A 132,581-nucleotide genomic window follows, 5' to 3' on the forward strand; every position below is an offset into this window, starting at 1 on the left:
AGCACACTGGTATTCAGATTTCCTAAGATTTCCTGAGAGCTGTTTAGGGGTAATTGTCCAATAAATCTGAGGTTTCTTTGCCATATGCTGAATTGGAAGTGCTGTGCTTTTTCAAACTGTCTCCTTCACGGATGCTTCAACAGGGTGCAGTTACGCAGATTGACTTGAGCTAATCGAGTAGGTTACCAAGGCCAGAAGGAAGGAGGAAGGCTCCTTCTCTGCCACGTCCCTCCCATCCCAAACACGGTGAACACCCTCGCTCTGCCAGGTCTGACTTTCCCTGGAACTGTGCCACTCCGACAGTGCTCTGCCAGGCTGGGTATCCAGGTGGATCTGTAAAAGGCCCAGCAAGTGCCAGAACAAACACAAGGAAAGGGCAAAACATGTCTGGGATCAGAGAAGTGAGCAAGAGGGGCAGGACTTACCATTCTTGGTGGTTGGGAGCTGTTAGATGTTACTTGTAACTTCAGCTTTAGAAACTTTTTCTTAACAAACCTGCTTTTCTTTGAGGAATACATAGGGTTTTCAGCCATGGATATAAAGAACTTAATTTTATTTTGGGAGGGACACCAAAGTAGAGGTCTCCCAGTCCAACACACACAGCTCAACACAGGTGAGATCAGGTTGCTCAGGTACTTTTCTGAGTGTTGAAGATCTCCAGGTACGGAAATTCCCTACATCTCTGGTCTCTGTTTGAAGATTTGTTCCCCTACACAGAGAAAAAGGTTTTATTTTCATCTAATGAAGATTTCTCATGCTCTAGCTCGTGTATCTATTACCTCTTGTCTTACCACTGCACACCTTTTGTGAAGAGTTGACTGGATCAGCCTTACCTAGTTACTACTTACCTAGTTACTACTAGTTACCTAGATAAATGTAGACAGTATTAAATCACCTTCACCTTCCAAGGAATATACTCCCAGAGAAGTTTTACACCAACAGAGTTTTGCTATCAAGTATCATCATTATTTCATTTAGTTTAAAATGACTTTTTCCATTTTCTGATCAAAACAAAAACAAAAAAGAAAAGAGCAATAACAACAACAACAAACACGTTGCAAAGCATTGGGCAGTTACGTACATAAACCTGTCTGATACAATGGTCCTGAAGCAAAGCTCTTTATGTTTCTTAAAAAAATAAAATGAAAAATCAGTGTATGTGGTTCCCCCTATGCGGTTCACTACACCCATTCAAGGAAGTGTGGTTTGCAACACTAGCAGCTGACACCCACACATAAAGCTTTAATGACTTCAGCTGGGGTGAGGGCTCTGACTCACTAAGAGGGGCTTATTACCAGTCTGGGAGAGCTGCCTTAACCACTAGATCCCCCTTTACCCCACCCTCTTTTGGAGGTTCCTACCCCAATTGCAGGCATAGCTAAAGGTCTCCTTAAGCGCCACTGCCATAAACTACAATCCAGCTGTGAAGGTAAACCTGCACCAATTTTGGTTTTCTTCTGTGCATGAGGGCTGTGATTTATAATTCATGAACTGCTTTGCTCAGAGATTATCTGGAAATTGATGGACTGATGGAATTGAAGCTTCATTTCCAGACTCAGCGAGCTCTGGTAATCAGAGCTGAATCATTTAGTCTGTATTGTGCTCATGATGTGAGCAACAAGGAAAAGGAGAGGTTATCTCTGCACTCACAGACAATGAATCAACAAAAAGACATCATTAAAGAACTAAAACTGAGGGAGGAGTACAACAGGAGTTCAAAGTCACATGAACTCACTGTTTATGTTCAAAACAAGTCACCTAGAAAGTGGGAACTTCTGGGTTACTTTGAATTAACCTTGACACTGTAATGTTCCTTCAAAAAACAGAGCACAAGATGAACGTTGTCATGCTAAAACCCAGTATTGTTGCCAAGTATTCCATTTAGTGAAAATGAAATTCTCGATTCTATACGCAAGTAGAGTGGATACTTCATATACTCAAGTCTCTGTCCTCGATACTCATTCAAGTCTTGATAGGCAAGGAGTAGAGTGGATCTGCAAAAGTGACAGTCTATCTTTCAGATCCTTTATTCATGATTAATGCAAAACTCCCACTGAAATGTAAGGGTTTGACTGACCATAACTAGTGATTAAATATTGCCACAGCCAGTTTGCAACATAAGTATTCTCCACAACAGGAAAGGGATATGAAAGTTTCCCTGAACTCCTATGATTTTCTGTAATTCATACAATGACATCATGATTCCAGGCACTAACTTTTGCACTCACAATCACATGCTGGATGAATGTTACACCGTCTCACTGCCCCTTCTGGGTCCCTTTGATCCAGGCAGACACACCAGCTGTGGCAGCTGCTGAGCTTTGTCTGGAGGAAGAAAATTGTCTTCTATGGAAGATTTAAAGATTTTTTTGGTTGATTCATTTGAAGCTGAAATAAACTTTCTGAATTTATCTCACAAAAGCGAAGCACTACCTTTTCTCAAGCCTATGCAAATTTCATTTTCACAAAATAGAATTGTTTGTATTTTTTATTTCATTATATAATATATGACTTAAAGATGTTTATATACACAAAAACATTGAAGCAAATGCAGTTTAGCATGCAAACTAGAAACATATGTTGAAACAGGACTTTTTTTTTTTTTCTTCTGTCTTTTGAGTTGAAACCTCAGCAAATTCAATTCCACTTCTGAGAACATTTCAAATTCCACAGGCGGGCAGATCCCAGCAGCCTCTTCCACCGCAGCGTGTTTCACCCCTTCCACTGCTGGTGCCTTACTCTATTTTCTGAGCTGCTTTGCAGCAATACTGGAGTTACAGGAGTCCTATCACTCAACTCTTTTATACATGGGATCACATTTTTGGGAGAATTGTTTTTAGCAAAGCTGTGCAAATCTGCTTGAAAGGATGACCTAGCACAGGTCTGCTCAGGACATGGGCCAGCTCTGCCGGGCATGCAGCGGAACACAAATGGAGGCTTTTCTCAGCTCCAATAATTGCAGCCAGACCTGGTGCTGCTTAATTTAACAGCAAGGCTCTGAGGCCAAGATTTTCTGTTAGCAGAATCACGTGGGAATTGTAAAATGCTCAGAATGTCTGAAAATCGGTTGGCTTATTCAGATGGCTGAACAGTGGACTTTGGAGACACAGCTTCAGGCAGACATTTTCAAATGTCTTGGCTCTATCTACTGTAGCAAGCAAGGTGATAGCACAGTTCCTTTATATTGCTTAGAGAAATGCAGGTATTCAGACAACTGAGTCACATTTCTAGCTTTAGAAATCTGGCCTCTAATTCAGTGATTGCCCCTCTTCCACTTGGGTGCTCATAATTTTATTATGCAAAAGTCAGTCTTTGTTAGGGAATGGAAAAGAGATCAAGCTTAGCCTTTTAATTGTCTTTTCTTTAGAAATGGGGAAAATGTTTTCACTGCTACTTTTTTTTTTTTTTTTTTTTTTTTTTGCTTAACAGAAACTAGAAATGATATCATGGGGATGTGCTGGCATGGCAAGCCAGGGGTAGGAGAGGTAAGGATGACATCTCAGGGTAAATATAGGGAAGCAGATGCCAACATAAACAGCAAGAGTGCCCTCCTTTGCCCACATCAATGGGAAGTCCCAGAAAGATTTGTGCCCTGATCAGCTCTTCTACCATCTTTTTTTTAGGATCTGTCTGAACTGCTGCACCCATTCCTCAGTCCCCAAGATGTGCAACCATGTGGCCACAGGCACAAAACCCTCATCCTCCAGTCACCCATCGGGATGCTGATGTGACACTCAGTCCTGTGACCCAGACGGGATGTGATGGACACACATCCAGCTGGGGACACCCAACAGGCTCTGGTCATAGATGAGATGATAGTCCTTCTCTGGAGCACATCTGATAAGATGCTGGAGGAGAAGGCAGGGTGTGTTTCCCTCAAACACCTGCAGTGGATGTGTAGAGGTTGCTTGCTGTGTCCTCTGAATCCCACACTTTCATTTGATCCCCATTCTCTTCAGCAAGGAAACAATGGCATCCTGAGAGCTACAAGCACATAAATGTTAATATTCACAGCTATTCTCCCTCAAAAAGAGGGTGGACCCACCCCTGCCCTAGCAAAACCAGCCCCTGGTTCATGCTTCCCAGTAACCTTGGTGTTTGGGATAGCGTGAGATGCGAGCTCATGATTAAGCAGCAGGGAAAGGCCGTGTGAACCCTTGCCCCTAACTCTAGCTGGCCCATGCAAATGTGACTTGGATTTAGTTCCCCTGCACAAAGCCCTCTCCTGACCCAAGGTGAGTCCCAAATTGGCCAGGGGCTGCATGTGATGCCCTCCATACCCTTTGCCAGTGTTGGAACGGATGCTCTAAGGTCACCACAAGCTGTTTTTATTGCAAGTTCCTTCTCCTTTCCTGCCAGGCACATTTTCCCTTGAACCATATCCAGGTCTCCACCTGAGCAATACTCACCCGCCACTTCACCACATGTCAAATGCCTGTTCAAGCACTAAACCAACAATGTCCCTGCAGAGTTTTCATTTATCTGATAGCAAGCAGATTGAAATTACTGGTTACATGCTTACCTCTGCTATGTAAAGCCAAGGAGCTTTAACTCTTTGCTCACGGCTGACAAAGACTGGCAGGAAGTTTGCCTCCAACACCTCTGCTCTCTCTTATTTCTGCCATATGAAATTACCATTTGGGAGCAAGAAGTAGCTTTTCACTGGCAGAGAAGTTGAACTTTGAAATATCCTCCTTCAACCCTAGAACCCGTGATTTCCACTACCCATGCTAGCCTGCTTCATAAGGTTTTCAAAGCTCTGCTCTTGAAAGGGAAGGCTCCCTTGGTAATGTACACAGGCTAGCACTACACAATGCATTCTCATTTCATTCACTCTATTTTGGAGAATTAATATGTTATCTGGGAGCTCTGGCAGATTGCAACCTGCCATGTGCCAACAGTGCTATCCTGGTGCAAAAATAAAAGCTCTATACCGAGATGACAAACAAGACACAAAAAATAGTAATTCACCACAAATCAGCACTGGTAGAGCTGCACCTACAGAACCCATCTGTTTTGGGAAAATGTTCTTCATAAAAGGGATAGACCAAGTAGTGCAAGGATGCCAAGAAGAATGAACAGCTGTCTGGAAACTGTTTTCTTTCCAGAGAAATTGAAATAATGGAGCAGGTTACCTTGGGAGTCTGATGAGGTTTCTAAGAACAAATTAGAGAAATTCTTTTGGAAAAGGTTAAATTATATCTGATCCTATCTTCTAACAGGGGAAGTGACTAGCTGGCCCTTCAACATCCCTTCTAGAGCTATTTTTGTGTTTCCATGACAACTCTTTTTCAGATAAAATTTTTCATTGTATCACCGGGGTATTCTAAGGTGACTCATGGAAGGCAGTTTATGGGGATTGATACTTAACACCCACATGTGAATAGCTAATAATGTGTTTTTTTTGTTGTTGTTGTTGTTTTTTTCCCCTAGACTGATTCTCTTATTAATTATTTGAGGACACTTTCATATAAATCTGTCGTTAAACCATTTTCATCATATTTCCATCCCCCCACTGAAATTCAGCCAAAGATGGGATGACAGCAACAAGATCACACCCACTTTCAGTAGGACAGAGAGGGAAGAATAACGTTTCCTGTAGTCGCTACCAAAGGAAGTTCATTTAAGCAAGATTTTCCAGCTGGAATTTGCCCAGGTATGCCAGGGTTCACATCATTGCTCTTTAAAAAATAACAAATGGCCAGAGAGAATTTGACTTCTTATTGCCTTGCAGAGCTCCAGCTGAGCAGCATCCTTTCCTCCCTGGGGAAGGGACCTGAGGTGGGACTAGACACTGTGCAGAACCAGTGCCGATGACGTTGCCAGCTTGGACATACTGGAAAAGAAGCTAAAGAAGAAGCTGCAATCCACAGGAACACACATCAGCCAGGACTGATAAAGAAATACTCAGTCAGCAAGTATTCTTGGCCAGAGAGTGAGCTCTTACAAGAGGTTTCCACAATAGCAGTAGCATAAAGGGTGAAAACAGCTATCGAGTGACTGAGAGCTGGTGGTACAAGCGTAGAGGGTGAGGTCAGATATTGCAGGTGAGATGGGAGAAATTCACTTTGTCTTGTAGGGACAAGCTGGAATTTTCCTCCTAATGGGTATTCTACACCCTCCTTATGTAACTGTAGGAAAATGCTGGTTAAACAGATGCTGGGCTGCTACCCTGAGCGATCTCTTAACTGGCCTGGCAGGCGGCTTGGCAATGGCCTAGGATCCAAAGGCCTGGATGGAAAACTCTGAAACAGAAGCTGCTCGCCACGTAGCACATTGGCATCCTGCAGAAAAGACCTTGGCCTGGGACCAGGTACTTCTGAGTAACAAAACCAGCCACAGGACGAGCTAGCATGGACACTTTGTAACTGTAATTTACAGACAACTTAAGCACTTTTCGTTGGTGACAAAAGTACAGGAGTAACGAGACTGTCCGAGCACCTACACAGATGTTAAGACAGAGATTACAGAGTGATGTTACACACCCGTTAAAAAAACAACCATTTGCCTCTCCCTCCAAATTGTTTTTCTTTATTTTTTTTCCTTTTGCTGCACACCACCCCACTTTAGTCTCACAGGAGCTTCCCACAGGGCCAAGCCAGGCCACGTGTCCACATGGTGCATCTGCTGGTCCCCCAGCACATTCCCAGTGATATTTTGCAGACCTCCTTGGGTGGAGGTGCGGCAGCTATGGTGAAAGCTGGGCCACCTGGGCCAGGCAAGGAGTTTTCCCCTGCAGCTGCTCTTGTTGAATCAGCATACAGCAGCAATTGCTTGAGGAGCTGGGCCTGATTCACATCTCGCTTGGACTAATATTTCAGTTGGGAATGTATCGGTGTGCAGCTGCTGTAAGCAAGGTCAAAGTGAGCTCTTACGCACAAAAGGAAATAGAGAACGGAGGCAGCTCTGGGTCAAAGTCATAGGAAAGGCATGGTGGTGCTTAATTGCACGTATAGTTACTCTATACATTATGTCATATGTTATGCTCTTCCTGCTCCTGCAGCCAGCCAGCAATCTGGAACTAAGCTGTGGAGGAAATTGACTTTAGTTCCTCCACCTGTCTGCTGTGTGGCTTGGGGAGACTCTCCATCACCTCATGCTTCTGGGAGCATGGGGACACAGGCTGGGACAGCTCCAGTGCTGTCTTCTTCTTTAACTGAAATAACACAGTCATCTTCTTTAACTGTTAAAATGCCACTGGCACCCAAGGAACACACAGAAAGTGAAAATGCTGTAGATTAAAAGGCACCGCTGTGTCCTTCATAGCAGTGTGTAGAAATGAGATGAAGATGCTGGATGAGACAACACGTAGGCAGCAGAAGGTGTTCTTGGGCTGTGCTTATCAGTATTACCAAGAGTGAGGGATTCTAGCTGTAATTCTAGCTCCTTCAGATTAGGTATCTCTGGTCTGAGGGATTTGTTTTGATTCCTCGTGTAGTGAACAGATAGAGAATGGCAGCTGCAAAGGGGGTGATTCAGCCCACCCTAAAATAGATGGAGTGAGTCATCCCCAGACAGGCTTATCGCCTGCCACCTATTATAGAGAGAGACCAGACAAATTGCTTAGGTGAGATGCCATGGCTTTTAGATGGCTAAAATTAAATGAGTGGTATTCCAGTCTGTAGTCACAAAGGTCTTTAGGTCTTCTGCCCAGTGATTCTGGTAAAAGATAGCAGCTTTTCCATCTTTCACTTGCAGTGAAATGACATCAAGTGTTCTTGCATATTTGGAAAAGCACGGTCCAAGCAGGGTTTCAGCTCTCAGTGCAATTAGAAGAATTCCAGAGGAGGACAAATAGGGCCCCAGGTGGCTGAGCCCAAAGAAAATCCAGGATAAATTATCTGGGGTCCACAGACACTTAACAGAATGCTGAACATTTATTTTTAGAAAAAAGCATTTTCTTGGAACATTTTCCTTCAACCAACATGCAGGGTGAAAACATGAGAGGCAAGGATTGGAGTGAGGGGGATTTTCCTTGGGTCTGGGCCTCAGCAGCACATCCAACAGACCAGGAGATGGGCAGCAGCACCACAACACAGAGCTGGGTGCTACAGCGGTGGAGCCTTGGGTGTCATGGGCATGTCTGCTGCCCCTGCATATGCCCAGAGTCACCAGCACCACTTGCCATCATGGCTAAACAAATACACTATGAGGGAGTCTGCACTCTGACCCCTATTTTCGCCTTCTCCTCTCCTGATGGCTTTCTACGGCAGCTGTACAGAAACGGTGTGAGTTTCAAGCAGTCTCTGACCTCCTGACGGAGGAGCAAGGCTTGCCAGAGAAGAGTAGAAATGTAGCCGTGTCCCTTCCTAAAGCTTCAGCATGTTTTACAGAATTATAAATAATAGACCATTGCATAGCTCAGGGCAAAGCTGTCAAAAACAAGTTGGGTTGGTTCTGCTGGATAAGGTACAGAGCAGGAAGGTTACGCAGCAAAATGTCACAGCCCAGAAAATAAGCTGGCAGCAGGATGCAAGGAGCGAGCTGAGTTCCCATGCTGAGGCAGGGAGCAGAACGAAGCCTTCGCACCACCAAGCACATTTCCTGCAGCATCGATATGTGCTTTGGTTGCATTTTCCAAGCGACACACGCTAAGGCAGCAGAGTTGCAGAAGGACAAAGCCAAGGGTCAGTGGTATTTTCTCTGCGGAGCCTGTGGTGGAAGCTGAGAAGTCCCAGAGTAAGCAAAAGTTTTAGTGCTGCAAGGGGCACAGCGTGGGCACAGACTTAGCACCTACAGGATGAGGGTGAGCTGCTGCTTGGAAGTGTCTGGAGCACAAAACAAAAGCAAAAAAAAAAAAAAAAAAAATCAGCACAGCTATGTTGAAACCAGGGTGGTTCATACAGCAAAAATCTCTGACAGCTTTCAGGGTAAAATCATTTCTGGAACAGCTGTGGTGGTTTAAAGTGTTAACTCCTGTGATGAGGGAGGTCTCCATCACTTCCGAGGACAGGAAGAATTTAAAAAAGCATCCCACAATCCCAGGACTCTCTGACTTGGGAGGCTCAGACCACCTGGTAGGTAGCTACACGAGGGAGCAATCCACTGAATAGTTGCACCAGCAAGGAGTTAAAATTGTTGCTTCCCCTTCATTTAGACAAACCAGTCTGCTTGTGGTTGCCTCGAAGAAAAAGCAGGCTGTGGTATGTGGGCTTCTGGGCCAGAATCAGGCCACATTCGTGCTGTGGTGAGAGACCAGCGTGGCCAGGCTGCTGCGAGCATCCTCCCTGAGCTCTTTGCTTGAGGCTGGCGGCAGCCCTCCGGCCGCCTGCTCCTGTCACGGATGGACACGCTGGGATACGATGTCCCCAGCATCCCTCTGCACTGTGAGCCAGGCTTGTCCAACCAAGACTATTCTGCATTTGTTTTCCCATTCCTGGAGTCTGTGGCAAACAGAAAAAAAAAAAAATTTATATGAAAGCAGTGAGTTAACAGCTCTTGGAGCAACCCTTCCAGCAGTGCTGGGTGTGCCTTCCTATTTATGCTTGACAAGTGTTTTTCTGGCACCAGAGGGAGGACAAGGGCAGTGGCACACTCTTTGCAGCAATGTGCAGAGGCAGAGAGGAGCCCGGTGGGCTCACAACCTGCACAGACCATGCTTCTGTGGAGAGGTCCCCACCTGAATGGCCTTCTCGGACCGAAACCCTGGGGCAAAGCAACAGGAAAAAATGCTCTGTGTTAACACTGCCCTGCAGAAAGTTGTTTCGGAAACTGTCATCCTTGCCAAGTGTAAAAACAGGCATTTTACCTACAGGAAATGAGTCCTGCCAGACAACAAGCTATCACAACCCTTCCAGACAGAGTCCGCGCTCTGAAGGAACTGCGTGGCAGGAGGAAGCGGGTTACGGTGCAGGCAGCACTGGCCTCAGAGGGAGCGGAAGGAGTCAGGCAGCTCCTGAGGATGAAAAGAGGCATAGGGAAGGCATGACAGGGCTCCTACATGTGTTTTGGTTTCTTCCCTGATGTAACAGGGGTAGTTAAATAAGCTACAGGCACTGGCGGGAGTCCCAGGTGCAAAAGTGTGCTGAGTAACAATGTGCAATGGGGCAGCGACTGCGGCTTCAAACGCAATGAAACACAGGAATAGTAAAACAAATATTAAAACTCCTTCTCCCCTCTGCTCCCTGGACTGACAACACTCATCCCTCTTCTCTGGCAAGATCTGGAGTGGAGCAGAGCTGTCTGCATGCTGTCTGAGCCTCAGAGTGGGTTTATGCCCCGTTTCCAAGAGGGACAGAGGTGAGTTGCACCATGGAGCAGTAGTGCCAGGGATGTGACTCGATTTCCCAGGTAAATCAGGTCACGAGGGAAGCAGGCAGCTTGTGACTGTCCAAGAGACACAGCTGCACAGTCAGTCCTGAGCCTCACTGCCCCTTTGTTCGAGACTGGTGGTGTCACACTATGAGGTGAATCATTACACTGTTTTTCCTTGGTTTTATGAAAGATGCAAGTGGTATTGCCCATGGCTGTTACATGATCTGCTTCCTCTTTAAAACATTCTTCCAAGAACAACATTCCTACCCTATTATCTTTTTTTTTCTCTCCTCTCCCCTTCTTCCTAATCCCTTCTCCACAGACCAGTCATTTGTCACTGTTTTCTCAGACTAAATTCCCCACCAAACCCTCCTCCACCACCGGGGGTGGAGGAAAGGGGCCTGCAAGCTTCCTGCATAGCTCTCCTCCAGGCTTCATGAAGCCTTGCACAGCCAGTGCTGCCCTCTCCAAAACGGCACCCTTCCTCTCTCAAAATGTATCTCAGGGTACTAGGAGGGCAGCAGAGTGACTTGCGGATGCCAGGAAGGCTTAGCATGGGATGCTGCAGAAATAGAGGGTGAGTTTGTTCTGCTCCTCTCCGCCTGCAGCTTGTCCAGGCTTTCTGCACGCTGGGCAGCTGTGGCTTTTTAATCAAAACAACCACCCTGCAGCCTCTATTTGGTTTTGATTTGCAGGAGGGAAATTACCAGCAGCTAATAAGCTAATGTAACTTTTACTGGGAGGTCAGGTATGTAGCCTGCTAACCTTGACAGACTTAATCACGCACATTTAACTGGAGCACTTTGCTGCAGGATTTTGTACAGATGTTTCCAAAGGGATGAAGGAAGAGGGGTCAGGGGACTCACATCCACACGAGATTCAGGTAGGTCTCAGGCTAGGGTTGCTTGTCAAGGAAAAGAGGGCAGGGAGAAGAGGTAAAACAGACTATACATAGTCTATCACCGCTGTGGTTTTGGTCTCTCAGGATTAATTAACTTCACTGGGAGCAGGCAGAAAGCAGCTCTAACTTGCACGCTAATTGCAAGCAGTGCAACCACAGCATGAGGAACAAGGAGGTGCCACTACTCCTTGGAAGTCACAAGCCTGAAACCAGTTGCCATTGCTCACAGCTGAGGTCTAAGAGCATGCTTTCACTTGTGTCCCTCTCAACAACAACCGCCAGCAGCTAGGAAAAGTCCTTGGCCAGGGCGTGGAGGGAAAAAGCCAAAGGCTCTTGTTTAAACCAGTTCTGTGCTCGTGTTGCTTCAGAGGAGCCACCCCAACCACCATGGACAAACCAGAGAAAATGTTAGACCCTCAGGACTTGATCCCATTTCCTGGGAAGCCAGTGACTAACCTGCCAGGAATGGCAGTGGTGGGAGATTGCTGCTGCTCAGTCCTGCTGCCCCATAGCCCACCTCTGAGGAGCAATGGAGGAGCTCCCCAGTGAGCACACTTCTTTGCATTGCCCAATAACAGTGCAAATATCACTGATCTTTCCCATCTGTCCATCCCAGACTGAGCACCTTGCCTCTGGCTGCACGGATCAGCATTAATGAGATGCTGGGTGGAGACTGGACATGGAGAGGACGTGGAAGGGATGGGGTGAACTCCCCTGGCAATGAAATTTGAAATTTCCCCTCCAGCAGAGCCCCAGCTCTCTCTGTGCAGAGAAAGAAGTGGCCAAGGAGCCGCACGCTTTCTTTAGTGGGGAGAGATGAAACCTTGAACTGACCTGCCTTCGTGTATGAAAAATGAGAGCAGAAACATGGGAAGAAAAAACTTGTTTCATACCAGCTTTCGAACCCTTCATACCGGAGGACCTCAGTTCATCTAAACGTGGGGATTTGAAGCTCACATTTCATCCCTGAGAGAGGCTAAAACACACACCCCTCCTTGCCTTCTTTCTGAGTCAGTGTCAGAAAGCAGAGTCTGCACACTGGAAAGCCCCCTGTGCTCCGGCAGTGACGGCAAATTTCCATTCCTGGAAATCCCCCGCCGGCTCCAGCAGCCCTGGCTGGGGAGGAGAGCCAGGGCTGACCACTGTCGCCTTCCCGGAAAGCCCAAGCAGGGGGCAGGGGTTGCAAGGAGCATTGCTGGCAGCGGGGCGTAGCAGTGAACGCTACAAAACAGCAGGACCAGGGGCTGCAGGGGAATTTTCCTTTTCCTTCCTCTCCCAGCCTCCTTTTTGGGACAGAAATTACCAGGGGTCAGCTGAGACGCAGCAGTTTGTTGAGGGGGACCAGCATCTGCTTCCTCCACCTTTTCACTTTGTTTATATATGTATATTACTGTCTGGAAGAAATGTCTTGTACATTCCAGACAGCAAAAACAAAATCTATTCAGTGTGGAGGGAACTGGGATGGTGGGTAAGGAAACACAGGCAGCCCAAGCTAAGCCTTTGGCTGTGCAAACGTGACAGGATAGTGGTTCTGCACTGTTCCTTCCCTTCCCTTCCCTTCCCTTCCCTTCCCTTCCCTTCCCTTCCCTTCCCTTCCCTTCCCTTCCCTTCCCTTCCCTTCCCTTCCCTTCCCTTCCCTTCCCTTCCCTTCCCTTCCCTTCCCTTCCCTTCCCTTCCCTTCCCTTCCCTTCCCTTCCCTTCCCTTCCCTTCCCTTCCCTTCCCTTCCCTTCCCTTCCTTTCCCTTCCCTTCCCTTCCCTTCCCTCCAATTCCCAAGGGAACTTAGGGAGACACAACTCATCAGTCTGGGACTTGCTCAGAATATTCAGAATCCCCTTCTCATTAGGGTTTTTCACATCAAATTGGTTTGATAAACGTTTTGACCTCTGCATACCACTGATAAACTCTGAAAGCTGTTCCCCTCCTCCCTCTACCCTTACTGTAAATATCTTGCAGATGCTCTGCTCATTTTTCTTCTACTATAGCCAGCTGGCAACTCTGTTGGCACGCCAAAGAATTCCAGTCATCATAGCAAAGCAACCTTTTAGTTTTCATCTCTGGATATTTTCTCACCAATATGCCAATCAGTTGATATTTTAAGATTTCTATTTAATTTTGCCATTAGACCAGTGGACAGAAAGTGTAATCTAGACTATGAATCTTCAGCATAAACATCTTCAGAAAACCCTGTCCATCAGAATGAGAATATTAAGCAGATGGGGTTGAAAAAGGTTATGGAAAAGTCCAAGAGAATTTCACAGAAGGTTAGTGCCTTTGAACAAAATATTTAAACCAATCTATAGCATTTTATAATAGGGATAAAATTTTCTATTAAATTCCTTGGATGGGGCTAAAAGTTCGCCTGGAAGGATCACATTCAGTATTGAATTTTCATTTGCTGGGTATATCCCAGAGGCTTCCAGCTTTGTTTCAATATATTACTATTATTTTCATCCCTAGTAAATGCTAAATGCTTTTCCATTTAAAAGAAAGAAAAAGAAAAAAAGAAGCAGCAAGCCAGAGCTGCTAGGTAGTACCACTGTTATGCACAGAGACTGTGTGAAGTCCGTGAGACTGACATCCAAGGAATGCACACAAAATCACAGGAAAAATGTGCTGGACACGGCTGATGTGGAGCCCCTGCGGTGCTGTGCTCTGCGAGAGGAAGGGAGCTGGCAAGAGAGGAATTTGTCTCTGTCCATGTCAGTGGTGGGACGAGCACGCGAGGCAGAGGGGAGGGTGGCATGAGGCTGATGCAGCACACCTTGTCTTTAATGAAGCTTGTTAATTCGGACCCTGGGCTGCACGGTCGCTGTCGCACAGCTCTCAGGCAGCACGGAGAGTGGGCAAGGTGAGGCTCTTTCTGCTCACTGTGGTGCAGAAAACTGCCCAGAGCAATGCATTTGTCTGGAGGAAGCCAAGTGAAGCCTGTGGTTTTCGAGCACACCCAGCACTCGTTTGTCTCCCAGCACTGCCCCCGTGTTATTCCCAAGGAGCTCAGAGGCAAATTGCAACAGGCAAAGCCTTTTTCTCCATATCCACATGAGTTTCTAGCACACAGGAGTTGACTGATCCGCTCCAACATGTAACACCACATGTGACACTATTAATGCTTGTTTTAGCATGAAGGAGAGGGAGGCGTGAGGATGACACAACCAGGAGTGTGGGTGGGAACTGGTTAGGCAGGTGTAGCTGTTGGGAAAAGCATCTACCAAGTTTGGCTCAGAAATGGAGAGGCTGAGCCACAGGTAAGTAGGGGAAAGAGAGAAGGGGTAATAACACAAAGACCAGCCTGATACACTGGAGAGAGCAATGATGAACCCACAGAGCGAGTGTGGAAAATCAGTGGGGTCTGAGGAGTGCCGGGAGAGGATGGAGCAGGGAAAACAAGGGAGAAAAATATTTTGAGGAGTGTCAGTGGAGCGAAAGGAACAGGAGCTAGATTGATGGTGTGTCAGACAGGTCTGGAAGAGAGAGATTTGAGATTAAATTATGGATTCTCCTCCCGATTCTACTCTTGAGGTGGAAGAGATGATGGATTTATGCATCACTGTTACTTTTATACAGCCTACTGAATGAAAGGTTGTTTGCTGTCACAGCGTGATTCACATGTTTCCAAGGACCAGGCCTGGAAGACGCACTGTGTCTGTACATTGAGCAGTTGTGCCTACTTTACTTCTCACTTGAATGGACGTCCTGGTTAAAAATCTAACACTGGCTCAAAATCTTTAGGCATGTTCAAGAAAAAACTAACTGCTTACATCTCTCCTTCTCTGCTCCCCACATGCACTATTTCTACTTTCCCCTTTCTCCAAATCCTCTTTTATTTATTTATTTTATTTTAACTTGAGGGGGTGGATAAAGAGACAATCACAGCCAGCCAGGAGACCAAGAGATACAGGAAATCTGACTGGCCAGCTGGCTACTCACTCCTGGCAAACAGGAATGTTAAACAAACGGGCTCATGGGCCACGTGTGCACAGCCAGCCCCAATTTGAAATATTGTTAGTTGCTTCCCCTAGCTCAGCACCACCTCTGAACCACAGCCCAATTCGTCAACTCGTGACAACCGAAATACAATCTCTGAGCTCTCCTGAGATTAATGTGAGCCCTGCTGCACGGTCAGCATAGAGCTGCCCTGCCTGTCCCTGCTAGCTTCAGCCTGAACCCTTTGCGGTCCCTTGGGGTAAGTCCTATCCCAACCTAATCAGCTTCTGTTGACCAGACTTTTCCCCTTCCCTTCACAACTAGTGTCAAATCCAATCCAGATGTGAGCACTTGAATTTCCCAGCTCTGCCAATGAACTAATGACCATGGGTGGGTACCTGGGTGGGTATCTTTGTTCATTAGTCCATCCCGACCTTAATGCAGAGATGCCTTTCCCCTAGGTCTAATCATGCAGCTCCTACTTTGTTCTTTTCCTATTTTCTCCTTCCAAACCCAGTGCTAACTGGGCAATGAACCTGCATCTTTTACAGTGATCACTCCCAGAAAGCTGGAGCAGGGGCTGCCTTGTCAACACACCCATGTGAGATCTTTGGTGGCAAACTTCAACCACCTAACACGATAGAACTGTTTTACAGAGAGTACATAACAGCATGCAAACCTGGCAGAGCTGAAAAGGATTTTCCTATGTTTATTTTGCTGCTTGGAGAAGGAGAGGTTGGAGAAAAATGTAAGACGGTGGCCTTCCTAATCACAAAGGACAGGCAGGAAGGGAAGCACTCAAACAGTACTTGAATATGATAGCCCTTCCATGGGCATGAAAGGGCCAGTTGAGCTGGGGAGCTGTGACTGGGGGAGCAGAAGGGAAGCCTGACTCTCATGGGAACCCCTGGCTGCTGAGGCAGTGTGTGCCAGGCATGTGTGCCCCAGCCAATGCAGTACAGAGCAGGCTGGAGGAATTACAGGCGAAGGACAGCCGGGTGAAGAAAGAGATTTTCTTTTTTGTTTACTCATTGTAGCCTTGTTTCCAGCCTTGTAATGCAAAGACAGATTGTGTTTCTTCCTGAGTAAACTCTTACTCTGTCTTTATCCTTACATTCCTTTGCAGCTGGAGGTGGTCCAAGTGGGACTCTCAGATTCAGTGACTTTTTTTTTTTCTTTTCCAATAACTAATGCAAATACAGTGCTGTGTACCATGCCTCTCCGGGGTGTTTGCACTGTGACATCTGTTCAGCTTCATAAAATACAAGGACCCTCCCTTGACTCCTTCAGTCTGAGCAAAATGGGAAGTAGACGTCACGGCAAACCAGTTGGAGAAAACTGTGACTGGATATACACACACGTATTTTTACAGGCCTCATACATTGGGAACTGGTCCTCAGCAGTCTGCAGGCACACAACCAAGCAGTTTAGAAAGTTCCTAGGACATCGACACACAACCACACTACCCGCAAAAGTCATTTAGTGATTACATGACTGTGAAATTGCACCTGCAGTTATACTGAAACCTGACTAGTAAGCGTGATGGTCAGTGTGACACAGACCTACAGTACGTGTATAAAAAGGCCAACAACTTCCTAATTGCATGCATAGAGGTAAATCAGGCTCTCAGGCCATATATTTGAGACTGTAACACATTTTACCACAGTCAGCTTTAACTTTTGTTGCTTTGTTTCTCTATGTTGGGCCCAACAGAGTTCTTTCATTCCCAAAAGAAGGACCACTGTGGGGAGTAAAAGTGATGTGAATCACTTTGGGAATTGAGGGCTTGCTTCTCTCCACTCTTCCTCTGTGTCCTACCCCATCAGGTCCCTAGAAAGCTACAGTGGTTTTAACTTGCATCAGCCAGCAACAATCCCATAAAGATGCTGAGATAGCTGTGGGCTGCTGCTGCATCTACCATCCAGATGTTCCGATTTCTCCCCAGTAAGGCAAAGTGTAGCATAAGTCCTGTAAAAGTTACTCTGCTCTGATTTAGACAACATTCTTCAGAAAGAAATCTGTATCTCTTCCATAACCCTATAACTTATGAGGCGAAAAAGGAAACATAAATCAAACATATTTAAATGACCTGGATATGGGCCTCACTGGAAAAATCTTAAATGCTTCTGTGGCCACAGGAATAATTTTCACTTCATGTTTTTGGACTCCATAACACACCACCAAAAGCACTCAACATTGGGAAAGTAAGATCTCTTAATGGAAATATTATAGACTTGTAATTTGCTTAGGCGGCAGTTTCTGTAAAAAGATTTCTTGCTATTCTAAGGAAATGAAAAACGTATGTTTTGTTTTCATACAAAAAGCACAGCCATTGACAGAGGAAGGGCAGTAAACAGTGAGTGTTACAGCAAAAGTCTTGGTGCAGTGCTATTTTAAGGAAGAAAGTACGAACTGCTCTGCTGAAAGGCAATCACAGACCTTTATGGACTTGAAGTTTAGCTTGAAGTGTAATGGACAACATAATAAATGTTAAATAAATAATAAAACTGGTTTAACTTTAGGATGGACTTCACTTTGGGCTTCACTTCTGTTGCCATTTTCACAAGGGTAAAATTTCAGTGGACATCTCTGATTGAACAATACAGATTGTATTGCTGGTAAAGCTGTAAAGCAGAAAGCATAGAGCTGTACACATTGAATTAGATGTTAAAATACATTAGAATGTGTCAGATGAGTTAATATATATGGAATCAAATATTTTTCTGTTATTAAATCCTTTATTCTCTGTGAAACAATGAGTTGCAAGTAGGTCTGCCCACAATTAAAGAGTTCTGAGACTTTTAAACAGTAATAAATGATTTGAGGTGTAAATCTCTCTAAAACAACAGGATATTCAAAATGTTTCAAGCACCTGCATTCAAAAAATCATGATCTTTGATCCTTAATTTTATCTCATTTCCAACACCCCAAAATGGAGCCACACAAAGTGGTTATTTCGTACCAACAAACTTGGGTTTCAGTTCTTTGCAAGCTCTAACTGTGTTATTTAGATCTGAAACTAAATCCCTTTGCAAAGTTTCAGCAGGTCCAGATCAAGGGTTTGGGTTTGGTCTAGAGTATAGAAAGTGGCCCAGCTGAAAGGCTCGGAAAATAACTGAAACACGCCCGAGGTCAGAGTGCTGGTGAGGATCCAGGTCTTTGATTCTGGCTCCTCTCTAATTTAAGCCCTGTATTTGATGAATTTTCTCAGAATAACAAAGGCTGAAGGCATAATGGCCCTGTGGTCAAGCCTGGAAAGCAATATATATATATATTTTTAACCATGAAGAACTTACGTTCATCATATTAGGAATTTAGACTGACTTCTGTCATTTTTAAGTAGCTGCAGAGAATGCTGCTGTGTCAGGGAAATGGGCCAAGGAAAGATCTGCACTGTATCTCCGATAAAGTTTACCTGGCAGCTAAAAATCAGCTCAAGTGGGGATTACCTAACTGTAATATTCTCAGTTAACAGTGAGTACACTCATTTTAGACAGCTAATGGTTTTAAACACCACCTCGCTCATATGCCCGCACAGCCCTAAGCGGTGTTTTGGCACACTTGCTGGTGTGCCTGCCCTCCTGCCAGGGCTGCGCTGATGATGACTCTCTCAGTTCACACACGCATGGTGCCTGGCTGAAGACATGTGGGACAAGCTGAGCGGCCGTGTGAACTTTTCACGGTGGTTTCTGTGATGTCTGGACCCTCTGGAATGCAAAAGATTCCTATTTCACCAGTGTACCATGACTTGCATTTTGGGCAGAAAAACATGTAAATATAATTAGGGAGCTGGCAGCTAAAATTCCCTTTAAAAACACAGTCAAGCTCTGTGGCTTTCATTTCTATTTTATTTGGGACAGATTAATCTGATACTGCTCGAGACAAACTTGCCTATTGCCTTAAGAATTTGGGAGTTTTCCAGCAGACTGTCTATGGGTTGTGTGTGCCTGTCTGTCCAGAGTAAAGGTGAAGCAAGAACTGTATGATTTTCACTTGGTTGTGAGCAATTGTGAGAGGCTGTGTGTTCTTTATCTTTCTTCTCTTTTCCCTTCCAAGTATCAAGATACGCAGTTTTTAAATACCTACCACCAGCAGGGTCAAGGCTTTCATAACTCAAAAAACGTGTGTTTCTCCCTGCTGAGGTTATGGGCTGAGGAGAGTAACCCTGCTCTGGCAGCCTCCTCCATCTCCATCGACATTGCTGTTGCCTATGGCCGGGCTGCAGGGAAGCAATGTAAGGCCAACAAGGTATTGACCGCCTTTTGGGTAGGCATGACAAGATGCAGAGCCTCAAGAAGTCTTAAGGGAAGGAAAAGCGGACTGACAAAGAACCAGGTCTGTGGCTGAAAGACACTGATTCCCTCCTGTAATTAGACAGACATAGCTATCTAATTTTGCTAGAAACTACAGACAGGGAATTCCGTTTCCCCCATGGTCAGGCAGGAAATGCAAAGTCCTGGAGTCACTGACTTTTATGTAATACGAATACACTGGAACTTGTAAGGACCCTAAAAGCAGTTCTCCAAGGCCAGCTTCTGGAACCAAATAGGGATTTACTGCTCTGTCTGTGATGGGGGAGGAGTAATACAGACAGATTGATTTCAATGCGTGAGGAATTTCTGTTTATGGAGCCTGTGATTGCATTGAAAGGACAGAGAGGCTTTTCTAAATTGCTTTTCCAGAACATCAAGGAAGGGCTTTAATGTGCACAATGGGGGTATACTAATTTATCTTCAGTCTCTTGCAAAGCACTTCTCCCTGGGCTCTGGAAACCAGCCTGCAAGAACCTCTTTATGGCTGGTGCCAGCAATGTGCATTGACACCCCCAAAACACAGAAGAATGACATTTCCTTATTTCTTCTGCTTTGTTGCTTAATACTTTCCCTTTTTGTGGCACTATGTATAGAAATGCCATGCCTACTCTGTTTTATTTAATCTTTAAAATCCATTTTCCCTTTCCATTTGTAAATTCTGCACACGTCTTATGTCTGCATCCCTAGGTCTTAATGCTGACTGTAGGTGATGGATCAGCTCCCACTTGCTAGTTCATTTGGGAGTCTGTACAGCTACTGACTATGGCCAAGGTTAGTTTCTCAAGTAATTGGACCACAACCTTTTGTTCTGCTTCAGTGTTTGTGTGGCTTCAGCTAGCAAAGGTCTATGGCAGACCATGCTTACCCATACACAGGCATCGGCTCATAGCAGCAGCCCACAGGCTTTTTTTCAGGGCAACATGTGCCGTGATTACACAGTCACAGACAGGCTATGGGAAGAAAGCAAAAGATCTATAAAAATGGTAAACATGTATGGTTATGTGATCTATTTTTGTCTCTATAGTAGTAGAAACATTTTTAAAAGAATACCTCCAGCAACGGGGAATGAAAGAAATCAGAGGAGGAAAAGGAGGAAATTGGACAGAGTAGAAAAAATAAAGAGAAAGAAGAGACAAGGAGCAACAAAGAAAAGCCATGAATAGGTGGAAAAAGGAGAAGAAAAATTTTGAAAGGGCCCATTTGGAAAGCAGAACAACAACAACAAAAAGAATAAATAATAAATGCTGAAGCTGTGTTCAGTGCACACTTTTGAACTGAGATGTCATTTATATTTTGGTGAGTATTATTTGTTCCTTCACACCCAGAAAACAAACTCCCACACCCATTTCATAATATATTCTCAGTGTTAGCTGGATACAGCTATACTCACAAACAGGCAGCAATAAATTTCTGTTCATGCATGTACATAAAAGAAAAAAAAATGTATGTTTTATGCTTTTGCTGAAATGCTTAAATGTAAATGAGGTTATAAATAAAAACACAAACATTTTCAACTTTCCCTCTCAAAATCTCATTTGAAGTTCAGGTTGAGTATGGTGTGTTCTTAAACCAAACATACACACAGCTCAAAAGCACATGAGCAGCCCAATTTTTAGGATAGAATTCTACATATTTCCTCTTTTTTTCTTGGTGGTATGGCCAGCATAAAGAGTTTCTATTGCGCACTCCACCCTAAGACTTGGTCTTATGGCTCACAATTTCCAAAGCTGAGCTGATACAATTGCTTGGGAGGTTATTCTGTACATATTTTTGTGGTATTTGTGGAAATTATATGGTAAAACTCTCCTTGGTTTTCAAAGACGGAATGTTCTTTCACTCCAACGTGGAGGTTTTACAGGAGTATGACCTTTGTGTTTTTTTAACTGATCTAGATCAGGGTTATCATTAGCTTAAGGGTTTCAAAACACACTCTCCCCACCTCTTCTCCTCCTCTCCAGCCACCAGCAGTCTGCAAAACCTTGCATCAGCCACGGAAGAATCTTTTATTTGAGGCTGTGCTGTTGCATTTACTCAACAGTAAAATTTTGTCATGCTGCCCTAGCCAATATTCCACCCATTCTGAATATCTTGCTGGGATTACAAATTTAGGAAATCCTGATCTAGACCTAAACTCCTGAGAAATGTCTTTTTGTTGACAGAAAAAGAAAACACATTTCAGTGAAGTTTAAAATGTAATAAGAGAGGTTTTCCAAGGTTATTTGGTTGTGCTCACACATTTTTATTATTGCTTAAAAAAACATTTACAGAGCATTCAGAGCATAATCGCAGTGTTATCATGTATTCCTGTCTCCCAGATTGTCAATCCTCAAAGACAGAGGAGGTTGTGGTGGAGAGATAGGGGCAGATTCCAGCCAAATGGGAAGGACACAGAGTAAAGTTAATCACAGTACCAGAATAGCAATGATTTCATCAATGACCTCGGTATGAGGTTTCCATTCAAAATCTGCTTCAGAAACATCAGAGTTTATAAATACAAGGTTAGCTATCATGTTCACATTGACAGCCCCTCACATGGCTTTTCCTTCTATCGAAAATTGATTCATGATTTTTTTACATTAATCCTGTTTAAGGGTAACAACATCACTGTATCTATTCACCTACTACTGCAAAAAATGCTGTACCTATTATTTGCAAGGAATAAAAAAGAGATAAATATCTTTAAAAAAAAGTAATGATGAATGGATGTTTGCTGTTATAAGCATCTACCATGAGTATTCCATCTCATCATAGGTGTAGCCTGTGTCACAGAATTCCTTCAGTTAATCTTTCACTCAGCCCCACACAGCTCACCTGAAAGGCACCCATCTGCTCCTGGCAACTCCTTCCGAGCTGGTGCTGAATTCTGGGGGCCAGCAACCACTGTGCTCTAACAACCCACCACACTGGCCTGATATATGAATGTAATTTACAGCCACTCCAAGCTCCACTTTCATCACATAAAGAAGGCTTTATATAACTGAAACTGAGTTCCAAATGCATAAATAACTAAAATTGCACAGGTACATGAGGTCAGCTATAGCTACCTGGTGAGCTGGATGGGAAAGCTCAGCAGCAAACTGTTCTGTCCACCCCTGGACATCCTGCCCACTTTAGCCTGGTAGATAGTGGGAATTTATTACCAGCTTTGGGATTTTGCTCACATTTTTCTGACCTTCAGGGCATGCTCAAGAGTCTGCTTCTGCTTTCTTAGGTAATTAATGGAGGAAGTGATGAGGTCTGGGCTCCGGGAATGCAGTGTGTCTTGAGCAGTGGTGGCTTGTATAAATAGATTAAGTGACAGACAGAAGCTTGCTTTTTTTCTGTTTGTCTACAATATAACAATTCTCATTTTGTTCATTTTGTAAATACACAGGCTTGTGTATTTATCTAGATATATTCATTAAAACATAGTCTTTAAAAAGACCAGTATATGATCAAAAAACTTAGAAAAACTGAATCACTTTGCTGTGGCAGTCCTTTCTGACACAGCACCTGGGAAGAAATCATGGGCTGGGAAAGAAAGAGTGAGGGAGAGAGGCAGAATGTTAAATCAACAGTGGGAGACACAGAAGCAAACAGAGAAAAGAAAACACAGGCCATGGAAGAGGGCACAGAGGTGAAGGGGAGCTGTAAAGGAAAAAAATCCAGACAAAGAGAGAGCAAATGAGATGGAGACTGTGAGACAAAAGGTGCGGGGGAGCAATATGGGAGAGAAGGAATGGGAGAAACCTATTCCATCAATTTTTGTCATTTACTAATGGAAATGTCTTAAAAAAACTGATGGATGCGTGGTCCTCTCAAAAACATACACGTGTTCCATGGGAAGATTTGAACACAGGGCATTTCTTTGCATGCCTGGCTATGAAGCCCAAATTGTCCTCTGATCAGTGAAGGGAACCGTCAGCATAAATGATGTTTAATGGCTGCTCTTGACATTAGAAAAGATTGCCCTCACTTCTGATTTATAGCCCCAAGGGGATAGTCTATGAAAGAATCTTACACACTGAATTTCCAGTTTAATAGACACTGCCCCAATATTCAGTAGAAATATTTCACGTTCTTCATGTATTCTTTCTTTTTATGGATTTCATCTCATCTCAGAGCAATAAAATCTTAGGATATGCTCCTACTGATTAAAATTTAGATTAGACAAAATTGATCTTATTGATTATCTGAGCCTCAATGTGCCACTACTTAGAGATTTGATGAGAAACATTTGCTCCCTTTTGCACATCTTTAGATCACTTTAGTAGCAGAGAAAAGAAAATCTTAGATTAGTACATGTGCATAAAGTAAAAAGATTGAGGAGTATGACTGTATTGTGATACTTCAAATTAGACATAATATGCATATACATGTAGCTACAGGTTTTAGCTACTTGTCTGATATTTATGCACTTCAGTCCATTCTCATATCTGTAATCCCTTTTGTTTTACTAGAGCTATTTGCGTGAGAATAAGCTATCTGAGTAAGTAAATGTTTCCAGGATTGGCCCCTAACTGCTTTTAGTATGGTTATCAACACTGGCCATCTGTGTTTTTTCATTTTAATTCCATAATTGAATGCTTGCCCTTTGAGAATTTCAAGGACCAGGAAGCAGCAATAAACCTCTTTTGCAGCTTCAAACCAAATACTCCAACAATTATAAGTTGATGGGAAATGCAGTAAAAAGATATATTTTTTTTTGACAGAGCAATTTATAAATATAATTTAATTTTGCTAACAAGAATCATAACATTTCTGTGCAAAGATGTGGCTTGCTTGGCTGTGTGCTTAACCATTTTTGAGCTAGTCTTTTGAGATGCGACCTAGACAAACAGCAAGTACATAATCAGATAAGTAGGTCTGCATCAATGGTACATTCTGATTTAAGATTATTAGGGTTTTTACTCACTTTTATTTTGTTTTACAGACTGTAAATCCAAGCCTGTATTTTCTAGTTGGTAAGTAAGGAGAATTAAAAACCCGCAACCAATGAAAAGCAGCAGTCCAATCTTCCATCTATACTGGTATGGCTGGAATGTTGGTAAGGATACAGTCACCATCTTATGATTCAGCGCTTACTCAGCTTTTGTTAACTCTCCCATGATTAGTTTTAATAATGAGATAAAACCTAAGGATCCAATCACCATACTGGTTTTAAAGTATGACTGGGAGCTGTAACCGTGCAAATGAAAGCAGATATGGCTACAAGACCAGATACCTACTTAACATTAGCTGAAGGAAAGAATAAAATATACGGATAGATTCTTACTTACAAGGCAAATAAAGCAGTGAAAATGTAATTGGACCTGCTTTAAAGGAACTTTACACACAATAAACAGCATAAATCACCCTTATAAATGTAAACGAAAATACAATTATTATATTAGATCCAATTGGCACAAAATTAAGATTTGTAATTTTTCTCAGAGTTCTTGACTAATAATATTCCTCATGAAATAAAAAAGTTGAGGTTAATAAAAACAATTCCCATGCACAGCAAAGTAGATCTCTATGCTAGTGTTTTTACCTTCAGACCAAGCACAAATTTATAATGTAGACTGTTCCCTAACTCTCCAGGAGAGGAAAAAGCCAAAAAGTATAAAGAATGATAAGTCGTATCTTTATTATATATTTATTTATTTATTTCAGGTATTAACTGCAACATAGTTATTAAAAATAAAAAAATAAAAAAAATAATAAATTATTCAGTCATTACATTTATAAAGAACATCACAGTCTTTGCTAGTCTTCTGGTCCAGTGAAGCATGAAGCCATTCCTAGTAGACCAATGCTTCTTTGAATACTGGCTGTTTAGAACAATATATGCTACTTTGCAGATTCAATTCTCCTAAATACTGATGGCAATCTCACTCCATCATGAACTGAGGTTTTAAAACCTGTTGGCATGGCAAGTATTCAATTTAGTTCGATACAGCTTTCATGCACGGGTACATATCATGTAATCTCACCTCCTTGGAGGCAGAGAAGGAATTTGGACAGGCATTTTCTAGTAGGTAGACAGACAAAGGGGCTGTCCAGATTCCTAAATCAAGTTAAAGTAAACAAATTGAAAACACATCAGGAAGGTTTGTCTGTGCTTATGTTAACATTTTGTTTTGGTGTGGTTGGGAGTGAACCTCCCATCATGTTGGCTTGATTTGCATGCAGAGCAGCTCTGGTCCGCATGAATTAGATGTAGAAAAATCTCCATTACAAATTCTCATTAAACATGCTCCACATCCTTGTGGGATTACATGGGTCTAAGTCAACAATTTGTACTTTGGATGTCTTTGAAACACCTGTGTTGGGGATGCTTTGCTCAGGGGAACAGACTGAATGATATCTGAAGGAAAAACGCACAGCTGCATGCAGTGTAAATACAGGGGCCTTAGCTCCAGCTGCTCCCTCAAGCACCAAATGGTTCAGTGAAGTAGACACAGGTTGTTATCATCCTCATTTAGAAGATGTCTCTCACTGAGACCTTCAATTCACTTGTATAATATGCATTTTTTACAGAAGATGAAAAGGGATGGCTTGATATACTCTGAAGGACATCTGGGGAAGGTCAGGTTCCTGGAAGTCAGCAAAGTCTTGGGAGGGAATGATGCTGATGAAAACAGAGATTGAGGGAAGTTCAAAAGCTGCATGAAAGTCATGTCAGAAGTAAAAGTAAAAAAATAAAAATAAAATTAAGAGACAAGACTGCCATTCGCAAGGGAATTGCTGATTCAATTATTTACATTAACAGAGATTTTCAAAGCAAAGAGACCTATTTGCTTTCTTCAATAAGTGCAGTGCTGCAAAAAAATCTCTCAAAGCACAGGACATGTTGAAGGATGAATTCAGTAGCAGAGGCTGTAGTCTTCCCCAGTAGGCATCTCATTGCAACCAGCTACCATTTCTCTGCAACCTTTGAAGAACAGATTTTCCAGATAAAGTCACTGTGTGGCCCCCAGCACAAGAAGGACATGGATGTATTAGAACGAGTCCAGAGGAGGCCACGAGGCCATGAGGATACTCAGAGGTCTGGAGCATCTCTCCTATGAAGACAGGCTGAGGGAGCTGAGGGTGTTCAGCCCAGAGGAGAGAAGACTGGGAAGACCTTACAGCTGCCTGCCAGTGCCTAAAGGGGGTTACAGGACAGCTGGGGAGGGACTCTGTGACAGGGGGTGGGGTGATAGGACAAGGTGGTCTGAGCTGAAACTTAGAGTTTCAATGAGACAAAAAGAGTATATGAAACTTATTCCCAAAGTCAGAATAGCAGATGCTGAGACTTCCTGGCAGGAATAAAATTCTGGATAATGAACAGATGCAGTTCCAGCTAATGATAGAAAATAAAAATCTCCATCTAAAATATTTACAATGAATACATTTAATATATCACTTAAAAATCAGGTTCAATTATGGGGCTACTCTAAGGGCAACTCTATAGAGAAAATTATGCTGTTGCAGAGTATGGAAGGCAGAAAGTAGTTCATGATAAAACTGGAAAGGGCACCTAGTTCTTTTTGATGCCATGACAGAAAACGATGGTTTACAAGACATTCTGTGAACTCTCATATGCATAAATGTTCTTAAAACCCTTCCTTTCTTTGAATTTTCAAAACAAAAGCCTCTTACTTTCATGAATGATTTCAGAAACAAATGCTGAGAAAATCCAGTCAAATTATTTTAAGGTACTTGGTATTTACTCAGTTCCAACAAGTACCAGCCTATCTAATGCTCATAGAAAAAGTGTTTGGTGTATCCGTCTCCACTCTTCAGTATCCAATTGCAGACACACTTCTGTTATTCAACTACTAAAAAGGGAATTGACAACATCCTTACTGCTAATATCTACACATTTTTTGTTTTGTTTTGTTTTTTTGTTTTTTTTGAATATATTTTGTTGCTTTAAAATTACAAAATATAATGGCAGGCAAGTACCCAAGTAAACAATTCTATCTTAATTATTGTCTGTGCTTTATTATTACATTTTATTGTAAATAGTTCCATTCCTTACAGTAAAAATTTCAACCCGAGGCTGCAGTTTCTTGGCTTTTATTTTTAAATGCACTTAAAAGTTAATTAATAAAGTGTATCCATATCTCTCAGTAGTTGCATTTTTCCTTCCAGGGCAGCAGAAGGAAATAACTAGCAACTGACTAGAAACAAATGTTGACTTTTTATATTTAATGATGTTTATTCAACCTGAAAGCTAGAGGAAATGGAAGCAGCACCAGATTGTCAGCTGGGCTCTCACAGTCATGGCCTGCAAGAACTGAACTCTATGCCCAGGGCAAAAGCTATCCGGATATGGTGTCAGGCTCTGTATTTTCTCAGAGGTTGGTGCTGCCAGACCAGATCCGACCTTCCTGCATAAACTGGAACACTTTCTAAGAAGGCATTCTATTCTCATTTCTTATACAGCAGTTCAGATCCAGGCAAAGTTTGAAACTGAAAGAGCTGGTATGGGTGAATCCAAATCCAGACCTCCTGTATATTGAAAGACATCAGTAAGACACTCCAAGATATTGCTGGACTTCTAGGATCTCTGTACACCATCCGCTATAACAACCCCTAGTGTCAAGGTGATTGTTAGTGGATTTTTGAATGGTTTGTCACCTCTCAGCACAAATTCGATCTGCCTGAAATCTGAGCACATCTAACCTGGTGACAACAGCACAGCTGCCTCATGGTGTTAGCATGGTTGTTCACAAAGGAGTTCATTGCTGGGTATCCCTTGCATTCTGCTTTCCCCTTAACTACTAATGCACTCTGGAAGGGCTCCAAGCCTGTAGTGGACTGATGTCCCCCTCCCACAATCATGACCATTCATTTTGTTTAGTCTGTTTGCATTCTTTCAGCGCCTACGTTCTCAGCAACTTTAAAGAAAATGACTGCTCCTTGAGTGTCTTCATTCCCAGATGCCAGGTCTCTGAGCAAGAGAATAAAAGATATTCACACAGCAATTACTGGGAGATCAAGCTCCCCTCTCCTCCATACCACAGTCTGGTGAATGAGACATTGCGGTTGATACCAGACCTATCTGTCTGCCCCAGATCTCCACCTGGAAGGGAAGCACAGGCAGAGGAACAAGTCTCAATGGCTCTTAGGAAAGAAAGACTCATGTTATGATTGGTGTAATGGGAAAGCAGAAGATGGGTTTGTGGTGAGAGCATGCTGGGACTTCTGTTATCTGTTCCTCTGATTGGGAAAGGAGGGTGAGATTTGGCCTGGACTCAGTAGTGGACGCATGAATCCACAATGTGTCATGAAAGATGGATGAGCAGGAAGAGGGGGATAACCCAGCTGGTGACCACCATTACATTTTGACATTACCCTCGCACAGGATGTGATCCTGTGAGTTGTTCCAGGCCAGCAAAACTATTTCTTCACTCTAGGCTAAAGGAATCTGCTGAACAGACTGATTGAGTCTTCTCTGGTGGTAGGTAATGAAATGTCTGAGACTGAGCATTCAAGTGACAGAGCATGCACATAATGTAGAACTGTGAGAGTGTAGGACGTTTCAGCCTTAGCATTGTAGAGGTATGCAATATTGGTTCAGCTCTGCAGAACGTGGCTTTGGGTTTTGATGTGCCAAACCCATATCTCATCAGCTCATAGAACTGTGTCCTTGGATCCATATCCGTAATCTTTGGTATAAAACTGCATTCCTCTGTGATGTTTTGGCTTGTCATGATGTCTAAAAACTGGTACAATATATCAAAGGCTTACTCTCACTCCTTTGTTTGCTACATATTTGGTGGTAATTAGCTGCTTCATTTGTAGAAGTCCTTTCACAAAGCCTCTCTGCTGGAGCAGGATTACATAAGATTTATATCTGTCCTTGTGCAAAGTGCAGAAATCTCCAAGGTCTGCACACTAAATCGCAGAGTCTTAACCTTGGATCCCATCCCAATTTCCAACCCTTTGATTTTTTTTCTTATGATCGAGGATGTACGCTATAGCCATCTCTGAGAAATAAAATGGAAGGTCTGATGCTCATTTACTACAGCTCCAGCAGAGGCAGGGGACTTTCAGTACAAATATGAATCAGTTCCAAACAAGCTGTTAGTTTCTTCTTTTGTTAAGAAGTTATGATTTATACATACAAAAGAAAGATCTTAATGCCTCAAAATAAATGAAGAATCATAGAACAACATTATGGTATGAAAGTCTCTGTATCAAAGGAAGCATTTTTAAAAACAAAACAGATGACTGACATAGTGATTTTTTTTTTTTTTTCTGGAGATGTAAGTGAAACTTCTGTTTCAAAAGCTTGAAGAGCAACAACAAAGATAGAATTTATATGGGATATTGCACCACTGCCACAAAATCAACAGCAGAAATTGTGTCACAGGAATACAGCGTGGGACAGAGCTGAAGTTTTAGCTTAAAAAAAAAAAAAAAAAAAAAAAAAGGAGTAAAGCAGTTAGGAAATGCCATTTGCAAGGTGCTTGGTTTCTCTGTAATGCAAATAGTCATATAAAATATGCAGGAATGTGGATTTCTTCGTTTTGAATGGGAAGAGGAAATTGATTTACAAGTCCTGAATGGAAGAGAAACCTTACAGCAAGAGCAGAGACAAAGCAACTCCTGGCATGGCGTAGAGTATATATGACACATAACTGCCTCTGCCTGTGGGAACTGCTTTGACTTTTGTGCTATTACAACATAATCAAGGTGCTCTCCAGCGTAACTGAATACTAGGGTTTTACTCTTTAGTGATCTGCAGATTAGTATAATCTTCGTGGTTATTCTCGGGCAACTGGCCTTTCAGGACTTTCCGTGGTGGGCTTTCAAAGAGACCTTTATATTTGCAGAGGGGTTGGAGTCAGCTCTCTGCAGTGTGTGCTCTGCCTGGCCTCTGGCAGTCGGTTAGCTTCACGCAGGCGTTGCCATCAGGATTTAGAGATGTCTCAAACCCTCAAGCTTGCAAGGAGGTCTCTGGGTTGTGCAGAGGCTGGGAAACAAGGGATTTCCTCACGGGTGATCTTGGTCCCCAGCTGTTCCTGGAGCATCTATTGGGCCAAGCAGTGGGAAAATCTTCCTTTTGCTTGTGAAAGAAAGGGGAAAATCTGAATGAGCCAAAACTCAGAATTTTCATAGCTCCATGCAGGAATAGCTGTGAAGGTGAGACACTATCTTAGAAAATAAAAATAAAATAAAATAAAATAAAATAAAATAAAATAAAATAAAATAAAATAAAATAAAATAAAATAAAATAAATAGCAGGGAATGCTCCAGAAAAATAGTTCATTTATGGTAATCTGAAATACACCCTTTTGATTCTGAGGTAGGTTTTTAACAAAGCTTTACTTTTTACCTATAAAAATCTTCCTGCCTATTTGGACTGTTGCCATTCTGCTTGCAGAGCTTTTCTATAAGAAGAAAATAAGCATTTTTTCCTTTTTAAATTATTCACATAGAAGCACTGACATTTTAGGCACAATTTGTTTTTGTGGGGAGTGTGTAATCTTCTTTTGTTGTTTCCATGGACTTGTGCTTTGAAAATAATTTTAAAATGAAATACGTTATGGGATAATTCCGCGAATGAGTCTCTGTGGGAAAGCTGCATTAGATCATCAAGCTCACTGCCTTACAGCTCCAAGCTGTGGTCCCCACAGCAAAGATGTATAAGATAGTGAACTTACACTGCACTGGATGTTAGTGAAAGGGCCAAGAAATTATTTTTCTCCTAGTTAAACCTACAGAAAGCACATTCATATCAAAGCAAGCACAGATTTCCATAATAATGTGAGAAAGTGAAAGGAAAAAAGAGGATTTTTACTCTTTGTAGTTAAGAAGGATTGCATTAATTCCTTTTGTATATCCCAGTGGCTAAAGCTAAACTGAAAAAAAACATATCCAGAGGCAGATAATGTCCTTCGTCTCATAGGGACAGAAGAGTAAACTACATTTCTGGAGGGTTGTTCGCCCTCCTAACCAGACACATGCTCAAGCTCTGACCCTTCCAGTCCCACCCAGGTAAGGCTGCTCTTTAAGGGTGGCTCCCCAAGGTCCAGGTGATCTTCGCTGCAAAACTCCTGAAGCATGTAACTACTGTGACACAAACAGCTTATTTCTGCTCCTATGGGAGAGGAGGAATATAGAGATTTATGAGGCCCGGCTGATGGCAGCCCAGCCTCACAGTATTTGCCATGGCAAAGCAGGGCTCAGTGGTGCAGAAAGAAGCTGACAAAACAAGTGAATTGCCATGCAATTTTTCTAGAAATATTACCTGGGACCATAAAGAGGTCCCGTAAATGTCAAAGACTCTGTGGGACTGGGACTGGGAGTGGGACTGGGACTGGGACTCCATGCAGAAAGGTGTGAAGAGGATAATGTCATGTGAAAGCCATGAGGGAGAAGGAAGATTGATGGAGGCAAAGGAAATACCCATCTAACAAGTGAAAATTGAAATAATCTAGAAAATTCCCTGCAACTATTTCTGGACTTATCTTCTCTAGCCTTTAAAAGATCACTTCAGAGGAAAACAAGTCCCTAGACAGATTGTCCTCTCTCTCAAGGTGTCACCTCAGTTAAAAGCTTTGCCTGAGCATCTCCAGTTGTGACTTTTTTCAGTCTTCATTATTTTCCTCTGCTGTCCCTGTTTCTCTTACGTATCAGAAGGCCCATTGCTGGTGCTACACAAGTGGTACCGGAACAGGAAAGGAGAAAAAGTCCCCACTGGGTGAAACATGTCATGCTGTGAACTGAGACAGAAGAAAGGCATCAAGTAACTCTGTACTGTGATAACATTTTTTTTAAAAAAGAAAGTGCTCTGGCAGAAGCAGATACAAAACACACTTTTTAACTATCTCTCATTTGTTACCACAGAGATTCCTGCATTCTGGGGGGACATCTCTCAAAAAGTGTGAAAAAAAATATTTTCCTGTAAGCAAAGAACTGTTCAGGGAAAAAAAAAAAGCCTCAAAATCTAAAAATAAACTTTATTTAAATTGTTCTTCAGTAAAAATATCAGCCAGGATTAGTGAAACAAACTATATTCAGGCTGGAAGCAATCAGACCAAAACAAGTTCAATGAGGGAAGACAATATGCGGAACTTGGGGCTCACAGAACAAGTTTACATGGCTTGCAAGATGGCAGGAAAGTGATGAACCTGTTCAGGAGCATGATTTCCTTTGCAAATGATTTCTAAGCGGAGATGTGACTGGCACTTTGTGTTCTACAGAAGGCAGTAGCCAGAAGCAGCAAAAAAAATTAACAATGCCAAGTAAGATAATTAGCAGATGCTATCAAGGCAGTAGAGTGATAAGGTGTGATTGAAGACATCTTTAAGCCACTTCCAGGCCTTTCCCTTCTGGAGAAGCAGCAAGGAAAGCACAGGTGGTTTCATTACACCCTCACTGTGGTGGGCAGCAGCTCCAAGCCACAACTGGCAGCAAGCACCCCAGCTTTTCCAGGAGAGGCTGAGCAGAAGACAATATTCTCTTCCTCTCCCACCCTCTTTGCATGCCTGTGGTACAAAGGGTTGGAGGGAGATGGGACAGGCACGTCACACAGCTGACATGCTAATACTTTCATTTTGACTTTGTTTTTGTGTGTTGGATATGCTCCACCTTCCGCCTCTTGCAGATTAGATTATCTCCATTTTACTAACAACTTTTGTTAGCTCACAGGTAGCATTTGTTAACTACAGGTTTCAAAGAATGGTTCTCACCCAGTAGATAGATAGTAGTGGCACAGGTGGCTACCCCAGAGCTTTATGCATGAGATCTCCTGACTCCCAGTCTTGTGCTCTGCCTGAAGAGGCACAAAATTACACAGGAGTGTTTTGAACCAGAGGCAGTGCCCTGCCCTTGGAGAGGAACCCAAAAGGGAGCTCAGAGAAGAAAAGATGAAAGCACAGTCTTCCATTAAAGGAGACTAACCTAGAGGGCAGTCAGGACCTGTAAGGCATCAGTCTGGTTTAACAAATTTAAGCTAGCTGCCACTACAAAACCCAAAGCCTTTATCCTGGACCACAGTTTATGAGACGGTGAAAAACACTTCTCTGGGAACTAGTAAATACTGTATTTCCCAATCCTCAAGAAATGAATGTTTTATCACACCATAGCCAAAATATATTACCTGTTATTAAGGTGTTGTATGTGACCATCCTATACAAACATACTGAAAAACCATCTTCATGATATTCTGGCATTATGAAAGCAGGTAAAACTTCATAATGGTCAAACTACTCAGAATGTAAGAGATTATACTTGCATATTACATCATTTTCATATTGGTCACGCACAATTACATGTAATTTTGCTGGTGTTTGAAGAAGCAGGCAGGGTGTTTTCTAACCATATTGTACACGTGTATTTTGCTTTTAAAAATAACCGGAATTAAAAACAATTGCACAATAATCACAGCAAGTTTTGTAGCTGCTCAGATGGTATTGTTGGAGAAGTTTAATTTTCCTATTTACTTTTTTTTTCTGTGCAAATTAAATTTTCAGCATTAACTATATTAGATCAACATTGGTGTTTCTTTACAAGAAAAAGGAGAGGTAACCGGGCCGGCACGATTACGTCTGTTCTCAAAGGTAAAACACATGCAGAATAAATTGGCTGAGGTAAGGACTGCGTGTTAAGAGAGGAAAGTATGCTTCTGGCGATAACCGAGTGTATTTATTCAATAATACTTGCCACTATTACAATAATGACCTAAAGTTTTCAAGTGCTTACTTCCTCCCCTTTACTGTTTGCCACTTCATGTGTGGATATGGCTGGGAACAGAAAAGATTAAGAGATTATAGGGGGCCTTCTGAGGTGGGGAGCGTGGTTGTGGCGAGTGGGACCAGCTGACGTTCTCCAGTTCTCCAACCCCGTGAGGTGGGAAGTTGGCTAAGAGCGGTGGACTCCTGTGGTGGAGGCTCACCAATGTTAAGAGGTAAATTTGTTGACAAAGTGTCCAGACTTCACTCCACGGGGTCTGGAAGGCAACTGTGGCGTTTGCGGTGAGGTGCGGAGGTGGGACAGCGGCTTGCCATCGGACGAGGCGCAGCCGTGAGAGGAGGAAAGCTACTTTTTGGACCGCATCCAGTGAATCACTACCTCGGCTCAGACTTGTCATTTTCTAAGCCCCGAGAAAGGTTAATTCGAGGGACGGGAGCAGAGGGGGCGGCGGTGGGCACGGCAGCGCGCCGCCCCCCGCTCCTCAGCCCCCTCCTCAGCGCTAACGGTCGCGGGGGCGCTGCCGCGCAACGGCCGGGCGGGCTCCGCGCGCCGCCGCCACGTGACGCGCGCGCGGGTGTCCCGGGGCGCGCGGCGGCGCCGCTCCGCCCTTCGCAGTGCCGGGAACCGGAGCGGGACCGGAGCGGAGCCGGAGCGGGACCGGGACCGGAGCGGAGCGGAGCGGGAGGCGGCTGCTGCTGCTGCTGCGGCTCCATGCGGTGAGCTGAGGCTCGGAGGAGGAGGAGGGGGAGGTTGTGCACGCCCGCACGGCGTGAATCGGGGCTTTGTGTGCGGCTCCCACCTGCCCCCGCCGCCCCGGGCTGCTGCTGCTGCTGGCGGAGGAGGAGGAGGAGGAGGAAGGACGCAGGGAAGGAGCTGCTCCGGAGCTGCTCCGGAGGGGAGAAGCCGCCAGCTCGGCGCAACAGGAGGAAACTTCTCCCTTCTCGCCCCGGGAGAGCCCCGTTTGCACGGTGCGGGGAGCGAGCAGCCCGTGAGTCGCCGCCGCGGGGCTGCTCTGTTTTTGTCTTTTTTTTTTTTTTTTTTTTTTTATAGATAAAATACATCCTTTTGGGTATTTCTGCGTTTCCCCGGGGGCTGGCGGGGGTGACAGCTGCTTGCCAGCGCCGTCTGCGCGGGTCCCCTCGGTGGAACAAAGCGGTGGCCCCGGGGACGGGCTTGTGGCGGCTCCTGCGCCGGGTGGTTTCCCCCTGGGGCTTTAATTTTATTTATTATTATTATTTTAATATTACTGGAGCCCCTTTGGTCCCCTGTTATCGCCTCGCTCCCCGCCGGGATCCGCGCTCGGGTGGTGGCGTGGGGCTCAAGGAGGGCGGGGGGAGGGTCCCTGTGTCTGCTCCGAAACAACGGTAATTAAATTAAAATAAATGTAATTAAAACGCAGGCAGGCTGCGCGAGGGGTCGCGTCAAGTTTAAGCAAGAGCCCTGCGCTGCTAAGTCTCAGCAGCACAGGAGGGGTCTGCTTTTCTCCTGCACGGCGCTTGGCAGCCAAAGCCTTCCGCAGGCTGCCATGGCTCCTTGTGACAGCCTCAAGTTTCCCTGAGACCGTGAAAAGTGCGGCGACATCCCGCTGTATCAGCGCTGCGGGATCTCAGCAAAGTCCCCTGTTTGTTTCTGGAGGGAGCGTGAGCGCACTCCTTACAGATCCGGTGCGAAACACAGCCGAGCTGGAGTGAGTGCTACTTCTGCAGAAGCTGATTTTTTTTTTTTTTTTGTTTCTGTGTATGCCAGCAAGTTTAAGATTAGCTTGTTTTATTTCAAGTAAAAAAAAAAAAAAAAGGAATGCCAAAAAATACGCATATGTCATCTTAGAAGGGCCGTCTGATGTCCCAGATTAACTAGGAGTACATGAAGCTAGTAAATATCTGTCAATGACCTGCTTGGCTCTTTTCGCGGGACACTCATGGAAAGCTGTCAATGAGATTTTATTTACTAATAGCAGAATTGCATAAGAGCCGTATGAACCGGAGTAAAAGAGCATTTGAGTAGAAAGAGGCTGGATATGAGCTCAGGGTTCTCTTGAGTTCAGGCCAAGCTCAGTGCCAATAAGTCACTATGCAGTAGCAGATGTCCGTCCCTCCAATCTCTAAAAATATTGGCTCTGTGCTATTCTCTTCCCTCTTCCAAGAGCACATCTGCTAGCGAAGCAGTAAAGCGCTATCTCCTCCCCTCTCCTTCCCTGAACCAAGAAATGGATCGCATCAAGTGGAGAAGAGACGAGGCAGGAGGCTGCCAGTCTCTCAGAGGGATGTAAGCATTTTGCAGGAGGGTTTACTCACTTGCCTCATCTTTATTTTTATTTTGTACGCTCCCCATTACGTTGCTTTTCTTTCACTCCCTCTCTAATAGGGAGTTTATGCCTTTCTTAATGGAGAAGCAGTGCCAGGAGACCACGAAAGCTAACTTCTTGTGTGAGACGTTGGCAATTTGTAAATCCTACTGCAACAATACCCTAATCACATGCCTTTTGAGAGCTGCTTGTGGGCTGGTCCTTTTTGCGTAGGGATAATACTTGAAATAGCTATAGAGGAAAAACAAGCAAAATTAGAACAAATCAATTCAAGGCTCGGTGCCTTGCTTAGTGGCAGAAATAGTAGACTACTGAAAATCCCAGGCAGCTTCCATTAGCTGAGTGGTAGGTGGGAGCAGAGCAGTCCATTACATCTTTTGGGGTTGGGGATTTGCATACCTGTACTTCCCGCATATCTGGGAAGCCTAGTCCCTCTAACTTGTTCCTTGGGGCTGCTGTCTAAGTGCCTGTGAATGCATGGGTGCAGGTGATAGCTCTGCATGCAAGGTAGCTTGGGGATTGCTTTGGGAGTTGTTGGTCTTGCTGCTCCTTATGTCTTGAGGGTCACCTAGTAATGCAGTTTCAGGGTGTAGAAGAAGAGAGAGTGCAAATAGCTGCGATTCAGGTAATATGTTATAGCAAAGCTTGACACTGTCGCACTGACAGATGTGAGGCTGGTAAGGCATGGAAGCAACTGAAGATCTCCACAGGTATTTAAGGAAAAAAGCTAGTATAGGCACCTTCAGAGGACTGCTGAATCAGAAGACCATAGCAATGAGAGAAAGCATCTTTCCCTCATCTTGAGATCCAGACCAGGATTGCCAGTAATGCCTGGCGGTGATGGTGGCGGTCACAGAATCACAGAGTGGTTGAGGTTGGAGGGTGCCTCTGGGTCCATCTGGTCCAACCTCCTGCTCAAGCAGGGACACACCAGAATAGGATGCCCAGGACTGTGTCCAGGCAGCTTCTGAAGATCTCCAGGGAGAGAGACCCCACAGCCTCTTTGGGCCACACATCCCAGTGCTCCATCACCTGCACTGCACAGAAGTGCTTCCTCGTGCTCAGAGGGAACCTCCTGTGCTCCAGTTTGTGCCCATTGCCTCTTGTCCTGACACTGGGCACCACTGAAAAGAGACTGGCTCTATCCCCTTTGCACCCTCATCTCAGGTATTTGTAGACATCGATGAGATCCCACCTGAGCGTCCTCTTCTCCAGGCTGAGCAACTCTCTCAGCCTCTCCTCAGAGGTGCTGCAGTCCCTTCGTCATCTTGGTGGCCTTGTGCTAGTTGGTGTGATCACTTCTGGAGGGGAGAGCCAGCAGCCTGATGGTTAGTGCATTTGCCTGGGCAGTGTTAGATCTTCACTCACGTCTTTCCTCTGTAGAGCAGGTCTTGCATTTTAGGTGAATGCGCTCATAACTTGCCCAAACTTCCTAAAGCTGCCATAGTGTTTTTTTTTTTTTTTTTTTTTTTTGAAGCCTTTGTTCATATTCAAAATTCTGTAAAAGAAAATGTGTGGAGGGTTTTTGTGTTTATTTTCCACCTGAGTCTATAGGGAATTGGGTAAAGGGGAGAGCAAAGTTTATCCAGTCACTACAAAGAAAAAGAACTTCGATGTAGGTCAGTCTGTGACTCTGTAGGACTTTAGAAGGAGATGAGGCCTTCCCACTTCTTTCCTTATAACTGCTGAGTGTCAGCAAGCGGCTGTGGGCTATTGCAGATGGGCATGCAGAGACAATGGCCTACATCCGATTCCCAGCAGCACTGGGGCAGCCTGAAAAGTCTCTGGGCAGTTTGGTGCCTGAGTGATTTTTGAGAACCTTGTTTGCAAGGACTTGAGTTCCCACCAGGGTAACTCTGAGGACGTTCTAGAGATTCACAGGTCTCTGAAACCTGGGAGAGTATCACGAACACTGCATCTCCTCCACTATTTGTCTAGCAGTGTGGCTACTATTGAATGTAAGTTTTACCAGCCAAAATGAAATCAGATAAAACTCATTTGATTATCACTAAGATGCAGGCGCTGATCTTCTGCTTGTTTATAGCATTGGTACTCTTCCATAATAGAAAAAATCTGAATTCCTAATACATTTTGTGTGGTGTGGATGTACTTAATTTTTGATTTCTAAACACACCCAATTCTCTTTTTCAGGTAACGTTTAAAAATACTCTGCACTTTCATCAGCTAAAATATTTTCCCCACCCAAAAACTTGGAAGCAGAATAGGAGAGTTGTTATTAGCACTGTCTCTGAACATTTCTGCATTAGGGAAGTTTTCAGTAGGATACTCTTCCAAGGCCCTTCAAAAGTATAAGGGCAGAACTTATGGGAGTGGGGCTTGGCAGGTGTTAAATTGGTGTTCCAGTTTTTCTGTATCATGCCCAGTAGGAGTCTGCTCTGCCTTGATGCTATTTCAGAATATTCATCTATACATTGATGAATCTGTCTCTTTTTAGATTTAAGGTTGCATCTGTGCAGATTCTCATTGTTTGCTGGTTCTGAGCAGCACTTAGTTGTTTATTGATGCAGAATGCTAGGAAGTGAGTAAGTACAAACAAGTACTAGCTGTTGTTATCCATGTGGGTTTCTCATTTAAATAACTGGCATTGAGCAAGTGGAACTCTGCATCATTTTTCTCTATTTCTGTTTGTAGCCATGTGTTTCAGTTCCAATCTAGCCTTGTTGGACTAAGCATTGAACATGGGAAAAGTTGTCAGGACTGCGATGTATCTTGTGTATGATGAACCCAGAGAATGTGGTCTTAAAATAGAGGGGCACACAAGGTAGAGGGGGACTTTTTGTTTTAGAGGTGGGGAAAATGAAAGCAGAGAAAGACAGCAGTATGTGCTAGCTCATGCAGCAAATCTTGTCTCTTACTGTGAGCTGCATGTGTGTTGACAGATACTTCAAGACAAAAGAATTGGAGTAAGTACAGAGTAAAGTTGTAGTGTAATGAGTGAATGACAAATTTGCTTGGACTTCTCTTGAGCTAGGATTTTGCCTGGAGTGCTGTCTTATATGCCAAGTAAACAAATCAGAGCAATGTCACGTTTTGATGATTTTTCTCTAATCTTCTCCTGTGTAACTCACTGTGTCTAAGGCCTTATTGATTTGAACTTTCTCCTAGTCATCTAGAACTAGGAGAAAGCACTGTTTAACAAATTGCACATATCCCCACATTGACAGTTGTGCATTGGTTTTTATTCATGGAATCGTAGAATAGTTTGGGTTGGGAGGGTTCTCAAAGATCATCAATTCCAACCCTCCTGCCATGGGTAGGGACACCACCCACTAGCTCAGGTTGCTCAGGGCTTGATCCTGAGCACCTAGCCTGGTCTTGAACACCCCCAGGGGTGGGGCATTCACAACCTCTCTGGACAACCTGTTCCAGTGCCTCACCACCCTCTGAGTGAAGAATTTCCTCCTTGCCTCTAGTCTACATCTCCCCTCTTTTAGTTTAAAACCATTCCCCCTATTCCTGTCATTATCTGATTGAGCAAAGAGTCGCTCTCCATCTTTTTTGTAAGTCCCCTTCAAGTACTGAAGGGTAGCAATGGGATCACCCCGGAGCCTTGTCTTGGGTAGGCTGAATGTCCCCATCTCTCTCAGCCTCTCTTCGTAGAAGAGGTTCACCAGCCCCATGATTATCTTTGTGACCTCCCTCTGGACACACTCTAACAATTGTATTTGTTGTACTACGTCCCTGAAGGCTGATATTGCTTTAGCTGAAAACATTAGAAATGAAGTAAAATATTTGCAAATTTTGGGTATCAGAAGGACATGTAAGAGTAGAAAGCTGATTCAAAGCATTCTGGAGGGAGGAGCAATAACTTCATTTGTTAGTGATGCAATATCTATGGAGCGATAACTTCTGGGCTCAAATGCTTAAATTTGTACAGTTCAGCACATCTTTGCCAGTGATTTGTGAACAGATAGAGGGATAGTACTAAGTTACTCAAGGCCCTTCCTATCTCTGATGTCTGATTCTGTTTGGAGTGGGATTAACTGTATATAAATCACTCCCAATCTTGTGTAGTACTTGGGCTTCTCAGTGCATTTTTCAGTGTGTTTTCATTGGTAAGTAATAATAGATTAACCAAGCCAAGAATTATTTGTCTTTATAGGTGACATTAAGTTCCATTTGACTTTTCTTATGATAGGAGGAGGAAGAGGAGGACGGATTACTCCAGATGGAAAAACTGAGTTGTGCTGATAAAGAGTGGGGAAATGTTCCCATTGCTTTTGGTCAGATTGTACATGCTTCCCTGCTTTGGCCTGAGAAGTGGAGAGAGAAATACTCTCAGCTGGATGGAAACGAGAAGGTGGTCCAAGATGAAGTGCTGGGTGGATATTTGTAGCACAATATGGACTTGCCTGTAGTCATGTGCAAACTGAAGAGGCTGGGTAGTGGCTAATGCCTCCAGGTTGTGCAGAGGGCTTTGCCAGTGCTAAGGAGAAGCTTGTTTTTGGGCACGTTCTTGGTATTGGTTTGTAGGTCAGGGTAGCTGAAGCATGTGAAGCACTTGATGGGTTGGGTACTGAAGGTGGGCAGCACAAGAAAAGCTAGTGCTGTGGATGCTTCTGGTGGCCATGCAGACCTGGCTGCCACCAAGGCTTGTTCTCCTGGGTCAGAGCAGGGCTTGTGTTTTGGAAAAATGATGGCCATCCAGAGAATAAATGAAGTTGAGGTGCTGGAGTACAAGGCAGAAGTGATTGCTGGGACCTCTTACTTTCTCCTGAGAGAGGAGGTGTATTCACACAAAGGAGATGTGAAGGTGTGATAGCAATGGTACTCTCTGAGACCATTTTTTTCATATGTATATATTGGTTTCTCCTTATGTTACCAAACCTTGTATGGAGTCTCTAGTTCTTTTCTGTAGCCTAATAATGGTAGGGGAAAAAATACATATTTTTGGGAGTGGAACAGGAAATTAGTTGACATTATAAACGATGCTTTGCTGCAGAAGAGCATTGCCAGACACGGAGGCTTGTCATTGTGTTCTGAAAGAGATGCAGGACTTTTGACACCTAAAATTAATTAAATTCAGCATGTTCTAATTATTAAAGGGTAGCAGTCATTGCCATGAACAGTATGCATTGAGTATCCTAAGGCTGTTTTACTGTTGCTTCAGTGGATCTTTGGCCATTCAAGGAGTTAATAGTAACATCACAGGAAGGGCCCTGCTCTGGTTTTGCTGTGAACTAGTGAAAGGGGGAAAAAAATGTCAGTATGGTTGTTTACTGTGGTTTGCCCAAATCTTACTGTGAATCAGTAGGGGAGATTATCTTAATCTGCTTCCTACATTTAAACCCGATGAGTCTATTGTCTTTTAAAACACAGTTTCAATGAAATTATTGAGGCTGAAGATTACTGCCACTTCAATGTCTCTTGTTTTTAACTAGATAGGTTTACCACCAACCTAAAGATGTTTTCTGTGTCTTGTCTTCCTGCAAGCTATTAATATTAAGCTAAAGGAAGATGAGATAGAGGACCAGATATTTAATTTTGGAGATAGTGTTTAAAAACATGCGATCAGCATTAGCTGTTGAGAATCTCTGGAGTTAAGCAATTCTCTACTGCAAAACTTTCTGCAGCTTCAAAATGACAGCCCTGAGGATTTATTACCACATTTGTTTTGAAGAGGGAGAAATGCCGCCATAGGTAGAACTTGCTTCTTGTTAATACCTGTGATTCATTGCAGAAATTGTTTTGAAATGTCTTGATTCTCCATAGTGAATTTCTAGTTGTCGTTTCCTGTCTTGTAAAACAGGAGTTTATTAACGGTGCTTCCTTTATCCCCCCTCTGGCAAACGAGCAGTTGTCATAAAGCTCTGCTGAATCAGAATGTTGACCTCTTTTTGCATCAGTTCCAATAATTACACCCTTTGAGAGGTGACTTCCTCCTTTAAACTGCGCCAAGAAAAGACAGCCCTCACTGCTTCATGGGTTTTTATCTCTACAGCTGAGGGATTATGGGCATTATGATACATGAGCTGTAATCTTAATGTTTGTGTTTAACTATCTTTTATGGAAAAAATACAGATGTGACACACACTAAACTTAGGAATGCTGTTTTTGTGTGCTTGTGCATGCTTTTTTAATTATGCTGTGGATATAAGTTTCAAATTTAATGTATAAAATGCACTTACGCAAGAAGTGAAGTATCCTGTGGGAAAAAATAAGTTGGCTTCTAGCAGAAACACAGCTCACCTCCCTTCTTCCTTCCTGAAACTGGGAAAAGTAGCATACTGGGAGTGCTTGCAAAGCTTGTTAGACTGCTACAGGTTCCTCGCAGAAGAGAGTTCAGCTTTGCAGCCCTTTGATGCGTATACCTACAAGGATTTGCCATCTTTCCCATAGCCCTGTACTTTAGTACTTCATTTCCATGGGAGCTATAACAAATATTTCGTTCGTGGGAGCCAAAAATGCTGTCGGGGGTGGGAAGGGGAAAGATGACCTATAGCAGGCAATTCTTTGGCAATCTGTCTGTGAGGAAAGACTACATGATTTTAATTCCCCATGCAAAAACTTTGTTTTTACCTTAATAAATAGGCTATTTAAACTGGATACCTTTTTGTTTACCTTCTAATTCTAAAAAGATGTGTTAAATTTGGATTATGTAGGATACTGTGTGATGTTTCTCAGCTTAAAGTTCTTTTAAATCTTTTTTCCCCAAAAAACTTTTGCTGGTGTGGTATATAAAGAAGGCTAGATAAATGTAATGGCATTTGTCTTGTCCATACTGTGGCATTTCTGGTCTTTGCAAGGCTCATTATCCTTGGTGTTGCTAGAGGATGAGTTAGAAGATTATTGGGCTCTTGCTGAGGTTCAGGCTCATTTCCACTGCAGGTTATGACAGCTGTTCTGCAGTTTCACACTTTCTTCAAAGTTTGAATAGGTGTAGCAGAAATACAGCGTTCTGCTTCTATCAGAGTAATCTAAAATAATTCTTTCTTTTTACTTTTTCAGAGCTTCCAATTTTTTAGTTCATTCAGCCCAGGAGAAAGCAAAGAAATTGTCACTTAAGGCAGGGAGTGAAAAGCTTCTGCAGTTGTTTTCCCCCTTGCACGATAAGGATTTAAACACAATGCCACAATCTCATTCTCTGAGGTCCTGTACCTTGAGATGAACAGCAAGAACTTAGAATAAAACCCAATGTTTGTATTACGTGGAAGCAGTCAGGAATCTGACATGACTTTAGGATGATTATTTAATTAGACTTAGAGTCATATAATTAGAGTTAATGATATTTTAACAGCCTACAGAATTATCCCATCCAAATTACCTGTTGGAGGTCTGTGGGAAATGTATTTGTGTATCTGCAGTGTATGGGATTTTGTTTGTTTTGTTTATTCTTTTTTTAAGAAATGTACTTGTGTGTGTCTTAAATGGCTGCCAATTAAATATGGGTTTGAACAAAGTGACATGTTTACTTAGTGCTAATTCCTCTTCCTGGATGGTGCTCTGCGTTCTGTTCTGTGGGAGCATTTTTATATACTCTATAAAGATCTTACTGCATAGTTACATTTTGAAACTCTCTCATAGTAGAGGAATCATATAGAATGTAGCAACTTTCTTCATAATAAAGGACTTTCTCTTATGGAATAATTGAATCTCTCTTTGCCAATCAAACTGTAATCTGCTGTTTCTGAAGAGTAATGCAAAACATTAGTGACCCACCATGACCTGTTTGGATTTATGTTCCAGTCTTCTTTTCAGTTATTTATTTGGCTAGACTAGTAATATTTTTCTCCTTTTTTTCTTTTCCAGGGTGGAGGGAGGAAGTTTATACAGCTGAACACCCTTCACTTTAAACTTTTCTTTCAGCAGGAATTTGTAGAGCAGCTAAAATATGTAGATGAGGACTATTCCAGTGAGCATACTGTAGAACAAGAAAGCTGGAATATTTTTTGTACAGGTGGCTTTGTCCAGTCCACAAGTATGGTGCTGTTTCATTAAGCTTTTCTACTGTCATCTATGAATAAACACGTTGCCATGCTGCTGTATTATGTTTTCCCCATTTACATTTATCTTTGATTATTGTATATTGTAGCTTGCTGTAGGAAACTTTGCTATAGATGCTATTTCCCCATTTCCCTGTAAAAGCTCGCAGCTTGTCTGTAATGCTGGATGTAGATGTTTGTGTTACTGCTGCTTTTCTTCATTTGAAAGAGAGGAAGGAGGAATATGACTGTTTGTAATCGATAGTGCATTATCAAATTAAAATAGCTATGATTGCAAGAATAAACTTACAGTTTCTTTTGGGGAAGAGTATGAAACAGTTCTTCCAGTGATGACCCCTCTTGCTTAGATGGTTCTACCTGCTACATTGCATTGACCTAACTAATACGTGTCATGCATGGTTTTGGTGTACTTCTGAATTGGTTAGTGGTGAAATTTGTGCACGTACTGCCTTGGCAATATGCGTAGTACTTTGTACAATATAGACGCACAGTTGTAGGATAGTGAGGTTTTAATTGAATGGCTGTACATATAACTTTCTGCTTTTTCTTCTTTAAAAATGGCTGCTTTGACATTAATGTTAGAATTGGATGTGGGCAGAGAGAGATGCTACGTGTATGAATGTGTGAGTGATGTACTTATAGTGATAGGTAGGAAGTAATAATGTGATACACATTTGTGTTTTTGGCAAAGGCCTCCTATGTTCTTCTGTGATCAGACTTAGGCTTGCTTTTAAGTTTGGAAATACAGAACACTTCTCTTAGCTGGCTGTTAATCTTTTTTAGAGCTTGAGGGCTAAACCCTCAAAGGGTGATATACGTATGCAAATTCAATTCAGACTTGGCTGCCAATGAACTGAAAGGTATCAAGTTGGAATCTTATTTCTCTCTTTTTTGTTGTTGTTTGTTTAGATATTGAAGAAGGATAAAAAGCTTCTCAAAGATTTGGAAGGTTGAATGTGATCAGCATGAAGAGCTTAAAAGCAAAGTTCAGGAAGAGTGACGTAAGTATTTCTGCTCGGTTTGATTGCTGGTTTCCATGCTGGAAACAAGTTCTTCACTCCCACCTTGATAAGGTTGCAGGTTAATGAATTACAGAGAATAACAGCTTTTTTTCCAAGCACAAAGGCAACAGCTGAGTACAGCATGTAGTAGGCTGTTTCTATTTTGGAGTGCAAGTCTCTGTTATGCAAAGTAATGGTATTTCACTACCTTTCTCCCTTTTTGGAATAGTTGAATCAAGCATGTACATATAGGGTCTGCAGAACTTCTGTTAGATTGTGCTGATGCCTGGACTGAAACTTGGTTCCAGGTACAGGATTACGCCTAGTAAGGACTTTACTGCCCAATCATATTTCTGTCTAAACATATCATCATTCTTATCAGTGTGGTGTGTCAGCACTTAACAAAAGGTCTCCTCAGCCTGTGTCGGGGTTTCTTTGTCAGCAAGAATACGGGAACCAGCTGTACAATTAGGGCGAGATGTGGCTTATCAGTTCCAGTGTGACAGGAGAGGTGGATACAAGGCTTGATCAGTGAGGACAGCAGGCATAAGGAGGTTCTACAGAACACTCTTCACAGCTGCATTTAGAGAGACATTATCCTGAATGTTACATGTTGTCTCTTGCTAATGGTAGTATCAGGTGGACCCAAGCTTGAAATTGTACAGCAAGTGTACTTCCCTTGGAGCAGTGGGAGTGCTGCAGTCTGGTCCCGTCCTTCGCTTTCTTTTCTTGCTGCTACTCATTCTAGCTTCTTGCTATGCACTAATGTTGATGCTCACACGATAGTGCAGTGAGCAGTCAGTGGTGTGGGTGACTTTGGATTTAATTGACTTTCCTGATATTGTGTGGAATTTAAAAAAAACAACCAAATAAAAAAAAACACAACCAAACAACAACAACAAAAAACACCTCCATGATCCACAAAGAATGTGATGTTTCATCCTTCTGCAACTTGCGTGCTGCTTTGAGAGAAATGATGTGGTGCTTGTTGTTGCCAGATTCCCACAGGATCTTAGAGCAGCCAAGTTTGATGAATATACATTAGATTTGAAAGTGTAGCTTCTTTAGACGTTTTGATATTCATCACACACTGCACTTGGGAGCAGTACAAGCAGTACTTTGATGTAAAGATGGTCTTGTGGCACAGTGTTAGAGTGGTCTCTCTAGTATAGTGGTCTCAGCTTGTAATGAGCTTCAGTAGCTGGGAAGAAGGAAGAAATGTTGTGCCATGATCTGTAGATGTGCTGATTACAGCTTATAAAGTCTTTGAGCTGCTGGTTAGCATCTAGTGCAGGCAGCTGCTGTGCTGGCACTGTAGCAACGGTTCTGGTGGTTGTTCTACTCCTTCATTTTAGCAAGAGGCCTTTATAAGAAAGCCAGCTCCTATAACCAAGCTAAATATGTCAACCAACCTTTGGGAGCAGAGTGAAACACTAAACCGTTTAAGAGATACTTGGCTTTTGCTGTTCACCAGGACACTTTGGCCAGTGGCACAGTTATCTAACCCCAGATGCCTCTCGGTCTTCAGTTGCTTACTCGGTGGTCAGAAGTTGCCACCACTGATGCAAAGAGTAGCAGCAGTTGCAGTTTGAGTTGACCTATGCCAGTAAAACTTCCTTTAGGCATCTGCTTGAGTAATGAGAGGAGTCCCTTGGCTAACGCATGAGCGCACTTGGTATTATGGAAGTTAGGTGTGCCTGTGTGTTAGGATGACTTCATTCACACTTTTATGCTTGTTGGCTGGGCTGCTGCTCTAGAGCAAAGGCTAAGTGACATGCATGATGCAACTAGATCTTGCTGAAGCTAGTCCACCCACTGTTATAAATTCCACTGGTTCACTTCTTACTCGCCTGGCCTTGACAGCTCACTCATACCTCTCCCCAAAACCAAGGGAGGTCTGAAAGTAATTGCTGTTTTGATACTACTGCTGTCTACTGGCTGGAAAAAAAACTTGCAAAGTTGACCACAAAGGATTTTTAAGATACCTAATGTTTAGATATGTAGCTCTACGAGCACAGCAGTCTAAACTCAAGACAGTCTTATTTCCTCAGTGTTGAAGCCAAACCTTAAGGGCATAATTCAAAACAGCCAACAGGAGCTGTTCTGTATTTCGTGCATGATAAGCAAGGAAAATTATCTTTCTCTTCTTTGGTTTCCAGAAGCTGCCCTTAGCTATAATTTGGGAGGAGGGAGGAGGTGGTTTTAATTGGAATTAAGTCTTATTTGTATCTCAGTTTATATAAAATGTGGTAACTGCTTTCAGGATGGGGATAAGAGGAAAGTCAGCAGGGATAGAGGGACTTTTTTTTTTTGTTAACCCCCTCTTTGTTTTTTGTTTTTTTTTTCCTTTCATTCTGCCTCTCCTGTATGGCATTCTGGAGGAAATCTTTAATGTCTTATTCTGTAGAGCTGGAGGTGTCTTGGGGTAAGGAATGGTACCTCTTTTTTTAGCCTCATTGTTAACATAAAAAAACATAGGAAGAGGGGAGGAGTAGGAATAAGTCTTTAAGGTGTGCGTGGGAGACAGGAATTACTCAAACACTTCTCTAGCAGTAAGTCTGATAACAAAACTGTATGCTAAAGCAAAGACCGGGTAGGCAACTTCAGTGGTATATTAAAGCTCTCTGGAATGGCTGAATTGAAAGTGGGCATAACTGCTGATACTTAGCCATAGGTATAAGTCTCTCTGCTGTGTGGCTTTGCTTTAGTGCCATGTCTGTACCACTCTTGCAGCTTCAAAAAAGATGGTCCTGTTCCCTCTTCTATCTCTGCCCTTCTGTTTTTAAGGATGTTTGACCCTTGTTGAGGGTAACAGTGAGTCAGTTCAGGTACCTAAAGTGATGGAAAATTACATTGTGGGGTTAGTTTTAGCTGGATTAGTTGGTTAACTCCCTGCTTTGTCTCTCTGTGTGGTCAGCCCCAAGAGGAATGGTGAAATGAGGAGGAGCAGCAGGACTTCCCTTTCTTTGCTTGTTTTAGCTGTGTTGTCAGATCGTGCTTTCAGATTATTGGCCTAAAAAGCACTGGGCTGAGAATGACAGCAAAGGAGTTGCAGGAACACACAAATAAAAGGCTGCTAATTCTGATATTTAGCAGAATTGATGTAGTCCACAGCTGAGAGACGAGAGCATTAGTCCTCTTGTGGCTTTGCATTTCTTGCTTTTGCTACTCAGCTCCCCTCTCCTTTGCCTGATTCACTGTCTGTGTGCACAGGCAGCTCCATTAACTGGAGAATCTTTTTTCCCTTGACACATTTAATTGCTGTGAAATCCTTCCTTAGGGTGACTGTTGCCATGTGAACGTGTGTATTTGGTGTGGAGGAGTGAGATTTATAGCCCTGTCACAAACAAGCATTGTCAAAGTGTGATGTACAGTTACAGCAGGATGTATGTAGTCTAGAAATCTGAAGGGGATGCATAGGTGGGAGGAAACACTGAGACTAGAAGGTAGGTAGTGGTTGTGCATACTTCAACTATCTGTAGACAAAATTACAGAAATTGCACATATGTCTTGACAAAGGAACTAGGCTCTTTTTCTGCCTGAGGAGCTATATTTTCTCAGCTCTTTCCTTACTTCTTTGCTCCTTGTTATCAAACTCAAAATCTACTGTTGGTAGTAACACCTAAAAGCAGACCAATGGATGGCCATTTTAATTGTTGCAAGTCACCTGTTACATATGATACTTAAAGAAGTTGTGTTAATATCAAGAGCTATTGTTTCAGAGCCTGAATTTATTTATGGACTGCCTGTAGGAATTTTATCTGCAGGAATAGACTGTAGGAATATGGTGGAGAATAGATGTCTTCAACCACAAATTCAGAAGTTCTTCAGTGTTTCTGTCTGCAGAAGTAGAATGTGAAATAATCCAATTAAAACCAGTACTACAGGTGTTTAAATGAGCCTCTTAATTGATGTTAATATTTGAGATTTGAATGTTTTCTGTAGTAATTAGTCAGTTTGTGGCCTGACTTCAAAAGAGTCTAGAATCTGAAACAGGCAGATCAGGGCCGGGTGGATTTTCAAATGTACACAGATATCAAACCTGTCTAAACATGTTTTGTCTGCTTCTTAAATATGACAAGATGCTCATCCAAATTTGTGGGCACCTGCATTTACATATCTTGCCTTTTGATACTAAGATATTGTAGGAACCTAGATGACCTTGTTAGGTGATTTGTTTTTAACAGTATTTACAATTCTTCTAGAAAAAGGATGTGTGAAGGTTGTGATGGATTGGATTTTTTTCACACTGACTTATGTCAGTGGGGAAAATAACTGAAAATTTTTAGGGCTGTTTGCTGTGAGTATTGAAGATCAGCTGAAAAATGTTTCTTGTGATTTGACAACATAGCTAGTTTCTTCTTTTTGCTAGCCTGTTGACTGGGCAAGTGGAAGATCAGAATTGGGATTTGTTTCTGCATACCTTCAATATTGAATAATTAAAATATTAGAGTGTCTTTAAAATTTAGAATTGACTGTGCAGTTAAGCAGAAAAAGTAACTATTGTCAGAAGCAGAGCCAAGACAGGCTGGGATTTCCCAATGCTAATTGCCAGCTCAAACTTCTGGTATTTCTGGAAGTGCCTATTTGTTTTGCTATCAAATGAGGGAGGAAAAGTTTTCAGTTTGTATGGAAATTTCTTCGTTTTGGCCTGTGGTGTAGTCATTGTTCCATAAATCTTGAAGTAATGAGGCAGTTAGGTACGCTGTAGTATAAAATATCTCAGTCTTAACCTAGAGGCTATGCTAATTAAGGCTTGGCACTTCTTTTTAATGCCCAGCGTTCTAACTAGTAGGTTCCTATTCAACAGTTTTTATAGTATAAAATGCTATGTGGGGGTCTGGAACTGAAAGATTGCTGGGATACATTCCACTGAAATTGCTGTGTTCCCATGTGCTCTGGAGTGAGTGAGTGTGTGGGAGAACAAAATTCGGGTGGGGCAACTTTAAAAATGAAGCAGAATCTCTTTTAAATAGCCTTTTTTTTTTTTTTGGTCCACTGAAAACTGCAATTGACCTAAAAAGGAACATGGGATTGTTGAAAACTGCTCTATCTGCCCTGTGTACACATACTATTTTCTTTCAGGGTAATTGTTACAAAAAAAGGCATACAAAATTCATGCTGGCTATAAAATGGAATAGCAATGTTTTCTGACCAGTTATTCAGAAAATGAACTACTGAAACTTGTGTGTAAGTGTCTTTGGATCTTCGGATTCCACTATACAGTGTGTAGGAGGAGACTTACTTTCTGGAATGCTCTGGACGTTCTCCTCCACCTCCTCTTGGAAAAGCAGGATTTATCCTCTCTCTTGAAACAAATGTGGTGGCTCCTGCTTCTGCCTCCTTCTGTCTGGAGTTGAGGATTTTACCTTCCACCGCATTTTCAGCATGGGAGCTGTTTGGCGTCATGCCTTCAGTTCTGGACAGAGTACAACTGCTCTAGTCAGCCTGCTCTTCTAGGCAAAACTTACATGTTTGTGCAGAAAATAAGTTAAATGCATTCAGAGGCTTATGGTACGTAGAGTAAGACCTGCTGCCTGTTGCAGTCAGTTCAGTATGAACATCTTGACATCACATAGCGTCTCTTTGACATTACTGACAACAGGAATGTACTTAGAGTAAAAAAATTACTTTATTCACGTGAACAGTAATTCTTGTGCATTTCAGCCCTCTATGAGGGGGCCAAAGTGACACTTAAGTGATGTAGCATCTCTTTTAGTGATGGAAGGAAAACGTAATGGAGAAAAGAAGTGAGCAAGGACTTAGAGATAAGGATAGGGAAGAACAGAAGGGAAAAAGGAAAGGTCTGAAAGGGATGGGAGGGACAGTTGAAGCTGTTGGGTAAGAGTTACCATTTTGGTATCTGTTCTGTGTGGAGGAATAACTGGGCTCTTGTGGGATGCCTGCTGATCAGCTAGCTGTGTAAGGGAAAGCACCTAGCTGTGGCAGAATGCACGAAGTCGCGTGTGGCTTCTCATCACATCGCATTCTGGCAACAGCCTGCAGCATCTCCAAATGGTTGTGACAGAAAGAAAGGGAAATAGATCAAAAGAGAACTGTATTGTGGTGGTTGAAATTATGGCAGGGGAGCCTGAGCTGGAGTTGGATTACTCTGAACAAACATGTAGTTATTTCCTAAAACAGGATTATAGGCAGGAGTGTAGTAGAGAACATCCTGGTTGGGCTCCCAGCTGTGCCTTGTCAGTCTGTAACAAAATGTCATTGTGAGCTACAAATTCATTATTGCTATGGTGCTGGTTCCTTGTCTGTTAAGTATGCATTGTTCATCCACAGGCTGGGTCAATCACGGACAGCTGCAGCCCTGATTAGGTAGCCCCACAATGTCATTGCATGTCAAGTGGAACTCTATTAAATCTGGCGATTGAAGTCGGAAGAAGCGCTGGGGCTGAAGGACTGTCAGATCAAACCGGCAGGGCTGGCTAAGGACACGATACACAGCTTCTGCACTTCTTTTGATTTCTACCTCCACCCATGTTTGTGCCCCAAGTTACATGAGGAACAGTATGTCCCATTATTACTGGCCATAGAGTCATATTCTTAGCAGCACAGAGTGACACAAAAATGATGACTCTTGCGCAAATTTAGCCTGGGGAAAGGGAAAGGTGTCTTCTTTTCTGAAGTGCCTGCTCAGGCCTCTCAACTTTGTTATCCCAGATGCCTCCTCGCTTGTTCTCCCATTTGGAGCTGGAGGAATATTGGAGGCTGTGTGAACAGAAACATTGGTTAGTCGCTGGCTGGCCTCAAACACTGCTCTGCCCTGCTATCCTGAGCAGCACTTGGCCAGCTAAACACATTGCATCTGTGTTCTGCATGTGCCATTCTCGTGTGCTTCTTCATTAAAAAGAACGTGTAAAGCCTTTGCAGAAATGGACACAACCCCCCATCTCCCCCCCTCGGTTACAAAGCTGTTTTAGAGTTAAACCCTGTAGTGGTTGGGACATTGATCTACAAAACTCTGTTAGATCAATGCAGAAGAATTAGAATGTGAAACTAGCCAGTTTGTTGACAGTTCAAGACTCGATCAAGTACCAAAACTAGGCAGCATGAAGTGGGGGTGGGTAGGAAAAAGAAAGGCAAATTGGCATATACACACTGGGAAAAAAAAAGATAGTATTTTTAAATATATTGGTAACAAGAAAGGAATTTTTGTTGTGTAGAAACATGTCTTTTGTGTCCCTTTAAACAAAGCACAAAAGTTCAAAGACCTGTGTTTGGAAAAGTTGCAAAAAAGCAATTGTAATTTTTTTTCATTTATTTGCTTATCTTTAGTAAGATTTAAATGTAAAGTAAAATAAATAAAAAATATGATAAATTATCTGTCTGTGCGTTCTTACTGTGGTACACTATATCCTTGCTCTTCCTTTTTGGCACTATTTGTGCCTAGTCTGATTTTTTTTAACAACAACAAAAAAATCTGTCCAGCTGTCAGTTAAAACTCTTTTAAAGGGATTTAATGAGTGGTCTAGTCTTCATCTGAAGTGTTGTCTCTTGTCTTTACTAAGTATAAAAACATTTGCTGAGAATAGACACTGTGGTATTAACTAAACAATAAAACACACATACATCTTATTCTGTTGGAGACGAGACTTGAGCCTTTTCATTCCATGCTTATCTTTTGAGAGCCTATGAATGGTACAAGCAGACAGCAAATGTTAAAAAAAAAAAAAAAAAAAAAGTTTATCAAACTGAAACACATGTATTGTTTGCCTTATTCAGCAACCCTTTCTGGTCCTGTTCTTCAAGGAGCTGTTCTGCTTGCTTGTAGTCAAATGTGAGCTGTGTCTAGCATTAGAGACATGTTAAGTCCTTTTCTATTCCCTGGCTTGCCACACTTTTGCATCTCCTTGAGTTTCAAGCCATGAATGTTCTGAAGGATCCATGAAGCTTAAGTGTAGAGGAGAATAGCATTCTTCCCAGGAAATACCATGTAGTAATTAAGGACAGTTCAGACAGTTGGACTGCCAGCACCTCATTGAAGATGCCTTCTTTGCTCCAAGGTTTGGGCAGACAGGTAGAGGGAATAGTAATGAAGAGGACTTCCTGTATTGTAGTTCATTGTGGTTGTTATAAGGAAGTTGCTTTTTTTTTTTTTTTTTTAGCACAGCTGTGAGGAGGACTTCTGTGGGCTGAAGATTTTTTGTGTCAGGTGAGATTGATGGCTGATGTTTGTGTTTCACCACTCTGTGTTAGCTATAGTGATTAAGGGAGTGTTTAAAAACTGTAGACCTATGTAGAAGGAAAACACAAAATTGGGATGAATATAAGGTTGAAAGCTAAAACGAAGTTGTCTTTTGGCTTGTGAGAAAATGCTGTTGTACCACAGTGTCTGTCTTACAGTGTACGTATGCTATAGCTCAGCGTCAAAGGTGTTCTATAAACAACTGCTCTTTTTTTTCTTTTACAGATGATATTTCTTTAATGAACTTTTGAAATAATACAGACTTAAATTTATCACTTAATTGTGAATTGATGCAAAGCTAATAATTTGTGGTCATTCTTACATACTTGGCTCCAACTTGGTCGTATAACTAGCCAAAACCTGACTGGGCAAGGCTGTTGGGGTTCTTCATTCTGGAGAAGAGTAGGCTCCAGGAAGACCTTGGGCCTTCTAGTACCTAAAGAGGGCCTACAGAAAAGCTGGGAAGGGACTCTATCATGGAATGTAGTGGTAGGACAAGGAGTAATGGTTTTGAACTAAAAGAAGGTAGATATAGATTGGTTATTAGGAATAAATTCTTCACTCATAGGTTGGTGAGGCATTGGAACAGGCTGCCCAGAGTAACTGTGGCTGCCCCATCCCTGGAAGTGTTCCAAGGCCAGGCTGGATGGGGCTTTGGGCAACCTGGTCTGGTGGGAGGTGTTGCTGCCTGTGGCAGGTGTTTGGAGGTGGGTGATTTTGAAGGTTCCTTCCAACCCAAGCCGTTCCATGATTCTATAAAGTTCTGAGCAACCTACTCTAGTTGAACCTTCTTTTAGCAGGGAAGATTATCTCCCAAACTTGGCCGCTTTGTGATTCTGTATAAAGATTTGTATCTTGGCACACCATGTAGGAAGCTTGCACTTACGCTGATCCTTACAGAAGATACAAAATGCTCTTAAGTCTAGAAAAAGATACCTCTACTTTTTTTTTTTTTTTTTTTTTTCCACAGCTGCTGAAAAAAAGCTTAAGGGTTAGCTTCAGGAAAAGCTATGGTATCCTTGTCCAACTGTTAGTAGTGAAGCTGCCTGGAGTGGTGTAGTTATTCTGACACATGGAAAGCTATTTAAGGAGCTATCTTTGTTGTGTTTCTAGATCTAGACCATCTAGAGTTATGTAGACTTAAGCTTTTAAAAGCACTGTAGACAGTGTTGGTGAAAGCTATTGTGGTTGAATGTCAAATTTTAACTACAGCTGCAGGATGTCTTCATCTTTTTGATTCATAGCTTGTGTTCATATTTTGTATTCAGGCTGATTATTAGGAAAAAAACTCTTCAGTGAGAGGCTGGTCAGGCACTGGAACAGGCTCCCCAGGGCCGTGGTCACAGCACCGAGCCTGCCAGAGTTCAAGAAGCATTTGGACAACACTCTCAGACATATGGTCTGTTTTTTTTGGGTGGTCCTTTGTGGAGCCAGGAGTTGGACATGATCCTTGTGGGCCCCTTCCAACTTGGGATATTCTGTGCATTCTTAAAACAGTATTATTCTCTTCCTATATTTTGCTTGTTACATGGACTTTATACTTTACCCTCAAGTATTTTGAGGTAGGAACCTCTTTCAGTGCTGCTCATGTGTAGCACCTAACACTAGTGCTACTTGATGCTATTTGGATTTGGGTGGGTGATAAAACTTGCAAAACATAATCTGGAACTCGAGCTAAATTTACTGCTGCATAGCTGTCTGAGGAGTCTCATTCCCCAGATAGGCTGCCTGCACATACCTCAGATGGAATATACGGTTAACTATTCAGAACACTGGAATGGTACAGATGATGACAGAAGCCAGGGTGTTTTCATAACTTTGCAAATAATGTGGTTACCAGTACTTACATATGTGTCTGACATGCTCATTCTGCTCTGCTCGCAGGTGCATGCTTTTCTTTCATCTTAGCTTCCTTTGCTGTGTGTGGTGGAAACCTCCTAGGAATCTCATAAACTTTGGGAACCTGTCTGCTTATCCAGAGACTGAAACAGTGCCCTTTGAAGTTAGACGAAAGACTTCAGTCTGTTTGACTGAGCTTTGAATCAAGAACCAAAACTAGAATGCTGACTGCATGGAAGCAAATGGCAGGGCTTCCATGAGGCTTGGGTTTCCTCTGAGTCTAGGATAGAAATAAACGCAGATAATTGTTGAGGATACTTAGTTTGACGGGTTATCCAATAGTGTCTTCTTTGTAGGGTCTGGGTGTCTTTTTTAAATTATTTTTTCAGTTTGCTTTAGGGGGTGATTGCTTGTGATCTGAAATAATTTCATTCAATAGGAACAATGGCAACCCCTCATTGACTTTGCACTTTCAATGTGAATCTCAGATCTATAATTAATAGATCTGTCAGAAGTCTAAGTGAAGCACACCACTTGAGACTTGGGTAAACAAAGGGATATAAGTAAGCAACCGTGTGAGCTTATGGAGTGCTAATCAATGCACTGCTTGCAGGAATTCACATGCACCAGTTGCAAACAAGTTGCTACGTATTCAAATTAGAGTAAACTGCATCATGTATGGGCACCTAGTTAACCGGTAAGCCATACAGTAGGTCAGTGAGGAGAAGCAAGTGCATCTCTTCTGTTGTTTTGCCTTAGTTGCTTCTTGTCAACATGCAGTTAACAACAGGGAAAAACATTGTATAGCAATGCAGTCCGATTTGAAATTATAATTCTGAATACAACCCATTTAATGAGAGAAGAGAGGATTTGGTTGAAGACAGTGATTTGTGAATACATACATAGAAGATGTTGAATCTGTAAATGTATACTTGATTTGGAGGCTGATTTTTAAAGGCCTTTGTAGTATGATGGATTGACCGAACTATTTTCTGTGTATTTACCAGGTGAGGAAGCTGGATATTTTTCTGTAACCCTTCTGTCTGGAACTAAGGGCATCTGAACACTGTGTACAACACAGCTGTTTGAGCAGGCTGCAAGTTTCAGCTATCTTGGAGCATGTGTTAACTGCACTTAGTGGCACAGTAAAAGCATACTTAGGGGTGGCATTTTTGTGAATTTCTTTTTGCCCACCCAGTTATGTCCCTGTTTTGGTACAAACAGCCAGTTGCTCTTTGTTTTTTGCTGGACTTGTCACAGCTGTCTCCCATCGTGTGTCAGTGTCTGATGACAATTACAACAAGCAGCAGGTGTGCACCCTGGCAGTTATGTTGGAATAGGTGTTGCAAACAGGACTCTGCGTGCAAAGTGCTGTACAGCAACAAAGCTGCCCTAGGCTTGGTGTTGGGCAGCTCTCTTTTTGCAGTAGCAAATACCACTTCTTAATGCATATGTTGTTTGCTGGTAAACTTGAAGTTGCTCAGGGTGTTTTGGTTTTGTTGTTCTTAATGTAGGTTCCTTGTTTGCAAGCCAGGTCTCGCTTCAGCTGGATTGCTGTGCTGGTTATTTAGCATGTTGTGCTCTCAAGAAGGAGGTTGTGTTATCCATGTGTTTGTGAGGACCGCCAGCTCAGATTAATGTCACAGCAAAGATTTCTTGACCGTTTGCTGTAGTGGTGCACGTCAGCTATCTCCATTTACTCAGATGATGGTAAGATGCATAAAATTAGATGAAGGCTGGATTTTGTTTCGTTTATGAGTGGAGTTGCTTTTTTTAGAGGATTGTTTGAGTTGGAAGTCATTTATGTAATGCTGGGTGAACTGTGACATAACGTATGAGATGTGGCAAACATAAGCATCGTTTGGGGAAAGTGGCTACAGGTAAGTTTCTTCATGCCTGTTGAAGGGTGATCATCAGATTCTGTTGTATTGTCTAGGACTTTGGGATAGTGTGTGGTATAATTTTCCTCATTTTTTTAAAAGTATGGATGCTTGCTCAGTTGTTACGCACTAGGTGTAACCACCAAATGCACCATATCTACTTTGGGTAGCTGTTCTGTGTTTTTGAAGGGAAGGCATCAAGTCCAGTCTGGGATTTACTTATGAGATGAAATGGAAGAACATTAGGTAGCTGTTCGTTAGGGTGCAGGAAGGCAAGTTCAGTAAGTTAAGAAGTAGCTGAAATGTACTTGGCAGTCACTGATGTTTTTCTTCTGGTAGCATAAGAATGTCATCATTCTCCCATGGTGTATTTTTCCCAATCCATACAAGGGATTTTCCGTACCTGGAATATAGATTTATAATCTGCCCCCTTCCCCTCCTGCTTTAGGTTAAGGTCAAGTCACTTTACAATTTATCCTTGAAATGCTAAGTTACCTGTTTCCTGCAAAGTGAGATTCAGGTTGTGTCTGTCTATAAGCTGGGGGGGATGACACAACTAACCCTCTGCTACCTAGAAATTGTATATAGATATTATTTAATGACATATTTCTTCCTGCTCTTTTGCAGTAGTAATTCTTGCACTCGTTCACCTCTTCTGGCGAACTCTCATAAGCTTAATGGCTGTGTTCAAGACAGTGTTTTTATTCTCTTAGATTTATGTTTCTGTTTTAACAGGGATAGCTGTTCTTTTCTTGTTTTGTCAGGCTAGCATCTTTCGTCTGTAAATTACTTATATAGTGCTTAGTAGGTCCAGTTTTATGAATGTAGTATTGTTTCAGCTCTCTGTACATGCAGTAAACACAACTATGAAATTATGTTCTTTGACATAAGGAAAACAAACCAATTCTAAGTAGCTTGTGAATTCACTGAAGGTGGCTATAAAACAGTATACAGCCTCCTTTAGAAAAGGGGAACGGGCACTGTAAATCTCACCATCAGGACTGACTTAAGATCATAGGTTATCAGAATGAGAACTGCCCAGCTAGTGCAGTAAAGGAAGGAAAAGCTAGAAGATTGGAAGAAGGACTCAACTGCTCATTTTTCAGTGCAGGTTTCTGTAATCTTGTGCAGGTACTTGTTACTCCACATTTCATATATTTAAGATGAGGGAGTGGTGTGTAAGAATATTTATATGGGGTAATTGTGGTGGATAAAAAAAAGTGACTCTGCAGTGCTAGAATACTGTAGAAACATGGGGGCTGCATAAATTCTGTTAAGGAGAGACAACCAGCTTTTGCCTTGCCCAGCTTTATTTTTGGCTCTACGTAGCTTGAGACTGCTCAGCCTGTTCTGACTTTTGTATGTCTGCTGGCTGTTGTAAACTGTCTCTTGAATTTCCTGCTATTAAAAATCTGTGGGGAGTTAGGTGAGGTGTTGCTGTTGATTCTTCTGAAGATTTGACATTCCTTGCATGCCGCACTGAGTTTGTCCCAAATATGTGATAGGACTCCATGAGGTTTGCATGGACGCTTCCATCAGCACGATTCAGAGGGCTGATTTTAAATATGGAAACCATAAATGGCCATAATCATGAAGTCTCCTTTAATATTTTTTTCTGAACAGTAGGGACCTATGTTCTTAGTGACAAGGTGCTCAGGACCTTGTAGAATCAGATATTTTATGTTTTAGTATCTCAAATGCTTTCAGTATGTTTGCTCCAAGTTTCCGTCAATGCATGACCTGATACATGCCTCCTCTGATTTCAGTGTGTGTGGGATTTTCGATGAATTCTTTGTTTTCACACACACAACTGAAATGCATCTTCTTTTCAAGTATGCTTGAGTAATCCATGTGATTAAGCAAAACAAATAGGAAAGAATGTGATCTTGCTATATTCCATGATTGTAATGACCCGCCTCTTTGAAATACATCAGTTGTTTGTCAGAAGACTCATGTCTGCATATGCACAGGGCATTGCTGCAGACAGGAAATGCCCTAGTCTGTTGACCTCGTCTCCAAGGGAAAATCAAAGCTCTCATTAAATTTACAAAAAAAAAAAAAAAAAAAAAGGAAACCAACTTGTCTTAGTTGGAGACAAAGGCAATAGTACATATAACCTCTTCTTATTTTTTTTTTAGTTTATGAATGTGCAATCTGATATTTAAATTGCTTTCCAAACTTTTTTTAAATGCAGCTGAAAAGAGTGAGGTCAGATGTATTTTCTTAGGGCTATGTTATACTCCACAAGGGTGAACGGGAAATGGTTTAAAGGAATGCCAAGAAGCCCTTATTCCCTAACCAATTCCCTTGTCGTCTTTTAACCAGTTTTATTTCACATTGCATGCTTCAGCTGCTGTGAGCATTTCTGGGTTGAGAAGAGGGGAAGATTTCACTGTGTTCTTAAGTTACATCACCCAGGTTCCTTTGCCAGTGGTTTAAAGAAAACTGGCTGACTGGATTTTAAATGCATCTGTATACAGACCAGGTGTGGGGAAATTGAAATGGTGGTGTAATCATCTCTGATCTGTTAGAAGTGTTGGGAGCAATACCTTATTAATACCAAGAAATGGTGATAGTTTGATGTAACAAGAATATTCATCTCAGTTCCCAGTTATTACTACTGTTTTCAGGAATTTACTGTTCGAATTTATGCAGTACAAACCCCATTCTTTCATTTTATTCCATGAATTTTATTTTTTCTGTTTCTTGCTAGGTTTTTCTTCAAAGTAGTCTTGATTTTTTTCCAAATCTCCTGCTGCAAAAGTCTAGAAATTAATTGAAAACAAACAAAAAACAAACAAAAAAACAAAACCAAGGCAACTTAAATATTTTCAAATCCACACCTTTCCAAACTATTAAAAATGAACAAAAACAAAGCTGGATTTCTTTGTGTTTCTCTACTATGCTTATATTTCCTTGCTGTCTTTGCTTTTCAACTTGAATATCCAGTTTAGATGCACAAATGAACATCTCCCTGTAGAAAAGAGAAAATGGAAGTAAATAATTCAAACTGCTCCAGGGGGAATAAGTTGCTTTCTGGAGGCGCAGTGACCTGTACACAGTGTGATCATGGACTTGCTCATACTCATAGGTAAGGCAAGTCCCTTCTTCTCTTGGGAAGGTTACTTGTTAGAGCAAGTCTTCTCTTTCTGAGGCTTTGAACAGGTGTAATGAACGCTGTTTTAAAGTCTGGCTCCTGATCTAAAAAGTCCATAAATTTCTTCATACCCAGTGTGGCTGTTACCAGTGGTGTAAGTGATGGTTAGTTGTATCTGTTGTCCTGCTAATAGGGCAAATCTTGCAAAAATATTCATTGCCCTTGCCAGAATGTTGCCACACAGAATATTCAAGGCTAAAACAGAAATTTACTGAATTCCTTCACTGTGTGTGTGTATTTTTTTTACAGTACTGTCTCTTCATGAGTCATTTCAAACACATGCATAAGTGTAAGTTTCAAAACTAACCTACTGCTTATCTTAAAATATCCTTAAATAGTCACATTGGAGATTATCCTGTGCTCTTTCCAACTTGGATATGAACCCAAGATGTCTGAAGTATGACAAAACTAGATAAGCTGGCTAGTAGTATTGGTACAAATTCAGGAGTTTAAACGTAGTAATGTTTTCCTCCCTTGTTATTCAGAAGACACAGTTGTAACTTTTTTTTGTAGCTTATGGACACCTAGATTTGGCTTTCCACAACTCAGCAGCTTTACTGACTGCCTGGCTTAGAAGTTCTCTCTTAACAGTGTTTACAGAAGTCAGAAATATTTGCACAACAGTAATTATTAAAGAGAACTAGGAGCTCTGGTTATGAAATCCAACACCTATAACAATAATTAACATTGAATGGTTGGGTGGAAGGCATGTAATATGCTAAGAATCTACAACTAGGATTGAGTGCCTGCTACATTGCATGAAAACCTTGGTTGCTAAAAATTGTAACTCGTTAGGCATGTGGCAGTACCTTATGAAATTGGAAGTTTTTTTCCAGTCTTCATGATATTCATTTTAATTCTAAACTTACTCAGTTTTCCATACAATTAGTCATTATCAAAGCTGTGATTTGTCGCAGTTTGAGTTGTATGGGGAGGCTCGAAATTATAGAACACTTGATGTTACATGCCTCCCTCCCCCACATTTCTGTTCACTTTTCTGTTTGTTTCTGGGCGATTCTAGTGTAGGAGAAGACATTTAGAGAGGAGGAAAACAGCCATTTTTTTTCTGCTTCAGGAGCGCTATAACAAAGTCTGCTTGAGACCTCAGCTACATCTCTAACACTGTTTGTCTCCTACAGAGGTTGGAAGGTCACTTCAGTCTTCTCAAAGGTGGGGACGTTGAGATCACCTTCAGTAGCGGAGCTCTGGAGAACAGTTCTTGTTTGGAAGCAATACAAACAAAAACCAAAGGAAAATACATCTATTGTCACACAGCTTGAGTAATATTTAAAAAAGAAAGAAAAGAGCTTGCACAGGCATGAATATCATCCACATTCTGTTTCTTGTTTTCTCTTTAGATGATTGTGGGTGGAGTTCTGAAGTATTTCAAGCTAAACTAACTTCAGAAGGCAGTAACTTGGGAGAGAGCTACCATCAGCCTGGGCCTCCATTGTCCTACTGTAACTTTGAGGATGTTTTTGGCACTTCTTCATGTGGCTTTTTCATTCTGCCCTTGAGGCATTGTGCTTACCAATAGATCTTAGTTGTTGCTGTAATGAAAAGCATCACTGCTAAGCCGTGCCTTCTTTCCTGTTTCCATATCCCTTTGCTGTTCCCCTCACACTTATTATGTATCTGTACCACAGAAAGCTAGTACTGGCCCTGGATCTTGCTCTGCTTAGTGCTGTTATTTTTATTCTCCCTTCTTGCAATTGCAGTTTGAGTTGTGCTCTTGTGGAGTTTCATTCTAAAATGACAGCTATGTCTCTCTCTTATAAAATATCAAATATTGTTGATCGTACCTAAAAGACACATCGTGCTTTTTTTGCGGAGCAACGGGTAAACATAATTTGCGTTATGCAGACTTGCCGAGAACATTAATAAATTCCAATCACCCGAGTTGATGAAAGACGCACATTATCTGTTTCTGGCAAGAATTGTATTGCATCTAATTAGGCCCAACTTTAGAACATAGCATTTCATGAGCAAAGTTAATTACAATGTTTTTAGTCTTTGTTACAGGAAAGCCCAGTGGTGGGGAAAATCAGCAGTTGACGTTAATTTGTGTTCTCTTACTTAATGCTTAACTGTCTCAGTCTTTTAGTATGTAAGCTTGCCAGACCTGCCGTGTACTGCAGTTGGTGGGGAGAACATAATTTCAGCTGATGAGAATGACAGGGAGAGGATCTTATTTCCAGTAGCTAAAGGCAGCGTGGTTAACTGTCTAGTGGTCGTGGAGTTCTCTATCTTCAGTGATTCAACAGAGGCAGAGATTTTACCAATTCATAAAAAACAGTTTATCAACTGATCACTGATACTATATGTAAGATGATGGCGTTGGAGTTGCTGCTATTGGTGTTTAGTCCAGAACACAGTCCTTCAGAGATTTCCCATAGCTTCCTCTTCAATCCCACTATTTTAAACCTTCTTTCCTGGTACAGTGTACCTGATTTATGTTATGAACATGACTACATATTCTGTAAAAGCTGTAAGAAAATAAAGCAACCCTTTCAAAAAACGTCATTTGAACATTTTCTCAATATTTCTTGAGACTGGGCAGTCAGTCTTTAGATATCTTCTATTTCACAAAGTCCTTTGGAAGCAGCGCAACTGTTGAAGCCTGATTGGTTTGTATTCCATCTTCACTGCATCACAGTACTTGTTGTTTACCCGCACTGGCCTTCAATGTCTGCCTTTTCTGCTCTTTCTCTGACATACGTGTAGAGACAGCTCTCAGCAGTGTCCCCCATGTGCCTGCTGGGCATCAGGCAGTGCTTGTTGGGGCTGTTCTGAATTGCTAAAAGAGGTAGTGCAGTTAAATGTTTAGCATTTGACAGATCAAACAAAACAGCTAAGCTTAAACTGCAGCCTTTGGTGGAAGCACTGCATTATTCTCATCTACATAATCTCTGTTTCTCATGAAACTTGTGTGAGCTTATTTATCTTGGAGACTGCTTCCTAGCTTTAAGTAATCTTGGAGTAGGTGTACTGGTATAGAATGATTGCATAAACCTCTTTCTGTGGTGAGGAAGGAAACTGCATCAAATTAAAAACTATTTAAAAATAAATAATTTTGGAACAAGAACAGGACCTTCAGACCTGTATTGCTGAGTTTGCTGAAACTAGCCATACTAAGGACTGTAAGTTTCTCTGACACTTGGTAATGAATACCATCAGTGCTAACAGAAAGCTACCAGCTGGGTCCGGTTTTTGAAACTGACAATTCATATCGAGGAATAGGGATGTGGTTTCTGTCTATGCTAAATAAACTTGTAAGGAGATCTGATTCCACTCTGTAAAATAGATGGAACACTAAAAGTAGTGTCACACTGAACTTGTTTAAGAAAGCTACTTAACATAGCTGTTCTGGAGACTATCTGTTTGGGTGAGGATCTGGCTACACTTGCAATTTGAGAATAATCGAGGGTAGATTGTTTTCTCTAGTGCTTTGTGCAATAGCGCTTTCAACCATGACTGGGGCCCTGAAATGTTAGGATAATTTGAACTCTGACATGCATCTAGCTGCACAGTTTCTTGTAAAATAAATAGATCTCAATCTTTTGCTACATGACAGTATTTTTTTTCTGCCTGACATTTTGCATGTTATGTTTATGGGTGTACCTTCCACCCAAAGGGTAAAATTGTACTCTGTTACTGTCACTGTTTTGTGAACTTAAATGCCACGTCTTACATCCTGTTTTTTGGTGCTCTTACACTGTTGATTGAGGCAAGAAATAAAAGAGTTAAAATAGGATATTTTGTCATTAACTTAACCCTGCTTCATTGTATGATGTGAATTTTTCCATTTCACCCTTCAGGGATGGAGGCTGCTGACTCTTATGTCTGAAGGTCAGGTCTCTCACATACACATCAGTGGGATGATCTCAGGAATGGTGGCTGGCTGCTATCTGCTCTGTCCAGGTTTCTGCTTCCTCCAACCTGTCTGAGCAGCAAAGGTTTTAGGTGAAAAATGTGCTGGACAAGGCAAGTTTCAGGAGACTGTAGCTAAAAACAGGTAGTGACTAGATGGCTCACATGTAAAATCTGCATGTTCTGTGCATGGAAATAGGTATGGCTTTCTTGTTGGTTTCCTGAAGAACTTCTCCTGCAAACCTGTTACTTGTTCAAGATGCTGCAATCTAGTGAACAGCTAAGATATGATGCTCTTTTAGCAAGTCTATTAGGCAAAAGTGCAAAGAAAGATTGTTTACATAGAATAAAACAGTTACAGGACTGGGTGCAAAGGTATTTTGTACTCTTCTGTGGGGAGGTGCTGGGACTTGTAGTGCATCAAACTCCAGTTTGCACATCTTTGAGGAACAGAGCACTGTTGTGATGCCATCTCATTTGAGCTGTACTCTTTCTACTTGTGTTTCAATAGTGCAGTTGTTTTGTGAGCCTGCGATGCTCTCTGGAATAATATAGAGCATGTGATTGTCCATTGAGTCATCTGCGGCAGTGCAAACATTACAGCAGGAGAGTATGCTCTAAAGCAAATGCTGAAAACTTGCATTCAGTGTTAAAAATAGGAATTTGCAATGCTGCAGTTTGTAGAACGCAAACAGTTGGTGATCTCTTCTCTATTGCACTTAAAGGTCTGATGCAGAGTGCTACAAAGACCTTACTGCACAGACTTCTGTACTGGAAAGTTGAGTTGGGTTTGCAAGAAAAAGCTGTTTCCCATTTTCATCTGAAATATGAACTCTGCTTTACATTCCTGACCCGTAACAGAGCTATTCCAAAAACATGCTTTTTCTCCACCAAAGCAGCATGTGTTGAATTATAATGGCCCATCTTGCAATGCAGACTTTTTAATTTTTGACATGCATGAACTTCTGCAAGGGGGTGAAAGTTCGGGGGGAGAGGGGGACTTAACTCAGAAAATATGAACAGAAATATGCTCCTTTCCCAACCCTCTGTTCTTCCTGACATTCTTACCAAAAGAAATTAAAACCAGAAAGAATTTTAAGAGTTTTTATCTTGAGAAGAAAACTTGATGCCTTTTTGAATTTCTGGAATGTAAGTCATGAATTAAAAGCCATCTTATGTTTGTTTACAACTTTACAGTATTTTATGTGATGGTGAAAAATACACCTTTGAGGGCTGAAAATAGATTTGTAATTATGTATAATAGGCCAAGATAACTGACTGTCTTAGCCTTGGCATGTCAGCTGAGAAGAAGGGGAACCTTCTGCAATCAGTGCTTTCCATTGAAAATACTGAAATTCTTCACGCCTTGTAAAGCATGTTGTCTGCAAGTTGTGTGGATGTTGAACTGGTTAAGTTGGGCTTCTGCTGTATCTGTTGCGCACTACTTGGCTGGCTCTGTTCCAAGCAGAAGCTGAGCTGTTTGCATAATGGGATTTGAAGTTCGTGCTGGTGCCTTCTAGTTGCAGCTTTTTGTAGCCCAGGGACCGAACAGCCTAAGAGGTAGCTTTTGTAGTAATAAAGGTACAAATTGTGCTGTGTTTTTGAAAGTCTGAAGGGTGCAGAGTCTGATGGGCAAGTCTCATGCAAGTAGCTAAAGACTAAAGACCTGTGGTGATGGATTGAATGTGAGAGAGTGCTGGAAAACTATACTTGGCTTCTTCAAAGAAAAGGAGCATCTATTTTTTTGCAAAAGCACCTCTGCAGTGATATATGTGTTAACAGTAATAATGCCATGTGTCATCAAGGCAGAAGAGATGCCACATATCCCACTGTACACCCTCAGGCAGACTTGTGAAGCAGGAGGGTGTTATGTTGTGTGAGATACTATTAATAGGGGACACATCTCTGGTGAAAGAGAAGTTCTCTTTGACAATTCTGTAAACAGGATTAAAGCAATTTTCCTGATTTATGCTGGGATTGAATTCTGACAGCAAGAGAACTTGCTGACAGAGATTCCTTCAGTTAAAAAACAACAAAAAGTATTATTGAATTGTGTAAATCACTGTAGCTGTGTTGTTCTGCTCTTTTGTAGCTCTTCCTAGTTCTCACCTGACTGTTGCAGGGCTCCACAGAGTATTTCCCAGATACAAATTATTTTAGGCTTGGTTTAGAAGGGACAATGTCAAGATGAGCCTGCTGTACTATTCTTCTTAAAAATAAAGATGTGTTCATTCCAGCATGTGTTCCTAAACACCAGCTCTCTTTCTGTCTCAGGGACTGTAAGTATTAAAGTAATTGGTATATTTTCTACATTTGGGGTGAAAGATTTCTCTGGATGAAAGTTTTCAGTATCCACTTGTTATTTGTGCAATCCCTACCAAACCAAACAAAACAAAACGCCTTTTTGTCTAGCAGGCTCCTACTGCACCACAGTTTTAATACTTCCATATATGCTAGGATCTGGATGCAATTATTTTATCCTTTTATCCTATGCTTATATTCTAGCTATGCTGGGATACATTGGTCATTTTCCTTTGTGTCATTGTATTCTGCTCAAGCACATGGAAGTTGTCTGTACCCAGCGGAGAGATGCCTTTTGGTGAGATGTATCACGAGAGGTCTGCTGGAGCTGGCTAGGAGATGTCTCCAAGGTAACCAGGCTTTTCCTGGCATAACTCAATAACTCTGTCTAAAATAAGTGCTGGTAGGGGCTGCGTTGGTGCAGTAGCAAGAAATGCATCAGTTTTGTTTTAGACACAAGTAACTCGCTCTCTGCTGATGGACTAGTGTTTTATTCAGACATGATCCATGCGAGGCAGGCTCTGTCACCTCTCTTGAAAGGGTTCACAGTTTAGTCCCAAGCTCCCAGGGCTGGAGGAAACCAAGTGTTAAAGCATGCTCAGCTTCTAGACTTGAGAATAAATCTGTTTGTGTTTGTCTCCCAGTGATTTTTTCTTCAGCCAAATAAAAAAAAAAAAAAGCAATACTGACTTGCTCTGGTGGAAGATGTATATGCAGACAGTGAAATATATAATGAAGTCTGAAGTCTTCTTTCTTTCTTTCTTTCTTTCTTTCTTTCTTTCTTTCTTTCTTTCTTTCTTTCTTTCTTTCTTTCTCTTTTTCTTTCTCTTTTTCTTTCTTTCTTTCTTTCTCTCTCTCTCTCTCTATATATATATTTCTTCAACAGTCATTTGATGGTTTAAAATCATTACAGTGTTGCCCTACAGCACCTAATTTTTCTAGGTCTACAGATGTGCATGGGTTCTTTTATTGCTCTTTTATTGCATGTTACAGTTTCATGCAAACAACATACGGATCATAAACAACACAGTATGTTATTTTGTACTTTATTGAAATTCTATCGTTTCTATTTGCAAAATATGACTTCTCTTAAAATAGCACTGGCATGACTGGTTATAGTACTTGCGGTAATTCAGAGTGTGTATAGTGTGTCAGGATGTATGGAGTGTGTTGATAAAGCTCAGTTAAACTGGCTGTCATCCACTTTCCACTTCAGTTTTCCTGTTCAACATTAAATGTTTGGAAAACTTTTTGCATGGGCATAGAAATAAATGAATGACGCATTTGAAAATAAAACAAAGCTCAGGAAATGGTTAGCTACCCATGAAGCTCAATACTCATCTAAAACTTACAATTTATTTTCAAATAACATAATTCTCAGAAATTTATTCTTTTGCCAAAATGTTTGTTGCCTGAATTTTAAACAAATCTGAGCCTGAACGGTGGAATTTTCCTTTCACTCTGTCACTTATGTCTGATGTTGATTGCTTCTGTGATTCTGTAATTTCTAGTGTAAAAAGCTGGTGCGTGGAACTCTACCAGCTCTTTTTAACACACCGTGGAGGCTGCAGGTAACCTTCCAGCAGTCATGAAGCCTTGCACCAGGATTTGATGTCTGGTACCGTCTAGAGCATTTGTGCTGAAATAAAGTGGTAGAGGTGGTGGCCAGCCCATAGTGAGCATAACAGCCCAGTTTTGCAAAGGGGAACATAGTAAAACCAGTTCAGTGGCTAGGCAGGCATGTAGCAAGCAGCCTGAGGCAACGTGTTGTGTGAGGGACTGAGTACAAAGCCTTGGACAGCTGCAGCACAGAGGTTTAATTTATAGTGACGTTGCAGTGTGTGTGCCAAAACTTTCTTCACTCCTAAGGAAGCACTTTCCAGCACATAGTCACTCAGCATTGTAGAGTTCTTTGGAGATGCTGAAGAGCTCTTTGTTTTTTTTTTTTTTTTTTTTTGTTTTGTTTTTTTTCAAGCAGATAGCAATGCTTTGTGGTGGGTTTATGGAAGACTTGTCTGTTCACACTTCACTAAAATTTCTATAGTCACTATAGTAATATTGCTTCCATATTTTGCTAATAGCAGTATCTTCACTGTAACCTTTTCTGGAAAAGTAACAAGACAATTTATCTTAGCTTAGTCAGTCTCTTCCCATTCAAACAGCATGCCAAGCCAAAATGTTTAAAATTTGATTTCTTGGAGGTAGTTGAAGGGCAGTTGTGAAATACTATAGTGTAGTAAAAGGATAAAATAGAACTGATATGTTGTAATTGACACTTCAACTGTTAAAAGAATAAATTTGCTAACATCCATCTCAAGTTCTTGAGAGCTTCCTTTTCAAATCCATATTTAGATGCAAAAACTAGATACCTAGTTTTCAAAAGGGCCACATGTTGAACAAGTAATTCAGCATTTCTATAGCTGGACTGGCATGATATAAAATATGCTTGATATAAAAGATGATAGTGCATTGAACTTGTATCCTTTCGTAGTGTGGATGTGACCTCAGCCTATGCGACAGAGATCATTTTATACATCTTTAGGTTTTTATTAAAATCCCTGATTTACGAGCATGGCTGCAGTCTGTCCTTGGTTTGTACTCCAGCCCTTGACTCAAGTTCCACTAAAAGCTCTTGCCAGAAGGTTATAGGAATGGGTGGCTGCAGTACGAGAAGACCATACAATCAGAAGCATTCAAGGCTTCTGCATGGGTAATGCTCTGTGGTTGAGGCGTCATGGACAAAAATGGTGGCTTTAAGCCACTTTTGTTCTGCAGTTTTCTTATGAGTGTTGGGTTGGTGATACAGAGTTGGCCTGCAGAATTCAAGGTTACCGGTTTATTTTCCTTAATCAGGTTTGGATGCTTGAAGTGGTTAAAGGATTGCTAGCAATCTACAGCACACAGCTTGCTTCAGCACAGAGGTTTGAGTCAGAAGCATGATTGTTGGTAAAGGGAAGCTCAGACAAGGGGTAGCAGTGCTGTTTTTTTTTTTTTTTTCCTCTTTCTTTATGCTTTCTTTCTTTATGCTTTTCTTCTCACTAGAGGAAAAGCAGCGTCATCATGTGTGACTAGCTTCTTCTCTAGGGCCGTGTTCCTAGCATGGCCTTGTTCTGGTCCCAGTCAAGGCCCTGGGGAGGCTGGTGTATCTATCGGCTGTTGGAGGGAGCAGGAGGATGATTAGGAGATGTGATGCAAACAGTGACAGGGCTGAATCAGATTTGTGCTAGCAACATAACAATACTGTTTCAGATTAAGGGTTCCAGATTAAGGGCCTAATACCTCTACTGAATCTTCCTAGCTAATATGTGACCAGTTCCTTCTTGAAACCACATAAACGTCTTGCAACTGCAACATCCTTTGAGAGGAGTTCCACAAGTCTGCTGTTGACTTTCTTTTCTTTATGACCTGGTCCCACTTTTGTTTGATGTTCCCTCATTGTGCCAAAAAAGACAACAGTTGATCCCCACCCATCTTGTCCATGTTACCGACGAGTTTGTTGATTTCCTGTCTCTCTTAACTCATCTACCTTAGAGACTGAGGCATCGTGGCCAATTTGTTCTTGATACAGATGCCATTTTGGATCATATTTGCACGTTTGAACCTCTTCCAGCTCTAATGGCATTTTAGAGATGTATGATTGGTATACAGTCCATATTGATTGTTGTTTTCTTTATGCCTTACCTGTTGATTTCTAACACTTCTTGGTTTGATAGGGCTTGGGTGGAGAGTCAGGAAGCTTGGAACTCTTTCATGGGTCACTTGTGTAACCACTTGGCCTATCAGTTTCTGCTCTTTCTCTACAGTTTAAGTGTGCGTGCTCATAGGAAAAAGGATGCTCAGCATAATGGCCGCTTGGGCCCTGTTTCTGCTGGGGGGTATTGTAGCACAGTGGTTTCAGACAGGTTTTGGAATGATTGTCACTATATTCCAGCCCCCAGTAATTTTCCGTTGCCAATTTTGTCACCATTGAGAAAGGAAACTACTGCTGCTTGTCACTTTTTCCTTATTTTTCTTTCTGGAATTGGTCTTTTTCTAGTAGCCTGGACTCAAATCCTAGATAAATTTGAACTGCCCACAATAAAAAGTGGAGTTTTTATAGAGCTGTTAGAAATTACATGCTAAGACATCTGTGCATACCTGCTAAAGTGGAGTCCTAAATATAATGAGGGCCAGAGTTAGAACCATGTACCGAGTGGTCACTGTTAATACCAGGTGATTGTAGAACACTTGAATTACAATGGTATCGATGACTTCTGTTGTGTATAGTTGGGTGATTAATGATTTGGAAATTATTATTTTTTAACTATTTTAATGATTTGGAAATTATTATATTTAATGATTATTTTACCTGTCAGAACTGATGGCTCTGATTTTTCTTAGCATTATTAAATTCAACCTTTACGTAATGCAGAAGATAATATTCTTTGCCACTCAGTGTGTATGTATTCTTAGCTGATGTGTATTCTTTCCCCTTCCCTAGATATTTTTAAAAGGGAAGTTTCTTTTGATTTGCAAATAATCCTTTAAACTCTTCATACTCATTAAGACTGAGGTAGTAATCCAGCACAGATTGATTTCAGAGTTTATAATGGCAAACCTTCTAAAAGACGCATTGTTGTGGAAAGGTATAGCAACTACTTCACTGTACATGTTTAGATGAGCACTGTTTGTAACAATAATGTCTGATGCATTGATTTAGATTTGAAGAGCAATACTTATTCATTTTCCAAGAAAAGATTTGAGAATATTTATCTTGGAGACTTCTAAAAAGCCCTAATTATTTGTGTATTACCTTTTTAAACTAGCTAGCCAGATGGATATAGGGAATGCTTGTGCATGTCACACATGTCTAACGCCTTTCCTTCTCCTGGGACCAAGCTACATTACATCATGTTTTATGATTACGAGACAGAATTTTAGTGGAACTTAGCCATATGGTTGAGTCATCTGTTCTCTTCAGTTTTGGAAGGATTACACTAACATCTTCAAAAGACTGTTAAATTTATTGGCTTTTTTTAACCCATAAAATTTGGAAACTTTCTGCTGTTTCTGGCAATGAAAACTACCCCGTTTTCAGCTTATTTATACAATTCTTTGCAATTATTGCTGAATCTCTTGAAGATGCTGTTAGAGGATACAAAAAGGACGCTTGTACTGTTTGTCAACTTGGTTTTCATGTCTCTTGAAGTAGAAAGGTATGTAATGCAAATTCTTAACAAATACACTTTCTTTGCACTTTGCTCATGACATACAAAGCTCTTAGGTGTTATCTCTTCTTCTTTGAAGACTTGAAATCTGTTAAACATCCTTGATCTCCTTTTCTCTCTCCTTCCACCTTCTCACATAAATTTTCAAAAAGCATGTTTTGAAGAGGATAAGAATTAACTTACTGATGACTGGCCATTTGCTCTTGGGAGCCGTCTGAATTTAGCATCTATTCATTCACAGTTGTTGCATTAGATATTCTGTACAGAGTCCAGCATAGCCATGGTGTGCATTTGCAACCTGAAAAGTTTGTAGAGTAAACAAAATGTAGTGCAGAGTGGGTACATCTCGGGTTGTTTGTCTGAGTGCTCTACTTGTAAGCATCAAAGGGGAACGGTGGCTTAGCAAAATCTTTTATAAGATTGGTATTATTACCAGACACTCTTCTTCCTCATGTCAGTACCTCTGTGTGCTCTGATGAAGAAGTTCTAACTGTAACAGGGATGTTTTTGATGATGGAAAATGGGCTTGTAGCACAGCAGACCCACTGTACGTGGGATTGTGTGATCTTTCTTCTCAGACCCTGGGACTGTGCTGCCCTTAAGGATTTTTTTGCTTTGTGTGTCTTTTCATTGTAGCAATTTAATTCACTGTGACTTTGTACTGGAAAGGTGAAAACCTCTGGGTAGTTAAGCTGCTGATCTCTGTTAATATAGGAACTGTGTGTGAAGCTTTTGAAGAAAATCACAGTAAAAGCTAGACAGCCCTGGAAGGGTTTCTAAATGTAACAACAACAGTATTCCTTACAGAGCACGATCAAGGCTACGTGGTAGAACCATTGGCAGCACTTACCTCTGATAAGAGTAAATAGACTGTGGCATGCCAATATAATCCAGCGTAGGACTAATTAATAGGACATGAGTGAATCTTTTTTAACGACAACAAAAAAGGCGCAGATTGTGATTTCTGTCATTTTGCGTGATTAATCCTAGTGTGTTCACTGAGATGCAGATTATCCAAATGAACAAGAGCTTGGTAGAGATAGCACTTAGTGCTTGAGGAAATTTCATGTGGATATGAGTATTTAGATAAGAAGAAAGGATTCGTTGCATATAGACTGGCCCATTAGTACTGATCCGGGCAGTTGTGTCAGGCAGCAGATGGCTCAATTGCTGTTTGAACAGGCAAGTGCTAAACTCCACCACTAGCGTGGGGCAAATAGCTCAATTTCTACAGGGTGTCTGATAGATGGGGTGCTAGCTGCGGCCCTGATCAGATGAAAGGTGAGGCCATCTGTGCCTGGCAAACAGAAGATCTGCATAAGGAGGATGAGTGTTATTATTCAACTCTGCACAGAAGGGAGCTCCTTCTGCAGATGAGGACCACGGGAAGGAAACAGGGTGAGTGCCCGCCTGCTCTTTCCCTCCTTTTTCTTGAGGCCTGCCATGCGTGGGCAGTTGATGTTCTGTGCACAGAGGATCTGACGCATAAAAGCCTTGTCTGATTGTCAGTGCACATGATGTGGAGGATAAACAACGTGGGAAGATGTGGTGGTGTAAAATCTCACATACTCTTCTCTGGCTGTTGAACTGGATCTTGTTTTCATGCAAAAACAATTGCTTACATTCCCAGTAGGACTTGAGGAATTTGGAAAGAATCGTAGGTGTAACTTCCCTGTGACTCTCAGATTATCCTTCATTGCACCCATAGAAGTTAAAGCAGCAAGTAAAGCTTAGCTGCTTTAATATTTGATTTTGGAGACCTGACAAGTATTAGACCTAGAGGTCAATCCATGACACAAGTATCCGTCAGTGGCCTATTGAAGATCAGACAGACAGTGAAACATTTTTGCCTTCTTTTGTAGCCATGAAGTGCTTTTAGAGATTGAGCTGAGCCCTTAAAGACTCCAAACAAAATAACTTCTTGGCATAGGGATTTGTTTCTATGTGTGTACTGTGTTTTCTTTGGCCCTGTCTTGGGTTTCAGAATAGAAGGCTATAACCCAGTAACAGTAGATATGTCCATTACAAGCAGGGCAAATTCAGCTATAAATAGACTGCTTTTCTATGCTGAATAATGTTGAGATTTTTAATATCAATTTTGTTATGAATTTTGAAATTGTATTGCTTCCTACAATGGCAGTTTAAAAGATATCAAAAATAGTGTGAGCTGTTTCTTAAAGCAACCATTTATGATGTTTGGATGACATTAAGATGGTAGAATTACGTCAAGTAATCTACTGCAGTCTTGCTAGCAGAAAAACAGAATGAAAACAATGGAAACAGCTTTCACTGCAAGCTGTTGGTATCATGTAGACAGTTCATGTGACTCTTGACTGTGTGATTCTGTTTAGTATTGAAGATTTTTTTTTCCTTGTCTGCAGACTTCACAATTAGCCTTTGTGTCTCTGTTCCCCTTTACAGAATAACAGAGAGAAAAAAGGGCAACAGCCCTAAAACTTGTAAAAAAAAAAAAAAAAAAAAAAAAATCATCTCTATGTAGAAGTGGCAAGAAGAACAATGGTTGGAGAGGTTCAGCAGTAGGCAGGAGGAAACACGGAGTCATGGGTCTACAAAGTGCCAGTCCTAGCAAATGAGGTAATGTTGAAGTTGAGCATGTTCCAGCATGATAGATGTCCTTTTGCTCATCTGGAAGCAGGAATATGCGTCAAGCACCGGTTGCCTCTGCTAAATTCAGTCATCAACAGAAACTGAAAGATGTTACTAAAGATCTGAGTAGATGTAGTCAGCTCAGATACTAACCAAAATATAGGTGGTGCTGAATGTAAAAACAAATCCATTAAGGAAGTGGTATGTGTACAGCATTGGATGTTGAAAGCTGGCAGGTTGTTCTGATCACTGTCTCAACTCCAGAAAGTTTAGAACTATGTCTTGTTCATGAGGCACACTCTGGTCCTCAGAGACCATTGTGTCCAGCACAGTATTGCAGAATGCAAGATAGTCAACACAATAGCTGAACAAACAAAACAAGCTTTGCTTGCAGATAGTTGGCAGTGTCCCTGTATCCTGTAGCCTGTTTATCACTGAAAAATACTTAGCAGATAAAAAGTGAGATTAGATTGCCTAACCAATTTCACATTAAATCTCATGTTTTCTTTTTCCCAACTGAGTGTGAAGCAGTTGTGCAACAAAAGTCCTGAAGACTTGAAAGACTGAATGTCCTTAGTGTGAGTCGCAATTTGACCTTGATTTTAGCTAAAATCTGTTGATTCTGTAGTTCTTCGGTCTTAAAACTGCTAGAAAGTAGTCTTCACCAGGCCTGTAATGATGAAAATCAGTTTTATTTATAGATTTTATTATTATTATTTTTAAAGCAGAAGGAAGACCTGAGGATTCTCTGTGGTCTTTGAGTAACAATTGGAGAGACTTTTTTTTCTTTTGAGTGTGTGTTCTGACACCCCATGGATTTTTTTTTGAGGGACTGCCATGTGCTTGGCAGTAAACAGCAGTCTACTAGTTGTAGTTTGGTTTTAGTAACATTTACTGAATGACTTCAAGATGAGAACAACAATAATCTGAGTTCATGTTCACTGTAGCTCAAATCTTTAAAGCTATGGGAAAAGGCAGAACAGTGGGAGATGATCACTTCAAAGAGGATTGATTTGACTTTTTTTTTTTAAGATCCCTTGTGTTATTTTACTGTGTAAAGATAAACATTGTTTTATTTATTAGAATATCCACAATTAATTCTTGGCTTTACTTTCTTCTGTGCTACAGAGAATGATCAGTTGCATGTGGTGTGGTTACTGCTACATCCTTCCCTATCTGAAAGTAAAGATAAATCTCCAGTTGCTGTATTGGTGATGTGAGGTGATAAATAATGGGCAGTAGTTCCACACATTGCCAATGTTCTGGCTACATGTTACTGATGATTTCAATGTAGTTTTTCTTACCACATGCTAGATATTAGAACAAAGTGAGCTTTTTGCACATCACTTGTCCTTTATCTCCGCTGGAAAGTAATTAGTTACGTGAAAACAGTAATTGCTTAAAAGAAAATAAAAGACCTGATGTGCCTAGATGTAACATTAACAGGAAATCTTGCTGTTCCTCAAATGCGGAGATTGATTTCCTTTATGTTGTTAAAAGGTATTTAAGTGGTATTGGAAGGAAAAATATATCGTGGCCTTTACTAGGAAGTGAAATGAGCAGCACTTGAGACTTTGTGTGCCTCCCAGCTTGCTTAGAATTCCACCATGTGTTGCTAGGTTTGCTAGATGTGGGCCAGCCATTTCCCTGATCTGGCTTGGCTGGACTATGTCACTCTCTTGGCCACCCTTGCAGAGTTTCTAGGCTCAACCTCTTCACTGTTTTACTGTTACAGAAATGAAATCTCACAGTTAAGCTATGAAGAGCCACTGATTTCTGCATTACTAGTTGTGCACATACTGATTTCTGCCCTATTAATTGTACACATTTCCTACACTGACCTTATGGCTACTCTGCATATAAATTTGTCAAAAATAACAAGAAATTAACAATAGTATGTGCAATTATCTCAGCTAAACAGCAAACTCTTCAATGCTTTTTTTTTTTTTGCTTTTTTTTTTTCCAATTTCATTACCCTCTTGAGCATTCTTGGAGCACAGCTCACAGCCAACTGCAAATTGCAAGTCATGATTTAAGCAAAGACCACACTAACTTTTTCTCAACAACATCTTTGTTTCTTAGTCATTCCCCTCCACAAACTTGCAGTTTCAGATGGCCATTTCAGTCGGGTCATCTTTCCCGTCCTCTGCTGGTAAAAGACCCTTTCATTTCACAGCTTGTAGTCCCCCTTTGCCTGGAGACTTTCCAGGCAGTCCTACTGGCTGATAAAAGTGCCCTGCTGAGTGACTTGTGGTTCAGTTGTATTATTCTGGGGTTCAGCAAGAAAAAATGGTTTGCTTGGATAATAATCACTTCTTTATTCACAGAAGCTACCCAATGAATGCATAATTATCAAGGTTTACTGACAAGCTACCATTAGTCCTTTTTTTAACATTGGTGCTTCATGCACTCCAAGTGCTTCCTGCGTTCTCCATGGTGGTTTTTATCTACTTTTCAAATTGAATTTATGCTCTGACACAAATACAGTCTCCAGTATTAAACAGGCCTTGTGCATGTTGTATAGGCAGTCATTCCAACGAATCAGAGTAGCACAAGGAGCAAGAGAGCAATGGAGTAACACTTTTTATTGTAGAAGGTTCACAGGTTACTTGCATTGCTGCTGCTGTTTCCACCTTTAAAGAAATGCTTTATCTGCTTATATAAATATAATTAATGGTACCAGCTGTCAGTCATCTCAAGTAGGGAACACAGATGGACAAGCAAAGCTGAAAAAGACTTTCTGGTGTAGCAATTAGTAACATATAGATAATATTGCTATGAATTACTTTCAAAGCCATTGTCACACTTTACTTTTTTGACAACTTAATTGGAGGTCAGGACCTTATTTGTGGTAAAGTTAATGAACATAGCATCTTTTGGCAGAGTTGTTCAGGGTGCTACCTCAGTGGAGTGCAGTGCAGCAGAGGTCAGTTTGCGGTGGCACTGCTGACATGCACGGCCCCTGGGCAGGTTTTGAAAGGTTCAGGAAAGAGCTGGAGCCACAGCAATTGAAAGAGGCCTTGTAGGCAGCAGCTTCTGGCATCTGGTAAGCTCCAGATGTCCTGGGAGCTGCTGCAACAGACTTGGACAAGCTGTTGCTGGTAAGTTGAACAACATCTTGCCACTCTGTGAAGGAGACTTCCACTGCACCATATAAGTTTGCTAGTGACCAATTATTCGGTCTTGGGGATGGAAGGCTGGGAAAGGTATAAGCTACTTACTCGCTTATCAGATTCCTGGGTTAAATGTTTTCAGATAAGCCATTCTTTTGAGAAAAAGCCATCATCTGGTGTTTTAACTTTGAGGGATGTTTTGTCTAGCAAATGCATTCCCTACAATAGGATTGTTCTTGTTTTTAAGACTCTCTTGGGAAGTCTAGCACACACGATTCTGTGGGTGACCTTGTGATGCAGTGGTGTTCAGCGTCTTTGGCTTCGCAAACAATTGCATGGCAGTCCTTAAGTATTCCTTTCCTTTTCAAACAGCAAGTTGCTGAGTTTGAAGTTATCAGGAATTTCAATTTGCTACTCCTGGCTTCCCTGCAGTTCTGATTTCAGTGGAGATAACATAACTTTGCCTCCAGTAGGTTTGCAACAATGCAAGGTCATTTAAACCATCTCCTGTAGGCTGCATGCCAAAGATAAAGAAGCAGTTGTTGTCCAGTTAATGTTTGCTCTGGTCTTTGCAAATAGGAAACACTGTGTACAAGTGCTAAGTGGAACTATCACCTCTTGTTATATGTTGTCATTTCTTGCACGACATTTACTGCTAATCTCAAGACAATTGAGGTTTAATATCCTGATGTGGTCATGAAGGAAATTAAGAAAGTATCTTTCTTAAACATTTTTTAAATTCTTGAGCTTTTCTTCTGGAAAGGAAAATGTTCACTTTGCGTCAGAGGAACAAAACAATGCTTAAAGCTTGCATTAGCTATTTTAACTAGGAAAACATAGGCTTCGACATGAAGGTTTATCTTCAGACTCAAAACAAATTGCCAGCTAAATATACTCCATGTGATCCCAATAGCAAAGGATTTATAATGGGCAGCTCCTGCCCCATGTAGTAACTCCTTGCTTCAATGGCTGCAAGTACTGATAATCTCTAGGTTTGCAGAAAAAAAAAAGTGTGTGTCTGTGGCTGATAAACCTGTGGTTTGGACAGCTATACCTGTCCTGAAGATTATCATTGAAGGTACTGCCCTCACTCTGCTTTTGGCTTCAGTACTATGCCCTTTTTAATAAGTAATCATAAACTGATAGTATAAATCAAGTCAATCAGTTGTCTTCTGCCTTCTGCCGCACTCAATTAACCTTGATCTGACAGTGCTGTGTGCAGGAGTGGCTTTCCCTCCTGAGCTTGGCTAGCTGTGTCCTGCCAACTTCTTTGTAAGGTTCCTAAAAATGTTCCTAAGCTGAACAGTGTGTTGATACTAAAAAATTCATCTGGGGGAAAAAGCAGCTGAAGAAGTACAATGTGGAATACTGATTCTGTTTATATGAAGCTGAAATGTGTGTTTCATCAGCTGAGTTTTGCATGTGTTTACAAACCATTGTTATTGCAGAATGTTAATTGTTTGGGGGGACTTGAGCTCGCTGAGGAAGGGATAAAGAAACCCCACATGTGCAGTCTTTTCTGTGCTGATTCTGCCAACTTAATTACATGCATGTGTTTGCCTTCATGCTGAGCTCAGTTTTTTATTTGCATGTAGCACCATGTGTCATGCTGTACGGGTTACTCAATTGGCTAATTTGCATATCTGCAACACTTTTCAAACAAACAAACAAAAATCCCCTTTGGCTCTAATGCTGATGAAAAGTATCTGCTTAACTGCTCGAGTCTTACATTTTTGTTGCTCTGATGCTATGCTCAAGAGACACTGCTGCTATTCTGTGGTAACCTTGAGCTGGTGCCCTACATGGGCTTGCTCAGAACAATGCATGTCTAGGCATCTCTGACAGAACAGGAAACGTCCATTTATGCTACCTGAAAGAGTGGCGGTGACAGGACTGAAACTTCCCAGGGGCTGTTTGCTGCATGGTGCTGTCAGTGCTGCCTGGCTGAAATGTGGAAGCTGTGTCTGTGGATAAAAGCAAGGAGTTGGTGCTGAGCAAGTCCTGCGATAGAGCAGACAGGATGTGTGGCAGCTGAACAAAAGAGCCTTACAGAAACATTTGGGCTGCCTGGATAAATGGGACGGGATGGTTTGTGGGGTTGCTGTGGCCTAAGCTTGATGCAGAGGGTTTAAGAAGTTAAGGTCTCTAGTTATGCTGGCTGCCTTGGTCCTTCCAGTGATCTTGGTCAAAGAGCATCTGTCTCCCATGTGCATGTTGTCCTGGACTAACAAATGCTGGTGCTACACAATAAATGGCAGCTCAAGGTGGCTTTTAGAAACATTTAGTGAACAATAGTAGCTGTGTTTGGGACTACCCGTATTTTTTATTGTACTGGCAGACGTTACCTTCCAAGTCTTTGGTGGTTATTTGTGTGACTTGTGGGGTCAAAACCAGGCTAATATTATAAGAGAACCAGAAATCGTGTGTAATGCAGCAGTCACTGCCTCTGTTGAGGGTTCTGTGTTTTCTGGTCTGCTCTGTACACCAGTGGCAGTGTAGCTGTTGATTACATGAGGTACCACTGTGAAAGTCTCACCAACTTAAATGCCTCCAACTTGCTTCCAACCCTGGGGAGGGGACACTATTTCTGGGTACATATTCTCATATTCTCTTTCCTTCTAGTGCATGGGTTCCTTCTTCTGTGCTTTTTTTTTTTTTTTTTTTTTTTCCTGTGTGTGTGTGTTCCTTTTTTTCCTTTTTCTCTCTCTCTTTTTTTTTTTTTTTTTTTTTTTTTTTTGATAGTACGGCTACATTTTCCTACAGGAACAGCTGTTTTTGAAAGCCTGCTGTAAGCCTTTATTAGCTCTACCTTTAACTTCTGGAATGCATTCATTGTACAAAGCTGCTGATTTGAGCATACAGAAGAAGAAAAAACAGTTGAATCATATCAGAGGAATACTTAAGCAACAGTTGATGTCTGCATAGTTGTTTGTTTATGTGGACAGATGTATCCCTGATTTTATTTTGCAGGAAAAATATGAGGTCTATAAATAGATTTATGTAACTCACATTATAGTTAAATGTATATAATTCTGTTAAATGTGTATAAGAGAGCTTGAATAGAAAATGGGCTTTTCATTTACAATAGTGACATGTTTATTGACACCCTCAAATGGAATCCTTATTGCTTTAATAGAAAGATACATAACTTTTATATGGGCAATACAGCATGATGACTTTAAGCATCTTGCAAAGAACACAACTATTTTTAATACAACTAATTTTTAAATGAGCATAACTCTGCTGCACAGTGGTGAAGAGAAACTAAATGTATCCTTTTGTATTCCAGGAGAAAAACAAAAGAGCCAATATGGTAATATTAAAGATGTTATAGAATCACTAAGGAAATCTGAAAACATGCAATTGGAAAAACGAATGTAAGCTGATTTGGTATATGGCAGTCTCTAAAATTATTCATTCCTTTAACAATTCTGAGCCATAGTGCTTAGAAGATGGGGTACTAATTAAATACAGAATTAGTACCCTGGAAAAGGGGGTGTCTAAAATGATTACCAAATACAGAACTTCCTGTTCTAGCCTCCAGCCTCTGCAATTGTCCTCTGAACAGGAAAAAGAATTACTATCTTTGCATGAAAAACACGGAAATGTACGCTGATAGCCTTTCCTTGACACTGAGATGGATCTGATATAAATGACTGTTTTCAGGCTCCTCGTGAGAGACCGCTTTACCTAACAGATTGTCCAAGTTTGGGTCTGTTTAATTCATAGAGACAAGGGATTCTGTTTAGTGGTACAGATAAATAGGAAGCATTTGTTGAAATGAGGCACTGTTAAATCTTTCTCTAGCTGTGTGAGTGTGTTTGTTTTTTTTTTAATCAAAACAAGTGTGGTTGGAAACTACAGTAAAAATGAAATAAAGATTCTGTTCTTTTAAGAGACTAATACCATATGTGATAAAATGTTTTGCTTTTGGCATGAACGTGGCATCATTGCGCAACATTAGAATTGCTTTCAGAATGCTCCAGGCTTCGCGATTCAATGTTAAATCTCCCAGGTGCTGCTTCCACGCTATATAAATACTGAGGCATAATTTGGGACCTGGCTGTGTTGGTTTCTCTTGGCTCTGGAATGTTAATGACAGTGTAACTACAGACAGGGATATGGTTATCAAAGCCTGTCCAGAGGGAAATAGACTTATATCTTAAACCTGGGGCTTGGCATTAGCGTGCTTGCATGCTGATACCAGAATACTGGATATAGGATTACATGTCATTTTTTTTCAGTTTAAAAGATGAATATTAAAGAAGTACCCATGCAACTACTTCTGGAATACATGGTCATTTTTGCACTAAAAAAGTGAATGCCCTGCTGAAAGCTGTTTTGCTATGGATTTTCTGCAAGCATTACTCAGTTTCATGTTTTGGTAGTAAACTGGTTATTTCAGGTCATGAGAAAATCTTAAATTAGGTACTGTATTTCTTTTTCAAAGTAGAGGTGAGTATTAGGTTAGACGTGTGTGTAGATCATCATGTTACCTGCTATCTCCTCTTTTCCATGATTAAATAAATAAATAATTTATGTAGGAGTTAGCTGCTACTAATGCTTTGCAGTCATTGTGGTGATTTGTGGGTGACTGGTCAAATAACTTGTATTTAAGTATCTCATATGACTACATAATAACAATAAAACAATCAAACCTAGAAACAGGATAAAGTCCAAAACAAAAGGCATAATATGCTGACAAACAAAGCATGTTAATTTTAAAGCATTTTATTTAACAGTAATATACTTCTTTTTAACATCTGTTTTTAATAGTAGGCTCCCTTTAAAAGCATGAAAATCCCCAAATGAAGAATATGCAATGAGTTTCATTTTAGGTGGAGCTTGCTGCTTGGAAGGGCACTCATTGCCATGGAGTATAAATATTGCTAGAGGAAACATCATTTTTTGCAGATGTAACTAATGCTCTGGAAACTACAGAGGTTTATTCCAGTGGTGTAAGAGTGAAGAACACAACCTCCTTGATGTGCATCTACCCACCAGTCAAAACACTGCCATCAAACTGCATTTGCTCTTTGTCTTCTGCATGCCACCTCCTTTGTTAGAGCTGCCATTCATACTCTTGGTTTCAGGTGTTGTTCTTTCAACTACTACTTTCCTGATTGGACTGCATTCTCATCCTAATATGTGTTTGTTTTATTTTTTAATCTATTTTTTTTTAAACAACTAGTGGAACACTTTCTTCCCCTTCTGCTATTCAGGGTGTGCAGAGCCTGCAGAGTTGGTTTGTACCAATGTGCACTTCATACATATTTTCTCACGAGTCCAGACAAAAAAGTATCAAACATTTTGTTCAGCTAACAGGAAAAAAAAAGTCTGTGCAAAGTGTCAGAACAAAGTGCTCTTCAAGCTGAATATTTCTCAAGGAGCATATTAATAGGAATTCAGTCTTTGCCAAAATTGTTTGTGTAGAAATCCAGTGCTGTTGAATAGACAGCTATGCCGGAGATGAGCTGACTGATGTCAAAGAGAAAGCCATAATCTGTTGAAGATGCTCTCTTGAGTGTAGCAGGGTTTCAAGCTAATCTAAAAGCAGCTTTTAATTGCATGTGAACTAGATGCTCTTACTGAAAACTGTACCTTGTTGTGAGTCCAAGCTAGAAAGCATGGGTGCAACTTTTCACTCATTTTCAGAGCTTTTTTTGCTGTAATTACATGGGATACAAAAGGTTACTCTGTTTTCTTAGTAATTTGCTAGATCCTGGTTGGTAATCTGGTAGAGGAAATAGGCCCTGCCTTGAGAATTGGGAATGGGAGGGGGAATCATCACATTAGGAAATAGTGTCCTTTCATTAATTCAGCTGATGAGAATGATTAAAAAGGCGCAGTGGATTTGGAAAGGTTTAAATACAGGGTGGTCATCTTTTGCTTTCAGCACTGATATAGATGTACTGTCTATCTTGGGTTAATTCCTTTGTTTTTAAGGCAAACATGGCAGGTTAAAAGCTCATGAAAACTAATTACAGCCAGCAAGGGGAAGACTCTTAACCTGTTAATCTCTCCTGTTAAACTGTGAGCTGGGGAAAGCCTTGAATATGGGAAGTTTGATTGAGCTGGGTTGATAAGGTGAGGTGTGAATCAGATGAGACAGCTCATTGCTTATCCACATGATGTACGTGATGAAGGTTTCATGGGGCCAGTGCATCTCCAAAAGAGAAACTACGACTCTCCTGCTTCTAGGGAAGTGAAGGAGAACTCTTTAAGAGAAAGTAAGAACAAATGGGTTTGTATCTGCACAGTTCTTCTATAGAGTTTCTATGTCAGAGGTCATCTTCAGTGGTTACTTAGTTCCTGGCTTGAGCCATTGAGTTCTAGGGAGCCTGTGCAACATGTATTGCAACTTTATTTTATGTAGCTTTCTCCATGTCTTTTCTTTGGTTTGGGCTTTTGTTTCAGCTTCCAAATGTGCCAAGTATGTGTAGGATCATTCAGGGAAGCCTGGGCACTAGTACTAATAATGTTTCTCCCTTCTTCTTTTACTCTAGACCAATGAGTGGAATAAGAATGATGATCGGCTACTGCAAGCGGTGGAGAATGGTGATCCTGAAAAAGTGGCTTCATTGTTGGGTAAAAAGGGAGCCAGTGCCACCAAACAAGATAGCGAGGGCAAAACTGCGTAAGTCGAACTTAAACTTGTGACTTAAATATAATAGAGGAGAAAAAAACAGCTTGGATGTCCATGACACAGTAATTAAGCACCAGGGACTGTACTGTAAATGAAGGTATTTTCACCTGAAGCACAATATATTTTGGAAAGCTTCTTTCTGATGGTCTATATTTATCATTTTACTTTTAAAATTCCATTTCATAATCAGAAACCTATTGAGGTAACTTGAAGCTAGTTTGCTGGGCAGACTGGTGCCATTTTAGGACAGGATATTTTGGGACTCAGGAATTTAATGACACTCTACAGATTGCACACTCCAAAAGGCATTAATCTGTGGGGCTATTTTTTCCCATGAACATTAATTTAAGAATACAGAACTGAAATTATCTTCAGTCCTAAATAATCCATTAGAAACAAAAAATACAGTGATGGGGATTTTAAAATCTTGCAGATGATAATGGCTTGTGCAACTGCTCCTTGTTGTGATTAAAACCGGACAGTGAAAGTTTTGAGTGAACGAGATTCCTTTCATAGTCTCAGTATATTTTATTGAGAATCAGTGTAATATTTTCCTCTTCTATTCTTCTTATTCTCCTGTGAACGTTCTGAATTGTGGAAGATAAAAGATTCCAGTAAGAAAGTTATAACATGAGATTGCTATCCTTAAACTTTTTTTCTTAAGGCATTGGAAGATGATTAAGTGGATAAATGAAAAAAAAACATCCCATGAGAAAATCAAAGCCTTTGTAAAATTGTGGATAGCTGGGGAGAAAGGAAAACAGTTTCTAGTCTTGGGACAGACAGAAAAAGGCTGTTTATACCAAATAATGAGTTTCAATGAATTACCTTCTGGATTATTTATTGAGTCATGATCTGCTTCTTGCTTGGTCTGTCTCAGTTTTCTACATCTGCTATATTTCTGTTCTGCATCTGAGGAAACTGGCAATGACTCATAATGAATGACCTGCAGCTTCTTATTGCAGAAGTCCATGCCCCCTAATCACTTCAGATGGTCTTTCTCCACACTTCAATATGATTTTAATTTTTAAAAGTTGCATGCGCATATTTTTTCTTTTGAAATGGAGAATCAGACGTAATCAAAGCATGACTTCTATTGAAGCCTTTAAATTAAAGATATGTCTAGCATCTTGCATTTTTCTAGTCAACATAACCACAGAACTAGATTCTTAAGCTGGATTGTTTCCAGTGTAACACCAATATTTTGCAAGTTTCACATATAATATGATACTTTGAATTTTTCTAGGGAACTAAGCAAGACTAAATTTATTAAATACACACAGGCCTCATGACTCTAGGAAGTTGGATTGTAACTTTAAGGATCTGGTGCAATGATTTTCATTGTCACATGGAGACATTTCAAAACTTACCTTCTTTCATTAATTGCAACTGCAAAGTTCATAATCTTATATTTATAGTAATGATGCAGCTACAACTGATGCAGATGCAACTACTTTTAATTGCTTGGGATGTGTGAATTAGTGCTGTGAAGATCTGTTTTTGCTAGTTCATTATGCTAATTTAATTATTGTTTAGTGTACTGGTTTAAAAGAAAACTCAAGAGAAAATGAAGGAAAATACGACTGGTATGCTACAGAAGTACAGTGTGTCAACTCTCATTCTGCTTCAGGTGCTTTGGGAAACTTAGCAATCTACTCAAGTTATTTCTGCTTCAGTTTTGAAAGATAGATACCGACAGTTGTAGAAGCTATGACACCAATCTGGAGAGATGTAGCTACCAGAGTATTGTGACCCAGAAGTATACCCTATTATGGCTTATTAATAATGGGCAATCTCTTGTTTGTGTTTTCCCCACTACAGTCTTTTTTTTGTTTGTTTTTTTTGTGTGTGCCTCTGTGTGTACGTGTATGCATGCAGGCTCTAAAACCAAAATACTGTTGCCTAAGCAATGTTATCAAATACAAAATGAAACACAGCTATTTGTTCCATACTGGTACGCTTGTTTCTCCTATGTTTGCAGTGCAATGTCATGGCTTCATGCCTGTGCAGTGAATCGGGGGTGTCTATCATAGCTGTTTTTCAAACTCTGCTTAGAAGCATAGACCCAGCAGCCACCCAGCATTGAGGTCTGGTAGTGTTTCTCAAGAGCATGGTAGTAATTTGGCAGCTGCCTCACCTGGAGCATGGGAGACTCATGCTGGGAAAGACTGATTTGGGATCTGGAGAGGTCTTATCGGGACAACTGGCTACTATCAAATGCAAATGCCACTAGTTAGTTAGAAAGCGGTCTGCAGTGCTATGTGGGGAGGATGATTTTTGGATGAGTGGTCTATTGATCCTTTTGAGTATGTATCGATGCATTTGTTTGCATAATTAAGCTGAAGGTGACAAGAAAAACATGATGGATTCAATTACATAACAACTTGCATAATGCGATTAAAGCTTCAGAATGTGCCTGAAAGCACAAAAGGAGAAACAATTACACATTGCAGTACAGGTTTGTTAGGCCTGTTGTCTGTTCTCTTAAGGTGTGACTGCTTCTATTAAGGTCTTTTATTATTCAGTCCTTTTCTTAATAACTCTTCAAACAAAATTCTCGATATTGCTTGTGTTTTATTTGAAGCACACCTTTAAATAATTATCTTAAACAAAAGGTGGAAAAGACTTAAGTTTTCATGCTTAAGGGGGTTCTTCCAAATTTTTGTTTTATAATCAAATGGCTTCTTAATATAAAATCCTTGAACTGAGAGGCACAGAGACAAGAGCACAGGGTTTTCTGCATCTGTTCTGTGGAGTACTGCACAGGTCATTCTACTGAGTCCTGCTCAAGTGTGCTCCACTTCTGTCTGGGGTTTGGACATAACTGTCTAAATATGGCCTGTGTCCTTTTTTGCCACTGTCATATAGATTCTTTTCTCTGTGGCTTGCCCATGTGCAACAAAATACAAAAGTTTAAATTAATTAGGTCTAGGTATCAATAAATTGCCTTGAGCTAGTATTTACAGATTTTCATCAGGAGTTTTTAACTCTCCAGCAGTACCTCTTAAAAAAAAAAAAAGGTGTCAAACTAACAAAACATAGTTTTTTTTAAGACTTGCTTGACTTTCCTTGCCACCACACAGCCTCTGACTCAGTCCTTTCAACAATAAATATTAACAATAAACAATAAATCAGTTTTAAGGCCATGGAGCAAATCCACCTTTGGCGTAAGTTGACACAGCCCCATTGTTGTTCCCACTTACAGTGCACAGACTATTGCCAAGCACATTTGTAATAGAACCTATCTGGAAATCTGACTCTGCCATTGTAGTCTTATTCTGCCAGATGGTGTTTTTTTTTCTTTTTTTTTTTTTTTTTTTTGGTCCAGCTTCCTTAAACAACAAAACAGTGCTTTCCAATTTGGAAGTTGATCGTTTAAATCCCACTTAAACTAACAAAAAGGCTCTTTAAAGAGGACCTTTTCAGGAGGGGATAGGATTCATTTATGTACTACTCTTTCCACAAGAGCAAGTGTTCAAACGGGCTGGTATTTAAAGAAGCGGCTGTTGTTATTGAAGGAAAAAAAAGTTTGGAAATGATTCACAATGTATAAATGGCAGCACTTCCGTGTCCTGAAGGTATTTTGTCTGTGTGCCAGTGCATCACTGCCATGTTTGCGTGTTTTTGCAAGGTACTGAACTAGAATTAAATGCTTATGGCTATTAAATGAAACAATAGGTCTCTGTAATTTTTTTTACTGCAATTGAATCAGCTGTTGCTTAATAAAATGAGTCTGACAATGGTACAAAAAAGCTTTAGAAACCTCTACAAATGCACTTTCTAAGGACTCTTTCACAAAACTATTGTCAATAGCAGTCAGTAGAAATGATATGTTTTCATTTGAACCAGAATGTTCATGCCTCAGAGGCTGAGCTGAAAATAAATTTGAACATATTCCATCCCCAAATACTTTATCCTGCATATAGGATTCATTTTTCCTTTCTCACTTTTTGATCTTGTATTCGGAGGTGGGGTGAGTGGCATAAAGGAAATAACTGTTCAAAGAATAAGTTAGATATTAAATGCTTTTTGAGAGGGACTGTTTCCCTGTTTCCTTGTATGTAATAGTATTTATCTTAAAGGAAGCTTATTTATTTATTATATATAGTTATAATACAGTTCTGGTTGAGAAAGAAAATCATAGAAATGATTTAATTTACCTCCAAAATCAGAGTACTTTGTCAGGTGAGTCTAGTGCTTGTGAATTGAAGAAGAATCACAGCATCCTTTCTTTGTTGATTCAGAATAATACAAATCCTCCACAAAACCTTTGAAATTGAGGCAGTCTCCACATTTTTTTCTTGTGTACATACTGGGCATCATCAGTCTAACATCACACACTAGGAGATGTTTCTTTTGCACCGACTGTGTTATCTCCAGAAATTGACCAAACACTTAGAGGATGCTAATATGCTTTCCTACTTATTTTGAATATTGTACCAGAATGGGAGCTGCTACTAGAAATGCAGTGCCTGAGGATCCTAACCTCTCTAGGAATATATAGAATTGTAGAATCATTAAGGTTGGAAAAGACCTCCAAGATCATCTAGTCCAACCATCAAACCATGTAGTTCATTGATGTTCCAATAACCAGATAAGATCCCTGACACAAAATAGTATTTGTCTTGCATTTATCATAGTTTTCAATTTATGGTAGTCCAGATGGTAACAACCTCTAGGTTTCAGATTAGGGATGAAATAAAGACAACCGCAGAGATATCTACCTGTGTTTTATTGCTAGCCAAAAGATAGCTAGAGTCTGGTTCTTATTTCAAAATTTCTTGTAAAGTTTGTTTCCATTGGAGATTGGATGTAAAAACTTTTGTTTTTCCAGAGCTTCCTTGAAGATCTTTTCGGGTTAAAATCGCGATTGCTCCTTTTAGTTCCCCTTATCCCCTGCAGCATTGTTATGAATATAATTCAATTGAGATGTTGATATTAAATTTCCTGAAAAATTACTTTCCACTTTCGTCTAACTCTTAGAAATGCTAATGAAACATCTGGGCATGGTTAGGCAAAACCATGCTCTGCCAGGATAGTAAATTGGGCTAATTAACTTTCCATTATATTCAGTATGAGCCAATTGTTAATGTATAGTGAGAGGAATTGCTTGTATCTCCACAATGGAGCAGCAATACTTAACTTTGATTTTAGAGTTTGGCAATACATGAAAAAAATCTATATTTCATACAAACATTACTGTACTGACAGTCATACCTTATGCAAGCTTTTAAACGAGATCCATGGAGTGCATTTCATGCCAGTGGTTTGTTTCTGGCTCTTGACTGAAAGAATTTCTGATGGTTTGAGTATACGACCTGTCACTTAGACTTTGAGATGTACCATGATTCAGTTTTTAGTTCTTAACTATATTTTTCACAGGACTTTAAACTAGCACCATTCATGTTCTCTTATGTGCATTTTTGAAACATTTTTTTGAAAGACATTTTAGTATTTTTTACCTTCATGTTTAAAAATAAAAAGACTAGGTGATCTTCTAAAGAGACAGAAATTAATGCTCCTTGTTTGATTTCAATTATGAAGATCCTAAACTTTGCATCTGAGAAAGTGAAACTTCTTACTTTCTCTTTACTAATTTCATATATGGTAAAACCAAGCAAATTTCACTTAATTTGAAAAAGCAAATTCTCTATTTGATATACAGTTCTTTGAATGTTGAGAAACATCCCATGACTTCAGTGTCTTGCATGCACAGTGCTTCCTGCAGATGATAGTTGGAGTTCAAGGATGAAACAGTACCTTTTTTCTAGGAACCAGCTTATGTCTTCTGTTTTATACTAGCTTTTCCAATAGACCAATAGGATGGCTGTTACTAATAAGCTGTTGCATTTCATTGTCGATGAGTAGGCCTATCATCTCAGGAGAAAGCAAGATGCCTTTTGAAGGGCCTCCGTGCATGTGTTTAGGTACCTCGTGAGCTGCTCGCCCCACTCCTGTAGGGTTGGCCAAAACTACAGTGGAGCACCAGGCAGCTGGCAGAGTTCCCTGTAAAGCAGCTCCATTTGCAGAGTTGCCAAATACCCAGATTTTACCAGACCTGGCCAGTTTTCAAGAAGCTTCTGAGATGCTTGAATGGGAGCATAGCCTAGATGGTTGGGAGTTTTTGTGTGCCTGGCTTGAAACAGCTGCAGCTTGGCTCACGTGGAGGCAGAGCATGGTGCCCTGCTTCTGCGTTATGGGTGCCGTGGCAGCTCCTTGCACTCCTCTTATCCAAACTGGCAAGGGAGCAGAGGGGAAGCGTGCCTCCCATGGGCTGGGCCAGAACCAGGCCCGCCAAGGCTGGAGGGGATGGGGCTAAGGCTGCAGTTGTTTTTCAGATTTATATCTGCATAATGGGCTGCAGTTGTTTTACGTGTTTTTCAAAGACTTATGCAACCAAATGAGCTGTATGTGTAGATTTTAATTACACCAACTGGCTGCTGCTAGTTTAAAGTGCTCTAATCTAGGAAGAGAAAGGGAACAGAAAGCCAAAACTGAGCAACATGTAAAAACTGGATTTTTTTTCTCCAAAATGCTTCTTTATATGGCTTGTATACCACTCTGCATCTTCTGCTACCTTCTTTACAGGTTCATGCTGTGTTAGGAAAAAGTGCAGAAATTGGTTATTCCTTCACATGTCTCTATTCCATTCCTTTCTCTTCTCCAAAAGTGTGGAGTCTTTGTTAAATGCTTTACTAGTATAGTTATTCTGAAATGCTAAATAAAAATGTTACCATAACAGACATAATAGTTTATAGAATAAATGTTAACAGGTCATATTAACCAGTAGTCTCCAAGGAGCGTGTTGTTAGTGGATTTAGTACTATGAGTATGTATTAATGCACTTGGGTTATAATTCCCCGATGAAAAGAAATTCACTGTATACAGTTAAAAAATAATAATAATAAAAAAAAAAGAGTAGTTCTGTTCTTTCAAATCTGAATAGGTCCAAACTGTTAGAAGTTTAAAAATCACAGAAACTTCAAGCAGCACATACCCTGAGCTCTCCTTTGTCAACATCCCTGATGTTGAACAGGGATATCTATGCTCTTTGGTTCTTGGAGTACTGTATGCAGTTTAAGCCTTGCTGGATTTTCATGCAACAAAAATATTTTCTTTAGATTAACTTTTACCCAGTTGTTCTCAGGCTTTTCCAGTCTTTTCCTGGCTTCTTGTTATGCTAACATGTTTCGGGATTTCCTGGCTCTAATTTCATGACTTTTCATGTAGTAGGGTGGTTATTAGCTTTTGCTGGCCTATAGACAATAATACCAAGCACGTTGTATTGTAGGATGGAGGCTGAGGGAAGTGCTAGTCATTGCTTTCATTGTTGGACATAAAATGAAGTTTGAACCCTCTTCTGGCCTTGCAAGCAAGGGCAGCAGATGGGTAGCTGGTTTTACCTAGCCCTAGGGAGAAAGTTGAACTGATATGAATACATCTATGACATCCTCAGAGACTTCGCTCTGCTGAAAAGATGCTTTGCCAGAGGGCATATATATCGAGAAGCTAACTGTGCACCACTTTGGACTCAAGATGTGGGATGTGCTTTTAAAGAAACAATCAGAAGGAAGCTTTCCTGGAAGCTGGCCAATGTTACACTGATCTAAAAGAAGGGCTTGAGAGAAGACCCAGGAAATGATAGACCTGTTTAGTCTGTTTAGTGTAACATTAGTGCCTGGAAAACTTAGAGATTGTCCTGGATGTTATTGAAAAGCATTTAAAGAGCAAAGCTATTATCAGGCATAGTTAAACATGGGATCATGAAGGGAAAGTCCTGCCTTAATAATTTGATCTGAAATGATAAGGTGGCACACATGGTAGATGAAGGGAAGGTGGCGGATATAATCTTCCTGCATCTCAGTCGATACCGTCCCTCACAGCATCCTTCTGGACAGACTGTCCAACTGTGAGGTGAACAGGCTCATGCTGTGCTGGGTGATGAACTGGCTCAACAGAAGAGCTCAAAGGGTTGCAGGGAATGGGGCTGGTGGCTGGACACTGGCGGTGTTCCACAGGGCTCAGTTGTATGGCCAGTCCTGTTCCACAATTTTATCAGTGATCTGGATGCAGGAGTGGAATGCATCCTCAGCAGGTTCGCTGATGATATTAAACTGGGTGGTGCTGCTGACAGCAGCAGCAGGGAGGGATGAGAGGCCTTGCAGGGGGATCTACGTAGACGGAAGCATTGGGCAATCATCAACGGCATGATGTTCAACCAAGGAAAATGCTGGGTGCTACGCTGGGTCCAGAGCACAATATAAGAATTTAAGAAAGAATTCAGAGGAGGGCACCAAAGCTGGTAAAAGGGCTGGAAGGCATGTCCTGCAAGAAGAGGCTGAGGACACTTGGGTTGTCTGCTTTGAAGAGGTTCTCTGCAGCTCTCTGCATCTTCCTGAGCAGGGGAAGAGGAGAGGGAGGTGGCGGTCGACATGTATGCTCAGTGGGAACCGATCACAGGATGTGTGGGAACAGCATAAAGCTGCACCAGGGGAGGTTCATTAGGAGCAATTTCTTTACCATGAGGGTGGCCAACCACTGGAAGAGGCTTCCTAGAGAGGTGGTTGCTGTCCCATGCCTGTCAGTGTTCAAGTGATGTTTGGACACTTCCCTCAGTAATGTGCTTTAACTTTTGGTTAGCTCTGAAGTGGTCAAGCAGTTGTACTCTTTGTAGGTCCCTTGCAACTGAACTACTCTATCCTCTTCTCTGCTCTGATTTCTTCCTCTGACCTTCGCTTTAGAGGCACATGCAACACTGCTCTCATTTCTAGGCTTTTCTTTTTCATACCCTGAAACATCAACAATAAAAGCAGCATTTCAAATCTTTAGACTTTCTGTCAACACCTAGGAGTACCCTAAGGCTTGACCTTGGCAGAATCTCTGTTTCAATTTGCTGATGTTAGTTATTGAGGGCCTTTAAAAATGGACAGTCTGCAGGAAACTTCGTATGACAAATTGAAACTGTGAGCACTTAGATTTACAATTAATGGTACATGGAAGAAAAATCTATATGTTTCAGACTTGAAGGGGGGAGTTTGTGGTAATGTGGTAATAGAGTTTGCCAAAGAAAACTGTGCATGAAAATGGAACTGCTGGAACACAACCTGAGAATGAAAAATATAAAGCTTCTGGGGATCTCAGAAATCTCTCTGAAGAGCAGCTGGTTAGATATTTTTGCTGAGTTTGAAGGCTAAAATCAGGAGTCTGTGGCTTGCCAGCTTCTGTAGTGCATGATGCAATTGCTTCTTTCCTATTAAGAAAACAGCCGTTCAGCAGGCTTGCCTTTTTTTCATGTCCTATACCTTGAGGTGTGTATGATTGAAACAAGACTTTTTATGCTGTGAGGCAAAGCTGGAAACTGTAAATGAAAACTGTGTTTTTTGAAAGCTGTTTCAGAATATATGCTAACAGTGAAGACCTATATATTTTATGCCAGAGGGCTTTGTGTGTATTAGGGAAAGCAGATACCATCTCATGTTTAAACAGAGGATAGGAGAACAGAAGCTGGGTGTCCTGCTTTACACTGTAGTGGCTGGTACTAAGAAGGAGAGATGGGAAGAAACACTCACAGCTCCTAAATCCAGTACTGCTTATGTCACCTTTCTTGAAATCTTCATCTGTCTACACTCCAGAAGGCAGTAGCAACTCATTGATTGAATTTCTTTTTAAAAGCCACAATATTTTGTTTTCTGAGTTTTTAATAGTGCCAACTCTGGCTTGAAAATGAAATGTATTTCCTATAACTGTTTTTCCTATAATTTTTGCACTTGTGGTTACATGTGTGCATGACAGGAGCATGACATGGACAGCCTGCACTTATGGAAAAGCCACATTAACAACATTCACTCTTAACAGGAGTGAAATGGATGCAGTGTAAAGCTATGGGTTTTAATTGTTTAAAAATAAAAATAAAAAAAAAAAAGTAAAACAAACAAAAAAAAAACTAGTAAATATTGATATTTGTGCCTGTAGATGTATGATATGCCCTTAAAACAGCCTGTGATTTGCTGAATATTTGAATGGGCTTATAATGGTATTCATGGGCTCTCTCTCTGTAGTAGTGTCTATCGTAACTGAAATGTATCTTCATGAGGATTTATCTGGTGATATCCAATATTTGTCTTTCTCTCTTGATTTTAATTTGGTTCTCATCTTGAAGCTATTTCTGTCAAGACCTTTCAGTGTGGGATTGCCAATGTGGGTAGGTCCTGTTCCCAGATCTTTATTCTGGCTTGGGGTGGGGGGCAAGCCTCAAGAACTCAGTAACCTGACACACTTTAGGGCAGGAGGACAAGGGAGCAAGAGCAGCTGTAGGGTGGGGATAATCTAAATTACTGATTCTTCTGCAGTCTGCTACTGCCATTTTCACACTCAGCTAATAAGTATGAAAAGAAACTCCAGTAGAGAGGAGGCAAGACTGCTTTTATTCCCAAATTAAGGATTGGTAACATACATCCAGATGGTTAGTATTGACAGGTTTGCCAATAGCGAGCTTCAGTTCACTATTTCCTTTGTAGTTGAATCACTGGCTGCTTCTAAGACATGCATCTTCTCAGGTGAGTGATTGTCACTTGATTATGAAAGATAAAGGAAAGATAAGGATACAGCAGCTTTCACAGGGAAATGTTCAGAGTCTCATTTTAGTTTTTAGTTTTAATGTGAAATTCTACATCTTCTCAAACTTCACTGTGTTGAGGCTGGTCCTGTTCCTTCATTTGCAGATGGCATGCACGTACATGTGACTGTGATGAAACGGTGGAAAGCAGTTTTGTTATTTTTTTTCAGTGGGTTTTGTTCCCTCTTTCAGCTCATCTGGGTACCTACCTACCTGTGCAGATAGATGCAAGAAAGAAGCAGAACCAGCAGCTGGATCAGCAGATGCTGGCCATGGAAGCATAATCCTTGCTGGAACAGAGTTACTGCTTTGCTAAGAGCTCTCTATGGGTCAGCAGAGGAAGGCAGAAAACACCTTCTAAGTCAGGACCATTCTTGGCTTTTCCTATTCTTTAAATCTGAAAGTGATTATTTTTCTATGAATTAGGTTCAGGATGTGTCAGAAGTTTTTTTATTGGGTATAGGAAGGCTTACTTCCTTCACTGTTCTTTATGTTGATAAAATCCCAAACTATTCACAGAAAAGTAAACAGTACTCTTCTCTAATTACTCGTCGTCATATTACATGCCAGAGGACACCACATTGGACGTTAGTCACTCGGGAATACAGTCACTGCAAGCACATCTGTGCACTGAATATGCTGCTTTTGTTGTACTTGCAGACCTTTCCCATCCAGCTCAGGTCTCTGCCACACTCCAGCACTTCTGCCACTTAGCCTATGGTGGAAAGCAATCAAAAGCCAGGTAGCATCTAGTCAATGTATTTTTGCTGTTATAATTGAAGGGGGAAATTGAGGCTGTGAGGGGTAATACTGATTGTGAAAATCACCACAGACATTTATACACTAGATGCTGCCTCTAAAATGTTTAGAAGTTTAAATCAGTGCAGAAAATTTTCCAGATTATCAATGAGTCTCTTCACGACTGAGATACCTGGCAAAATCACTTCTCTTATCTGGTAGCAGCAAGAGTTGAATGTTTTCCACTTCTCTCTCTCTTATCAGCATTGCAAAGACTCCAAGCAGCTCTGTATCTTATTTTATCAATCTTGTTTGTTTGTGTGAAGGTATTGGCCAGTTTGAAAACTGTAAATCATCAAACCATTGGCAGACAAGTCAGATTTTTTGAAAGTAAACAAAGATTTGACGTACACTAGAAAATGAAGAAGAATGATATGCTTTGGGGAGGAATGTTTTTACTCAAAATAAACCTTGACAATGAGTATATGTGAGTTCATAGCGTATTTCAAACATTCTTGCACTTAAAATATTTTCAGAGCACTCAGATTAAAATGGCAGAGAACAATAGTATTGTACTCTTGCATATACGTTTGACTTTGTTCTGTGTTTGTCGAAATGCTGTATTTGCTATTTTCTGTTCAGTTAGCATCCATAATTCAACCATGTTCTTTATTTGCTTTGGATTTTGGTAAATACCATGTCAGACTACTTTCAGGCCCTGGAGAAATTCTGTGCTACAAAGAATGCTGATTCTGCCCTGAAAGAACTCTGGAGCATGACCCTGCCATACAGAAATGGAGCCTGTAACAGGATGTAATTTTTCTGCTCTTTTAATTTTGTTTTTCTTTTCACAAATAAAAATTTCCTAGTGTTAGAAGGTTATTGTCTCAAATTAAGACTTAATATTTATTTTTTCTTATTTCATCATGTTCCACTGTAATTTTGTGGTATTTTCTCTAGTTATATGGACCACCCAGTTGTTTTAAGCCAGCTGTCAAAATATCATTCAGTAAGAGGATTGTGCTCAGTTCGCAGGATCTAGCTGTGTAAATGGTTCAGCAGAGAACCTGGATTCAGCATACACAGGTCTCGTTACTAACACCACCTCAGCAAGCTCAGTTAACTCAATTTTTACAAGTCTAAGCTCTAAATGTGGATTAATTCTGATATTTTACCTGTGGTGAAATTATTTGTAAAAAAAAAAAAAAAAAGTAGTAAAATTTACTGCACTTTTCTGTTTGTGTTACTCTCTGGCATTTAAATAATTTCTGGAAATACTCATTCTTGACTTCTTAGCAAAAACTAGGTGTATCTAAACTCTTGTGCTCTCTGTCAGACACCCACTGAAGAAATCTCCATTCTCTTGCTAGTTTGACTTCATAACTGAAACACAGAAAATAAAAGATCCTTAGCACTGAATAAACGACTGGCTTACTTAGGACAGTCATGTTTCACTAACATCTATCTGTAAGAAATCTGCTGTTCTCAACTAATTCAGGGATGTCATATGCAGCTGTCCACACCATTCAGTCAGCAAGCATTCATAAAAAGAATCTATCAATGCATTTGAAAATGTTACTTGAGTAACCTTTTTCGGTCAGGAAAAAGTTACACCTTACAGGACTTGGAGATGATAGCCTTGCAGCTGTTTTCCAGTTGACTCCAAATCTAATGAAATTTTGCTGTGTTCCCGCTTACTGTCAAGGCTGTTTGCTCCAAACAGGTTTTGTGTTTTTCCTGAAGAATGTCATTTATCATTTTATCCTGTTCATAACTGAGTAGTTGCGGGACCTGTACATTCCTGGTGGAAAAAAGCAGTGTCAAACAACTGATCTTTATCAGCTGCTGCAGAGGTGGGTCTGATTTCTGACATGCCTCATTTCTGGATCCAGTGGGAAGGGTGGCTGCTACTCTGCTGCACCGAAAGGTCTGGAGATGATAGTAGAAGACCATCCTGTGCCACAGGCATGGTAGAAATGTTTGATAGCAATAAAAGAAATCTGTCTCAAATCAATTCAGTCTGAGGTACCAATATTTAGCTGGGAGTATCAGCAACAGGCTTCTCTTTTGTGAAAGAAAATTGAACTATGTTGGAATGGGGATTTAGACTGAGAGAGAATGTAACCCTCAGTGTGGCCCTTGCTCCAAATCAAAACTTCTATGTTTGTTTTTATTTGCCTAAATCATTGCAAAACCAGGAAGTGGGAGGAAAAGTTGTTTGCTTTCATATAAAGGGAAGTTTATTCATGAAGGATGCAAGTAAAAGGCACCACTGCTCAAGGCTTCCAGATGGTGAGAACTCCAGTGTTTGGAAACCTGCAGCTTTTGCTTCAAGTATTTTAGAAAAGTTTATGTAGCTTGTAAAGAATTATTCTGTACTGAAATCAGTTTCTCCAGGCTTTGTTTCAAGAGCTTCCCTTGCAACACACCAGCCCTCAGTGTCTACATCTGAAGTTTTTTTCATTTTTGGTGGGGGAGGGTGAAGGAGGGACTCATAATTTTAAAATCAGATAGAATTACTCCTCAGGGTGAAGTTTGTGTCCAGTCCTCTGCAAATAACTCTGACTTAAATATGAATGTAATAGGTTCATCCTAGTCCAGAACCATTCTCCTCTCTTTTGTAAGCAGGTCTGATTTCCCAGTGAACCAGTTCAATTTACTAACCTGTAGTAAACTGAACTAGCTGTGTCCCCCACCCCAATTGCTTATGGAATATTAAGAAAAAAAAAGTCTTACTATAGGGTTATGTTAGGGATGATAGCATTAAGGAGCAGACAGATAGACAGTAAACATCTGAGAGTGAGCAGTAGCAGCCCCAACCGTGTTTCACTCAGGTAACTGTGTAAATGAATGTGAGTTAAACCTTACCACCCTCTCTTTTCCCAGGACTCTCCAGATTGCTTCTATGTTTTTGCTTTAGTTAGATCCTTACATCTTTCACGCGTGTTCTCTCATCTTTCTCACCACCTGCACTGCTTACAGATGTTTCTTTGATCCTATCAATTTGGGAGAAGCAATACTTTTGATCAGGGTTTCCTTAATTTGTAAATTTTTGATAGCATGAAACTAAGCACATGCATGTGTGATGACTCGTTGAGAACTGCCACAGGAATTGTTTGCATTGGTGGGACTGATTGTTCATAAGTACATAGCCTGAAAGGAGCTAAGTTTTTCTTCTCTGTTTTCTTTGCAGTCTGATTTTACCTAAATCAAACTTCTTTTGCTCTTGCATATTCTTGTGGCATTTGGCATAATCCTCTACAGTCTGTCTCTATAACCTTCATGTTCTTGATTTAGCCAAGTTATTATTATTCAAGTATTTATTATTCATATGAATATAGTCAAGTGTAAGAGAGCCAAGGGTGCGCTTCACAACCTTCCTGATATTTAAGTGACTTTGATTGTATTGCTTGTCTACACAAATGCATCTGAATCTGTTTCAGTATTTACCGGTATGTTGTGCTGGCCAAATTAGGGGTAATGGAATTTATCAGACTCCCTTTGCCTTCCTCTCCTAGCCATTTTCCCAGAGCCTGAGAAACCTTTTCTTCTGAAGAAGAATGTTTACACAACTTCGCATTGGTCACCAAGTACATGAAGTTTTGATATCTGAATGACTAGAGAACAGCCAGCAGCAGGGCTTCTTATGTTTTTAGAAGTGTTAACTCTTCAGTTTGTTTATGGCAGTAGTGAGCAAGTGGACAAGCATACAGGATATTTTTATACTTGCAGAGAACAGTTCAAAGCTCAAGCACTGCCTGTCTACCATTTGGAGTCAGCAGCAGGCAGTGGGGAAGGACTCCGTGTAGGAAGGGAGATAGTTGCTGTACTTGGTACTTTGTTCCAGGAGTGCTCCTGCTTTGATTAATTCTCAGCCTTTTGCCAGATCTTGTCTGTAGGTCTTTTTCCTCTGCTTGGTTTTCAGGAAGGCTGCAAAGAGTCTGCAGCTTAGAGAACCACAGTGTTGCAGTTCACATACTCTGTGCCAGAAATGTCTGTTTCTTTCTTGCCTGCTATTCCTGGTTGCTCTGCCTAGCATGCTGAATTTTCAGTGCTAGCTTTAACATTTAAAGGAAGCAGTTTTCCGAAATGCAAACTCTTAAATACAGCGGAAATGTGTCTACATGATTAACTAGGCTCCCTTTAGATGCTGGGGGAAAAGGCCTTTAACATGCGGGTGTGGTGTGTTAAAAATAAACTTCTGTTTCATAAGATATTAGAAAACATCCCAGGATTACTGGCTTTTTCAGTCTGGGGCATGCTTATGTATGTACCAACTTTTCATACGCAATTTAATAGTAATTGAAAGTGTTTTGTCTCTAACTTGCTTTTTTACATTGCATCAGTTGGAAAACAGCTCTCTATATTAAGCTGATATTAGTAAGACCAAGGGGAAGTAGTATGTCTGCTTGTACTCTCTCCATATTGTGAGACTCACCTGTGTTGGCACAATATGTATCAGGATGTTATAAACTTCTCCATTTTCAAACGATTTTCCTTTGTCTTTGCTTCTTATCTTAATTAAGTTAGCAGCATGTGTATATGCTTCTGTGAATCAAATTCTGTGAACCCTTGAAATGTCAAGAACGTCAAAGATGAGCTTTCAGTGTAAAAGTCTTGAATTCAGCATAACTTCTTCGGTTTATTCTGCAATCATATCTTCAGTAATTTATGCTGTTCAGTGTGTCCTGCCATGGTGTGGTTGGCAAACTCTCCAAATTTTCCAATGTTCAAACAAGCAGATGCTTGAGATAGGAAAACAAAACCAAAAGTTGGAAAATATATCCCTAGCATAGTCTCAAAAATATCCAGTAGCTTTCATTCCTCTATGTTACATTCACATACACTGATTTATTGATTTATTGATTTATTTATTTTACACACATGCACGCACACACACACACTTCTCCCCTGTGAAGAAACGTTGGCTCTGTGGAGGACAGTTCAGAAACAGAGCTTGATTAAGTTTAATTCGGGAACCAAATTACCTTTTAGAGGAACTAAATTTTGTCTGCTGAAAGAGGACAATTACGATTGTCCTGAGTGTCTAGAGCAAAGCCATTTTTTGAGAGTATTTTCTTCAGTAATTTCCTAAATCCAGGAATTCTATGGGGATATATTGCATCACTAGGAACATTAGTTTACAAATCCTGTTGGACTAGATAGATGCACATAAGGTATATGGCTTGGGTTAATGAAACATCACCCTTTGTAAAAGTATGAATACAAAAGTTTTTGATGTGCTTTCTCACTTTCAGAGCAATTATCTTCTTGGGAGGTAGTGGAGGTTTGCCAAAAGATCTAAGGACAGGGAGGGCAGAACTTGCCAGTACTTGATTTATGAATGAAGGAGAAAGGAGGTCTGTAACAGAACAGTGACATGTAAATGCTCTCTTCCAGCTTTCACCTGGCAGCTACAAAAGGCCATGTAGAATGCCTGAGGATTATGGTGACACATGGTGCAGACGTGACAGCCCAAGATGGTGCAGGTATGCCTCTGAGAACATAAACGTGTAGCCTAATATGCTTCATTTGCCTATAGTTCTGTATGTGCAGATTGCAACGAAAATTTGACAGTACTTCTCCCCCTCCCTTGCATACCATGTATGAAAAGCACTTCTAACCTGTGAGGGTTTGGATATGCTTGCTTTTCTGCATATAGAATTCAGATTCTATGCCTTTGAAAATTTTTGCCCTAATACTATAAATGCCAGAATTTATAGTGGACCCCAGTTGCAAAATAACAGTTTGATTTTATTAATTATTGCAGTTATTACACCCCTCCCTCCCCCCCCCCCAAACAAACAAACAACTTTCTGTTAACTTCATGTGAGGTTTTGCATAGATTAAATCAAGGTCTTGTGTGTTGCTTTTACGTGTATCCAAGCTATTAACTCCATTAACTGCACAGAAGTTGCAGTAAGACATTTACTCAGGATAATGACATATGGAAAAAAGCTGATACGGGCTAAAACAGAGAGAGAACAGTTAAATATGCTGTTTCAGCCCGTGAAAGTCTATGTCTTTATTATTATTCCACTAGAACAATAATGAGAGCTGAATCTGAAACTGGCAAACACTTCTTAGTATATTTCAGTTGACGTATCTGGGGAATCTGTGACCAGCGTTCTGTCAGGCTAGCAGAACCACCTAAATGAAGTGTCAGTATTCTGCCCATGGAATAATGATCTGTAAATGCTGGGTTCAGTTTTAGTCACCAATTACAGCCCTAGTGAATTTGTCATACACTGAAATGATTTGCCTCCATGAGGAAGTGTCTGTGATACTATAAGAAGTATTCAAATTATACATAATGATAAGAGAATATATACACCCAATAGTATTACTCAGAATTCATACTTCATCTTGTCTCAGGTTTTATTAGTCATTTGGATAAATAACAGGTTGCCTGCTCTTGCTTGAAAGTGTCAACCCTGTGTCTCTTAGGAAACGTCTTTTCTGTAAAAGTCTCATTATTTGCTGTGAGGCTCTACTGTCTGGAGTGGCTCTAGTGTCTGTTATTGAGTACTAAATCTTAGCCCCTTCTTTCTTGCACAGATAATTTATTCTTTTGTTGTCTTTGGCCTATGTAATTTTTCAGGGGCTCTGTAAGATAAAACTAGAGGAGAGACTGTGAAATCTTTCATCTCTAATACATAGTCAGTAAATCACTGTATTGCATAGCTAAATATGACCTCACAGATGCTAAGTAAATTAAGAGAAAGGGATGTCTACAAGATGTAAACTGAAGTAGTCATGTGTTCTGAGTCCTCATATATTTGCATTTCATGGATGATAAACATTTGTTGTAGTGATGAGTTTAGCTGGTTTTGCTCTTGGTGCTAGTTTTCCTTTTTCATTGCAAAAAAATAAATAAACCATGCAGACACCTTGGCCGACATCTATCTGCAAGGGAGGCTGTGTAATTTAGGAAAATTATTTTTTATGAAACAAAACATATCTGCATAAAATTAGACTTCCACTAAGGCGGACTCTGACACAATGTTTGTGTCATTCCTGTATGTAAAGCTAGACATTAAGATTGTTGTTCAGGTAGATAATGGAATAGTCTGCTGTATCTGAAGAAACTGGTAACTTGTAACAAGTAAACTTGTGAACTTGTAACTTGATGCAGGATTTTATTTTTATTTTCTCTTGCTAATTCCAATGCTTTGGAGTGATTGAATGCTTAATTTGCTTTGCTTTTGTTGATCTAGGGCACAGTGCTTTACATCTTGCAGCAAAGAACAGCCACCCTGATTGCATTAAGAGGTTACTTCAGGTAAAGAAAAAAATAATATATTTTTTTTGAGATTTCACATTGGTGTTTCTTTACTAGATACTGACACATTTCCTGTTAATAATCTGCATCACACTCCTATACTGTTGTCCCGTTGCCTTGCAATCAAGAGACGTGCTTGAGTTTAAGACTTTTTAGGCACTGTGAACAGATGATAGAAACATCTCCCCTGAGTTGTCTGCAAATTCAGTTTTCCCTGTGCAGCTGATCTGACATAGCGGAGCTGGGTCTCAAGCAGACTAATTTCCCAATTTTAGTCTGTGGTTGGATGGCTTGGAAGTAGATGGTACGGAATAGGTATAGGGAAAGAGGATTCTTAATGTTTGGTGGGACTTCGATAGTGATCTACTGGAATGTTTTCTGTCTGCGCAATATAAAAGAATCCATTGTTGACCTGTGTCAACAATGGCTGTCAGGTTTACAGTCAAAGGTAAAAGAAAACAAAGTAGTTTGGTACTAATCCTCAACAACATGACATGAAGCACAGTGAGAGATTAGAAAAAGTAGAAAGAAAGGAGTGGAAGGAGGGGGGTAAGAAAAACAAAAAAGAAGATAAAGAGAAGGTTCTTAGGACACTGAGGGAGGATGAAGATGTGTGTTAGTAAGCAAGGAGACACATTGTTCATCTCAGCTCCATTGCAGAAAGCCACATAAGTTTTGTTGATGGAGGTGATCAGATATTTAGAAGGAGTGTAGAATTACCAATAAGATTGTGGCTAAGACAACGGATGAAATAATGAACCTACAAAATAACACCGCCTGAGTGCAGTAACACAGAAAGGAATTGGATCCCACATCTCAACCTCCAAATTCCTTTCCACTGGTTCCTTCAGGGTTACTCTAGACGCTGTTGTGACTGATGCCTGTCAATGTCTCTGACCATATTGAGTCAAATTTAATCGATTCCCAATCATTGCAAGCTGAACCTCCCACCCCCTTCTCCCCTGCCATTCTTGCACAGTTGGAAGGGGTTATGATTAAGCAGCAAGACTCTTCTCTTTGTGATTTGGTTAGCAAAGTCCACTAGATTCTAGAGCAAACCCATTTAGAGCATAAACAGTGACATCAAGCTGTCACTAATTGTATCGCATGCAAGAGCATGATCAACTCAGCAACTAGACATGTTTAAATATCTGCTGCCTATTCACCTGCCCGCTGTAACCACAAACTGTTTTTGTTGATGTCTTGCTAATTTTATTACAACATATGTATTTTCAAACAAGTTTATAAGTCCAAATTTAGTAATATTCTCCAATAATTCATGCTCTTTGGATTGCTTTCTTGCATCTGTAGACCAACTTTGTGATATAAGGTGTTTGTACGTGTGAGAAATGTCTAATCTTAACATAATTATTTTACCCAGGCTGAATCTTGATGTTTTTTGTTATATAATTTAGTAGCTGGCACAAAATTGTTTTATTGGGAAACCATGGAAGAATTGGAGGCAGTGCTACATTTGAAAGTTACAATATCTAATGTTTGACTTCTAGAAACTAAAAATTTCAGTGTGATATCTTTATTTGCCATAAACTAGAAGTAAAATCTTCTGTACCAAAACAAGTCTTTATAAATATTTGCAATTTGGTATTTTTATATTTATTACTTCAAAGCCTAGCTTAATCAGTAAGCAGGTGGCTTAAAATATTACAAAATATAACTGGCTTTTAGATGCTTTAGTTCTTAGAAATGGAAGTGAGGCATTATGTCCTTCAAGAGAAACAATATAATGCTAATGCACTAGAATGTGTTTGCTTTAGCTCCTAGTGTAATGTAAAATATGAGCTTTTGCTTTTCTAAGGCAAGGGGTGGGGAGAAGAGATTCTTTTTGGTTTCCAGATAGAAACTGTTCCAAAACTATAACTTTTTTTCTAGGGATATCTCTCTTACAATGTGTGTTTCCCATGACTTCAGAAAAGCTCTTACCAAGAAAGGATAGACAAGATTGGTAGAGAGGAAAGCTGTGCTTTTCATCAGTATTCTTGTTCACTTTTATTGTATGGGCTGAACTTCATGGAATAGCTCATAAAACTATTCTCAGAGATGTTCAGCTCTCTGTCCTTAACATCAAACATATGTGTTATTTTCTTGGTGTTTCACTATTTTTTTTTCTCCTTTCTGAACTATACAGTGTAAATGTTCAGTAGACAGCACTGACAATTCTGGGAAAACAGCTTTACACTATGCAGGTAACTTCTTTGTTAAAAGTGTGTACTATGTATTTTGTCATGCTTGATGTTTCTAGCTCATGAGCTTGATGAAGCTTTGTAGGTTCTAAATGCATAAATATAGCGACTCCCTTTCTGCTGATTGAAAAAACAGTGGACAGAATGGTGAGCTGTATTAAAGTTGGCTTCTTTCTGCTCTGTCATTCCATTTTTTTGTAGCTTTCTTTGACTAATCTTTTGATTTTATTTCCAACTTGAAATGTCAGATTTATTGAAATGCCTGCATTTTTAATCTGACAATGGAAGTTTACTTTTCTAAAATTAACATATTATTGACTAATTGAAGATTCGAGTAGCCGAGGGATACGTGTTCATTCTCATGGCTTATAAATTTGGGGTATTTTTTAATACTGTGAATAGCAAATTTCAGTTAATTATAGTTAGCAAGTTCACTCTTACATGTGCAAAGCCATTTAAATACTTAAATATTAAAATAAGGTTGATTCTGACTCAAGCGCTTAAAGATAACATGTTAATTTGGACTATAAATAATAGTTTTATTTCTGCTTACAGCTTGCTGTTCATTCTCTGTCTGTTTCAATCTTCCTTAAAAACAGATATGATTTAATTGTTTTTCTTGAACACCATTGTAATGATGCAATATTGCAAATGGGAGGTGGGGAACACAGGTTTCAAAAAAAGTGTTTCATGGACTTTCATGCTAGTTTTTTTATTTCTTTTAGCTGCGTGTGGTTGTCTTCAGGCAGTTCAACTTCTCTGTGAACACAAATGTCCAATTAACGTCAAAGATTTGGTACGTACCTCTTCTCCCATTGTTCACTTCAAAGCTTTTACCTCCTGCTTCAGTCAATCTCATGTATCATAGTTCAAAGCAATACTACTGTTGTATTTCATTTTGGATTACTCTGGCAGAGAATATTCCTTTTGCAGCTTGCCATAGTAGATGTGGGAAACCACTATCATACACTAGTGGTAGGATTTGCTGTTTGTTAAATTGAGGTTTTGATACAAGTGTCTAGAATCCATTCTGATATATTCAAAACACTATTAAAAGTCTTCCCACTCACTCCAGTAGACTGCGGGAAACGCATGTTATGTGGCAAGTGCTGCAAAAAACAAACAAACAAACAACACAATTTGGTATAATGTAAAGGCTAAGGGACAGTACATTCTCTATTATGAAGTGACTACGAACAACCAGATCTATCTGTGAGAATGATGCAGTTGCCTGATAGAAGACACTGATGATAAAGATAGTGGATGTGACAGAAATTAGACCAAAAAAAGAGGGGAGAGGAGGGCATTTAACTTTTTTTTTTCTTTCTTCCATCTTATCTTCCTATCTGGTCTTTTTGATGAGTTTAAAAAAAAACAAACAGCAAAATGCTCATGAAAATTAGATCTAAAATTTCAGCAGATGCATTTTAAAGGCAGAAACATTTGTCTTTTTTTGTTTAATCCTAAGAATTAGGAAGGCTATGGGAGAATCTTAAGATGCCCTCAACTGCATCATGTGTGATCATGAGGAAGACATAGCTAAACCCACCTCAGGTGCACAACAAAATGATGTCAAGCAATGGTCACAGTTTGGGCAGTAGAACTGATTGGGAAATTCCAATTATGTGTTAAGGAAAAAAAGAATTATTACCATGTAGGTGGTGAAACATTGGAAATGGGACCAAAAGACACCATGGTGTCTCTGTCCGTGGACATGCTTAAAACCTGACTGGACAAGTCTCTGAGCGATGTACTGTGAAGTTTGCCTTTCTTTGGAATGAGGGCAAAGGAGAAAAAAAAATCTCTGAAGTTGTCTTCCAATTGAAGTCACTCTGTTATTGCAAGAAATGTTGTATTTTTGCCTTGTACTTAAAATTTGCCTTGTACTTAAAATTAACCTTTTTGTTGTGGACTTATTTATAGGCATTGTATAGTTGCAAAATCACCGTGTTATAGCATTAAGCAAACAGAAAAGGGAGTACAGACAGCAAAAAGCATTCCTGTTCCTAATGCTTTGTTGAGTGATTCCATTCCCAGTACTAAAGGGAGAAATTAAATAAACCCAGCTACATTTATGGTACATGAGAAAAATGTACAGATAGTGCCTTGTTTGTGCTATGTAGAAGGAAGGTGCATAGCTGACCTTTAAATCTCAGGGTGGTATTTGTAAGTTGTTGAATTATTGTTTATAGTTTCTTTAAATGCATTCCTAGGATGGGAACATACCTCTGCTGCTTGCAGTACAAAATGGTCATACAGAAGTCTGCAAATACCTTCTGGATCACGGAGCAGACGTCAACACCAGGGATAAAAATGGAAGGTACAGCAGGTTAACCATCACCATGTTAATTCTTTCTCAGGGCTGACTGTCAAATGATGCTCTCTTCCCAAAACCATTGTTATGTGAAATAATGCTTTCAATACCAGAGAGAATATCCCAATTGTCAAGAAAGCTTACAGAATTCTGCCTAAAGGGAAAGAAACTAAATAACTCTAAAACTAGATCATGCCTGTAAGATTTTTGTTGGGTTACCAGAGCAGCAAATCCCATTTTAAAATCATTCCTGCAAGAGTTTGAATGACAACATTTGCCCACATGTCACTTTGTATGTGTCCCAGTTTTCAATGCTGCTCTGTTCTTGGCGTGAGTTAGTTTCTCCAATTTTAATCTGAAAATTGTTACTTGGGAGTGACATCCATGGGGAGCTCTCTTTTCTAACGTAACACAGCCACAGCACCAAGAGAAAATACAATAAAACTGTTGTATCATGGAGATTCTGTCGTCTTAGAAAGTGCCATTTAGCGACTTGTTGCATTAATAGACGTCTAGTGTGTCAGAAAAATGTGTTTAAACCAGAGCATCCTTGTGGAAAAAAATGTACTCAGTGTACTCATTTTGATGATACTGATGAAGTTCAAGAGTTTTTGAAAATTATGGACTGTTTTATAAACGATGAAATGGCAAAGGTAAGGCCAGATGCTGAGAAGACTTGGCACTTAATAATTATCTTGATTATTATGTGATACAATGCCCATATTGTTCTTTGGGAACACCTGGAAGGATGAGACTGGGCCCTAGCTTGGTTTATGAGAGTTCAAAGTTCTATTAGTCTGCTTTTTGTTTTAAGTTGCCTAAAGAAAACCCCTTTGTTAGTTCTCAGTTGATTCGTTTGTTTGAATGGCCTCCACAGTGCTTTGAACTCAGAGGTCCCATTCTGGGACCTCTGCCTTTCTCTCACTAGCTTACTTTTAATCAAGAGGTAGTGCTAACAGGTTGTAATTTAATTGGATGGAGGTATTTCTGTTATAAATAAGACAGTACTTGCAAGTTTGGTATTCCTTATTTTTTTTTTTTTTTTAAAGAAAGTACAGTGTGTAAAAGCAAGAAAAACTATGTAACATGGAATGTACCATTTTAATTCCAACTTTCCTTATGGTAAGGAGAATAACTGCTCTGGCATCTCTTGTTCACAGAATCGATTGCATATTTAATGAAAAAGCAGAAGCCTTAACGGGAGGAGAAAGAGAGAGAGCCTTTGAAAATGGCTTGTCCAATTCCGTCTGTTGTCTAGACTAAGCTAGTCATTTTGGCAGTCTAAAACCATCCCTGTGAAACTGCTATCCAAGTTACCACTCAACATTTGACTTTTTAGCACAGTACTGCAACAGCCATCACTTCCTGAGGGCTCACCTGTTACAGGGAGTGTGTTTAATTCATCAGTGAAATGGTTGCCTTACTATCTAGCAAATACCTAAACAACTGGGGTTGTTCAGCCTAGAGAAAAGGAATCTCAGGAGAGACCTTATCACACTCTACAGTTACCTTAAGGGAGGCTATACGGAGGTGGGGACTTGACTTTTCTCCCAAGCACCAAGTGATAAGACGAGGGGAAATGGCCTCAAATTACACCAAGGAAGGCTTAGGTTGAATATTGGGAGAAATTTCTGTAGTAACTTCTCAGTTTCATACCTGCACTGAGAAACGTAGTTGCGTGTGAACTTGGTCAGCCTATTAGGAATGATTTCGTATTTAAAAAGGAGAATTCTGCTGTGTCAGGAAAGCAATATTAGAGCATGCTCGAGAGGTGGGGTTTTCTGTGTTTTTGTAATTATCCTATGTGTGGTTTTTGATCCCTAAAAGTCACTGAGGAAAAACAGACACAACCTGTTAGGAAAATGCTCCTTCTGTATGCTACCCTTACTGTAGGAGGCACTGTCAAGCTGCCCTGTGTTGGAGAGGGAATTGATTGTGATATAAGACACTTCTTTATCTTTTTTATTTGAGAATGGCTCAGGATTTGAGGTCAAACCACCCTTCAGTGTCACTGAAGAGTTTTGAGAAATATATTTAGCTTTGTGGGTGATACCTGCTTAAAAACAACATGAAATAAAGGCTTTCGTGTTGTAATTGAAGTGTGACAGTGAGATCTGATAGTCTGACTTTATCCTTCATCCACTTCTCTCTCTCCTTTTAGCTTCACGAACCCATTTTTAGAAATGTTTGGAGATATGTGCAAAGTATAACAGGCCTTTGCAGAAGGTCCAGCTGGGGTGTATGGGGAAGAGGAGGAAGGGCAGGCAGGTGTCTGTGCATAGAAAAGACAGTTGCACATATGTGTTGATACATATGTTGATAAAATTTTGTTCTTCGTTACACAATACCTGTCACTCTTTCTTCCTTACAAAATGAGCTGCTGCTTCAAAGGCTATTCTTGATAATTTTATCTTGTTTCTTTTGTCCAGAACTGCTTTGATGATGGCTTGTGAAGCTGGTAACCTTAACATGGTGGAAGCGTTCCTTAAGAAAGGTGCAGATGTCAGTTTAGTAGACGTCTTTGGGCAGAATGCCATGCATTACTCCAAAATCTCTGAGAATGCAGGGATCCAGAATCTCCTATCATCAAAGTTATCTCAGGATGTGGGTACGTAAGAGATGCTGTTATACTGTTTGTCCCTTTTCATTTTGGCTATGTTTATGTTTATTAATGAACAAATTTACTTTGTAAAGTAACCTGAAAATTTTCAAAAGCTACCTTCAAGATGGTCTGTCTGAAGCTTTTCAAAACAGGAAAATGTGGTATTTGCTGTATATGGTAATACGCAATGGGAGACAAAATATTCAGCAGGGCAAACAGGTGGTCTCGAGAAAGACAAGGTAAGCGGATATAACAGCATAATGAACTCTTGCATAGAATTTGAACTAGATCTTCTCTTTATTATGTGAAAGACTATGTTTAGCTCCTCAGTAGAAGGATTCAGAAGGAACTAATGCAGACGGGACTTTATGGTCAAGCTAAAACAGATTTTTGAAGTAGTAAGTTAATGTGAACGAATGGTGAGAGGCTACAGTAGAAGCAGAGTTGTCACAATCCTTCGAATTTTTTATCACTGTGAAACAAACAAAAAAAAGCAGCGGAGAAGATGTATTTAAATGGAATTTTTAATTTTAAGTATATTGCTCAGATTTCAAACAGGAGTTCAAAAAACAAACAGCATTTATGATGCAGGAAGTAGAGCTGAGAGAAGGGTTAGGCAAATAACATATTCCTTGATCGTTGTTCTTAATTCTGCTTTTTTCTTGCTTCACAGATACAAAATCACCAACTAAATCAAAGCAGGTATTTATCCTTTTGATTTTAAAAATACTTGGGCTTTAAAGGCTTGTAGCTCATGGAAAAAATAGTAACTGCCATGACTAGTAGCAGTAGATGTGACTAGTAGCTAGTAGTCATTGTGAGATGCACATCTAATAACTGCTCTGTAATGTGAAAAGTTTTTGTTGCTTATTTAAAGAATGTCTTTCAGGAACATCAGTTTTGGGTTTACTTTCTCTCTGACATAGCTGCCAGATTCCTCAGTGAGAAAAGGAAGGGAGGTTGCATGTGCATGCGCACATGTGTGCCAGGAGGATACTCCGCCATTTTCATGTATTGCAGGAGCTTTGCTGGACTCCGGTCTCTTAAAACTGTATAAAAAATCACCCATAAAAGTTTTCTGTTTCCAAAACATCTATCTGAAGGTTTTCCCTGGTTGCACCTTACTGGTGACCCCCATCTGTTGAGACTCTTACCAGATTTAGGCAATTAAATAAGTTTCTTACATTCTGTATTTAGTATCATGCTATCTTGGAGTGCAAATATCTTGCAGACTTACTTGCTGGTGGCTGGAAATTAGACGAGGGTGCTATGTATTAGTTCATTCTTTCTCTGAGTGGAGAAGTTGGGTTTTTCAGGGAGTTCAGGCAGAAGCTGATGGAGGGGAAACGTGGTAGCTGTTAAGAGTGGCATGGCTGGAATATGAATGAATGGAAGTTGATGGAGAGGAAAGATGGTAGCTATTAAGAATGGCATGACTGGACTATGAATGAATTTCTGAAAATATTCAAAATCACTAGTGCTAAACTTGTTGTCAGCTTCTGCTTTTTCACTAAATCTTGTTTGTTTTCACTGAAGCATGGATTACAAAGGAACATATTCTTATTGTTAGGCATGTTTAATATCTTTGTGTTATTAGAGATGTAGTCTTTACATAGAAAAAAAGGAGCTGCATGAGCTGCTAAAGTTGATATTAATGTGGGAAAATATATATGTATATATATATTTGTGAAACAACTTGCTCGGACTTTACTAACCAAACTAACAAACCTACCTTCTCTGGCTGGTGAAACTTTCAGCATGATCAAGGCTCTAAATTAAGTTCAGAAAGAAGTGGAACTCCAAAAAAACGCAAAGCCCCACCTCCTCCTATCAGTCCTATTCAGGTAAAGAAAAGACCAATCTTGAGATACTTTTAGGGGATGAAGAGCATTTTGACCATTATGTGAATGATGTGGGCTGAATTTGAGCTGTCTCTCCTACTTTATATGCCTGTCATATTATGAGTGCTTTTCCTGACATGAAGATGACACCATGAAAATACACATTGATGAGTTTAACTAAGAAAATTGCTTGAAATACAGCATGGTTTAAGATGCAGTAGTACAAACTTTACTGTACAGGTGCTTTTTCTATTTAAAATTGAAGGTTTGCTTGTTTTGCAGACTTCCTTAAGTAAATTACATGTATTTTAAATCCACATATGTATGTACACGTTATTATATGCACATATACATATGATAGTAAAACACTTAAATTGATTTGTATAGTATACCAAAATACAGTTTAACAGGTTTTATGTTAAACAGAAAAGCTATCCGTACAACAAACGCATTGCAAGTGTGATACTGGCTCAAAAGAGTACTGAATAATTAAATTTGCTCTTTGAAATTAACTGAGTTGTTACTTATGTTAGTGCAAGGAAAAGTGCTCGCATGTGTTTGTGTCTATATATGGCACATGTTTATTATGTGCACATGTTTATGGCACAGGATTAGTTATATGGACGCATACGTATGCATACATATACTTATTTCTATATAATCTTTTACAGCTTAGTGATTTGTCCTCTCCACGCTCATCAACTTCAACTCCCATGACAGGAAAAGGACAGGCTTTCTTTGCTGACCAGGTATGTGAGATGTCAAAGTTTTCTTTCTTTTCTTACTAAGTATGGGGGAAGAATGTGTAATACCATAGCAATTTATTTTGCTGACTGCAGAATGTCCTGTGAATTAATTAGCAGCATTTTAAGAATAAAAAGGAATCTAAATCTATTTCAATGTAATTTACAAAGCAAATGTGGATTGCTTTAATGTTTAACGAACATCTAAATAGAATTAGTCATAAACTAGTCAGTATATAGGAATATGGTTGTGAAAGTTTATTAATGGTGTGAGAACTCATTAGCTAATACCAGTGAAATATATGGGATTGTGTTGCAAAAAGTAGCGACCCTGTCACCAAAAGACATCAGGCAAATACTTGAGCGTGTTCTGTCTCATATTTGTCTTATGGTTTTGAAGTTTATCTTAGGGTATTGAAGATTTCTTTTTAAGTACACCACAATATATTGCAGCAATTTATCACAGGAGCTGCAGCTTTTCCAAACTATCTGTGGGATAGTAGCCCAAATTACATTAACATTTAATGAGACCTAGGCAATTTAATTTCTGTCCTGGCCACATGCTACAATTGAAATTAAAAAAAAAAAAAAAAAAAAGTTTTGCCAGGTTTCACCCAACAAGGTCTATGCTATTTATATTTATCTTCTGTGAATTGTCCAACTTTACATCTGCTTTCTGTGAAAGTGTTTTTTAAATTTTTTTCTCATGTCTCAGCAAGAAGAATTCAGCTCCTTGCTTCGAGATAATAAAGACAGACTGAGTGACAGCACAACAGGTATACAATAAAGCTTAATCCTTATTTTCTCACTTGGTTAGGTTTTTTAGGTGTTGTGAAAAGTCTGTCTGTTCAGATGTGCTCTGTGTCATTCTACTTAGAATGTGAGTCACAGTAAATGTTGGGAATAATGTTATGTAATGTCACTACCAGCTGCCACCTGCTTCTACTGGGTGACATAACACGTTTTTGGGGAAACAGCTCTAGGAATTGTTCACGTGTTCACTGCACTTAATAGTCATGAAAACAAAGTGTTTAATTTGGAAAGCAAAATAACTAGCTAGCTGTGGGATCGGTTCAAGTTCTGAAAGCTTTTGAATCTTTTTTCCTCCAAAGGTGCTGATAGTTTATTGGACGTGAGTTCTGAAACTGAACAGCAAGATCTACTTATGCTGATGCAAGCAAAAATTGCTTCTTTGACATTACACAATAAGGAGCTACAGGACAAATTACAGGTGGTGTATTTTGTGCTGTTCTAGTGCTCTGTTAACCTCTTAGTGGAACAAAGAGCTGCTAACCGATTTAAAGAGATGTTCTGTAAATATAAAGAGCTTGTGGTGCTCATCATTGAAACACTCTGCATCCAGAGGATTAAAATTAGTGTTTTGATCCTTTTCCCATGAATTACTGAATATCTTTGCTTACTATGATAGTTGTATTCTAAAATATGCTGTTAACAGTTGTGTTAGCAGATCTGATTTTAATTTGCTTAGCTTTGATTATTAGCATACAGAGATCAACACAGACTATCAGAGGAGCTTGGCACTTGCTGCCTTCTGTCACTGTAGATGATTAAATGGGACCAGCTGGGTTCTGAGTTGAAACCCAAAGGTTTCTTCCATGGTGCTTTAATTGCCCATCTTTGTAGGATGTGGCAAGGATTGTTTCCTTTTTCGTCTGTATTTTGTTTTAAATAAATGTATTTGCTTTTATCATGCATTCGTTTGGGTTTCTTTTTGCACAGGAAAGAACACCTAAAGAAGTGGATTCTGCGATTGATTCTTATCATTCGACCCAAACAGAGTTTGATCAAGCAGTAGATAGACAAAATGAGTTCTTAGCTCAGGAGCTGAAGCCTACATTAAAAGCCACCCAAATTCAAGAAAACTTGGCAAGCCCTAGTGAAGTAAAAATAAAGTACCTCCAGGAAGACTTAAAGGATGTGCAGAGGAAATTAGAAAATTCTGAAGCTAAAAGAAAGCACTTAGAAGCTCAGTTCCAGTCCAGAGTTCCAGAAGCAGATCGCTTAAATAACACAGACATTTCAGAAAATGGCTCTGATCTTAACGTGAAGTTCCAAGAAACTCAAAACAGGTATGAGGAAACTGTGAAAGATGTTTTGAATGTACAGAGGCAGGTGAAACTGGGTCTCATTTCTTCTGAAAGTGAAGAAACCAGGTCTGAGCTCAGTAGGTTGAAGGTGACCTGTGAAGAAGTTGAAGTGCTTAAGCAAGAATTGAAGAAAGCATTGGAGGAAAGTGAAAGACAAAAAGAGAAAGTGAGAGAGCTCCAGAAAAAGTTTGAAGAAAGAGAGCAGAATGTGGCAGGCAAATTGTCTGTGGAAGAATGTGAAGAAATAAGGAATTCATATTGTTCAGTTATTGATAATATTAATCAGGAGAAGGCACTGTTGATTGAGAGGTACAAAGAAGGGCAAGAGGAAATTAAGAGGCTACAGGACAAGCTGACAAATCAGACACAGTTACAGTCTAGTGCTGAGTCTGGAGAAATGAAAGATGCAATGCACAGAATGATAGATGAGCTCAACAGGCAACTTAGTGAATTGTCACAATTGTACAAGGAGGCACAAGTAGAGCTTGAAGATTATAGGAAGAGAAAAACTCTGGATGATATCGCTGTGGACTACATTCCTAGAGATGAACATGAGAAACTGATGCAGGTAACAAATTCTTTGAAATACAAAGCAGAGAGTGAATTATCAGAAATGAAATCCCAGTACACAAAAGTATTAGATGAAGCAGAAGAACTAAAGCAACTGTTAGACAGTCAGAAACAAAACTCTTTGCCAATTACTGAACACCATCAGGTGATGAATGTACTCCGAAGTACTGTAAAGGAAATGGAGGAGGAAATAAATGAGCTCAAAGGACTGCTTACCAACAAGGAAAGTGAAGTAAGAAACCTGCAGAAGGAATTATTGGAAGAAAAAGCTGCAATTAATGAAGCAATGGTACCCAAGGCTACGTATGAAAAACTCCAGTCTTCATTAGAGGGTGAAGTTAGTGCTTTGTCATCCAAATTGAAGGATGTAATCAAAGAGAAGGAAAATGTGTCCTTGGATGTTATGCAACTGAGAAATGAAGTTTTGCATTTGAAAGAAGAGAAAGAAGGCATGCATACTCTGCTTGAAGCAAAGGAACAGGAGGTGACTGGTCTTCACCAAAAGTACCATCAAGCTCAAGAAGATTTACTTGAAATGAAAAGATACTCTGAAAGCACATCAAAACTAGAAGAGGACAAAGATAAAAAGGTTAGTAATTCACTGCTGTGGAGGGAGTAGTACACGAATTCAGACTACAAAACATATTGGAAGGTGCATGAGTGACCTTAAGCCCCAGTTGGTGTAAGGTGTCACGGAGCGGAGTAACATTGGAGTTCATGTGACCATCTGAAAATTCAGATGCCAAAGTACTGTCTCACAGATCTTAATGTCAAAGGAGTTTTTATTCAGCATTTTTGACTTCAGTTATCTTCCTCTCTGGTGGAGATAAGCATCTTTCTGTTCACCTCCTAAGTTCTGTTCAGGTAAGGTTCAGAGAATTCAGTGAACCTAACCTGAATTGAGCAAATTCAAAGTTGAATTTAGAGCAGGAAGAGGTTCATGAGGAGACAAAGAAACATCAGGATCAGGAAGCAGCGGACATTCACTATTCTGAGTTTACTGTATCATCTCAACCTCAGTGTGACAGCTGTTTTTCCTGTGCAACTATGTCACAATTTCTTTATAAAAAGCTATGCATTTTGCTTAGTATGAATAGCTGGCCTGTTTGGTATGTTTCGGTCTTGTGTTAAGACACAGCATTTGCAAAGGTGGTAAATACCATCTTTGTAAATATTACCTTTTCAGAGCCAGGAATGCATTCTGAAGGACTGCTAGGATTGTGGTAGAGAAGCATTGTTTACATGACATCTCTGTCCATTGAGTTTTCATCTAGTTTTCTGCCACTTTTTAAATATAAGTCACAAATACTTATTTGTATAGGATGAGACCCGTGGGAATATAGTATGCCTTGCAGCTTTTCATGAAAACCTATTTTTCACCTTCATAGATCAATGAAATGTCCAAGGAGGTCAGCAAATTAAAAGAAGCATTGAACAGCCTTTCTCAGCTTTCCTACTCAACCAGTGCCCCCAAAAGACAAAGCCAACAGCTGGAGGCGTTACAACAACAAGTGAAGCAGTTGCAAAACCAACTGACCGTAAGTAGATAATAATAAATAATAGTTCATAAACCCACCATTATTGCCAGTTCTCCAAAAGCGTGCGTGGCATTCTTAACTCTGCCTTATTTAAAATGAGGTACAGTCAATAAGTACAAGAGTTTTCATACAGAAATTTTGTAATGCTCTGAAACATGTAGGAATCCTCAAGTCACTTCAGATGTCTTTTTTCCAGAAATAGTCTAACTAAAGAAAACTATTTTTCTGTATATATTTCTTCAGATTGATAATGGATCAAAGTTTCTGCACTTGTAGTGGAATGTAGTGACCAGACCTGCTGCTGAGACCCTGATTTGTGAAAAATCTGGCCAGTGTGCAGTGGACTAAAGTTGTGTTTTCTCAGGAATGTGTATTAAAAGATGAAATCTTTTTGTTATTTTAAGCCAAAAGAAACATGACGTTTTGGAAGAAAATAGTCACTGAAAGCGTGAAGTTTCAAATCAAGCAAGTCCATCTGTTTACAGGAATCGCAGTTCATTTTCTGAAATTCTGAACAGCTTAAAGACTTTTTAAAATTGTACTTGCTTGTGTATGAGAGGCTCAGTCTTCTAAGTCAGGTTGAGCCATAATTGCTATTTCCAAATGTTTGCCTGTCCAAAGAAGCATTTTCACTCACTTTAGAGAGGGTGAAGAGAAGGTACTTCCCACCAGAGACTCATTTGTAGAAAGCTCTGGAATAACAGTTGAAAGGAAAATTCCCAGCCCGATGGACTAAATGCCTTAACTGTTATGTGCTGTCCTGTCATCCCCAGCAGACAGATGCAGGAGTTAATATGCACATGAGCCAGAAAAATTCCCTTGCAGTGAGGAGAAATAAATAGGTAGATAGTTAAACACCATGTCCTGTCAGTGTGTAGGCTTGTATTTCCTATCCCAGTCCACCAAATTAATAAGGAGCCTTCATCTCTCATAGCTCAAGGATCAGCAAATTAGTGCAAAGATACACAACAAATTAGGAGATGCATACAACTTAAAACAGGAAACATTCTTTCCTTCTCTTACACTGGCTTTCCTGGCAGCTTCATGTTTGTTTGGAAAGATGGCTTCTGGGATGTGGCAGTCTGATCACAAAAAAGGTGTTTGACTTTCCTTGTTTGAATGTATAGTAATTAACTGAGAATTTCATAGATTAAGACCTTTGTAAGAATCTCCTTCACCAGAAGAGTCAAGGGTTGATTTGTCAGAATATTGTTGGCTTTCCTTGGTTACTTCTGGTTTTTGATAAACTGAGAAGCAGAGTATGTGCTTGTTCCACATCTTTGCAGCTCAGGACTTCTTGCAACTAATATCATCTCACCATTTATTTATTTATTTGTTTGTTTGTTTGTTTATTTATTTATTTATTTATTACAAAGTTGGCTAGAATTACAGCATTTCTGTGGACTATGTTTCCCAGCAAATTATGTTTTAGATAGCTAGCAGCACAGTCCTGTGTTTGAGCTAGTTTTCCACCCATACATTAGATTATCACTTTCACAGAGCTCCATATGTCTAGGTGAGGAGTTCTGAATTCCACAGTTCTGAATACTCTGTGACTTTCTGCTTAACTATTTTCTAGGAAACAAAGAAACAACATCAGGAAATCGTGTCGGTTTACCGGATGCATCTTCTCTACGCTGTGCAGGTATGGTTAGATATTACTCATTACATGGTGTTTTAATGGAATATGTTTTTGCTGCAGATCTATTCAGAACATTGCAGGTTGTATTGAACACATAGTACCTGAAAGAATTGACTGTTTAAGCACAAATTTAACACTGTTTTCTTTTGGAAAATTGGTGTAATTCTTATATCTTAAAAACAGTTTGTAAATCTTTTCAATGAGTTGGGAAATGTTTGAATTCAGTCACCTTTTCTTTTCTCTCCCCTTGTCTAGGGTCAAATGGATGAAGATGTCCAGAAGGTGCTTAAACAAATTTTATCGATGTGCAAAAGCCAATCACAGAAAAAGTAAACAAACAAACAAACAAGCAAAACTCCCTATTTTCATTAATCCTGTTGTGGGTGTTTATCTAGATTTGCCTTAAAGTAAGATTTAAAACAGGCAATTTGCTGCTTTTTTGTTGTTGTTGTGCTGTTTGTGAGGTGGATTAATTTGTTTGTCTCTACCACTTTCCATGTGCATAGACATGTGCAGTAACTAAACACATGCCTGCTTTTCATAGCCAAAATGCAAGTATGTTCTTCAGACTTTTTACTTAGGCCACTACATGTCGTGTTTACCCTGAAACTGCTTTCTAGCTTCCTCCCAGAGGGAGATTAATATGGAGGCAAGCACTCATGCCACCTGGGTAAAGGTGAAATTCTCCATGTCTCCTTTACCTGTGTATAAGCTGCATATTGTTATTGGGGATAGGCATAATTGCTTGATGTTGTAGCACTCAGATTCAAGACATTTTGCCATACGCACTCTTTGGCAGAGCAGAAGCAAGCCTTGCAGCAGTGAGCAGAAGTAGGTATTTATGGTAAGCCAGAACATCAAACAGCTATACTTCTTAACTTAGTTTTGTTTTAGATTAGCACACCATACTGTAGCTGTCCCAACCCATCCAATGCACTGAGTACACAAAAATCATACCATGCTTCATAGTTTCCTTGAACTGCCTGCTAGTGGAATGAAACTATTTCAAAAGGTAAAGTAATTAGTCTATTGAAGTTCTGTACAAAGCAGTACAGAAAGGCTTGTAGAAACAACTCATGATAGGTTTAGCTATCTATGCAAGTGTTGGCCATGAAGCTCAGGAACAAAACCAGAACATATACTTTAGACAAGGGATTCTAGTGAACACAGGATGTTTACAGTGAATGTCAATGCCTCATATTTCCTAACCTCACTTTTGTAAAGATCTTCTCTTCAGTATATTTTTATTGGCCCTCTAATGAATTTTTTTTTGTAACTAAACCGTTTTTCTACGTAATGTTTGCATTAAGCTTATTAACAAATATTTTTAGGTAATCGTGTTTTAGAGAGTTCCTTTCTATACCCCCAAATATTCAGTAATAGTGAAGCATAGAGAAGTGTTCTCAGTTTGAAAAAGATCTGTATGGAATAATAGACCTGTCCATTGGTGTGGTCCAGAGCAGTGAAGTGTAAAATACAATTTAGCCTGCTGTTTCAACAAATGTAGAAATGAAGGTAGAGAAGAGCAAAATGTGTCAAAAATTTCTACATGTTGTTTCTAGAGGCCAGAGGCATTAAGAAAGCCTTTGTCAGCACTTTTAAATTTCGAAGTCAAATAAAAATGCCTGATGAATGATGTATGGCTTATTATGAAGCTATGGAAGAATTCTTCTAAGCACACACTGCACTCGAGGGTACAACCATTTGAACTAGCTTGCAGCTTCACTATATTTGTCTTATTTCTGGTAGTAGATATGTCTCTAATAGAGAAATCTCCAGAGCTATATAATCTGAAGTTTATATAGAGTCATAATATGACAAGAGTCAGCAGTGCCTGAGGCTGACTGGACTCATAGTGCACTTATATCAGATAATTCCTAACCCTGGCAAAGCAAAAATGGATTTTAAAAACAAACAAATAAAACATTCTTTTGCATCAGTTAGACCTTGGTGTTACTTTTCTTGGGTGGTTTAACTAATGCCTGCTAATTTTGGACAGTATTTTATAGTTAGATGATTTTGAAAATGCTCCAAAGAAATGTGAAAAGAATTTTGCTGCAGCACTTCAGAATGAACAACAAGATTTTAAGCATGCCAATGCTGCGAAGTATAAAACTTGATGAACCATTTTGTAAGTTGCCTGATGGATTTAGTCTTCTACTTTGTTTTGGTTTGTATATTTATTACAATTATCTTTGTGGAATATTGAAAATTATACACTACAGCATAGCAAGTTTCTTTATATGTAATTTACCAGAAGTTTCCTTATGCAGCAAAATAAACTATTTCCAATTTTTCATCTTGGTTCTCCTTGTGCCTTCAGTTACTTTTTATCTCAAGGGTAATCTCACCGCACTCACTGCTTTAATGTAGTACAAATGTGTTCTGTACTCCATGTTCAGATACCTGTCAGATGTATGGCTTGTACTGAATCTACACCAAACCCAGCGCAACCACTTTGGCAGATTATGCCTTGTGTTGGATTGATAGGTTGAGATATTTCTCCCATGGGTGTCCTGCTAGAAGTAATATGGGTCTTCCATCACCACTGGATGCATTCCAACTAAGTTTAAAATGACCTTAGACCAGTATTGGAGGTGGCCTAAGTCCCACAATTTCTCAAAACTCTGGTTCTTTATCACTTAGCACTTCACTCCATGTACAGAACTACAGTGAAAGTATATTTGTATGTGTGTGTACTCGTGTATATTTCATAGAATCATAGAATATCCCAAGTTGGAAGGGACCCATAAGGATCATCAAGTCCAACTCCTGGCACCACACAGGTCTACCCAAACATTTAGACCATGTGACTAAGTGCACAGTCCAAGCGCTTTCTAAATTCAGACAGGCTTGGTGCAGTGACTGGTTCCCTGGGGAGCCTGTTCCAGTGTGCAACCACCTTCTTGGTGAAGAACCTCTTCCTAATGTCCAGCCTAAACTTCCCCTGCCTCAGCTTAACACCATTCCCGTAGGTCCTATCGCTGGTGTTTACAGAGAATAGGTCACCTGCCTCCCCACTCTCCCTCACGAGGAAGTTGTAGACCGCAATGAGGTCCCCCTTCAGCTTCCTCTTCTCCAGGCTGAACAGGCCCAGTGACCTCAGCCGCTCCTCATACATCTTCCCCTCTAGGCCCTTCACCATCTTCGTCGCCCTCCTCTGGACACTCTCCAACAGTTTAATGTCCTTCTTGTACTGTGGTGCCCAGAACTGCACACACTACTTGCATTTGAGTATGTATACATACACATATACAGTACTCATGTACATATACATATACAATATTCATATTTGAGTATGTATACATCTCTTAACAGCGTTGACTATATAAGCATTGTATATTTATCATCTTTCTCTCAATTTTTATTTGATAATCTAGTTTTTCAGTACCTGATTTACTAATTACATCTTTTGGTCTCAGTGCAATCCACATACATGACAGGAATTGCACCTCTTTTGGTTATGTTCTATGGGTCAAGTAGCTCTCTAGACTTCTGCAGAAAATTTCCGTAACCTATTCAGTACTGGGCTTCCTTTGAACAAGGGTGCTAACAGACTGGTATGCGGAGTCTGTGTGAGTTCAGATCATCTGGCAGGGCAAATTTGAATCGTTTCACAGTGTGGATTAATGATTTTGTTGCTAATAGTTGCTGCTGGATTAGTAAGGTCACAGAATAGCTCTTTTGTGCCATCCATTGCAAGCAGTGGGCCTCCTGACTGGGAACTCCCATCTGAATTTCCATGTGTTTTCCTTGTGGATGGCTGGATGCCAGATCTGTTGCGTAACAATTTCTTTTAGGGTCAGACCCATGGTGTGGCAGTCCAGCCTTTTGCCTTCTAGATTGGTTGCTGCCACACTTGCATGAAAATGCCTCTTGGGCATCACTGGTCTGGTTGTTAATTATTTGTCCTCTTCTACCTGGACAGTCATGACAGCAGGGGTCCCCTCCTGGGCACCACTTTAATAGCTCATTTCTTCATCTCTGAGGCTTTCTCCACTCCGATGCCAGCCTCCTGAGCAGATGGCAGACATGAAAGACTGAAGCAATCTGCCCCTTTTAAACGTGGCAGTGACCCATGTGCTGTGGGGAAGAAGCTCCGACTCGAGCTGTGTGGTCAGGCCTCGCGGCACAGGGCCGGTCCTGGTGGTTTTGGCCTTGTGGTTTTGGCCCTCTGTGGAGCCAGGGCCCGGGCCTGTTGTTGGATGTTTCAGGGATCCAGGCTTCAAAGCAGCAGCTGTGCTGTAGGTCATGGTGCTTTGTGATGAGGAAACTCATGGAAAAGCTCCTGGAGTTTGTGTTAGGTCTTAAGGGGAGGGTTGCAAAGTAGTGGCAGAGATGGATGTGATGTAACCCAGCAAAAATTCTGCAGGCACAAGCGTTTAACCCAGCACATTTTTCCAAACAAATAGGAACTGGTGCAAGGCTTTTAGGCCAGATCAGTGGCTTAAATCCTCTATGCGCTGTGGTTTTGATCTGCCACAGGGAGCACTAAAAGTGCTCTCAATTTAATGTCAAGCCACAGTTCAAGAGTTTGAGTACCTTGAAACCTTCGCTGATTGTAACACTGTTCTCCAAACATAGGTCATAGGCTGTACTTGTGGGTACAAGCCAACTCTCAGCCAAATGTTTCTTAGAAATGAATTATCCGAGTGGATTTTTTATCGCTGCTTCCCTGTTTGGGTCCTTCACTGGTCCTTTAGAAAACAAGTAAGGGGTACTAATTACAGACTAGGACCATACTTTTTCTACTCAGGGCAGTAACAAATTAATTCTTGTTGTATTAACAGCCATTTTCATTATCTTAGAATTACATACAGAGGTAAACTGCAGGTGAAGTTAATTCAAAGCTGTGATTTAAGAAGTTTCTCCTTATCTGAGGAGGCCCAAGATACAATTTTTGTTAACTGCAGAAAACTACTGCAGGCAGACCCTGTTGCTGGCAAAAAGGGCTGTTTTGCTCAATACCTGTAAATGCTGAATTCTCTCTCCCAAGGTATGATAGCATGTCACAAAAGGTTTTCTAAGAGAAATAGCCTTTGTCTTGTGATGGATCCAGTGATAGGATCCTGGGGTAGCATGTCACCAATGTAAGGTTTTGCCACTTCGCACAAGCTGTACAGGCTTTTGCTTTTAGTCCTGAATATGCCACATCCAGAATCCCAGTGGTAGCTTCAGTATGGTCTGTTTGTGATGCAGCTTGTATTTCCTGAGCCATTTTAAGGCAACACATCTACCCTGTTTACAAGCCTTTGGCTGCTCTCAGGTTTAACACAGGTATTTACATAATCATCACTTTTTCAGTGTTTGATTTTAAAAGCCTGCTTGAACACTGCTCTGTCCAGATTCACAGTGCTGGCCCTCCTCGTGCATTTTCCAACAGCCTGAAATGCTCAGACGGTTGGTAATGGGGCCTCCTACCAGCAGCTGGAGATTGGAAACAGGCACAGCCCGCTGACATCATCCCCAACAGGAGCTCGGGGCCGGCGCCTGGCTGCTCAGAGTGGGGCCCTGGGCTGGTACCCTGTGCTCGGCAGCCCTCAGACTCGAGCATCGCCTGAGTCTGTAGGCAAATGTGCTCCTCTGCAAGGCTGCTTGCTCCATTGTGGCCTCTCTGCACTTTGAAGGTAACCGAAGTGCTCCCTGGTGGTGGTTGGGCTTGCAGCTGGAGCACTCTTCATGCACATCCTGTCCTAAAGCAGAGAATGCCTTGCACCCGGTTGCATGCACCAAAGCCCTGTCCAAAAATGTTTGGATGCCTTTGCTTCTCCGTAAGCACTTTGCTGCCCACCAGGAGGTATCCCTGAAAGAAGAGGCTGGGGAGCAAGGGTAGGGCTGGATTAAGCTGTTTTTTTCCAGACAGGAAAAGAGTTGGGGAGGGACAGAAAACTAAAAGCAGCCATCTTCTCTCAGGTGAAAAAGCTGTAGGGATTGAGGGCACAGAGCAGAAAGGTCTGGGCTGCCCTCGTTCCTAGAAGTAGCTCCTCTAGGTTTTCACACTCAGCAGTGCAGCTCCCAGAGGAGCAATGCTGTGCTCAGCACAGCTGGGTGGGGGCAACATCTGGCCAGATGTTGCAGAGCTGGGCCCAGCGCAGCCGTGCAGATGCTGTGGAGCCAGGTGCCAGTTGGAAGGTCACAGTGTGGGGCAGTTAGCAGGGCTGCTGCCTCCGTGGGGAGGGCAGCGCGTGCTCCTGCTTTGTCCCCTGCACCGCATGCGAGGTGGCTTCAGGAGCAAGCCGTGGAAGCCCTGCACTGCGTGGCATCTGCAGTGGTTTTAAGCTTGGTGCTGTTCTGCTGGCAAGGGTCAGCACTTCCTCTACAGATGCTTTGGCTAATGTGTCTCTGGCAGCATGTTCCCTTGCAAATACGAGTGTAATTAAAGCCCTGCGTGATTGCCTGGTCTGGGCTATGACACTAAAGGGGATGGTGCACAGCTGCCATCTGGGTCCCTCCCCAGCAGCTCTCCTTGGTGGCTCAGCGCCACTGCCCAGGACTGCAGCTGCAGAGTGCCCTGGTGCTAAGTCACAGCCCGGGTGCCCCTGGGGACCGCAGCTGTGATGCAGCCCTGGCTTTCCCACTGCCACAGCTTCATTGAGGATCTTCCCACAGGCACCTTGCCCAGGCTGTACAGTAGCTGAGGCTGCAGCCTGGCACAGTGCATCTCATCCCTGCAGCACCAGAAATTTGGTCACAAATCCTACCCCAAGGGGGAAGGGGCCTCCAACCACCCCAGGGCAGCTGGCCAGGGTCCAGCCTTCCTCAGAGGCTGTGCTGCTCTGTTGGGGACACTGGGGCATCTCCAGAGTGCAGCTGCTTGCAGGGGACCTGGGTGTTCCTCAGTGCTGCGAGCAGGTGATAACATGGGGGTACCCCCAACTCCTCCAGGACCCATTTTATGCCTCATGCCTCCAACTACCTGCAGGCAGCATTTGAAAGAGAGAGAGAGATCCCTGCATTGAGGCAAACAGCTGCAAAACCACAGGGAGAAGAAATGTGTTCTTGGTGGTTGATCAGGCTGCACCTACACAAATGGTTGGGAATATTCTTTCATGCTGTAAGGAGACCATCCCTACCATTAGATTATTTGGGATGGTTCGTGGCATGGTTTTGGCCCAGGCCAAACTGTGATTCCTGCAGGTAACTGCCAAGCACAGCTCTGTATCAGCCTGTTCCCTTCTGAAGGTGGCCCAGTGTTTTGCAAAGTGAGCTTCCAGCAGTGCAAACCCCAACTGTCCGTGCCTGGGAGCATCTGCATGGGCAGGCATAGCCTGGACCAGGGCCTTCAGCATGTCCCTGTGGGGTTCAAGGGAACATCTTTGAACCTAAATGCTCACTCCTCTGATTTTGGGACTGTACAGAGGTGTGTACAAATCTTAGAAGTCTGTCTCCTCGGCCATCGGTCTGCTTTCCAAGCAGGCAGAGGCTTTGCAATTTGGTGCTGCTGCAAAAACCCCACCGTTACTGTCTTATCAAATTAATCACTGCACTGTATTTACAGGGTAAAATCTCCACATGTACAAATCTATGTTATCTAATTATGTAAATACAGGGTTGATTTCGGTGCCTTCAGTTTTCTGCTAGCTTGCTCATTTTTGGCCAAGCCCAAAGTTCCATCTGAGCTGGAAAAAGTAGGAGGCTGCAAAATTCTCCAGCGACAGCTTTACTGTTCCCCTTTCACCAGCCTCAAAGCAGGAAACCATAAAGCCCAGCTCCCCCTCCAGGCCTGTCAGTAAAAGACAGCCTCCAACAAAGCTGGAGCCACTCGGGAGCTGATCCTCTGCAGGGCTTTTCTCAGGATCATCTGTAGGGATGGCTCTGGAAGCTAGCACAGGGCTCACCTGCAGCTCTCTGGTTACTTTCATGTGTGTCATGGGCCTGTTGAACTGCACGGAAAACACCTGAAAAATCCCTAAACTGGCTTTGTTAATGGGGTCCTGCAAAAAAGTGTTGTAGGATGAGGAGGTGAGTACAAGTGACTTGCAGGTGTCTGTTCACAGATCCCTCGAAGTGGGAGACTGGCAGACATCACCGCAGGGTGGCCGCGCTTCCTGGGGTCAAGAGAGCTTTAGTCTGAGGAATTGCTAGCTGGTACCAGATCTTGTCGTACAGTAGGTCTTTGAGAGAAGATGTAGACACTAAAACTTGGCTATGACCTCAGTTTCTACATCTGAGGAAAATTTTGAAGGAAGTGTAATCTGGGACCCAGCCACAGGTGTGCTTGCTGAGTCATCTGGGAGAGGAGGTTGCGTGCATGCTGCCTTTCTCCCAGGGCTGTACATTCATACAAATGAGCAAACTATAATTAGGCTAAGCCAGGACCCCATATCTCTTTTGGGAGAGACGGCTTGCGAGGCATTGCATTTCCCTGAGTTAGTCAGAGGGATGGTGAGGAAATGCAGTGCTGATAAGGAAGGAGCAGCAGAAAAATCCTGTTGTCAGCACGCACTGTGTCTCCAATTTTTTGTTGTAAGCATTTCAGTGTTAACAGGGGATGGTGCCAAAGTGGGACCAGACTGAGACTAAAACAAATTCAAATTGTACCCTCATGCATGCTGTAGGGTTATACGGCAGCAAACCATGTGGTGGGTACCTGGGTGGATTTTTATGCTTTGTGACCGTATGTATCCTCCCCATCTGACTCAGCCAAATGCATCCTTATGGGGAGGGAGTTACTGCCAACATCTGGGGAGGAAAAGGGAGAAAAATCTGGGCCCTTGGTAACTCCTTGCTTTGCTGGGGATGCAGCACGTCTCACACAGAGCAAATACACAGAGCAAAAAGTGTTCGAAAGCAATTTTCCCCTAATGTACCTATTACAGAAGGTTTCATAAGCACACATTAATGGTGCATAACTTCATTTCACATTTCCTCCATCCAAGCTGTGACATCCTTTTGCAGTGAGCAGGACAGCCTTGTGACAGCAAACGTAGAAAAAACCCAGGCTAGGTGGGGGGCAGCCTCAGCTGAGATCAGAGCTAAAACTAAGAGGAGGCATTTTAGGAGGTGGTGACCAACGTTTTGGGACAAAAAGCTGGGAGCTGGAGGACAGCAACCACCTGGTTCAGCCAGGGAGGTGCTTCCAGAGTGTTTCTCACCCAAGCACGAGTGCTGAGCCTCCTGCACGAGCAAGGTGAGGAGCAGCCCGTGGGACGCAGGAGAGCCGGCAGGGTCAGCTCATGCCCTCTGCTGGCCAAAAACCTCCTGCAAAACCTCCTCTTTTTCCATTTCCAGAAAGTTAGGACCAAGCTATAGGTGCCACAAGATGGACAGGTCAGCGCCAAAGCTGTGCCTTTGTTTCCCCAGCCCCTCGGAGCTCTGTGCAGGCTCCGACCCCAAAATGCCCTCACCCATGAAGCCCACACCGTGCTCAGCCCAAAAGCTCTGACCTGGATGTTTGCACCTTGTGAAGTCAGGAACAGCAGCGACATGTGAGAGAAATGGTCTCGTTTAACCAAAAACTGATCATGATGAACAGCTGAAGTAAGTGTTCAAAAAAATGATGCTGGCATGGGGAAGAGCAGCCAATGTGGTCATTTCACCCATAGGAAAGGTGTCACCTGAACTCAAACATCTATGTGGGACCTTGCCCAAACTGAAGAGCCTAAGGAAAATCATGTGAGTGCTCCAAGTTGCCTGTTTCAGGTAAGAAAGATTCCATTAATCACATCAACTCAGACTGTGTTAAAGTAACTTGCACAGATACATCATTGCATAGGAAGACTTAGGTCACTCTGAGTTGAGGACCTTGGGACCTTTGTGTTCCAAATCTGAGTCCAGGAGGAGAAAAGGGGAAGCCTCTGTCTGTAGGGAAAAAATGATGGAATGCTGAAAAAATGCTGAAAAATTAAAAAAGCAGTGATGATACAGGTAAACTCGGAGACTAAATGCAGAGAATATAAGGATGTGTATGGGTGTAAATCTGAGCTGGCCTTGAGACTCTTGAATGCCCAAAGTTTTTTTATTTTGTCACTGAAGAAGCACTTCACACTGCCCACGGTGGACAATTTTGGCCCTGCCATAAAACAAACAAACAAACAAACAAACAAACAAACAAAAAAAACACTCCCAAGACAACAGAGGCAGCAAAATCTTTGACTTGATTTACTGGGAGATGAAACCCCATCTCTTCACGTCCACAAAGCACCAAGGTTCATCCTGGCATCCTTTTGTTCTTGCACAGCTGCTCCTGATTCCTGAGGTCAGTGCTGGTGAGGTGAAGGCTTGTTCTGGGAGAAATGGGATCAGATAGGAGTCATCAGTGCACACTTCTACTGGAGGTCACTGAACGTGCTATACAGAGAGCCTCAGTGCCTTACAAGTGACACTGGGTGCAGATAATTCACAGGCTCTTAGCACTGCTGAGGGATTCAGCAACAGTCCGGTCTGGCTGGGGAAAAATCAGGTAAGGACAGATATTTGCTTAGAGGTTTTTCTGCAAATCTGAATCTGGCATGAGCTGCTCACTGGCTGCGAGTGACTCCAGCCCAGTAAGGGATGAGGGAGAGACACGCAATGCAGTGGTAGCATTTTTGGTTGTCCCAATTAATGGTGCTGAACTGATGCCAAATATATTTTTAGGAAAGGGCAACATCCCCATGGGGTTTTTGAATTTATATTCCAAACAGCAATTACAATATAAGAACATATGTAAATATATACTTATTTATATGCATATGTTGATTTTTTTTAATAGCTTTACGTTTGTGCTTCAAAACCCTTGACGTGCTTGCCCAAGTGCCAGACATGTCCTGTATACAGATGACTTGGCATTTGGATGTCTGATGTCAAGCGAGGCATTTCCTAAGAGGTGACCTGCCTCACAGACGTTCCGATTTCTGACGGTATAGGAAAAGGGGAACTTTTCCTGGAATTGTTTGTTGTATGAATTGTTTGTTGTGAGAAAAGTTCCTCACGCCTGGGAATGATGATGTGTACTGCAGTGCATTAGGCACGCACCAGGAAAGCCTCCAAAAAATCATTCTAAAAATTGATATTTTTTTATAAATTTAGCATATTTGCAGATAATCTGAGTTGCAGCTTTTTCTGTCTAGCAGGTCTGCACTCTGCTGAAAGACTTCCTGAAAGGCAAGGCAGCTGTCGTGAGGACATCAGTGGGCAAGTGGTTCAGTGTGACCATACAATGGGCAGTATCTGTCTAGCAGATGGAAAAATTGTAGAAATTTTTAACCTATTCAGTAGGGTAGCTGTAATACCACACTTTGCCTTTTCTGTTTTTTTTTTTTTGTTTGTTTGTTTGTTTTAATTACCTCTCTGAAGTGTAAAGGAATGCACACAGTGCTCTGGGCTGTTGCATCAAAGCTGGCTGTGTTAAAGGTACTTCAGCTTTTGCTATGCTCCTGTCAGGTGTATTTCTCCCTGGAGGCTTGAACAGAATGACATTCACCTCTCTTGGATATTCATGCATCCTTCTCACGGTGTATTACCTCCACAGATCAGAGCTTAGTGGCACTTGATTACATTTCCCTACAACGCTCACTCCTTTGCAGAGCCCTTACAATTTGATCTAGCTGTGCTAATACACTGCCACATTAGTTGTTGGAGCCTGACAAGAGTGAGAAGTACAGTAGAAAGATGCTGCAGCAGTCTGTAATGGACCCTTGCTTCCATTTCTACCTAAGCAGCCCTGCTTCCCCTCAAAGATTAATCCTTATAAAAATGGGTTTCTGTCTCCAGAAGGTAATATCAAGCTTCTAGTTTGTAATGACTTTTTTTTTTTTTTTTTTAAATAGTTCCATATTTATTCAGTTTAATGTTAGTGTTCCATCAGCAAAAGTACAACTCAGTGCTACTATTACTCTTTATGCACACTCTACGTATTTAGTAACGCCCACCTACTGGATTCCTGGGGCTTCATAAGCTGCTACAAGATGTTCAAAATAGCCACCTACAGGAATCAGCTCGTGCCTCGTATCAACTTTTCCAGCTACTCCACTAACGTCATCAAAGACCCTTCTAGTCAATAAGGCATTTCCTGATATATCCACACATAATTAAATAATAGATTACTTACCATGGCTAACAGAGGTGTAGAACTCAGTTCCTTTCTGGTGATTTTGTGTTCAGCAGTCCTTACAGAACCAAATGATGGTGGATGAGCACCGACCTTTTTATTTTACTGTAGCTGAAGACAGAGATGTAACAGATGCCATCATATGTGCTGCTTAAAACCCTCCCTTGCCTTACTTGCACAGTAATTTCATTTCCTTACCCAGACTTCTTGTTTTTCCCTACCTAGAAGTACATGTATATCCACGAAAGCATTTGTGTACAAGTATCTCCCCACCTCTGTGAATCTAGGGCCTGAGCTGGTACTGAGGGCTACAAACTTAAGTTTTGCAAAGATCTTGCATGTCTGTAATAGCAGTTATTTATGAAATGGAACAGCTAGTTTTTGGTATTTTGAAGTGTTCTAACTTCTCAAGATATTATTTCCATGATCACTGTTGGTAATTACAGAATAAATTCTTAAAAGTACTATTTTGAGAAGTAATATAGTACATCTGTAGTCAATTATGTAAAAGTACAGATGTTAAGCCACAGCAATGTCCTTGAGCACAATACAAGGAACTTCAATACTCTAAAATAAATCACACTGAGAAAAATCATATGTTCAGTTTCATTTTTATCCTGTCATTATAGAGATTATTCTTAACACTCAGTAGTCAGGCATCATATAAATAAGTCCCAACGAGGCCATAATACTAATTCTTTTCATTGAAGAAATTGTGATCCTAGGTCAGAATGAAGTTTACCTATACTGAATACTTCAGCTTGAAAAACGAACAGTAAATAAAAGGAATTTAGAACATTGTTAGTTATGTTTATCAGTCTTCTAGTTTAAAGATTTGTAGTTATTTTTAAAATATTTCACTAAATGGATGATCGGCACAGAAGACCAGGAAAGTATACAGCTAAATGGATGGTTGACATGAGCAAGAGGTGAAGAATGGTCTACAAAAACATTATTATTAATAACATGAAATAAACCCAAAGGATTTGGATCCTGTTGAGTTGTGGAGCAACCTACTTGGTGACATAGGAATATATTGATTTCCAAGTGTGCAAGGAAGGACTTCATCTTCTGACAAACACCAAAACTTGACCAACGCCACAGAAACCATCCACTGATCAGACTCTCTGGATCCCATGCTGCAGCAGCAAACCTTCAGGATCTTACAGCATGATTTGCAGTGTCTGCATCTGGTTCGAGACCCAGCTAGTTCAGTGGGCCACGTTTGGAGGAGACTTTGCAAAGGAGAAATGTGAAAGGAGAAGTGCAACTTTTGATCGAAGTACAGCCCATCTCATTGCTTTGCAGAGCTTGGCACTGCAGAAAACTCTCCAGAAACTGCACTCTCCTTTTGGCAACCAAGAGGATAGGCTCATTTTTAGCAGTGGTATGACTTCATCCCACAGACATTCCTTTAATGCGGTTCAGGAGTCCATCCTGTTTCTGACAAAGGCTACTAAGGAGGTAAATTCATTTCAGAGGCAATTTCAAATACAAAAATTTTCTCTCTTGTGATTCTTAACAGATTTATATAGGATTAGTCTAGCACTCTTTGTGACCCAATACAGGCCCCATATAACAGAACTTAGAAAGAATAACAGAATAAAGAAAGCTGTCAAAGTCTGTGCAACTGACTGACCTAAACACTGAAAGAGAGCATGCAAGTCATTTAATTCCAGCTAGTCATGACTAGAAGGCAAAGACCCTTTAATGAAGTCTTTTACAAAATTATATAAACAAGTCTACAGGAGTTTTATCTCCCAAACAAGTACTCCAAAACATTCTCCTTATATTAAAAGCTGGTAGAAGCTTTAGAGTTGCAGCATAGCAGTGTGGGAATGGGAACATGTATGTAAGGAAACATTTCAGCAGCAGTGTTTCTTGAGGATGTGTAATAAATTACTTAAACACAAACTAATAACATTGCCAGAACATTTATGAGTAATGAATAAGTACACCCTGGACTCTATCTTGATTTAACAATTCAATTTACCCGTACTGCAGACAAAGGGGTAAACTGATCTGAAGTGAAATTCTAAGGAATTGAGTTAGACTAGGAATTAATCATGTTGATGAAAAGCCCAATGGTTTCACAAAAAAAAAAAAAGTCAGCATTTGCCAAAAAGAAACCACCTGCTGCTGTTAAGAAAACAGACTGAAAATGCCATCCTCTTTCCAGACAAATTCAGTTTTACTTTTAAGTCACTGAAGTTAACT

The 132,581-nt window shown here is 40.8% G+C and overlaps 1 protein-coding gene across 3 annotated transcripts; it reads left to right on the top strand.

Moving 5' to 3' along the window:
• Positions 1–34,624: 34,624 nt before the first annotated feature.
• Positions 34,625–120,632, top strand: RAI14 (retinoic acid induced 14). Of its 3 annotated transcripts, none has more exons than XM_084305330.1 (18): positions 34,625–34,765; positions 45,228–45,319; positions 84,000–84,130; positions 100,893–100,981; positions 102,710–102,774; positions 104,921–104,978; positions 105,701–105,771; positions 107,189–107,295; positions 109,719–109,897; positions 110,565–110,593; positions 111,649–111,735; positions 112,404–112,481; positions 113,191–113,251; positions 113,588–113,706; positions 114,216–115,742; positions 116,542–116,691; positions 118,271–118,336; positions 118,589–120,632. In XM_084305330.1, exons 2-18 carry the CDS (start codon positions 45,284–45,286, stop codon positions 118,664–118,666), a joined length of 2,931 nt encoding a protein of 976 aa, XP_084161456.1. In that variant the 5' UTR covers positions 34,625–34,765; positions 45,228–45,283; the 3' UTR covers positions 118,667–120,632. The 3 variants fall into 3 exon arrangements, with proteins under 3 accessions (XP_084161456.1, XP_084161458.1, XP_084161457.1); XM_084305331.1 differs by lacking the exon at positions 34,625–34,765 and adding an exon at positions 34,901–35,037; XM_084305332.1 differs by lacking the exon at positions 111,649–111,735.
• Positions 120,633–132,581: the final 11,949 nt, after the last annotated feature.

Source organism: Netta rufina (genome assembly GCF_964035555.1).
Source record: "Netta rufina genome assembly, chromosome: Z".
Classification (NCBI taxonomy): domain Eukaryota; kingdom Metazoa; phylum Chordata; class Aves; order Anseriformes; family Anatidae; genus Netta; species Netta rufina.

Excerpts from the sequence above, each read along its gene's own strand:
- RAI14 (XM_084305330.1), top strand. The coding sequence starts at position 45,284 with ATGAAGAGCTTAAAAGCAAAGTTCAGGAAGAGTGAC. Across the intron at positions 100,982-102,709 it reads GACAGCCCAAGATGGTGCAG|GGCACAGTGCTTTACATCTT; the intron begins GTATGCCTCTGA and ends TTGTTGATCTAG. Across the intron at positions 110,594-111,648 it reads CACCAACTAAATCAAAGCAG|CATGATCAAGGCTCTAAATT; the intron begins GTATTTATCCTT and ends TGAAACTTTCAG.